This window comes from Strix uralensis, chromosome 5 (assembly GCF_047716275.1).
Source record: "Strix uralensis isolate ZFMK-TIS-50842 chromosome 5, bStrUra1, whole genome shotgun sequence".
In the NCBI taxonomy this organism is placed as follows: domain Eukaryota; kingdom Metazoa; phylum Chordata; class Aves; order Strigiformes; family Strigidae; genus Strix; species Strix uralensis.
In genome coordinates, this window is record NC_133976.1 from 54,724,071 (window position 1) to 54,857,179 (window position 133,109).

Below are 133,109 nucleotides of genomic sequence, written 5' to 3' on the forward strand. Positions count from 1 at the left end.
CCCCAAAGCAACATCAATGAGAAGGAAAAAAAATTAAATCGACCCAAGTACTTTAAACCTGAGCAGGTTTAATGGCCAGCAACAGGTGGCTGCAATTGCAGCAGGTTTACATCCAGGGACTCCCCGGAGCAGGGCGCCGGGCGGTGGGGCAGCCCTGCCCGGGGAGGAGAGTTGGGGTCCCCGGCCCCGCCCGGGCGGCAGCGCTGGCGGAAGGGGACCGGCCCCGCGGCTCGGGACTGCGCAGCGGCGCCTCCCCCCGTCCGGCGCTGGCCGGCGCCGCCTCCGCCGCCGCCTACTAGTCCCGTCATGCCCAGCGCCGTCGCGGCTGCTGCCGTCGTGCCCCGTGCCCCCCTCCCCGCTATTACTCCCCGCCCACTGCCCGCGGCGCAAGCGCAGGGGAGGCGGCGACCAGGGCAAGTCTCCCTAATGTAAGATGGTGGCCGGGCTGGCAGCGGAGCGCCCCGAGCTCGGAGATTACTCGTCTCTCGCGTAAAGGTCGTTGGAGCAGCCGCCCAAGCGCTCGGCCGGCTGCCGCCGCAGGTCCCGCCTCAGGAGCGTCGCTGCGGTTTTCTCCCCCCCCCCCCCCCCCCCCCCGCTTCTCCTCTCTTTTCTCGCCGCCTCTCTCCTTGTCTCCCCACCCTTCTCCTCCTTCTCCCCTCGCCTCCTTCCCCGCACGCTCACCCACCCACCCGCCTGCCCGCCCGCCCCCGCCGGCCCGGCCACCGCCGCCGCGCCGGGCAGCGTGAGGGAGAGCCGCGCACACGCACCGCGGGCCGGGCAGGGAGGAGGAAGGCGGGTGAGTGCGAGCTGAAGGCTGGGCCGGGGAAGGAAGGAGGGAGGAAAGGAGAGGCGAGGAGGAGCGGGGGGGAGCCGGGCCGCTCTGACTACGAGAGCGCCGAGGCTTCGCTGGGACGGTGCAGGCCTCAGCCCACCCCCCGGTGCCGGCCCCGGCGGCGGGGGGGACGCACCGGGCCGCTGCCGTGCGCGGCGGGCACCGGGCCGTGTGGGGAGGGCGAGGGGGCGAGCGGGTGGCTTCTCCCCGGGGGGCGCCGGGGAAGGGGGCTCCCTCCGTGCTGATGCACGGGGGAGGTTTTATTTATTTCCTCCTTGCCGCCCCGGCGCGGCGCGGGGGAGCCGTTGGGCCGGGCCGAGCCGCCGGCCGGGGGAGCGGGGGGGAGGGTGCCCCCCTCGCCTCTGCTGGGGAAGGCCGGCGCGGCCGGGCGCGGACATCGCGGCGTGATTCACTTAAAATTTGCGTGGAAATTTCCTCTCTCCCCTTCTTCCTCCTCCCCGGAGCCAGGCTCCATTTGTTCTTGTGATCTGCACTTTTTTTTCCTGAGAGAGAGGCAAACAGATGGTAAATGGCAGCCTCTTATTTTTGATGTTATTTTGGACTGTCCGTGTAACTGCCTGAGATTTGTCTGTCAGCAAAATAACCGGTACCTAACTTTCCGTCTCCCACTTGCAAAATACTAGAAGCTCTTTCTATTTTGTGCGTTAGCAGAAGCAAATGACAAGGCTGCGTACGGGCTCTCATCCTACTTCGAGTGACGGTCGCACAGCTCTACCTGCCAGTCTGAAAGTGAGCTGCCGGTGCCTTCATCTGTACAGTAAAAGGGGAGGGAAAATATGCTAGATAATTATCTTAAAATGCTTCGTTACTGTACCTGAAAGGATTTAATTGTCCATGGCTTATATATTTGTGTCAGTATGGTAATATCAAGTACATAGTTCATAGGAGAAGCAATTCTCTCTACAGCATATGTTAATGTAAGCAGAACCCATCAGCTAGTTAAAGCTGTGGAAACTCTAGGCCTGCAGATGTTAGCTTACTCCTGCCCAAAAGTTTTAGAAGTTAATGCTGGCCTATTGCATGTTTACTGAGCCTGTACGGATTTCTAGCTCACTGTGGTTTAACTGTTTTTTTTGTTCTAGTTTTAAAATGTTTCAGCTCGAGTATCCCATATTCTTCTAAACGTGATGACTGGCACTGACAGAAGAGAAACTCATGCCAAAAGACGAATATATAGAAGAATGAAATTCCTTCTAGACCCTTTCTCCCCCTGCTTTAAAAAAAAAAAAAGGAAAGAGGAAAAAGTAAAATACAGGCTAAAATAGCAGTTTGGCTAGAGAGGGTGAATTGTGGCCTACAAATACTTAAATATATTTCTAGTTTCTTAACATATCTCTAATAATGAACTAGCGTGTGGTCTAGGATTCAGATGTGTTGTATCTTAGGCTTTTGGGATTCTGTGATAGTTTCCTTTTCATAAACAAGACGAACACATGCAAGTGTTTAGAAATGCTTGGCAGTTGAACTTGGCTTAATTGCAAACGAAGATCATTCTAGGAGAAAGGATTGTTTTGGAAAGGGGGGATATAATGATAAAATGATCTCTGCTTTTAACTTGTGTGTTTCTTCAGGTGCCTCTTTATTAGCTTTTAAAATGATGATTCTTGGAGGATCCTAACAGCTTTTCTCTTTACAGGGAAAAGGTGGTGAGTGTCTATCAGGAATAGTGCTCTACTAATTTCTTGGTACCTTTTCTTCAGAAAGTTTAAGAACAGCTACACAGTGCCCACTTAAAAGGCTTGGGTTAAAAAAGCTGGTGAGAGAATATACACAAGTGTGTGGCTTTTTTGTTTAATAATATTAATGATAAACAGATACATACTGTCCTTCATGGCTGTTCAGGAAAGTTAGGAAGTTCTTTGTGAGTGAAATGTTTTGTAATTACTCTGACCAAGGTCTTAAGTATGGGCCCCGAAGGCTTAACTCTGGCAATGATTTCTCAAAATTTTGCCTACCTCTTTGGAATAAATGAGATTATTTCAAATAGACAATGTTTTGTAAGCACAGGTAGCTGCTAAGTGGCTGATCATAGATTGCATCTTAGACCTTGGACAACTAAGTTCATTGTTCTGGTAAGATGAGGCTGATCTATAGGCCTTACCACATGTTGGAAGGAAATTACTTGCTCAGCAAGACTGCTAGGATCAAGCGTTTTTAAACTTTCACATGGTGAATGGTGTCTTAGGTTGTACAAACCACCTTTTGTCCCACTTGCGGTTGTGTAGTATTGCTGAGCTAACTTGAGTAAGTGCATATGTTAAAGACTGGGTAATTTACCTTACTTTAATGTCCTGAGTGTTTCAGCTCTTTAAAGATGTTGATGTTTCTTTTGCTTTCCAGTGTGTATCTTTCTACCTGCTTTGTCCCATTTTTATTGGATGGAGACAGTGTGAGGAGTCAGAGCTCTATGAACAAATAGAGCCCCCCATCTTTCTGGGCCCCGCCTCATCTGGTTCTTGGAGAATAGTCCAGGAATTTATTCCTTTGAGAAGATTGGTTAACATTTTAACAACTAAACACTTAATAGACTTGGAAAATGAAGTATAGGAGCAAATGGTTTGGCATTACTTGAGTTGCTGCTCAGACCTTCTGCTTCTTCCTGTAGGCAAACTGGGAGGACAATATAAGTATCTAGTAGGAAATATGAATATAACATCTGTAAGTAAAAGCATGTATGCATTTTTACACTGAACTATTTGGATCAGTTAGGTGCATGTTTTCATTAAACAGGGTTTTGTTATGTTTTATCAGAAACTTTGATGGTATGCTTGGTTTTGTCAGATGGCATTTTTCTTCTGTGAGCTTTAAAAAGGAATTCTCATTGTTTTCTTACTTCAAAATTGTATCAAAGATTCTACTAATTTAGTGAACATTCAGAATACATGTTCTTGACTTCTGGCTAGCTGTTATTAGACTGGCTGCAGCAGCTTAAAGGAAAGAATTAGTGTTTAAAATAGTGATTTCCACATAGTACTAAAGATCAGGTAGGTTTTGTGGTGTTTTTGTTTCTTTTTTTCTCCTTTCCTTCCCCTTGGCTGTTCTGGGAACATGACAGCTCCAAGGTATTTCTTATAGGAGTCTATCATTTAAATGGACTTACAAGTGTTTTCTAAACATGTATGTACAAAATAATGCATTCATTAGCTATCTTAAGCACATGCTTTAACAATTTGAGGAAGCCTGAATCCAAAGCCATCAGGAGAGTACAGGCTGAGAGAATGATGCTCATTATACCCTGAAAGCTACGTACTGTGTTTTTATTCTGGAGCAGAATATGTTAGTGTTAATTTCATTGTGATGAATCAATAATTTGTGTATTTTTATTAGGTACTTCATCTGTTGCTGCTTTTCAGACAGGGGAAAGGTGGGTTGGGGTCAGCATAAGGGGAGTTTTTTATCTTTTAGTTGTCAAGTTAAAAATAAAGGAGGATGTAGAGATCAAGCAAACATGCCATTGAACTTGGTAGAAAGGGAGCTTAGTTCTTGGCTGAGGTGTATGCCCTGAGCAGTGCTGTCTGCTTTTGATCAGGTTCTGTTTTCTTGCAAGGGAAGAAAGGAAAACTTCAGCTGTTTGAGTGGCTTTCTAACATACTGTGATCCCAGCATCAGTTTCTTCTATCTTGCTTCTATCTCAAGGAGAATAGATGCCTAATATGAAGTGGGTACCAATTGACTGCAATATCTGATATAAAGTAACTGTACTTCTACATGTCTTGGTTGTGAGATGGAGGGTCCCCTGTTGTAGTGCAAATGCTTGGACTCTTCCCTTCTGGGCTTTGGGGGTTTTACTCATCACAGCTTAGCAGTCCTTGATTGCTGGAAGGTAACCTTGCAATTTATTCTTTTTGATTGCAAGTATTAATTATTAGCACTAGGAGTTTGGGGTGGTATTTTTGTGGCTTTTTTTTTCTTTTTCAAAAGAGATGAAGTGGATAGAGAAAGAAACTGTAAAAATGGCAGCACACTTCCCTTTTTTGACTTTGAGCTTCTTTAAATTCTGAACAGAATCACAGGAGCTTTGTAGGAATGACCCAAAAGAGTGACAGGAGTAAGTGAGAGTGTACTATGGTTTTCAAAGAGTGCTTCGTCCCTGGTTTTACTTTGGCACATTTTTAGACCTTGTTTGTGGTGGACTGCAACCTAATCTTGCGTTTCAAACTATTGAGCTCTAATCTCTTCCTTGCTTAACAGAAGGGGCGTTTACTTTTCCCAGTGTGAGTGTTCTTAAATGGTTTCTTCCATGTAAGATTTGATTCAGTAGTAACTAAAAGGGTAGCAATCTCGCTCGTTGTAGGACAAAATATGCTGCATAGGAAGACTTGCTACCAGTTTCCCAGCTTAATGCAGTGGAAAAGTGAGAAGCTGGGCAATTTTTTTCAGGAACACTGAATTCAACAGATGAGATTTATTTGAAAGCAGGCTACATGTTGTGTTTTGGTTTATAGTTTCTATCACCAGTGTAGATTTAATGTGAATCCTGTTCGAATGGTGTATGTTAATTTTAAATTGCAAGATCCATGGACTAAGACACCTACAGTGTGAAATACTGTACTTTCAAGTGGAGTAACTTTATTATTTCCAAACCCATGTCCTACTACGTGTTACAGTAACTTACCATCTTAAAAAAATTAACAGAATTTGAGTGCCGGAATGGGAGGAAGTAATTAAAGTATATTTATATGTGCTTTGGAACTGCCTACCTGAGGGAGTTCAAGTGATAGAAGTTTTGATGTAGGTCCCAGATAGGTGAGCATGTGGTGGTGGTTGTTCAGAGTTTGTTTTGCAACACAGCCTAGAAATTTAGAAAAATGGGCTGGGAAAGAAGTACATAGCAGTAATCACTGTGCATGTGGAGAAAGTGTTCAGCTACCTTTTTTTTCTTTCTCTACTTTCTCTCCAAATATAATGAATGAAGATGGGTATATGTAGCTGTAGCATGCCTGTTAGTTAAAGACCTAAATCTTCTCTATGATCTGTAGAAGTTACCTTAGGCTGTTGGACGTTGAAAAAATAGAAGCTATTCGCTCTCTTTGAATAGCTACTGCTTCATTACATGGGACTTCTTTCGTTTTTTATTGAATGAAATCTAGAATTAGTCTTCAGTATCTCATTCATAAAAAGTATCCTCTGAGAGCTCCTAAAGTAGCATAAAATGAAAGGCCAAAACTTGCTAGATCACAATTAGTGTTTATAGGTCAACCTGCCTGATAGTTAATTTAAATGTATTTCCCCCCAATCAGTGTGAACTGTAGGGACCCCCAAATCTGCTAGAGTTATGTTAAAAGCACTGATCTGAATGAGAGAGGCCCAGTAGCATTAATCCAATTTGTTCAGGACTTAATCTTACTGCCATTTATCATATAACTGCTGTTCCTCTGAAGGAGCCTGCTTGCATGTACTTCTATTGGTTGTTTATCAAGTTGAATCCCTTTTCCTAAGAAGGTAAGCTTTCCTTTTACGATACTTCATCCTAGGTTAAGGGTCAAGGAAGTTCTAACTGAGGAACCATGTTTGAGAAATTATAGCTTCTTTCCATCTTTGAAAGCTGCTTTGCTGATCCTTTCATTTAGTGCAGTATATATTTAACATATTAATGTTGTGGTTTCACAGTTAGTGGCAAACTGGTTCTAGAACATCAGGTGGTAAGCCTGAAACTAGAGGATGATCGCTGGTTTTCTTTTACATAACTGTTAGTATACATCAAAAATATGGAAGAACAGCTGGGGAGTTTAAGGAAATATCAGTTCTTATACTCATCAAGCTGTCTTCTGCACATGGGTAGTGTCATCTTCTGGCTGCATGACAGCTTCATTTTTGTCTTGAATAGTAGTGATAATTGTAAGCATACTTAAAGGTAGGTCTATTCTCATGTTTTCACCAGTGTAGTGGCTTCCTGCTCTAACTGAGCCCTTTGAGCCATTCATTTCTTAATTCTTTTGCTCATAGTCTCATTCTGATTTAACCTTGAGGTTCATGATTCCCTGGGGGTGGGGGAGCGTCATACCTTGTATGAAAACTATTGCTCTGGTTACTACTATGTAAATACATAGCACAGTGAAACTTGGTAAGAACCACCTGTGTTGGGTGACCATAAGTCTCTGACAGTGTTAAGAAAACACTGTATCTCGGGCAGAAACTCCTTAGAATTGGTTCTGTAGACAACCGCCTGTTTTTCTGGGAAACCAGCTAACTGCTTTCAGGTTTGGTGACCAGAAAGAGAAAACCAATACAGCCATCTTTATAAGGAAGCCTGCACTGGCGTGGCTTTTATTTCTTGAGCTTAGTTATATAGAGTATAATTAAAGTGAAGATTCAGAAAGCAGGCACTTAGAAGTAAAATGCTTGTTCTGTCTCTACTGATAGTTAATACTAGTTACCATGAGTCTTTTTAGATTCTTTGCACATACATATATAAACTACTGAGTAGAGGTGAAGCAAAATTTGTTTTGAAACAATTGTAATTTGGTAGGACGAGGTGAGAGGCAGGTTCCTTTTGGCAGTTGCAGTTCTGTAGTCATCCATGCTTAATAAATGAGCTACTTGCTGCTTGAGAGGAGCAACCAGCTGCTATTTCTGCTGTATTCAGTGTATGCCAACTCTGGAAGCGTGGTGAAGGTAACTTCCATAGAGGTGCAGTGCAGCATCTTTTGATGGTACCATTTTTTTCTGAGACTTATAATGAACTCAGGAAAGACCTTAGTGTATGTGAGTACAAGAAAGAAGATGGACTCAAGTGTCACACTCCGTGTTTTGGTTTTTTTTTACTAAATATAAAACCAGATATTAGAGAGCATCCCCTCAAACAGAGCTGACATCAGCATAAATGTGTTTGAGGCCTCCTCTTAATTTTGTATTTTTTTCCTTGTGTTTTTTAAAGAAACTTAAATCTAATAGCCAGTTCTTCATTTTCCTAAGGCAGTTATTTGAATTTCATATGGGTTCTGGTTAGTTTGTATCTTACATGGGTTTAGGCTTCTCCAAAGGAATCACATTTGGCAGCTCTTGATCAGTAAAAACTCAGAACTCTCTCTGGTATTAAAAGGTCACAGCATTTAAAGGATATGCTGGGCAAGTGCATTTGCAGTCAACTTGAATTTTTGTGCTTTTTATAGCATATATTTGTCATAGTCTGACATTATTTGTCTGGTATTTAATTCAGTGCTTTGTGCATATCAAATGACTCCTTAACTTCACCTGTTTGAGTTAATGCAGCTCCTTATAGTTGAGGTAGAAGTAGAAGGAATGTATCTAAAACCAGTACTATACATCCTACTTAAGTTTGTGGAAGCTTATGCTCTGCTTCTGGGTATTTTACTAGATTTTTTTCTTTAGAATACTAAATTAGTTTTCCCTTTCTCCCCAGCCCATTCTCTTCCCCAGAATACTTCTTAATGCTCTCCCTTTCTTTTTTTCTTTTAAGCCAATTCCTTTTTTTTTTTAAGATAATTGCTTTGTATGTGACTGTCTAGAATTTTACTACAGCATACGAGTGATCTTCAAGCAGTTATACATTCTGTTCCCCATTGAGATTAAGGTACGTCCCTGAATGCAGGTCCTGATCTTTCTCAACTTCTAGTAACCAATATGTATTTCCCTGAAAAGTAGAAGCAGATTGTAGCTTGTGTACCAGATATGTGGGAATCGGGATTTATGATGTGAGTAAATATTACATGAAACTACTACCTTTCTGGATTTCTAGCAGATATGTGGAGTGATATAAAGATTCTTCCATCTTCTGAAGTTCTCCTGTGCCTCTAGATTAAACATTTGAACTCTCATTTGCTCTTTGAAATAAAACTCAATTTTTTGCAAATACAAAATAGATGTCTACAGTAATGCTGCAGCTTATTTGGACCTTTTAGACTTGAGTATGTGCAAGTGGTTATATCTTCTTGTTAATTTGTGAATCCTTAAAACTCTCTAGTTTTTATCCCATTGGGGAATGCAGCCTTCACTTGAAGGCAGATTCTTATCTGGAGTCTTTAAACTCCTGTGTTTAGCTATAATAAATATCAACTTTTGAGTAGTTTAATGTCATCCCTAATTTCTGCCCCAAAGGAATGGAGTTTAGTTCCTTGTAATGTAATTTTTACCCTTGGGACAGCCTTGTGATTGTAGTTTCTGCCTTTATCTTAATTTGCATAGATTTTTAGAATTTCTTATCCTTATTTCTGTCTGACAAAAGTGAACCATAATTTGAGAGTTGTTGCCTGAAATACTTAGGCTTGTGGGTCTGAGCTCTGCTTTGTACTGATTTTTATGGTGGCCATCTTGTTGGCTAAAGAATGCTGAATTAAGTGTAATCTTTCACCCTCTTAAAAGTAAATTTTATAAAAAAACTACAATGTATGCTGAAGAAGTAGAAAAGCTGGGAATGGAGTGGCTACCTCCAAAGTGAATTTCACCCTGCAATTCCTAATAATTCCTAGCAATGTCTTCAGGGTGTGTAAGACTGTAAAGTATAACCCAGAAAAAAGTGAGCATGGGGGAGAGATTGGGGTGGGGTTTTTTGTTCTGTTTTCCAGTTCTATATTTGTGGGCTGATGTTTTCATTTTATGTGTGTATTTTGTTCTTTTTCCCCACAAAGTAAAATTCTAAGTGTTCTCTTTAGAAGCCAACAATAATCCCAAAGTGTGATTGAGTGTGACTGTGACATGGTAGACAATTTGTACTATTTTCTGTTGACTCAGATGTCAGTGAATCTTTTTTTAAGCAGCATCCTGCTCTTGTCTGTCCCAAGCAGATGATGTCCTAAGCACAGTATTCTTGTTTTTTCCATACTTAAACTGAACTCGGAGTCGGTGTTTTTCTTCAGCCAATAGAACTGATAGATTATTGGGTTTATTTGATATTGCATTTTAATTATATGTCCTTTGTGTTTTATCCAACTGTTTTCTAAATTGCTAAAAGAGATACTTTATGGTCTTGAATTATATGTGTTAAAAAATTCCAGATTTTAGAGAAGCTTCACCCTTTATCATTTTTAGTGTAAAACAAGAAATAAGCCAGAGGCCTAATTTCCACCTACTTCCTGATAGTGCCACAAGTTTGGACACGGGATGTGTGCTGTATTTGCAATCACCTTTACATCAGGCACATTCTATAATTTCATTATTGTCAATAGATCTGTTCCACTGGATAAAGTTTACTGCTTTAATGTTTGTAGAATCAAGGCCTTAATTTCTAGTATTTTGGTTTTCTACCTTGAGCACTGCCTAAATGCAGTTAAGTTCTAATGCATTGCTGTGTTGCTTTAGGTTTAAAATGTGAAGTACAGGCAAGTTGATTGAATCACAGAATGGTTTGAGTTGGAAGGGGCCATAAAGATCATCTAGTTCCAACCCCCTGCCATGGGCAGGGACACCTTCCACTAGACCAGGTTGCTCGAAGCCCTTTCCAACCCGGCCTTGAACATTTCCAGGGAGGGGGCAGCTACAGCTCCTCTGGGTAACCTGTTCCAGTGCCTCACCACCCTCACAGTGAAGAATTTCTTCCTAGTTAGCATCTAATCTAAATCTACCTTCTTTCAGTTGAAAGTCATTACCGCTCATTCTATCTCTGCACTCCCTGATAGAGTGTCCCTCCCCACCTTTCCTGTAGGCCCCCTTTAAGTACTGGAAGGCCACTATGAGGTCTTCCCAGAGCCTTCAGGCTGAACAACCCCAGTTCTCTCAGCTTGTCCTCATAAGGGAGGTGCACCAGCCCCCTGATCATCTTCGTGGCCCTCCTCTGGACCCGCTTGAGCAGTTCCATGTCTGTCTTATGCTGGGGGCCCCAGTTAGTTATTCAACAAATATTCTATCTTCAAATTGTTAAGTGTTCATTTGCATGTGGCTTAAACTGACTTGACTGCTCCTCTGTGGTGAGAGACAAGTGTTGTCACTTCTTGCAAAAGTCAAGTTTGCTTTCTTTTGCTTTTATGTGGCTGTAAAGGTATTAAGAGTATGAATGGCTGAGGGTGAATTTGGGGGTAGTAGCTGTGCTTTTTCCCAAGTTTTAGGATGAGGTTAAAGAGGCTGACCAAATCCTCCTCCTGCTGTGCAATTCTTTGTAGCTTCTCAAGGATTCTGAAAAACCTTTTTAAGCAGGTGCAAGGATTTAATTTATTTGTAAGGATTATTTTTTTTAAAAGAGGTTGGATGAGGAGTACAGACCTTTCCTGATATATTTGCTCCCCTTCAACTAGGAATGAAGGAAAGAATATGAGTTTTCCAGAGAGATGTGAAGGTCTGCAGAGAAGATTCCTTTTTTCTGTTAAGGAAGCATCATTACTTCTTTCAGTAACTGTAGCCCCTCCCACCCTGCCACCTTTCTTTTGAGAAAAAAGGGCTGGCACACATCTCAATTACTGATAGGAGGTCTGAAGTAAATATTTGGATAGATCCCTTCTCCTTCACTCCTTCCCCTCCTGTCACTGCTATTCATTCAGTAGTTGCGATGTGGATTTTTCCAGTAGTTAACAATTCCTGATGTTGCTTGCTTTACCGAAGAGGGAGTGTGTCTAAAGAGTTGATGCTGTCCTGAAATATCTTGCCATTAGGCTGATAAGTAACTCTGTAGGACTGGATGGAGGATTGCAAAAACTGATATGGGAACTTTTGCTTGCAATTATCAGTAGAGCACTGTACCTTACCAGAAATTTATTTCAGATGCTGAAGTGCTTCTGGCTTCTTTGTTAATGTCTTTCACTTTTTTTTTTGTAACAACTTAATGGTTTAGACAGCAGCCCTAGTAATGTACTCTTATTCTCCTTCCTGATATATTTCTGATCTACATACTTTGAGGGTAGTTTCCCCCCTGCCTTCAGTTCTGGGCATCTTTGCTTCTTCCTGTGTATCCAAGTCTGTGTATATATGTAAGCCTATAAAACAACTGCTCTACTCAGCAGAACTGTCATTTGACTGTGTGGCTTTTTTTGAGGTTCTTCCATAACTCTTAATTCTAGTTTAGAAACAGAGTTACAGGCTGAACAGGAGATGCTCTCTCTTTAGAGTTGATGTATGTCCTAGACAGGGATTATAGTGAGCCTAGAAAGGCAGTGTACAACACATTCTAGCTTGTACTAGAAAGGATTTTAGTGTGAGGTCTTAGCTCCTGCCGTTGTATCTGGGGAAGTGCAGGGATGAAGATCAAAAGCCACTCTGAATCAAAACTTTACATTGTAATGGAAGACTTTAAGTCTAACAGATGCACATGAGAAGTAAGAGTTTGCTAAAATCTATTTTTTGATAGGGAAATGGGACTTCAGCCTGCAGAAGAGAAGGCTTTGGGAAGCAGGCAGAACTGATAGTAACCTATGAGAATATCAACTCAGGCTCCTTATAGCTGTGGAAGAAAGGCAGGAGGCAGCAGGCGTGCATTAAAATAACTCCATTTAGGAAGAACTTGTTTCACCATGGAGTGGGACAATCATTGGGGCAGGTGAAAGAGGTTCTGCAGTGTCCACCCTTGGATGTTTTGATGCCCAACTGGATAAAGCCCTGAGTAATCTAGACTGATGTTGCTGACATTGCTTTGAGCATGAGGTTGAGTAAAGAACCCTAGAGATCCTTTCTAACTGGGGTTATTATATGATTCTGTAGCAAAAACTGTAAAAATCCTGCACTTCGTGAATATAAAGTTGCCCGTGTTAGAGCTTGAAACCAAGTATGAGTAGTGAGCCTATGTTAAAAGCCTTAATGTAGATAGTGTGGCTTCAGTGGAAATGCAAGAAGGTTTTTAAATTTAAAGGTACTCTTTGCTGTAAACATTGAAGCTTGTGGATGTAATACAGAAGATCACTGAATCTCTTGCACTGTCAAAGGGTGTTTGTTTTCTTAAAGTTTGAGCTGGTTGCTTAAAAACTTGGTGATGAAATTCTCAGAAGTAAAAGAACTTTTCCATACACTGTCCATGGTACTGCAGGTGCAGGTGTTGCCCTTACACAGTGGTGGTCAGTCTGAGAATGTGTTGGAACAGAAGTGGTTTAGTACTGAAGTTGGGGTAAATTGTGTGTGATGGGCTTTTTGTGAGTGGTTTTCTTCTCTCTCCTGTAAGGTTTTTCTTTTTGTTTGTCCTTCAGGCTAGATACTTCTGTTCAAAGCCTCAGGAATAGTAACAGCGTTGTATGTGGCTAAGTGCTCATTTCTGTAGTTGTGTCTCTGCAAAAAGCAGGAGAAACAGACTTCACTTCTGTTGGCTAAAAACCATAATTTTATAGTAGATAATCCAGAATAATTCCTACAATTTGTAACTGCAAGTATGCTATAATTTGTCTTACAGCAGAATTTAGTCTCAATTTTCTGCTTAAATTAAGACCTTTAGGTAGCTTCCTATATGAATAGAGTCCTGATTGAAAGGTAAAATTAGGTGTTGAACATCATTAATGGTGGTTCATAGTTTATGCTGTGTCTCCTGGGAGAATGCAGGCAGTGAAGGGAATATGGTCCTTGCACCCAAAACTTATTTTCTTCATCTTTGCACTGTACTTACAGAAAGTGTCCTTTACACTAGTTATCTAGATTTTGCAGGTATTCTTTCTCAAGCTTGGGAATTTTGTTTGGGAAATTAGAAAAGTGTTTTTAAACTAACCCTTTGTTATGCTGATACTGCTTTTAGATGAAAGCTGAAGGACACAATTCTTCAGTACCTTAGTGCTTATATTTCCTTTAAAAACAAAACACTAGCCAATAATTCTCACTCTTGACTTTTCTATACTAAGACTTGTGATGGGTTAATGGCACTTGCAAACTGAAACTAATTAGGGATTGATGAACTCATATAGGCGTTTGTAAACTATCCAGTACCTTTATAGAATGCTGTAAAGAATAAGAGTCTGTTTGAGAGTGCTTTTTGTGTGTCCAGTAATATTCTTCAGCTCTTTGTCAGTCAAACAAGTTTAGCAGGAGTCATATATTCACAAAAATGTACCTTAATTCTGGCCTGGAAGAATGCAAAGGTAGCTCATTCTTTGGGTTGACCTTTTTCTGGCTTCTCCCCACAACTGGTAACTTAGTGTGGTATGGGCAAACTGGGGTGCTGGAGACCTGGACCCTAGCTGACAGATATAGTAAGTAATTTACATGTTATGGTCACCACTCACCCTGAACTAAATCAAGGTGTCAGCTAAAAGGTCAGAGTTTGAAAATATTCAGTGACTACTGGAGAAGTAGTGCTCTGCAAACAATACTATTTTGGTGTTCTAATCTAAGAAGAGCAGAGATGACGGACAGGCTCTTCACTTAAATGTATGATTTTTTTTTTTCTTTTTCTTGGAAATGTTGGACATAACAGTACCTTTTCTCTTATGGGTTGTTGCAGTTTGCTTCCTATATAATTTATCAGTGAATTACATTGGGTACTTTGACTGTTTCTAGATGTATTAAAAATAAAACTTAAATAACATTGCTTTTCTCCATTTAAGACTGCAAGTGTAACATTTATCTTGAATAAGATTTTTTTGAAGGGTAGAGGGGTAAAGCTACTTATACTGTATAAGCAATTCTGCATCATAGTCCTTTTACAGATAATTAGTATAAGAGAACCATTCTGAAAGACAGAATCCCTTCTAAAGATTCAAAAAAGTTGAGAAGCAGACCCAGTACATTTTGTGGAGCAGTAAATTCCTAAGCTTTTTTCAGTTTAAGCTTGTGCCAGTTAATATTTTTTTATTTCTGTGCAAAGTGTGTTGTGATAAATTCTAGCAGTACATGACATTATTTACATACCTGCATGTAATAGATTTTGCCACCTATACCCCACATTTGTGTTGAACTGTGAGAAAAGAGTAAATGCAAGATTTGTAAACATGTTTAAATGTAGTTGGAATGTTCAGCAACCGTAATGCTGCCTATTACAGACACTGTGTGATGGCTGTATAACAGGTACTTGAGGGATTTTTTTGATCCCTTTTAAACTGATGCAAGAAGCTTATTTTACTGCTCAGATACAGTATGCTGAAGGCTCTGTTTTTCTTCCACCTTGTCTGAAAAGACTTTGATATAGTGGGTAACTTAGAACGTGTTTTGTTCTAAGAATTATCATAAAGTCCTCTTCTACCCCTCCCACTGCCCAAGTGTAGCTACTGGTTTTCTCTGGTATACCATAGCTGACCTTAATCAATTTACTTTCAAAATGACCATGATTATCTTGTTGTTCACTCAGAATAACAAGGTAAATGACTATGAATTTTATGCACACCCTAAGAAAAATTTTAAAATTAATTTAATAAACTTCTCTTTAATGGAAATTTGGGACATCAGAATTTGGGATTGAGTGCTGAATATGTGAAGGAGCCTATTTATAACTTAGATCAGTCAATAATTACTGAATTTTGGAAGTGTCATGTTTTGTCATCCTGTCCCCTGGTGCAAGGTGGGGCACGCAGAAGTAGTATCTTGTTGGAGGCAGAGATAGTATCTTGTGTTAGACCAGTATACCAGTTCATTATATATATTGGTCTAATAAAAGATGCAATCTCAGCCTGCAAACCTTGTGGCTGCTTTGGAGTAGGATGAATGCAGGAGTGCATGAGAGGCACGAGGATGTGGCTCCATCTTTGGCAGCTTCAGGACTCCACAGAGGTGTGCAGTGCTAGAAGGGAGACAAGTTCTTTTTCCCTCCATACTTGCTCTCATCTTCTCTTGTGGCCATCCTTGATTGGTGTCCTGCTGTTTAAGAAAAGCTGCTGTGGGCATGTGCTGTGGCTTTGGTATTGATACCTGTGTGTTCAGCTGTAACAAAGTGATTTGTGACTTCATGCTGAAAACCTTAATTCTGCGTAGTGATATCTTATGCTATTTAATATGCTGTCTATGGTCTTAATCTAGAGAGAATATTCTATGTGTTCTAGTATTAGTCTTAGGTATAGCCATGTGTCTTAAGGAATTAAAAAACTCTGGGGCTATAAAAGTTCCCTTAAGGTGTTTAGAACAGTTTTCAGGCTTTCATTGAAGTTATTTTCATGTGAAAGTTGAAAAACTAAACTGGATTTTTTTAATTGAAAGATGATTTCTGGGAAGTAGTACTTTACCTTGGGACTCCTTGCAGGGGAGAAATAATGTGAATTAAGTGCCTGGTCAGTTTGGAGCTCTTGGCTTGCAGAGAAGGCAGCCAACCTGGCAGCTGCTGTAATCTGTAACCCTAAGGAATGGGGCAGTGGGAAGCACGTCCGGGCAGCTGACGTCGCCACACTTTCTTTCTCCTGGGAGAGGATGTTACTTTTCTGTTACTCTCTGACTTTGGATTTGTTCTCTGCATTACCTACTCCACCCAATGAGCATTTCCTTCCAGAGGGTCTGGGAATTGAGTTGCTGATGTTCCAGCAGCAGCAAGGATACTTTATCCCTTTTCAAAGGTTTGCTGTTTGTAGGAGAGCTGGGAATTTATCTGACTGACGTTCCAGCGTAAATTTGGGAATGATGATGTAGTTGAGACATGCGTACATAACCAAGTGTTAATAAACAGAATGGGGAAAAAAAACAGGGAGGGAGGAAAAACCACCACAAAACTGAAGGTGCCATTTATTCACTCTGATTATTCATTGTTGGCTAACTGTTGCCATGTTAATGCTTTATGGGCTATCTGAACTACATGTGTCTGTGTGCATTATGTTGTCAGCTGAATCTCTTGATAACATCTGATTTACCTATCTGTATGCACAATACTGATCACAAGCCTTTTCTATTGCAGTAGCTAAGGAGAGAACACTAACCTGCTTTTCAGAGACAAATGTACCTTCTTAAGAAGCAGATAAAATCTGTCTGTTATTTTACTGAGTCAGAGGAGCAAAGATACTGTATGTGGTGGTGTGATCTGTACAGATTATTTTACCCTCTTCATCACTGTATGGATCTGGCCCTTATGCAGATGGGTATTAAAGGAACTTGGAATGTGTAGCCTGTTCCCTGTGAGGTGGCTACAGCGCTTGTCAGGAAGCAGATAACTGGGTGCCATGTCCCTGAATAATATGATACCCCCCTCCCTCTCCAAGTCTCCAGAAAAGATGCTTCTATAATTATGCTGTTTACTAGATAAATGTTGAGAAATATTTTTTTAAAACCCAGGGAATAAGTCTTCGGTGTGGTGACTTAGCATTATTTTGAAAGTGGACATTTCTATTACACTCCACTCTGATGTAGGAACGCTAATAAGGGTTTTCTGGTTGCTCTTTAAAACTCTTAATTACTATTCAGCACCTTGTAGATGAAGACTAAACCACACTGTAAAGTTTCTATTATAGGTTTGTAATCACACGCTAGCCCACACAAAAGTGGCAGTGCAATATGACCCATTGTTTTATTTTCTTATTCCTTCACATACATTTCAAATGGAGCTTCTGTGGTTTTAAGACTAATTTTGGAAGACTTTTTCTCATCAAATTAAGCTTCATGCTTAACTGTTCTAAAGCAAATACAGCATGTAAAGATACCAGCTAGTGCTGTCTGTCCTGTAGTTAATACACACAGTAAGCATAAATGTAAAAAGTACACATTGGTACTTTTTCTGATTCATTATTACTCAGCCTCCTGATGCCAAGACCCTAGAAATTCTGAACACTAAAATAATAGACTGCACAGATTATTTTCTTGTTGAATGCAACTGCTGAGCTTATTTAGGTTTAGTTGCATATTAATATTTCAAATATCTTGATTAGTGGGGGTATGTGGCTGTTTATAGTAGCAATGTGTGCTAGCCATTTTCCTTTTTAAAACTGGATTTGCAAATGATTTTTCTCTAAACTAGAAGTGTCAGTTGTTTTTTTGAGAATCAGTTTTAGGATATGTGCGAGTATTGTTGTAGTTACGTCTAAGACTCAAATATCATAAAGCTTACTAAGTAGAATGTCCTAATGAAAAGAGAATGATGTTGTCAGAAGAGTAGTCATAAATGCTTAAGCTCTGAAAACTGAAGGGCAAGAGTCAGTAACAACACAGCTCATACATTACTGTAACAAGGGAAAAGGATGATGTTCTGATGCTTGCTGGATTCTGTTCCCAGGGGTCTTGTACGTGAGTCTGGACATGCTGAACAGCTCTGTCCTGAGGAGCTGCTGTGCTTGTCCTAGGCTGTTAAAAGAATAAGGATATGTAAGGGTGCAGTGGTTCTGAATTTGGGAATTACTATTAAGATATGTGTGATAAATTACATGGCTGCTTTTACTGTGAGGCTTGTTTGGACTATATTGCTCATTCAGACTGCTGTTTGGTGCTAGTGACTTTCAGGAGAAAGCACCTGATACTTTTTTTAAAGAAATCCCTGCAGCTTATAACCTTACTGCTTGATGGCCTGCTTTGATACATTTTTGTATGGGTTCAGCTGCTCTGGAAGGAATACTAGGAAAGCCTCCCTGAGTGTGTAGAGGCTTCTCTTCTATGGCCTGTGTGTTGAAAGAGAAAGGAGCATTCTGCTCAGAGGCTTACAATGGATTGCCCTACTGATCAAGAAACTAAGATGTTCTTCCTGCATTTAGTCTTCTAGACCTACTACTTGAGACCTCTCTTGAATCTCTGTTTCTGACTTTTTATCTAGAGAGGACCATGATGCTTCTGGCACTGTTTTGTACAGAGGACATTGGTGATTATCGCTGTGCTGGCCATGCAGAGTCTGTCACTGGAACAGATCACAATAAACAGCTTTTTAATTGTCTCTGAGAGTGGAGGAACTTGGAGCCAGTATAAGGGTATACAGTCTGAGAAATTCCTTTCCTAATTTGATCGACTAACATATCTGGCCTCAAACAAAAAGTCCTCACACAGTTACTAGTGGAAAGCAGCTGTATATCTTCTTGTGCTTCTTCCCGTAGGGTGAAAAAGGGCAGTGATAATCAAGCCAAGGATTTTCAGAGGGAGCTATAGCCTTTCAGAAAAGTCATGATGGCATACTAGGTTTTTGGTTTGTGGGTGAGTTTGGGGTTTCCCCCCCCCCCCCCCCCCCCGCTTGCTTTTTTTTGATGCTTCCAATTTGCTTGGATTGTACAAAACCTTAGTGCAGTAAACTACCTTTTGCAAAGGCAAGGATCTCAACTTCTAGGGAAGGCTACAAGGCAAACTCATACAGCTTAATTTGTAGAAAGGTAAGAGATATTTTACAAGTGCATTCAGATTTTACTGAGATGTAAACATTCAACCTCCTAAGTCTATTTGCATCAGTCTCTAATACAATTAAGAAATGAGTTACAGATTTTCCAGGAGTGGAACATATTTGCTAATATATTATGAAAGTGAATGCTGGATGTAAGGACTATGGCATCTGTCATTGGTATGAGATTTCTATTGTAGTTGCAAATATTAATTTCTTCAGTAGCAGCCTAGTCATTAAATGACTGTAGAGAATATGTTCTCCTCACAAGCAAATGTTTTTCCTCCTTTGCTCTTGAAATCTTGTGTAGCCCTATCTCAAGGAAAACCTGTGGTGTTCTTTTGTGAGGTGGAGTGTTAATGCAGTCATCTCAGCTTTGTGGTTAGCACCAGCCCTCTGAATTCCCATTCTGCAAGACAGGGTCTGTAGATATAATGTATGAGGCCTCCTTTATGTCTAATGCAATGGTTGAGCATGATGGACTTGTTTAGAAGTGACTGATTCTTCTGTAAAACAAACTGTGCAAACAGCCTACAACTCTGGGTAATATGCCTGACTTGCAAGGTTTAATGTTGCTATTTCACAGTATAGGTGCCTTGTGGGAAGGCAAGCAAAAGACCTCACCTTGATGCAAGGTGCCATTTAGCTGGTGGGGCTAACTGGAGCCTCTTGTATGTTAAAACACAATTCTTGTATACTGACTGTCCTTTTTGGAGAAATTCTGTGATACTTCTCTACAGGATTTTCTTGTAAATGAAAAGTTTTGGAATGCCTTGAATTAGTTCTTAGTTGAGGCTCTGGGCTATGATTGGTGGTTTTTCTTCCCAAGGAACTGATTTAGGCTTTTCTCAAATGCCTGTGATATGATCAGATGCTTGTGTGCTGCATGTGTGGATGTCTTCCTAGAGACTTATCTCTAATTTCTGGTTGTTATTGTTGTATGTTTGACCATCACCAGAAGAAGGGAAGAATTTCTTTACGCTTCATTGTGATACTGACCTCTCCGGGATGCTTGCCCTTGCTGAGGAGATACGAGCTTTCTCTGAACCAGCTCAGGCTGCATGTGGTGATTGTTTATGCCTACTCATGCTGGTTGGAGGATGTACTCTGTGTTTCTGCCATCCTTCCTATTACAGCAGAACTCCTATGAAGTCTTTTCCATGGCTTTTTGATCCATCGTGGAGTCTTCTACACACATTGGATCCTAAAGATTCAGATAGTCTATCTTAATCCATGGCAGCTTGCTTCCTCTATGTTATACCTATGAGGGCAGAATACAATGAGGACAAGCTTACTCTAACAGTTAACCAGAGAGATCGCTGGGATACAGGCTCTTGTAACTTGACTGTGATTTACTTAATTGTAAGTACAGCTTTACTGTAAATTTAGCCCTAGATTATTGGCAAAATTGGGCTTGAACTCTTAATCTGAACAAATACATGATTAACTAATTTTCTTCCCAGAAACCTTATCCAAGGCAAAGTGAGGATTCGAATTCTTGATTATGTTGTATCCTCTCAGCTAGACAAGCAGAAAATGTTTGAGGTTGAATGTTTGAGGGTGATCTTTCTTTACCTACTGGGAGTTTTGATGTGATAAGGTTTGCTACCAGATGATAAACAGGGGCCCTCCTGGAGACTGCTCAGACTGGGTTTATGTACCCTCTCTTGTTTTTGCCTTCATGTTTCCCACGTAGCATACCTGTAATTCTTTGCAACTCTGAGCTCTATGCATTTTGATGCTACTTTTTTCCAGAATTGATTTCAGTCACTCTTTAGATACAACAGCAGAGAATATACAATTTTAAAGCCATCTGTTAATGAGAAGGGACAGCACCAGTGTGAAAAACATTAGGAGAGAGTCCTTCTAATCAGGCAATATGAGGCTATGAAATCTACTGACTCTAGATGTGTTGCTTCTTTTTTCTTGACATGGTTAAGATTTCAGTTGTGGCTGCCACTATAGGTTATGTATGAAGTTGCGATACATTAGGAGGTCTGAGGTGCTTGGATGTGGTTATTCCAGATACTGCTGTGTCAAGAAACAATGTTTTGACTATAATAACAAACAAACAAAAATAGTATGGTTGCAAACAACTTGTTCCAAGTAATACAGGCAGTAGGTAAGTTAGTCTCTTCTGTGAATGCTGAAGCTTTGGAGCTGGGTTACAGCAGTTTTTTGTGTAGTGTTGTTCAGGTAATACTACAGAAATAGCTCTGTACTGCCACTTTACTAGTAGATTAAACCAATTTTGATCTAATTAATGTCTTCCTCAAATTTTTATCGGTTGCAAGGGTCTACAAAAGCCTACTTATGAACAGTATCTCAATGCTATGACTAAGTGCTTCTCCATCATAGTGCCTGGTATTGCTGGACACAGAAATGCTTTTCGCTGTAGGTTTGCTCATGATGCCTTTTAAAGGCTTGTAACTGGAAGCATCACCAGACAGCAGTGAATTCTGGGAACTTCAGGTAGTGTACCTATAGTGTTAAAATAAAAGTGGTGTAGCTGTGATTCTGCTCATGTAGTATATGTGTGGTTACCTGTCAGATGCAGAGATTTGTAACATTAAATTTGCTTCTCATAGGTTTTGTGGATCAAAATTGGGGAATATTTCTCAGCAGTTCAACATAATTTCCCAATGTACTTCTGTGAAGAACTGTGAAATTTCACAGTGTGTTTATCTGTTGCCTGGTTAACTGCTGGTAACGAGCTTCACAACTTCTAATGAAGTTACAGAGGGAGAACTTTTCGTGATTTAAGCTGAGCATGAAAGTCTTTATACTTGTTCTGTCCTTTCTGTATGGTGCATTTATTTCACTTGTGTTTAGTAGATGCCGGGTAAATAACTGCTTATGCTTCTAATTGCTTTGTCAAGTTGTAGTTGTTGTAAAAGCGTGTTTATAAAAATGCTAAAGTCAGCTCTAGGGATAGGAAATAAGAAGTTGTGGAAGGAATCCAGTCTCCAAAACCAGTCAAACAGTGGTATGTATTAATGGTACTTTGCCGTTTTCCTTTATGTTTCTAAAAGTACAGAACTTCGTAATAAATTAGACCAATACCATGTGCAAGAACTGCTGTACTGGATCAGAATGAAATTATCTAGCCTTGTATCTTGCTCTGGTTAGTGGCTAGCAGCAGATGCTCTAGGGAAGACTCTAAAATCAGCGTGAACATAGTGATACTTCCTAGGATGCTTTCTGATAGTGGTGCCTAACTCTGTGGAATTCTCCAGCCCAGGAAGTGTCTAGCCCAGCCACTTCTTGGCAGTATATCTTCTGTTTAATACTGTTTAAGCTACTTGCCTTACCCTGCATCTTCCACCCCGGTCATTTTGTCTGATTATTTTTAAACTATTTAAATTGTCATCTTCAACCTTTGATAGCAAGGAGTTTCATGGTTTAACCAAGCACAATGTTATATTCATATATATATATATATATAAAAAATATGTAACGCATATAAAGGGCAATATATACATATTCTCTGTTTGTCTCTTCCATTCTACTTGTGTACCCACAGTACCCTTTTTCCAGTGGGTCAGTTTTCAACCTTATATGTTTGGTAATTCTTGTTATTCCATCTGTACTTGCTAGTTCTTTCTGCGTGTGGGAGAGGAAAGCAGAGTTGTTCTGAGTACAGGATGTAAGGGCACTGTAGATTTCTACAGTGACATTGTTTGGTGCTTTTTTCCTAATAATTCCTTATATTTAGTTTGGCTTTTGACTGTGACTGATTACTGAGCTGATGTTACAGGAGATACTTATGACAGCTCAGACAGCTTGTTCCTTAAAATTACTAGGTAGATTGGTGCATCATTGTGCTCATTTAGAAGCTGTTTTTCCCTGGTTGCATCATTTCACATTTAGCAACATTATATTTCATACTATTTTATCACTCTGCAATCTCCTGAGATCCTTCAGATTTCTGTGCTGGTCTTAAATGATAAGTCCTTTGTTGAAGTAACTTTTGTCCACTTCCTCCTCACTTTCTTTTTCAAATTGCTAATAAATAGAATGACTTATGTCTGTGATACCAGAGAATTGTGTGGAGCTCCCATGGTAGACTTCCTTTGGTCCTTCTTTTGTTTCCAAGTTTTAAAAATCAATTCTTAATCTATGAGAGGACAGACACTTCTGATGCAGCTTAGTTTCTTTAGAGAGCTCAGCAGGACCCTATTGAAAGCCTTTTTGAAATTTAAGGAGAAAACAGAATTGTTCTGGTCCACATGATCAAAAAAATTATTTATGGGTGTAACTTGTCGCTCCATGAACAGTTGTGTATTTTTTTCTTTGTTTTGACTTCCTGCTAATTCTAGCTCTAACTAGCGTGATCATTGGACTTGATTACAGACTGAATCTTAAAAGCTGCAGGCTTTGTGATATTTGTTCACACCTGAAGAATCTGATATGTTTCTGTTTATGAATGGATACTTTTTGGGTGGTTAATACCTGGCTGTAAGCTAAAATAATGTGCGGTACCGGAAGTACCATTTTTGCCTCTGATTCTCTAAACCCAAAGGGAGGAGAGGAAATTCCGTCTACTTATTTTCCCTGACTTAGCCTAACACTTTTCTAAGCAAAACATTGCACACTTGTCCTTTACTAAAAGGAAAAGTCCCTTCTAAAATGTTTTTACTGTCAATTCCTGCTCTTAAAAATCTGCTACTGCAGCTACCTGTTAAAAAGCATCTGTGTAAACTCATTAGCAAAAGTCTTGAAGTACTGGCTCAGCAGGTAGGAACTGTGCTCCTCCCCAGCTGTATGATCAACATGTATGACTGATCAGACTCTGTGAAAGTAAACCTGCAAATAACTTCTAAACTAAAATTGTGGAGACAGACCCAGTCCAACTCTTAAGCAAAATGGCTTTAAAAATAAATGTGGACTAGAATTTATAGCTCTCTTGCATAAAATGTTTGTGAAGAGATTTATCCTTTACCCCACTGAAGTTTGATTCAAAATTGCCTGATCAAGCATTAATTACATTTGATTTTATAAATTTGCACTCTGCATTTGTAGCAAGTAGAGCTTGTGTTAAAACATTATTAGATAAAGACCCAATGTGCAAATATTAAAGGGAAAACTGTTTTGCCAATTTTTCAGGCCATGTATATTAACACATTGGGGCTTTCACAATCATATTCTAATAAATGGAGGCAAGAAATCCCAGTTCTAGACTGCTGCTTAATATAGTCGAAATTTTTGTGTTATTTAATGGCTGGGAATGGCAATTCATGTGTCAGCATTCTGTGACTGGTTGCTCTTTCCCAAACTGCGTGTTTTCCTTGAAAATTCAAAATGCAACTTCATTAACTTTGGCTTGATGCTCCTAAAGAGAAAATTCTAGCTTTGTTCTTCCTGTGCTGAGTCAGGAACACTTTGAACCAGGGGATCTGTTTGATTTCCCCTGCCCCCCCAGCCCCATTTCAAGAAATGACTGGATGAAATGTAATGGCTTATTTTCACATCAGACCTGAATTTGGAAATTCATGTTGTCATGTATTGCAGTTGTCTGCATTATGTCTGCTCTGGACAACTGAACTCTAGACCACAGCATATTCAAAAAAATGTGATGTACATGAAAATAAACTACTGCTGAGTTACCTGTTTTGGGTTTTTTTAAATAAAAAGCTATTCATCTTTGGTTTGAGTATATGTAACCAGAGTCATTAAAAGGCTAAGTACTTGAATCAGACTTGGAAATATTTTAAATGGTATAGTGCAAAAACGCTGATAAACAACAAACTGTCAGAAGCTGTTACTACTCCACCAGTTTTCCTTGCACTTTCTCCTGTACAGAGGAATGGCAGCAGCTGTGCTATTGCTCCTACACCATTATCTCTGGGTCCAGCAATATGAAGTGATTTAATAGTTTTAAAATTTAACTTTTACTGTGTCTGTTCTATTTCTGACCTTTTCAAGAATGGCTTGTGTGGTGATAAGCAGTTGGTTTTTGATCATATCATCACTTTTTTACCTTCTTGCTGCTTCTTCAGTTAAAGCTAAGAGGTCTAGTTGGTAGCCACCTGCTGAGGTTCCTGCTCATAGGTCTGACCTCAGTGTGGAAACTTCTGCCTTGAGAAGAGAGAGGTGAAGTGTGGTTCCTGCTAGCTTTCCAGGGGAGCAGTTTCAGCTCTGGATGAGAGGTATCTCTGGAGTTCTCTCCATTGTTTTCTGACTCTTTTTAAAGAATGTAGATTTTCTTATATTCACATTAGGTCTCTTTTCCTTTACTTTTTTTTTCTTTTGAGGTCTATAGAAATTTTCAGGAGTGAGGCATGCTTCCTGCTGATACTGAATCTGTACCATTCAGACTATTCTGTTTATCGCAGTTCTTATAAGTTCTGTGAAGGCTTCATTGCTTCATGGCATCCAGTAGGACACTTTGAATTATCAGCAATAAAACTACAGCCTGGAGAATCAGAGGATGATTTGAGATCTTTGTAAAATAACCACGTAATTCCAGAGCGAAATGAAGATCAAGAATTACTGTGGTGTATTTTTTTCATAAGTTAAGGTTAGACTTTAAGGTACAAACTATTGCTAGAACTGAGGGGAGGCATTGACACAGGTGCTTCACAGTTTCTGACCAGGGGAGTGAAGTAGCTTGTGTTTTACTTGTGTAAGAATAAGCAGACATGTTCAATCTAGTGCTGTATGTGACTGTTGATTTGTTAATCAGTGTGTCATACAGCATACTTCATGCCAGTCCTCTAATCTCTGGCATCAGCTGCCAGTGAGTTTCAGGATAGAGTTGTGGGCACTGAGGAGTGCATGGACTTTGACAAAGAGTTTTTATTCTCTGAGCTCAATGCTTTGCATTATTACTTGATTAGCAGAAGCACTCAAGCTGGAATTACTGCTCATCCAGAACCTATAGATGAGCTGTGTAAGGATTTCTCTGTGCAGATTTCTCAGTCTTAGACTTGTTTCGGTGCTTCTCTCGCCTCCAACCCAACTAAAAAGTCTTAGTCTTTCTGGATTATGAAAAAACATGGGAGACCTAATACTGTTTTTGCTAAGAAAACAATAATTAGGCTGATATTATGTTCATGTTTGCTGTTTAAAATTACTTGAAAAGCATGTAATAGGTCTGTCACTCTGTAATACTTAAAGGTCAGGTTATCCTTTTGTTCTCATTTGAAAACGTTGAACAACTGCAGGAGTTGAAGCCTAGAATAAATACACCTTAATTGAGGTGGGAAGAAAACATCAACATTAAGTAGTTGATCATTCATTTTCCAAAGGTTGTTTTAAACAAATTTTAAACACCTACATAAATTTTAAAATGTGTTCTCTCTCAGATTTTATGGTGTCTTAGTTTTTGCTTTCCTGATTTCAAGGATGCTACTGAAGGGAATGGAGGAGATGTTGCTAACACTGGCTGGATCTCCCGTTCCCTAGATCTGAAGTGCATTCAACTGTATTATTAAGCTTCAGAGTGAATAATTGTTAGTTTTACTCATGTCTTGGTAATATGGAAAAAGGGGTACCTAGTACATTCACTAACACCCTTTCTGTTCAAGAAAAGCATCTCAAGCAGTCTGTGGAATTAAGAACAATGTTCAAGGGGGCTCTTGGCTAGGCCAGGCAAGTGGGGTGCTGAATCAATCCCCCCTGCTTATGCATAAACAGAAAATTTACTACTTGCCATGTGTGTTGTGTGAGGGTTTTTAATAATACTAGTATGTGGCTTATATACTTTTCTGGTTTGTTACCACTTAATATTGCTGTGACAACTCAGCAATTCATAAGGGAGAGTTAAGGAATTTGGAAAGTTCTTGAGATACGTAGCAGGTAGAGCCAAGAAGCCATGACCTGTGATCATCTGGTCTTCTATTTTATGCTTAGTTTTCTACAAGTCAATTGGGATTTTTTTATGAGCTAAAGGAATATGTATGTGTCTTTATAATGCATGGCGCTACAAGTAAGAATGTGTGTACCTTTGGTGTGATCAGCTTTTATCCCCCTTTTCTGTGCTGTTTCTCACCTGCCCTCAGCAGCTCTAACTTTTTGTAGTATTCCCAAGATAATTTCAGAAGTGTGTGTGTTAACTACTGGATACTCTTTCCCTAAGAGCTAAAGATAGTGCTGCATTTTTAACAATTGAAGATCCTTGAATTTTCATAAAATAAGAAATTTCTTTATTTGGATTTTTTTAAGGTGGTACGCCTTAGCACCAATTGCATTTTCCTTAGTTATGCTTTCTGTGGAAGATACGGTTTCTGTAACTGCTGTTTCAGGGGCAGATAACAGATAAGCTATAGAGGAATGTATTTATCTAATAGGTAATAAAAAAGCTATCTGGAGATCTGTTGGCAGGAGGTTTAACTGAGTATTATTTTTTCCTTCATTTGGATAACATAAATATCCAGGAATTAATAAGAAAAGTAGTTACACGGTTTTTGCACTGTGTGGGGTCAACTGTTGTAATTACTGAGTATAGCTGGACAAGCAGGCTAGGAGTTAAAGATGTTGTGGCAGTCTTGTTTGTGCTGCACCATGAAAATGCAAATAAGAGGGTATTTAATGTAAAAACTTAGCTGCTTTTTAATGCAAGCTTAAAAAAAATTGCGTATGCTTCTTTCTGAGCATACTGCATTGATGGTGCTCTGTGCTAGGTGGTATTGAAGTGATGGTGTGACTCTTGTTCTTCAGGCATCCTTTCAGATCAGGGGAGTAGTAATATTAAGTGTATGTGAACTAATGCAGATGGAGCAGCAGGTCAAAAATAAGTCCTTCTGGTAAATTATCCAGAAGGTGAGAGCTGCTGGCAGGATGTTGCAAAATGGGTTATATTCAAATACAGTCTTGCAACCTCAAGTGGGGTGATTTTTTTGTGTTGTGTGAGAATTTCTGGGTCGTCTCTCTTTGAAAGGCTGTGGAGTTCTTCAGAGCTGAGCTTTTCTTTATAATTGGATCTGGGATACTGAGCATTATTATTAAGTATGCAATCTAATACAAGCTAGCACAAGAAGTTTTCATTACAGAATGGCATGTTCTTACCTCTTCTTCAGGGAAGAAACAGTCTGATAAAAACTCCAGTAGCCGGAAGACTGGAGCAGTTGCTGGTTTTCTCATCTTTTGGATGAAGGCATCCTAGGAAAATATGAATAGGCTGAATGGTGCTGGGGAGACCGATTAAAAAGTGGGAGATGGTGAGAGGGCTGCCTAGACAGGCTGAGAGCTGAGCTGAGAGGGCAGAGAAGGGCCTGAATTGCTGTGCAAAGGGAAAGGGTAGTGCTGGTGTGGTGACTTACACAGCATGTTGTGTGTTTTGGGTTGTGGGTTTCATTTTTTAAGTTCTAAATTGGTCTGTAGATAATGTCTTTTAAAATAAGTTTGCATAACTCCCCCATCAAAAACAGTTTGACAAGTGTTACAATGTAAGTCGTCTTCTTAGTGACCTTTGTCACTTAAATTAGCGTTTTCCCTAGTAGTCAACGTATTCAACATACAATTAATACCCATTGAGTGATACTAGTACTGAGTTCTAGTATTAATTATACTAGTAGAGTTCACTAGCTAAAGAACTGAAATCTGTTTATCTGCTCTATCAACTTTTCTTAAAGGCACAGTCAGGCCATGTCACTTTAATTTACTAGTTCAATGATGTGCTCACTTTCACTGGAGGAATCAGTTCTTTTAAGGTGAAAAAAGCTTTTTTCTTTTTTTTTACCCTCAGGAAAGGAAAATGAGGATATGCTATACTACTTCTGAAATCTTGAAGGATTTGGAGATATAACCTACTGCTAACATTGCTACTTTTCAATAATCGGTTTCAAGTTTTGTGAACATACTGTCTTGCATTGCAAGCATGTCTAAGTTTGTATGACTTGGACACTGTGCTAGTTTAAAAATTCCATGTAAATATTTTTTAAAAGAAGTTATTAAATGCACCAATGATACCGGATTAAGAAACAAACTCAAAAATCAGAGCAACATACTAAATACTGAAACAGCAACAACTTAAGTGTGGGTAATGAAGACTTTCTCCTGAGTTAGTTTTTAAAAAAAAGCTTTGTTTAATTGTAGATCAACATATATAGTAGTTACCAAAAACAACTTTGTAGTTGTTTTTGTAGTTGATTTAGAATCAGTTTAAATTGAGGGGAGGGTTAACTTGCAGTTTGTCTTGAAGTTGGTGGTTTTAAGTCATAGTGAGCAAAAGGCAGCAGAAGGATAAGAAATTCATAGGTATGTGAGATGCTTCAGTTGCACAAAGTCATGGTTCAGTGTGTTGCAACATTGGATAAGTTGAAGCTTAAAGCCATTCCAGCCAGTATCCCCAAATTTACACAGGATAGCACCACTGAAACACCTGTGTCTAGGGCTTTTAATCTGCAGAGGTAAAAGCACTGGAAAAAATGGATGTTGGAAACTGTGAAACAGATGGAAGAGCAGGTCAGTGAGGTTGATCTGCCATCACCCACCCAGCCTCTGTGCCTTGCTGTAGGGAGTTTGAGTGAGTGAACAGTGTTAGCCCGTTATGCTATACATTACAAAACCCTCAGTCTGCAGGGGTACTCTGCACTGGTGCTGAATATGTTTTATTATGTTTGTGACTACCTTTACAATTAAACATAGTCGTATCACAAATTACTGAATTTGTATGCATTAACAAAGCTTTTAATTTGAGTCTCCTGTCTTTTATAAAACACTTTGTTTTTCCAAAGTACTGTTGCAACTGTCCAGTAGTGCTTCTGTGCTAGAATATGAGTCTTCTGCCATGAAATCAATATGCTAGTCTTCAAACACAGAGAAAACTGGTATACTAGGATGTGGAAAGAATAGTTTTCCAGTGCTAGTAGTGCTTTACTGATTTACAAGAACAGGTGTCTCTCTGTATGTATCACCTTACTAAGGACTGAATAGAACACAGCATTATGAAAAACTTGAACTATGGTATGTTCATGTATAGGTACCCTGACTGTAGAATGTGTTCTGTGCTAGGGTGCTTGTGAACAAAATAAAGACTCTCCGTTCCCCAAATAGCCTGTTTAATATCTGCCTGTGGTTGCTGCATGATTGCCAAGCTAATATATCTAGATCCTCTTTCTGATGGTGACTGGTAGCAGATGCTCTGAAGACAAAGTACAAGAAATGGAGTAGCACCCTTTTTTCCCAGTAACAAGAGACTTAGGAAATTCAGGATAGTTCATATAGAACATATTTCATGTGTACCAGGAGATGATGTATCTATTTTTTGACAGATTTTTTTGCATGATATGTTATGGTCTCTGCAACATTCTTTGACAACAGTTTGTGATGTATAATCTGCTGTATATAAATCTATATAGGTATGGCTATTTTGTTTTACCTTTTGCTTAAGCTTCTCCTGCTTGTGTCCTGAGGAGTTGAGAATAATTGTGCTGGAATATGTATACCAGGATTAGATGATCACTGTCTGTGAAATAGGCTTTTAAAATATTTAAACTAATAATTGTATAGCTCACTTCTAATTCATTATCCAAATGTTTTTCACATCTCATGTCTATGTATAGTGGTGCAATAGGTACAAAAATGAAATGGGGGCATGCAAAAAGAGAAAATAAGGAAAACTAGCCTTCAAGTTCTAACACGAATGAATGTGGGAAACTAATTTAGACAATTACAGAGCAATATTATGCTTTTAATTTCATTGAATGAGTTGACCTAGATGCTAGGATAGTGTTGTCATCTTGGATAATTGTGTCCAAAGCTCTATGTGCTTGTGGATGAATTTGTCAGTCTTATTTGGCCTATTTTCTTTCTAAATAAAGTTTAACACCTTGATTCTGCTCATGATTTGTAAGAAAGTAATTTGAGTAAATGATCTCTTACTTGGCATTCATGTGTCACTGATAGTATGTAGCCCTTTATGCATAAAAGTTGAGTGCTATAACAATAAGCTGATAGTGACTAATACTTGGTTCAGTTTAAATGAGAGAAAAGCATCTTTGTGGTATATAACTTTTTTTGACACATAATTGTCTTGAAATAGTTTATGTTCACTCTGGGTTTATAAAGAATGATTAGTTTCCCTTGCGTTTAGCAGGTGGCATCTGACTTTTCTGTTTTTGTTATTAGGGTGCCATGAGGGCATTAGGTTGAAACTTATCTAGTGAATTGTTTGGCTGATTTTTTGCGTTGTTGCTGAGTATGCTGCTCAAGCAGCTGCTACGCCTAGGTGCTCATTCCTATAGCTTCACCATGCTGGTGCAAGCTCCCTGCATGGCTGTATGATGAACTGGATGGAGGATTGATTTAGGTAAACTATGACCCAGCAAAAATAGTTATGTTTCAGTCTTGTTGGTTCAAGTGACAGTACAACTGCTTATGCTGGTAGAATTCAAAGTCTGAAACCGTGAGAGTGAACTCCATAAGCACCTGCAGGGAGGCTTAAAGCAGAGGAGTCTCTAGACTTCAGTTTTGTCCTCTTTGAGCTAAACAACTTGGGGATAATCCTAGTTAGTGTAATGCTCGTTTTAGAAATACTGAGATGGCTACCTGATTCCTGGTCATACTTTCTAAACATTTGGGACTTTGTCTACCTCTTAACTCTTCTTACGCATTTTGTACTGTGATCCAAATACAGCTGCAGACCACAGATAGAATAATAAACATTATTGCAGAGAAGAGATGAGAGAAAATGGACTGTGCAGTTACTGAGCATGATTTTGCCACGAGTAGTACAGTTTGCTTTAAATCTTCAGCATGGTCAGGAAAAAGAAATAGGAAGTGAACTTTCCCTCTGTCTCAAATGAAAATTAACTTGGATGAATTCAAGAGCCTGCTTGCTTGCCACTGAGGTGTCTTTGTTCTCAGTCAGTAACAGTGCCACAAAACTTAGAAAAGCACAGCCCGTTTTCAGTGCTCCTGCCGTCTCCTATATCAGTGTTGCTAAACAGGTGACTGTAAAATATCACTATTTTGATGTGAGTGAAGCGCTGGTGAGAGAAAGGGATCACTCTCCTTGTGTAGTGCTCCAAAAAATGACAGGCAAGTAGAGGGTAGTATGTCAAAGAGGTGGCCTGGGGAGGTTCCTCAGATTTCTTCTGAATTGTGCAGGTGACTTAAGACACAAGGCTAGATGTTTTGATGACTAGAACATCCATCCATGATTTGGGACATGCATATGTGAACTTCTTCCCATATGAGTTCTCTGTGGGGCCCTGAATGACTTAACTCGCTGGACATCCTGCAGGTCTGCGTGCTCAGAAAAGTAAAAATGGGCTTTTTTCTGCAGCCTGCCTATGAAAGGTTTGATGTAAACCTTCCACTGGTCACTGCAATGCAATGAAATGATAGTCTTTCTTAGGTTCAGAGACTGAAGGAGATCAGGATTGCTTTCCTTTCAGCAGAGTCACTCGCAGGAGGAGGTAGTCCAAAATGTGAGTCTCAGGCCACTGTGCTTCCACCCGCCCTGCCCCCGGACTGGCCTGGAGGAAGGCAGTGTGCTGACAGAACTGCTGCTGCTCCCCTGATTCAAGACAGGAATAAAACCATTCAGCTGCTTGTAGTCTGCTTGCTTTTCTGCCTCCAGCTTGTATGTGGGATCACCACAGAGGTTAAGTGTGGAAAGGGAACTGATCCTTCGTCGGGGTGGGAGTGGCGGTCTCGGGGAGGGGGGGGGGGGGGAGGGGCGGCTGCCTTCCTTGTGGCGTTACACAGGCAGCATCTGCAGCACGTTTTTGAGAATTCTCAGTGCTGATGAGTTTCAAAAGATACAAGGCCATGAAGTTTAAATTGTTTGTAAGTTTAATGAGCCCTTACTAAAGGTTGGGTGTGTAGACTCCGACCTGTTTCACTTCAAGTGTCAGGTATGTTTGAACTTTAAGTGAAACATTAGCTAACACATGTCTGGATTTTTTTCCTTCGAGAGGCCTTAAGTCTCAAAATATTTTCTGGGATGTGAGTCCTTTACTTAGTTTTTTCATGAGTAGATTTTGCAAACTTTTGGCTGTGACACTTCTAGTCTCTTAAAGCAAGTAGCAAGGCTGTATACAACCCATTGTGTGGGGGATTGCTCCCCTGGAGCTAGCTGCCCTCCTGGGGGAGGACTTAAAGTTTAAGGGACCAGTTTACTTAAATGAACTGCTAGCAAGTGGAGATGTTCTGGTGTCTACTGTGGGGAGGGGGGAATGTGTGTCAAGTCTCAAATTGGCTCACTTGAGCAAAAAGAATGCATAACAAGATTTTTCCCCTGCACCCCCTTTTTTTTAATGACCCCTTCTAAAATTAAATAGGGAAGATAAACTGCTGGAAGATAAACTTGCTCACCTCAAGTGAAAAAGGGAAAGGCAACATCTTCATCCTAAATGGACTGAAATCACTAGCTGTATTAGAAGTAAAATTGTGTTTAGGTTAGTACCCTCAAATAGTAGGATCTCTTTTTCCGAACTGCAAAATTTGGAGGATTTCATCAAGAGAAACAATTGTACAGTGGAGCTGATTAGACACAGCTGTCAAATCCACTAAGTAAGCACTTTTAAAAATTAATGAAAAATATTTTTTTTCATTTTGCATGTGTTTGGAAAAGAAAGGAGCTTATTACTTGGTATGATGGAAGGGATAAGACACACAACTATATCCTTCTATATTTTGGTTATTACCTATTACAAATACACTAAATCTAAAAGATGCTGCTAGACACTGTCCACCTCTGCTCCATCCCTGCATGCATGAATGTTTTGGCAGAGTCTCCTGTAAACAGGATGTGGAGCTGTCGGAGCCCTGTTTGACTGCAGTTGTCGGTGTTTTGGAAAGTGTATGGACAAATTCTAGCTGCTTGTATTGTGTGTTTACACGTGTGCAACCTTCCTTCTTTTTTCTTGAGGTGCTATTAACTTAATCTCTTTGAAAATGATATCAAAGACCAAATACTCTGGGTTAAACACAACATGTAATACTGTCTTTTGTTTTTTGTAATTGCTGTGTTACTTTTCCTGTGATGTTAATCTTGAATTGTTTGGAATAGCCTTAGTGCTGATTAGTTACTCTGTGTTTCTTGGTAGTGCTATATGAACAATTCATTAATGATCCCTTACTATGCATGTTATTCCAGTTTTGAAAAAACAAGCATTGTTCTGATGCAGAGTTGAGACGCAGACCCTGGTATAATAAACCCTCCTGAAATGGAGACACACTTCAGTGGAGAATCTCTAAATGGGGTGCTTGAATGGTCTTTTCCCAAGTAAATAAATATTGCTTTTTACTTAGTTTCAAGAAACATGGCACACAGCTGCTCTTTACTCCTTGTTGTAAAATAATGGGCCGTTTGCTGACTGAAGCAAGCTATTGGCATTATTGCTAGCAGCTGCTGAACTCTTAGTGTTAACTTAAACAGCTCATAAATGTTAATCGTGTTGCAGTTTTGTTAGAGCTTGTCTGCATATCCCAGAGGCACTAGCTAATATGTCACACTTTTTTCACATGAACTGATGACAGTTCTTAGCAGAGATTCCAAATAGTAACTTCATAATTCAGTAGTTTTGCTGTGGTGGTTGAAGTTTCTTCAAAATTGCACTTTTAACTACAGCTTCACTCGTACTAGTATAGCTTTATTTAGACATGTTTCAGTAGGCTCAAAGCTGCTGAGCATGCGGCAGAATGAGTACACAGTCGAAGGGAATATGCTGTCTGCTTACTGACCTGTTGTTCGGAGATCTGTGACAAAGTCAAATCCAAATCTAGACTGAACAAAATCCATTCAGTTTATCCCATGGTTCAGTTTAAAGTTACTTTCATATTGTAATTTTTTTGCTGCTATACAAGTGTGAAAAGTTTGCAGGAAATGTAAGGGTTGCTGTAGAAATGTGTGTAAGTTATCTGCATAATAAGCAATTAAATAATGTGTTGTGGCCTTTTAACAGCAGTCCCTCCCACTCTTCAGCCAGTGGGAATGAGTTCTTAAAAAACAAGACAAAGCTCCCAAACAAACTGATCCTTTCCTTCAAGTCAGATTTTGCTAGTGTTCTCTGTAGAAAACACTGGTAAGGTCCCAGAACCTGGTTTTGAGCCTGTCAAAATGATTGTAAATATAGAACTAATGAAAACATAGATAATGAAGTAAAAGCTGCAGTATTACTGTAGGAGGTTAACTTTTTTATTTTAATCATTGTGAAGGTCAGAAAGAGGACAGTGTTGTTGCTTATGCATGCCATATAGAGAAATTGTGCTACCAGTTCTAAAATCTGTTCTCTTGTCCTTACTTCTGTGTGAGAATACAGTGGAACTTCTCTCTAGGGCAGTGGTGTACGTTTACCAGAACTGCACCTCGTGCCTAGAGGCTATATTCCCTACCAAGCTACTGGAAATTGCATAGTCTAGGCTTCTCGTATCAGCCTGTGAGCACAGGTTAACCTAAGTATAATGTGCTTGTTCCTGTACAAAGCTATATACTCTCTGCTGTGTATCTGGGTGATGCTTTGGTTGTCTGTGTGTCTGTGTATGCTGTTCCTCTTCAGGGTTCTCTCCTGTCTGCTTGCAGAGGAATTTTTGTCCCCGAAGAGATGTACAGGAGAGGGACAGGTATTGCAGACTGATGCTAAATGGATCCTATCGTATAAGGTGGGAGGTCCCAACTTGAGCTGGAACCTCTCAGGCTTTACAAGATAGACTTCATGCAAGGAAGTATGGTTTAGAGTGTGGAAGATCATAAAGAGGACTGGCTCTTTGTAGTTGTTACAGTTTCAAACCAAAGATACATAAGGCTAACACTACAATGTACAGAAATTTGTGAGCAAGGGTTTGATCACAAAACATTCAGTCATCTTGTTTCCAGAACAGGAGTAAATGTCACTCTTCTTCGAGTAGGTGGATGTGAGACTTTATTTCTGGACTTCCTCCTAAAAGCCTGGAGAAAGATTGGATAGTACGTGATCTAGTAGTTTTTGGTTAGAAATGAAACAAAACTCTCTGGGAAAGTAGTGGTGACTCCGGATTGTGCGTGTGGTTAAATTATAATTGCATGACTGATGTTTTGGGAAAGGCATAATTGTAAAAAGAATTTGGTAATGTTTGAGAACTTTTGAGCTCAGTTATTTGTAAAGAAGTGGTGTAGTTTATTACAGAAAGTATGACCATCCATCTATCAGTTCTGGTCACATCTTTTTCAGTACTTTTCAGTGGGATTCTAGGTTGTGGTGGTGTGGTTTTTCCTCCAAAAGGTCCACTTAAAAATTCTACTGTTGCCCTTTAATTTTGTCCCGTCTACATGCATGTTTCATGCAGCAGATTGAGACAGCTTGCTGAGATTAGGTACAACTTTAAATATCTGGAGTGGTACTTAAACGAAGAAAGAAAGAAGAAAAAGCCCTAACTGATTGCTTGTACAGTGATAATTGCATGTGCCCTGTTTTGAGTCTGAAAGTAACTTTTTTGTACTGCATTCTTAAATGGGCAGAATTGAAGCATACTCAAATGACTGAGTTCAAGAAATGAGTTAAGAAAATGGTGACCTGAATTTTGGTTCTCTTCAAAATTCTGATCCAGAAGTGCCATACTGGGGCTGCAGTGTAAGTTAAAACTTAGGGTTTTTTTGACCGCATGTATTTATTTGGACTTTGGTGTGAATTGGATGCTGATGAAAAGCATAAATGACTTGATGAAAGTTGTCCAACACATGTAGAAAACTGTGTACCTGACAAATCTTAGTTAATGCTATAGTCCTAAGGCTGATCTCAGAGATCAGTCTCTGGACCAAAAAATGTGATGGACAAAGAAATGAATCCTCCTGAGTAAGAAGACTTCCTTGGTTTTGTTTAGTAATTCTGTAACCCTACTGAAAAGTCTGAATGGATGACCTAAATGTTGTTCTAAATCTCTGATTGTTCCAAGTCGCTGAGCAAAGGAATTAATTGATCTTAAACATGAAGTTCTGCATTCAAGGATTTGACTTTGGATTTGTAGATTTCAAGAAAGCAATAGTTAAAGGAACTAACAGCACTTAGAATCAATGTATGGTGTACACTGTTAAGCATTTTTTTGCAGCTGTACAGTTTGAAATCCAAATAGGCTAGTGAACTGCCAAAGAAGTGCTTGCCTATCCACCTAGAGAGGTACATCACCAGTACCATCTTTCATATTACTCGTGTGACTCATAAGTAGGAAGAGACCCCCCAAGTTTATTAGGGAGTAACTTGTGTGTTGCTAGATAATTTGTTGGGGAGAAGGAAAGCGGTGAAGAATGAAAGTATTAAAAGGTGCAAAAGAAAGATTGTCAAAAGTATTAATCACCTTTTTTTCCCCTCTTGCAGACCTTCAAGTGCTGACCTTCTCCTCTGTCTATTAAGTTATTATAAACTTTTGCTGCTCTGCGAACATATAAAGATGTCTCGCAGCCCTGATGCTAAGGAAGACCCTGTGGAATGCCCCCTTTGCATGGAGCCTCTGGAAATTGATGACATCAACTTCTTCCCTTGCACCTGTGGCTACCAAATCTGTCGTTTCTGTTGGCATCGTATCCGCACTGATGAGAATGGACTTTGTCCTGCTTGCAGAAAGGTAAATATCCTGGAACAGCGGCTTGTCTTGCACATATCACAAGGCTCTTGCATTGTGTTGGTACCAAAGACATCCTTTTCCTTCGGGGAAGCATTCTTCTAGTCATGGCCTAGATCAAGGGTGAGGTGTTGGATCTTTCAGATTCTATCTGCATATGTGTCGAAGCTGTTGTGCAGCAACAGCTAGTCTTGGTTTGTTACATTGAGAACTGGATTAATAGGGGAAGCTGTGGATCAGAACCAAGGCATGCTGATGCTGGGAGAACTTCCAAAAAAAAAAAAAAATCCTTTGAGTTGGGGTGCTCATGCATTGACGAACTTTTTTCAGGAAGGACAGTGAGGATTCCAGCATCAGGGGTTTGCTGAGGGCCAAGGTTCATCTAAACTAGCAGACCTGTCTGAGGCAAGCTTATAAAACACCTGCTTGTTTTGTTTGTGGCACTGGAGCTTTTAATCCATATTTTTCTGGACACTGAACATGTAAAATCTTTGGAAAATAAATCAAATGGTGTTAAATTTTAAAGCATTTCAAAATCTGGTCTATTTGTCTAGTATATTCTGGTCTTGTTGCCAAATGCTTAAAGGTAGTGCTTTGAGAGTCACAATTTCTCCCTGTCTTAATTGATATCTGACTGATACTTTGGCCACAACCATAAACTTCAGCTTCACTAACTTGTCTGCTTTTTCCTTTGAATTATTTCCCTCTTCCTTCTAGTGTTTTACTTAACCTCATTATTTCCTTGTTTAATAAAATTCTTTCTCAATATCTTCTTCTCTTTAATGACTTCCCTTGATTGTAACTTTCTTGCCTGGCCTTCCTTTTTTTGTAATCACAGCTACTTAAGTCCCCTCTTTCTCCTGCAACTTAATTGTGATCCCATCCTCAGTTTATGCCTTTGTTGGCTTCCTGTCTCATATTACAGCTCCCTTTTCAGACCCCAAGTAATCTTAGTTGGTCTCACTATTCACTGCCACAGCTTTCTATAAGCACTTCCAGTCATTATTTTCTTGCTGCTCTTTTGGACTTTGGTTACACCAGACCTATCACTGCTAAACTGTGTTTGGATGCCTCTGCAAGCGTGAAGGCTATTGCACAACAACATGTGTTTGTTAACAAATAGCACAAATTGCTGTAGTATTTGAGCTGTGGAAGATCCACCTGTCATCGACCAAAACAGTCTCCGCATGTGATACCTGCTGTAGATGACATATGCTGTATAGTAATTTTCATAGTACAAGCAAATTTCTACTCTTCTGGTACAACATGAGATTGCTGGGTTTTCCTTGTCTAAATTGCTTCATTTGTCTGGATTTATTACACAACTTTTTGCCAACAACTATTTGATTCATCTCTGCCTGTTCGTTATTAGAAGTTTGTGGAATATATCTGAAAAATCACAGAAGCAACATGCTGTTCACTGCCTCTGGGTATCTGAATTCTTTGAAATATGGATGCTGCTACAGCTGAATTTCTTAATGTGGAATAATCTGGCGTATGATTGGATGTGTAAATATTTTGCTGAGTTGGATACAGTTTGCTCAGAAGTTGTTTTGGGAGGAAAGCTAGGATGAGTGCTACAATGGAAGTGAAGCACACGGACCATTCCAGGGGAGGAAGGAGGCCTCTTCTTCAACAATGGATGAGGATTATGCTCTTGGTACTTTCTTCATCCATGGACTGCAAGATGTTCTTGAGTAGAGTTGCAGCTATATCACTGGATTGTAGGAGATTTGCATGGAGGCAGCTGAGGAGTACACTCCTTTCATGGCATAGACAAAGACATTGTGGTGCAGAGGCCACATCACGATCTTGGGAATAAATCATTTCAAGCTATGTTGTTGATGGCAGCATCAAATAAGTCTGAAGAAGCCGTGGTTTGAAGTGTGCTGGACTTTCTGAACCAGGTAGGTGTTTTTGTGTGCAGTGTGTCTAAATAGTTCCTGTCTGTGTGTAGTAAGGTTTCTGGGGGAAAGATCTAAGCAGTTTTCAAATTCATATCTACTATGGTGTGTATTGGTTGTGACCACTTAAAATGCTGAAGTACTGAAAATGGTAAAGCAACAAAATTTTTGCAGGAAAGTTTGTGGTAGGTACTATGACTTCAACAGGTACATCATGTTTATAATATGTATACCAGTGCAAGATACAGCCAAATGGACTGTGAATAAACATATATTAAAGCAAGGCTGAGTATGTTATGCACAATTACATCATAGAAAACTGCTATTTGTGCCGATGGTATTGAATGCAGTGCGAGTTTTCCAGTGGTTTTATCACTAGTCTGTGTAGAGGAGGAATGAAGAAGTTTCCTATCCAGGGATTTTGGTTGAAGGGGTTGGGGGAGATTTTGGAAAAGTCTGTGATAAAGTAGTTTGGCTGCATAATATAGTGGTGCCTGTGCCATAAATTTGATAGATCCTAACTGTGCATTGCATATATACCGTTATTTTCCTAAGCTTCTCTAATTTACTTCTAACTGAAAAGATGTTAGCTTGCAGCTTTTTCTACAAAGGAGAAGATGCTTCTACATGCTTAAAATGTTATAAACATTTGCATGTGCAGACTGTGTTCATGTGGTTGAAGTCAATTGAGTTAGTGTCTCAAGTTTCCTCCTGTTAGTAACAGTAGTGGACAAACATTTACTTTGTTTTGATTTGTGAAAGTAAGGTGCTAGTATGAATTTAGCTTGAATGCTGGTTGGAAACTCGTACTTGTTAGTCTTAACACATTAAGAGCTTTCTAAGCTTCATCTCAATCTCCTGAAATAGACTCAGAAAAAAACTGTTTAATTCATTAACTATAAAAAGTACTTTCTTAAAAAATAGAACTGACCTGCTTTGAGTCCCTGATGCCCTCCAGAATTGTAGATGTAGTCAATTGTAAGATACTAAGCAAGCCTTCCTGTTTTTTCCAGTTGATTTCTTAACTGTGAATGAAATAGCAGCTAACTTGTCAAATTAAAATGAAAATATGCTGTCCTCAAAAGAGACTTCTGTAGCCAAAAGCTGGTTTACAGGTTGCCAGACTTGCTCCTTGTCAAGACAGTGATTTTTCTTTGCAGTGATTTTTCTTTTTTTCTTTAAAATTCAGCAGCCTAGGTACTGTTTGTCATATGAATAACAAATTCCACTTCTGTTGCTTGTGTTGCTTTAATAGAGCATAGCACCCTCAGACCTTAGTGTCAGTTGGTGCAATTTTTAAATCTAACAAAACGAAGCCTAGCTCCTTCACATTTCTTAATTGCTTTGCCCTTCCACCAAATACCCTTAAATTGATACACAACTGCTGTTGCAGTGTGGCTTTGCCTTGTTCTTCAGTTCTTTGATTTAGCGAACCTAATTCCTGCTAGCACCTTGTGTTAGAGATGGGGAGAAGTAGTAAACTGCTACATTTGTCACCAGAAAAACTAACGTGTTTTAGGCATGCTTTTGTCCATGTTTCTCCTCCTGCTTCTATGTAAAAGAAACACCTGGTCTTAATGCACAGTTTCCAAATACCAGTTGTTTCTTCTGGTGTTTTTAATCCCAGAACTGAGTAGTTTGGTGCAACAATTGATATTTAGAAATTACTATTTTTTTTCTTGATGTAAGTAGTATGGTGTATACTATGCATAATAAACATTATTGACTTTCTCTTGTATTTCTCATTTCAGAACCTATTCTGTAGCAAGGCAACAACTGGGAAATGTTGGTACATCCATTGTGTGGAAGGAATGTGACCCATCTGGGAATGACAAAAGCCAAGTGCTTGATAAATCCCAGCTCAGCTTTCAACAATTGGGAAAATGTGGGGAAAAAAGTCAGAAAGAAAACAAAACTTAAATGACAAGACAAACTTAGGAAGACTGAGAATTCTTCAAGGGCCATCTCTGATTAAAGAAATGAGACTACAGAAGAGACATTTGAACTTTTGATGAAGTTTTTAGGACTATCAGCCACTTGCAGTTAGTGTAAACCAAATCTGGTCTTTTTCTGTGTTGGCACATCTTGTTGAGGAGGCTTCCATGCTTTTTGCTGAAGAGGATTTGCATAACTTAAGTGGAGGGTATCAGCTAAACTCAGTGAATCAGTGATGTTGATATCTCTTTGTCTTGCATCTGAACATACATAAATGCTGATAACACTTGATATAGCTACTTTGCTTGAATCTCAAATCTTCTACCAGCTAAGAATTGGTGACAGTAGGTTAAACAGATATCTTGCATTTCAGGGGGGTGTGGAGGGTGTGGAAGTGGTCATGTCAATAGCATTGCCACTTTAGGTGTTGCTTCTGGTACGTGTGGTCCTCTCCCTACCCCTATGTTGTAGGGTTAGACAGAGTAAACAGATGAAATGGTACTGTGAGATACCCCAGCAGTCAATCCACCTTGCTTGGCTTTCAGAGCCATGTTCCTCCAGCCTTTCCCGCATGCGTTCTGTCTGTAGTTGAACTATTATCTGAGTTCATGAACTTCAGCGCTGTGGGAAGCAATCACTCTGAAAATGAAATTATTCATTGTCCTATTTGTAGACTGACTTTACGTCCTTATTAGAAATCCTGTTCTTTTCAAATAGTACTGCTTAGAATTAGCTTCTGAAATGTTGGTGTTGTGATTACTTGCCTTGCTCCCTCCTTAAATGCACAGTATCTCTTACCTGTCATTATGCAACACACATATAGGTAGGAAAATCCATCTATCACTTCTTAGGATTGGGTTTCCGATTTATTCTTGGGATTCAGGATGTGCACAGAGATTTATTTACAAGTCCTCCAAGTCAGGATATCCAACTACTCATATTCCTTAGAAGCATAAAACATGTCATAAGTGATAAACATACATATGAAGCATTTTGTATATAATACACCTCTACAGTATCTAGTGAGAACTTTTGATGATTCTGTTGCTCAAACAAGTGCTGTTATCCATGGTGGCAAACTGCTGCTACTTCTTAATTGTTGAAGTCTTTATTTAGGCAGCCTCATAATTTCTGCTGAGATGAAGACATTTCTCTTCCTTGATTCCTTGATTCCCTGATTCTGAAGTTGCTGTTTAGTTGTGTGCCTCCCAGCAGTTCTTGTGCTCTCCTGTACAAATACAAACTACTAGTTTTACTATGGACAAATAAATATTCTGCTCAGGGTTATTCTTGAGCTACCTGGGATGTTTCCTGCCTAATGTTCAGGACCTCCAGTAGCAAGTAGCAATGCAGAGGAGGAACATACTGTCTGACTTGGTTCTCATTTGATGGCTATACTTGGCAAGAAAGAAGCTGATGAACTTTGTCACTGTTTGCTCTAGTATTCTTGGACCTTCAGGAACCTTACTGAACCTAATGAAAACCATGAATTCATTTCTTGCGCAGTACCGGAGAGCAGCACAGTTGCACGCCTTGCTTTGTGTAGCATGGGATGCGGAGAAGGAATTAATCTGTGAAAGGGTGGATTGTGGGTATAATACCACATAACTTGATGTAGGGCGAGCCATTTTATTTTTGGAACAATATCTACCTTATACTGGTGCACTTATTTTCTTCCCATTCCGACCTGAACTCGACTGTGATAACTGAATTAACTCTCTATTTGTCGAGCAGTATTCCTCTTCCCTGAAACAAACCAATATCTATTCTTTGTTCTACGTGATTGACTACACAGACTTTGAGAAGCTCTTTAAATAAGTGAAATGCCTTGCAGAATTATTCTGCATCTTCGAAGTCTTCATGTGTACATGTGTTAAAACAGAAAATAATCATTGTCTATAGTTAATCTCAAATGACTTTACTATCCGGTCATTGCTGTTCATCAAGTACACTGTGAAATCTGTATAAGGTATTCAGTGTTACTTGTGAATAACATAACTTTTTAAGAAATGGTACAGCTTTAACTCTTCTTCAAGGGTAATATGAGTCCTCATTGTGTTTTCATGTTAAGGACTTAGTTGTGTACCTTTGGCTACTGCTAAAGCATCTTACAAGTTTACATTCCTTTGTGATACTAAAAACATGTACTAGAGGACTTGGTGTTAAACCACAAGATGCCATCTGCTGAAGTCGTCTGCGGCATACTTTCAGAGGATGTCTCAAGTATAGCCTAATGGTGGTGAACTTTAAACTCTTTAAACTGTAAAATGGGCCTTGTTTTGTTTGGGGATGTACTCAGAAGACTATCAGGTCTGAGCACTTGGTGGCTCTTTCAGTAGAATCATGCAAGTATGAGGAATATATGCTTTTAACCTAAACCTTATTTTCACCTGCTGCTGTAGATTTTTCTCATGTCATTTAGTATGACAACTAGTTTTGTATTCTGCCATTAACAGTGGACAGTCAGGGAAAAGTCACATACATTTTTTGTTGGACTTGCACACTGAAACCTTTGATTATGGTAGCACAAGCAAAAAACTTAGTTCAACATATTGGTGACCTTAGCTTCCTTATCTTAAGTCTTTATCTTAATACACATCTGTACTCTTCTCATTTTCTACTTCATTTCGCTGTTTAGAAACACTTCTTTTTGTTTGAGATACAATTTTACATGTTTCTTTCTGTGCTTATTGTTGCTTTGTATATAAAGTGTGAAATTTAACTTTTAAGTCTGAGAAAACTGGGACAGCTAAGGAATATGGGACTGCTTTGAGGGGTAATCTGGGGCAGAGGACAGTGCACTGTGATCTACAACACCAGGCTAAAATAGTGCCTTTATAGTGAAGCTCTGCATGAATAGAGCAATCTTTCCAGGTAACTCTGAGGACATTTGTACTTCTGCTAGATACTTTTGAGATTAAAATCTACAGTGTTAAGTCTGTGTTTGAGGAGTTATCTGTAGATGATAATCTTGAGGTTAAAAATCCACCATTGTCCAGGGAAGACAAAGCCCAAGTTTCAAAGTGGTACCTAAGCACGGCAAGAATACTCTGAAATCAGTATGCAGTAACTGTATTGAAATCTGTCTCTTTGCTAGGAGAAGTTAACCATGCAAAGATTGAGATGTGTAATGGTGTTACTGGCTTGAACTTGGTGGGGCACTGAAATTACATTTGTATTTTGATTTCTTATCCTGTAGACTTTAATACGCTTAAGTATCCAAATCTGTATCAGACAACTAAATGTCAAGTGAATATGCAGGGCACGCTTTCACCCTGCTTACTACGCTACGTTAGTGAAGTCTTAACAGAGTGTGTTGGCTGTCACGTTGCGGCTGCTTGCAGTGTTACCAAACTGAGTAGGCAGCTGGGTTAGAATGTGGTTATTGTCCAAATCAGTATCATGTCTATAAATAGGAGAATTCCATGAAAATATGCAAGATGTTCATCTTTCCCAAAGGACTGAATAAGCTGCTTCTATAATGTGACTGGCCATAACAATCCGAACAGTATAACAGAAGAAATTTGTGTTAGAACATCAAAATTAATGATTTTCAAATGTGTTGTTTCTTATGGGTTGTTTTAATGGTATTTGTTATATTTAGCCATATCCAGAAGATCCAGCAGTGTACAAACCACTCTCCCAGGAAGAGCTGCAAAGGATAAAAAATGAAAAGAAACAGAAACAAAACGAGAGGAAACAGAAGATATCAGAGAATCGTAAACATTTGGCCAGTGTACGGGTTGTACAGAAGAACCTTGTTTTCGTGGTAGGGCTATCTCAACGCCTAGCAGATCCAGAGGTGAGAGGTTCACACTTACAGATCTTGCTCTTAACTTACTGTCAAGAACCATTAGAATACCCTTGTGCCTGCCCTTGTCTGTTTCCCTGGTGGGTATAAAATGAAGTAGCATTGAAAAGGTTCACTACTGCTGAGGCCCCTTCTTCTTAAGGGAACCTACTCATCTTCCTCCTCCAAAACAGCCTCAATATGTGTTCATGTCTTGGTTTTGGGAATACAGATGCTGTTTTTTTTGTTGAGGAAATTGTTCTTTGTATTTGTTTAAAAATGGCTTGTTAAACTAAAAATAAGCTTAAGGTTTTTTTAGGTACTCATTTTCCTAGGCTGGATCTGCTTGTACTATACAGCTGTGTCGTGCACCACCAGTTCTAAAATGGTGGCTTGGTTGGATTAAAGAACAAATATAAAGGGTAGCACAAACCTGTAGGGATAGAAGAAGAAAGCCAATTCTTGAATTGTAACTAGGAAGGAGCATAATGGTGATGTCAGTTGAGGGGGAAAAAAAATTAGTAAGAGGAAGACCCAGGAAAGAGTTGGCTTCCTACTCTGCATCATCAAAAAGAAGCTTTTTCATTTGACAAAACTGATTGTGTTTAAAAGGTTTTATCTGCTTCCATCATCAGTCAGCTGCAGCTGGCTAGTGGTATTAGCTCTAATGAGTAAAAGTACCTTGAATTAAAATATGGAGGGAGTGTAATATGGGATAAGATGGATGGCTTCAAAGCTATTGTGCCTAGTTAAATTCACCTGATTTGACTAAATTGTCTGAAGAAATCTCAGATAGAAGCGGCTCTTTTTGAGGACTCGCAGAGTATGGGCTACATTTTGGTAGAGTGGGAAAGAACAAATGTAAAAAGCTGCTTTTAGTGGAGAGGGAAAAAAGGAAGGGAAGAGAAAAATCCAAGTTAAACAGATCTGTCATATAACACTTCAGTTCCTACAAGAATATAGCAACAAGTGTTTGCAAGCAACTGTCAGCACTGGCTTGGTGCTATTTATTACCAAAAAATGTATTTGGTTTCTTTGACCAGATAGAGGATTTGTGAGTAAGAGAAATAGTATATACAGCTAAATTCTTTTTTAACCTCAGATAATTCTGTACTGAATACTTTGAGTAATTAGAAGTGGATTTGTTGGTGTAGTAAGGGGTGGTAGCGGTGTTGTACTAGGTTTGGTGGTAGCAGTATTCTCACTAACGTACCAGAAGATAATGTGTACTTACTGGATACTGCATAGAGCACCAAAATTACTTGATTTTGAAGAAACCTAGCCTGAAAGAGAGAGATGGGCTAAAAAAAATTACTCAATATATTCAATTTAAGTTTTCCACTTAAGCAAGTGAAAAACTGAGCACAAAGATAGATGATTCGGAAGGGGAGATTGGCTGCTATTTCTGGAACTAGATCTGTGGATCATGATGGAGTACAGGTGGATCCACTTCTGGTGACATGCTCTTGCAAAAAATTGTGAAGGCCATGCTGCCATATCTTATCGGGAGTATAGTCTGCAAGACACTTGAAGAAACTCTTCCGCTTTACTCAAGAATGTTAGTCTCCTCTGGAATGATGCAGAAGGGTGGGTGTAGGATCTTTCAGAAGGGTGTAGATCAAGTGAAGAGCAGTCAGAAGAGACCAGTGAGTGACTGGTTGTCTATATACAATGTGTCCTGCAGTTCTACAGGATGTTCCAAATGTGATTTATGCTGATCTTGAAGACCTTGATGCTCCCTTGAGAAGGGAGAGGAGGTGTTTAAGTAAAGAAGTTCTTGGATAAGTGCTGTGCTGATGTTAGAGAACACTGTAAGACTGTACAGTGTTAATATGAAGATGAAGCTGGGGAAACAAATCTTCCTTTTTAACCTCTTGGGTTATCGTCTAGAGCTAGAAATACCCTTGGCTTATCTAGCTTCAGTCTGAATAGTCCTTACTTGTGTACCTCCTTCCAGTGCAGAGATAGATAAAGAAAGGCTTTTGGTACCAAAAGCGTCAGATACAGTGCCAATTCTACTGGCACACAGGTAACTGTTATTCAATATAATAATATGCTAGAGATGTTCCTGCTTTGCACAGGATCCCTAAATGGTGTGTTATTACTAACTGATGCAGGGAAGGGCAAGGCAGGAGACTTTATTTTTTCTTCAGGTATGTGATATTCACTCATTCATTTTAGCATGATGTTGATTCTGAAATGTTTTTTCTTGCCCCAGGGAGGTGTCATGTATTGTTGTCTTGTACTTAGTCTGGTCTTCTGAAAACTTGAGGCTATCTTGAGCTAATTGCTTGACTCTCTTTCTATATGGAGTGGCGCAAGTGAGTCAGGATTCAGCATTTTGTTCCTAGCAATTAATATATCTGAACGCAAATTTAAGGTGGTTATTTTAAAACTGAATGAATGTGATTTTTATTTTTTCCTCAAATTATAAAATAGATATATACAGGAATATTTCGTGCTGAATGGGATGTATCTTCCCAGGGTAGGATTTGGGTAATCTGAGCGCCAAAAGAAATTTTAAAAAAATACAACACAAAATGTGGAATATCTCTCATTTAAGTTCTTCACTGCAGTGGCAACGTACTCTGTATTGCAAGTAACTATGTTTTACATTGGAAAACAAATCTACATCTACATGCTTTGTAGGAATCTACAAATCTACATCCTCCATTCTTTGTAGGAAGTCTTTTTTATTAGTTTTTTTATTAAAGGCTTTACTTGCACAGTTATACAGAAAAAATAAGTACAGCCCTGTATGTACTAACTTTCCATTGTACGACTTAAACTTTTTTTTCTTGTAGGTTTTGAAACGACCAGAATATTTTGGGAAATTTGGTAAAATACATAAAGTTGTCATTAATAACAGCACATCATATGCAGGCTCACAGGTAAGTCAGAGGCCTCGTGATTTTTTTTATTCCTTTAGAGAAAATACATGTGTGCTGAGTGAATCTGGGGCTCCCTATTTCTGATTAAGCAATAGGTTAAAGTAAAAAGAAGAAAACCAGCAGCATTGCAAAAATCAAATTAGCATTAAGTTACTGAGGCATTATCCAACCAGACTCAAAGTTGGTTGCAAGATGCAATGTAGAAAGATTAAAGACTGGAAGACAGGATGAGAACCTTCAAAGAAGCAGCAGTGTGGCATTTATTCACTAATCTGCATTTCAGGGATAAAATACCTCTAAGTATTTTTAGAACTTTCAAGCAACATTTTGATGCATTTCTTCTTTTCCCCATTCTTTATGTATTGCATCTAAATTTTTATGAATTCTACCATTTTTGTCAGTTTTTCTGTTAAAACATCTAGCTGTGAATATACCAGTTTATGAAGTGAGCTGCTTAAAAAGCAGATCTGTGTAGGGGAAGGAAGAAATAAAAAAATATGGTATGTTTTCTTTCTAGGGTCCAAGTGCCAGTGCATATGTAACCTACATCCGGTCAGAAGATGCTCTCAGAGCCATACAGTGCGTCAATAATGTGGTGGTAGACGGCAGAACACTTAAGGTGGTAATATGTATATGTGCTAGGACACGTAATACTAGTGCATAGTATAAACTTTTATTTGTATGGATATGTTTGTGTTGATGAGCAAAAATGTCCAGTTTCTTGGGTATTGGGTTTTGACCTATTTTCCTAGCATTAATCACAACATGGCATTTCAGCGAGCTTCCAGCAGGCAATGTTTTAGGGGGTTAGCAGTTAACTTCCTAAAACAAAAGTTTGAGACAAAGAGATGCACCACATCCCCCTTGTCACAGTGGCTTTTTTGCTGTACAGCTTAATAGGACAGTGTGAAAACCTGATTATTTGCTTTTACAGAGAATTTCTGTAATCCAAACACCACATCTCTCAAAAGCTTCCTATCAAATGCAAGTTTTTTTCTTTGGTATATGTATAAACTGGTGGCTATAGAAAATCAGCTAGTTAATATTCATTTCCTGACCCTGCTACAAAACAGTAACCTGTTTCATGTAATACAAACTTGTAATGACTTATATGGCTTCTCATGATTGTGAATGCAAAAATCTACAGAGGCTATTATTTTGGCGTTTATTTAGATTGGATGAAAATAGATATACGTTCTAATTAACTAATCTTCAAGTATATAGATTCCTTACAAATGGAATTCCTAGTCTATCTGCATCAAAAAGTGCACTATGATGGAACTTCAAACCTTGGGAAGGATTTTTTTGCAAATACAGGGTTTTTTTTCCTTATGCTGTAAAAGGCATTCTTAACATCCAGTACTTAAGTATTTGTTTTCTTTTTTTCCGTCAGGCATCATTAGGTACAACAAAATACTGCAGTTATTTTCTAAAAAATATGCAGTGTCCAAAACCAGACTGCATGTATCTACATGAGCTGGGGGATGAAGCAGCCAGTTTCACAAAAGAGGAAATGCAGGTAAGTGTAATGAATGGAAATATATGAAATGTGGCATGTATCTATTGTATATACTTTAGTCTAATGTGTGTATAATGTAGCCTTTTGCTGAATGTTATGGCAGAGATGAATTTTGAAGTCCAAAAGGTGATTAACGAGTTGGATAGTGGAAATGAACAGTTAGTTAAATCTTTTTCATTGCATGCTGCTTTTAAAGGCTGAAAAGTCCCCCTGAGTGTTCATGAGTCAAAAAGATGGAGATAAACTCTTAGCCAAGAATTCAAATAACATTGAGTTATCTACTTGCTCTTTGTTCACACCAATGCAAGGTAATGTATGTTATTTTAAATCTCGGGAAGAAGTTAGTGCAGATCTGGGTTTTCCTGTAGGTTTTGTGTATGTGGCCAGTTATTGTGGGTTAACTATTGTACTGTGATTTGACTATGCTGTCTGAATTCTGATATCCCTTTTATGAAGGGTGTAGAAACTGTTTGGAAATAAACATTGAAGGTAACTGTAATAGAGCATAAATACTGATGCAGGGACATCTCAATATCAAAATGCTTGTTATCTAGGATAGGGAAGCAAGTAAATGGATACCTTTACTTTCTCAAAGGTGGTGCATTCTGAGGTCTGTCTGGGTCTGTCCCTCTACATGAAGTACAGTAAAGCTTTTAAACACAGTCTCAAGTATGCCAGCCTTGCATCCATACTGTAATTTTTGCACGTGGTCTGTCTGAAGCAGGGTGGTCCCCACCCCTAGTGCTAGCATAAATGTCATACAAGTAAATTTTATTTCATGTGTTAAGCTGCTGTAAGCCAGAGGATAAGGAAGAATGCCCATATCTATTATACATTTTTTTCCCCCACAAATTAGCAGTTATTTCTGAGGATTTCAGCTGTATTTTCATAAATTTAAAAAATACCCTGCTGGTTCAGATGAATAGTCCCTATAGTATATATTTTTTCACGGATAAGGGCAATAGGAGGTGAAATTCAAGGAGAACTTGCAAACCAGGCCACCTTTCCTGTTCATTTCCCTGTATTTCTCCCACCACCTAGATCTGTTATATTATACATGTTTGAGGGTATGTTCCTCCTGTCTAGACTTTTTACTTTTTTTATAGAACTGTCAGCCATGACTCTTTAAAAATTTAAGTGCCCTTCCTAATGATGCCCAGCACATTTTTTTGTTTGGTTGGCAGTGCATAATTAACTAACAGTTTCAGAGATCTGTTGGCAGTAACCTCAGTATCTCTTCACTGAGCTGTAACAGCCAGTTCACAGATCAGTAGAGCATTAGTATGGTTTTAGGCTACTTTTCCCTTGGTGTGTTACCTGACATGTCTCTGGTGAAACTTATTTGCTACCTTTTTGCCTGTTTGCTGAGTTCTCTGTGGTTCTTTTGGAGTTCCTCATTATCAGCATGGCATTTTACTACCAAAAGAGCTTGGTATTGTCAGCAAAAAAACTTGGTCTTTACTCCTTTCTCATGCATGCTGATGGTGTTGCATAAAATTGATATCAGTCATTAGTCCTCATCACTTGCTTCTACACCCTGAAAGAGTGACCAGTAAGTCTTCGCTTTGCCTTTCTATCTTCATACCAGCTTCAATCCACACAAGAACCTTTCCTCTATCTCAGGTCACTTTTGTAAATGATTTCTGGTCTGAAACATTATCAAACCCTTTTTGAAAGTTTTGAGGATCCTCTTTATGCTTATTGACACTATAATAAAATTCCATCATGTTAGTGAAGTAGGATTCCCTTTACAGAAGATGTTCAGATTCATTCTCAGCAGATTGTGTTTATTCATGAACTTCTATTTTTTTCTTTTTTTTCTTTTTTGAGATAGACTGTATAATCTTAGGAGGAATGGAGGTTGAAAACAGTCTGTAGTTCACAGGATCTCTTCTACAGCCATTTCTGTAGGAGACAGTGGCAGTCTGTCAGTCCTCTGGCCTATCTGCCAGTTAAAATTGATAGGTTACAAACCTTGGCCAAGAATCAGTTTCACATAGGAGTTTCTTCAGAAGTCTTGAGTGGCTTATACTTGATCTTGGTGATTTAAATGAATCTTCCTTTTCGGTTCCTTGTTACATTCCTTAAACTTTCTTCTTCATTTCATGCAGAAGTGCATTATGCTTTCAGTGTACCAGCTTTCTGGAGTTTGGGTTAGTGTCAATGAATTTACAGGTCCCTTTCATGAGATTGAATGATCATTGTCACAGACTCTGATGCTCTGTTTTAAAAAAAAAAAAAAGGTCAATGGATGAACTTACATTCTAGATTCAATAATTGTTAATAGAGGTAAACATTGTGACAAGCCGAAAAGAATTGGTAGAACTCCAGGAAGCCTCTGAAAATGAAGTTGGCAAGTTAGGTAAGGTAGATTGGAGATGCTAAGTTTGGCCTCTGGATTGCTTGTTATAAAGTACATTTACTGCAAGATCCTAATATAGGATTTTAGTCTTGTTTCTTTCTTACGTTTATGTGACAGGTAAGTGAGCTTAGGACTGACTTGATGTTCCTGGCCATGACATTCAGTCTCTTGCCATTGAAGCCTTAAGCAAGATGAGATATCCAGAGAGGTTTCTTCTTACTCAGCTGCTTAATGTTTCCAGGGCAGATCTGTGTATCTGAGCTAGTTGTTTATATTCTATTCATAGTGGATGGCAAAAGAAGCATTTCCAGGGTGCAGTTTATCTCAAAGTTTGCATTTAGGTGAACTACACTTCTTTCTACGGTAGGTAGTAGCTTGGCTGTAGACACTGACAAAGTTGGGTAAGATGATGCATCCACCAGATGTTTCAGTGTCCTTTTTTGAGGGTTGTGTAGTTGACTGCATAGAGAAAGAAACATTGAGAATCAACCAGTAATGGAGAACTGGAGAAATAAGTAGCAAAAAAATGGAGATATTTACAGTGTTTGACTGACTTGGAGCATTGAAATGGGATAATGCAGGTGTCCTTCTGAGGGAGCCCATAAGGGAATTTAGTTTCTCAGCAGTACTGTTTTCTGAATTTTGTCAAATATTCCTGCTTAATTTTTTTTAAAAAAAAGAAAAACAAGTAAAGAGTTTTCTTTTAGGTTGTAATATTTTTCTAGGAGGATGTCTACATTGCCTGTGCATCAATTCCATTCCTGTTCCAACAAAACATTTATAAAGAGAATGAATTAAGTAATGTACAAATGTTAATTTTTAGGTGTGCCAGTGGCATGAGAGCTTTTAAATCAATACTGTAGATGTGGTAGATAATAACATGTATGTTCCAGACTTAAGATGCAGAAGGCCTGGCTGTAAATCTTGGTGCTTGCTTGCTTTGCTGAAGGACATCTCTTAGTATCTGGAAACTGTAGATAAAAGCTATTGACAACTTCAGATTCACTGTTCTATTTTTCATCTTGATTCAACTCAACTTACAACACTTAACTTACAAATAGTAATTCTTAGGTTGGAATGGTATAACAACCTACAAAAAATGTGAATGCTTATCTTGGAACTTGTTTCAGATGTTGCTTTAAATGTTGCATGAGGGGTGGATCTTGCTGGTTTTAAGTGTTTAGCCACAGAATGTTATAGATAAGCTAGACTGAAAAATACTTTCTTCTTTCATTCACCAGATGAAATATTCTGGAGTTGGATTGGGCCTCCTCAATTTCTGAAAGCAAGAAATTGTTCTCAATTAATTCAGTTAGTTAAAAGAATTTCATTTTTTCAGTTATTAAAAAGAATGATTTACTAGTTATTGCTCAGAATATCTTGCTTGTCGCATGATAGTTAACACTCAGACCACCTCAGCTATTTTTATTAAGCCAATATAAAATTACTTCCAATTTGGAACTTTTGGTTTAAAAGAGACTCTTTACTCCTTCCCATCTTATGAAAAGCTTAGTATGGTTGATATATCAAATGCAGACTGTCTTGGAGATTTAGCTGTTGGCGATTTAGAAAGTATATTATGAAGCTCTTGATCAGAACTGAACAGCAAGTCTAATAAGGTTGTAACTATCTACCTTCTTTAGAAGTCTCCAAAAAAATTATGAACTGGTAAACACGTGCAAGTGATTTCTAGGCAAGCTTTAGATTTGTCGAGATCATGTCTGTGCTGAGATTGAGAAGCACTGTTTTGAGTTTGTCAGGAGTGACCTATTAAATTGTTAAAGCTCAGTTACTGAGCTTTGGGACATACATATGTACATTTATATATTAAAAATGGTTTATATCTATAAAAATATATATTAAAGCAGTATTTGTTCATTGTGATTTTCTGTTTCCTTAGGCGGGTAAGCACCAGGAATATGAACAGAAACTACTGCAAGAATTATACAAACTAAACCCCAACTTTCTCCAATTATCTACGGGTACAGTTGACAAGAACAAGAACAAAGTGACAGCACTGCAGAGGTATGATGTGTAAGTACTGATGCTGGACTGCCTGACTATGCTCTCTTTCTGGTTATTCCCAAAGAAAACCTCCTTATTCCTATTGCATCCCTTAAGTTGTCTGCTCTTTTTAGTGGCTATTACATGATAAACTCTGATACTAGTTTTCTCTGTGCAGAGAGACATATGCACCACTTTGTTCTAATACAAAGTGAGTGTGAATCTTACTTAGTAAATAAATGTTTTTCTGCTGTGTGCATGTGGATCACTAGTTCAGAACGAGGTATTCTTAGTCTGAAAGATGACCTTGTATTTTATATTTGCATGAACACATAATATTTATTGAAGACCAGATGTCAACTTTCTTGATATGATGTCATGATGAATGAAGGCTATTCTCTCACCACTGAGGCACCTTATAGTCTTGATATGTGTGTTTTACATAATGATTTATAGTGCAGTCCTTGCATTAGGTGTAAGGACCTTGGAAATTGAAAGTAAAATCAGTTTCTTTTGTATGAGTGAGAATTCACAAAATGTGAATAAAATTTGTTACTTTCATCTAGTAAACTTAAATGATATGTTTTTCACTATGTTGTCATTTCAGTTATCACTTATTACTGCTTGTTAATATTCTGTTGAAGTAGTTTGTTCAGTAAGTTATGAAAATATTTCTGTCTATATGAGTACATAGTCATACAAAGATAAATGAAAACCTAAGGTCATCAGTCCTTAGGTGAATTAGCCACTCAAATGTCATATTTAAGATAAAGAAATAAAAACTGTTAACAATTTCCTCCACTCCTTTTTGTAGGATTTTCATGATGAGATGGGCAGAGTGGAATGTAAAAGTTAAATTGCACTTCGTATGCACCTTGGCCTTGTAATCAGAGTTTGTGTTGTGTGCCAGTTTATCCACTACTGAATTTTTCAGACAATAATTTGCCACTGGCAGCATCACTGCACAACAGTTTAAGCAAGGAAGTGGGTATTGTCTAAAATATTGCCAATGGAGCTTGAATAAGCAGAATACAATTTTGAGAACAGGTATCCCAGGTGGTGTACTGAGATTATTTTCTTTAACTTCTGGAGGAAGTGTTGTCTGCTCTTTGCAAGTGGTCAGGAGTCCAGGTGGATCTTTTCTTACGGACTGTGCCACTTCTTATTTCTTGGGCACTGGTTCAGCATTGACTTGGAAGGTAGAGTGCAGTGAGTAAAGCAAATACACCACTTCCTGCATTTGGGTATTGATTATTTTTATGTTCAAAGTCTTGAGCTAATCTTAATTTGAAACCTAATTAGATCCGTGCAAAACAAACGATACCAGTGAGGAAAGAATGCTCTGTCTGAAACTGCAGCAAACTTTTAAACCTTCAGAAAGCAATTATGAACTGGAGCTTGGCCAATCTGTGGTGCTAACATTTTGGCACTTGTGGAAAAAATGGCTCCAAAGGCAACAAGTGGTCTGGAGTTAACTTCTCTTGTCAGCTGAACAGCATCATCATAACACAGACTCTGTTCTTTGCTAAAGGCTAGGCAACACCTTTTGGGTTGCAAAGTGAGTTTCTTCTTGCAGCTGGGATTTTTGAAATGTTTCTTCAAGTCCCATCTCATTAGTACAAAATGTAGCTTGTGAGCCGGTGAATGCACGTTGTTCTCCTTCACAGCTTTCACACCCCAATTAGGTTCTCATTTTTGTCAGATTCATTGATATGATGCTTCTGGCAGTCTGTCAGAGCCTCTGACAATTTTGTGGTTGTTCTTGTGTTTTTGGGGTGCAGGATTTCTGTTTCACTCTGGAATTGAACAGAAGTTGTGTTCTAAATAGTAAATGTTTAATTATAAATATCCAGTAGTAGAAAACAGTTTCTTAAACTGTACATAAATGCTTTTTCACAATTGTGTTCTAATTTGAAAGGTCCTATTTGCAGACCTTTTTTCTTGCTGCTAAAGACAAATGTTAAAATAACCCAGTGCCACTTTGTGTATGTGGGTACTCATCTCTTGATATGTCACTTGATAGTCAATAGTGACTGCATTCTCTTGCAATTAGAGGTATATTCCACATTGAAAACAAGCTTTTTTTTTCCTGCTGACATTTTCCTGAAGAACTGAAATGAATGCTTTCTTATGCTACAAGTGGAAACACTTGTTAAGCACTTGCTGGTCTTGGAGAATAGCCCTTTAGAAGCATGCAGCTTTGAACTTAAACAGAACAAAAAAACCCACATGCACAAAAGCCCACCCCAAACCAAACCAGTTTGTTTCTCTTTACCTTTCTCCTTGGGTGAAAAACTGACTTTTAACTGTGCCATTTTAAAGTTCGTTTTGGTGTAGACTTTGCACTGCAGCAGACATAAATTTTGATATTTAAAATAAATCTGTTAATGGATTGAAAGCCTTGTTATATCTAGATGACAGCTCACTTTTGTAGGACTGAGAATGTTTAATGACTGACATAGTGCTGATGATGTGTCTTCATTCCTTGATGTTCAGTATCTGATCAGCTCACTATCTCTTATTTTAAATGTGTACAAAGCAAAGATGAGATCTGTAAATCAGGTCGAGGCTCTCATCTGTGTACATATTCTATAGGTATATGAGAAATGTGGAGGTAGAATAGCAAATCTACAATACTAACTGAGATTTGAGGGTAGCTAATACCAATTTTATCTGAATAGGAGCAGGAAACACTAGAGGAAACTGCTTGCTATAAGTAGCTATAGGAATTTCCAGATTCTGACTGTGAACTTACTAAATTGACCTAGAGATGTAGAGTAAATGTTGGACCGTGTAATAAGAACATATTAATGAAAGGAGACATCAGGAGGAACTTAAGTACTGAAAAAATTTTTTTAAAAGCTTCTTCCTTATGAAGACAGCACTTGGACAGTAAAAACAGCATCCTAATTAAAGCAAATGAAAAGCTAAAGTTAATAGAAAAACTGGAGAACACAAAGGCAATCATAGTAAAATTTTAGGGTTAGTGGATGACACTGTATTTGAATGCATTCAGTTACAGATGATACTTCAGCTCGCTTCAAGTTGTATAAAATGTAACTATTTTCAGCAAAAACTTGGGCTTTGAGTCCTCTCTTGAACTTTCAGATCTAATGTACACTCTGAAATTAAATTTAATGCTACTTTATAAAAAGGAAGTAATTATGGCTTTAAAATAGAAATGAAGGGAGCAGTAACTTGAATGAACAGTGTGTTGACTGGTCTCATGGTCTGTTAGTAAAACTGTGGACTCTGGTGTAGGTGTTAAACACAAACTTCATCTGTTGGGGCCAGTCTTGATAGGGCCTGGAATATAAAACATGTATTTAATAAAAAAAGTTTAGTTCATGATTTACAAAACTTACAAATACTTATGGGATAAAGCAAATAATTCTAAATGAGAATGAGGTTTGTGTAGGTCTGGATAATTGAAGCTTTTTATTTTTTTGGTTTTTTTCTCTCCCCCAAATGGACAAGTTTGGACTTCAGCATTGGCAGAGCAGCTATCTATTCAGTGAAGAAAACAGAATTCCCCTGGTTTTCTCTCCACTCCCTATCCCACTAATTCTTTTTTTAAGTCATCACCATTTAAAATCTGAGAAATAATATCCAGATAAATCTATTCTTATAGATTGTCTGGCACAAGGATTCATTTCCCCAGTGCTTACGATTTTTTAAAACACTTTCTTCATAACTTGAACTCTTCTTTTTTGTTTTGTGTTTTTTTTTTTTACTCTTGCCTTTTTCCAGACCCAACAGTAATAACAAAGATGCCTGGCCATCATTACAGAGTTCAAGTAAATCAGCCAACGGTTTAACAATGGAACACAGGAAAACGCCTCCTATATTAGAAAATGGCACAGACCCAGAACATATGACTCCAGATGGTGCAGACTCAGATTTCGGGTAATTGTGCTGCCTTTTATACTTCAGATAGCTTGCTTTCTCTCTCACTATTTGGTGTGGAGGGAATGATTCTCCAGTCTCTCTCTCTGGTTGGAGAGCTGGATTCAAATCCTGACCAGGTCACAAAAAGCTGGACTTAGCCTAGCCCCTGTCAAAAAGACTGAATGGCAGATTGTGCAGGAGAACCCTAACGTGAAGGTAGTAAGTGATGCTACAGGTAAGGTCTGAGGGGAGCTGAATAACTAGGGGATCAACAGCTTATATAGCTGGATGGTCCCAGCCAGAGCTGAGCCCTTCATTTCTATACAGAAGCTTCCACAAAAGTAACACGCTAGTTGCTATACATCAGGAGGCTTGTCACTTGGAAAAGCTTCAACAGAGGCAAGCTCAATGTTAGGGCTGAATATTTGTCATCTCTTTACAGTGGTATGTTCCAGAAAAACAACTGCAGAGGTAAGGGTTCCCTGATTATCGCTCAGTAACAGGAACAACAGGGCAGCAGATTCATCTGAGGCTTTTTTGTGCAGAGGAAGTAATTCATCTGCTTGCAATAACTTCCTTATTACTAACCAACATTTTTTCCTCTTGGTGCCCTCCTTGAATAGAACTGGTGTCCTCTTCCATCATAGCATCACTTGCAGTTCTGATTATAGTCTGTAGTCATGCTGATTTGTTTTTCATGGACCCCCTCAGGTAACATTGGTTGGGCTCATTCGGAGGTTGGATGGGGAAATAACAAGGTAAACCCTAATATTTTAAGAAGTGGTGTTGCCAGTTAGGTAGTTGATCTTCATTTTAAATCTATATTGAACCAATGCATTAACATTGTGAGTGCTGTTGAAAGTGGTACCTTCCTGTTAGATTTAATAGCAGTCCTGTTGAGCTGTGATCAGAGATCCTATGGTTGCATTTTTGGTAGTGACATGCAGCTTCCTTCTTATCTTTTCTGAGAAGAATGTACTAAACGTAGGTAAAAATATGGTAGTCAGTAGATAATGAATCTTGTTCATTCTTGTGGGCTGGAAGTCTGTCTTACAATTAAAGACTTCTTAGGTTCAAGTATAATAAACATTTTCAGTATTTAGATTGTCATTAAAAGTTGTCTTACACATAGCTTTTTAAACTGCATCATTGTGACTTTCTGTCAGCAGCTTTCAGAAAAGAATTTGGCTGTAATATCAGCTCTACAATCAGAATGATTGTGTAGTGAAGAGTCAAAAGCAAACTTTTGTGCTATAGGTATTCAGAAATTACTAACCCAAGACACTTTGTTCCAAATGGAAGAACTTTATTCATGCTGTTTGACCACTGAGTAGAAAGTATTTGTAAATCTTAACTGGAGTAATGCTTGTTTGCAAGTACATTCCTCTGATTTTTCCTTTATAGTCATAAATACTTCAGCTTCAGTTATCTGTTTGAGATGCCAACTCAATCAGTGTCCTTTTGCACAGAAATTGTTTTTATTAATGGATTACTCTTACACAGTTTCTTTAGAATGGAGGAGAATTAATTCTGCTGGGTTTTGATCCTAGTTATTCTGGGATGGGGAGAATGAATACAGGGGGAAGCAATCTTATGAATTTTTGACCTTGATATGTGGCTCTATGCAATATTTAAACTTTGCAGTAGCAAGGGGTGTTTGAAAACAATGTGTAGCTAGAATCTGAAGTCTGCACCTAGTTAAAATAATTACTACGTATTTTTGTCTTGTGCTAACATATCATGCCTGTAATTTGACTTGTATCACATTCTGGCCTCTTAATGGAACTGAAATTCATCTTGTTACTTCTGGTCCTTGTTTGTAGGACCTGTGTTTTGGGCTGTGCAGCCTGATGGTTGTGCATCTTCTCTTATGGGTAGATAAAAATGAAAGTACCTTGAAGTTATAAAGCAGAGATTTTAATCTAAACTTGAACTAACACTGTTTCACTGGTGTGGTATTTAGCATAATTAAGGCGACTCAAGTATGTCTGTCAGAATCTTGAATCCTGAGATGTGCCATTTCAGTAAAGTCATGTTAATTCCCAGTGAATAGCTTTCTGAGGTGGTTTCCTGCTGTATCTTATCTTTTATTCTCTTTTTTTGTTGGCAGTTTTATGCTATGTCTCGTCTTGCATTTTTCCCCTTCTGTCATCTCAAAACTCAGTTTTCTTGGAACTAATTTCTGCTAGTTAAAGCTTGAAGCCTGGTGGGAAGCTTAACTTGCCACCAGGACTAAATAGTTAATTTAATCTTATCTCTCCCCAGATTTATTTAGAACTTGTATGGGAACTGACAATTTAGGTATTTGGAAAACAAATCTGTTCTCATGTTGCTTTCCAGTAGTAGCATAGACTACTATGGAATACTGCCATAGTATAAGAGAGTCCTGGGGTTTTTTGAATGGTATAGAGTTACTATGAACATGTTTAAAACTTTCCTTTTGATCCTTAACAGGGCGGTCAACAAGTGGAGTGGAGAGTGGTGGGAAGAAGTATTACAGTATATGGCAAAGATTGGGATGCTTATTATTAAAAAAAGTCTCATAAATAATAAGTGGACTTTTTTCCTTCTTAATTCCTCCTAATTAATTTTGCTTTGTCTTTATTTCAAGGCTTTTCTCCCACTACGAAAATAAATGTTGGTTTTCACATTAAATACTTAAGTGTCTTACTGTCTTTTTTTCCCCTCTCAATTTTGCAGCCCTATCGACAAACCTTCAGATTCCCTCAGTATAGGAAATGGTGACAGCTCCCAGCAGGTAAGACACAAAAATAAATGCTGTGAAAGTAAGAATTGAGTTTGAGGGCTTGGTGCAACTTGTAGTTGAAGAAGCAATTACTTTCTGAAGTATATAATAATTCTAAACAAAACTAAAAAATGCTACTGCTAAGTTGATTTTTATGTTTGACCTTGTACTGAGCTATATATATATTAACTAACCTAGTTGCAACCAAAAGTTTTGAGGAAATTTTTCGACTGTATTAGTGAAAAATATTTTATATATAAACACTCGTGTCCTAATTGTTTCTCTTCCTGTCTTGCCTGTAGATAACAAACAGTGACACACCTTCACCACCGCCTGGTTTAACAAAACCCAATCCAGTCATACCCATCAGTTCATCTAATCACAGTGCACGGTCTCCTTTTGAAGGGGCTGTAACAGAATCACAGTCGCTCTTCTCTGACAACTTTCGGCACCCTAACCCCATTCCTAGTGGGCTTCCTCCATTCCCCAGCTCTCCACAGACTTCAAATGAGTGGCCCACAGCACCAGAACCACAGAGCCTCTTCACATCAGGTACGTACACAGGTTATGTGGCTGGGTATTGCTTGCTTTTGCAATGGATGTCTAACTGTGTAGAACCAAAAACTCTAGGACTTGCTCCATACTGTTTTTCCCCCTTCACAACTGATTAAAATTTGTTACTTAAGTACAAACAAATTGCACTGACAAAGGGTTTTCTTTTAAAAGAAACTTCACAGAATTTTCCAGCTGCATGGCTAAATTATTAGAGTGCTTATTTTAGTTCTTCTTAGCCATGTGCCTGTCTAAATAATAGGCTGTGACATGTATCATTAATATTTAATGTTACAGGTTTTTGTTGAGAGCGGGAAAATACATGGTGTCAATGTATGTTGGTGTAATAATCTGTTATAATCTGTAATTCTGACATCGGAAGCTGTGCAGTGAAATTCAGAATGTTCTTTAGTATCCTGCATAGTTATCTGAAGGTGCCTAATCTTTCTCTTTCTGAAATGAGATTATGTACATTCAGAAAAGATAAAAATATGGTTAATTGCATCAACTGAAAGATACTTGTATTTTCCAGGTACTTTCTATGAAATACCACTTCATATGAATGAAACATCATTTTAGGTGTATTTATATAGTCTCAGGAATGGTTAACAGTGTTTAAGAGCTCACAAATTATAAATGAGGGAGTTGTTAAAAAATTAAATGAAACTGTCAGTATTAAATAGATTGTAAATGACGCTTCAGGACAAAGTTAATTTACTTAGTGATTAGACTTCTCTTGATGTTTATCTGCCTCCTGGATGTCGTAATCCTGTTTGTAAACAATATTTATTACCAAGGTCATTGCCTGCTGTTTAAGGTACTATACGCACCAATTTTGTAAGGATTAAGTAGCAGTAAGAGCCAATTTCCAGGTAGTAGAGATCTTGTTCCATTTCATGATAGCAACCATACATTTTACATTAATTTAAATAAGACTACAAAGGACAAGTTTTTGTCTGTCTAGCAACTCTTTTTATCTATTGCCATGTATTTTTAGAGTGAAAATAGAAGTGTAGATTTCCTAGAGGATACTGAGCTTAATTTTAACTACTTAAGGCAGTAGACCAGGTTCCCTACCAGCAGAGGGAGTTAACGTTGTGAGTGATACTACCTTGTACTCATCAGCTTGTGCTACCACAGTTATGAGGAAAAATACTGTGAAACTAGACCCAGCATTCACTGAACCTGAATAAGAAACTTAAAAACAGTGTAATGAAATCAAGTAGTAATTGAAAATGCAGGGAAATTCTGTTAAGCCTTTTTTGCAACACTGCCTCAAAATATTTAACAGTTACCTTGCAATGCAGTTCCTTATTTCCTCTTGTTTTATCAAGGTGTCTACTCAAGAATTTGACTTGTTTTTCTTCATAATGGTAGACAGTGGGGTTTGTTTGGGGGATTTTTTTAACCACTGGTCAGAGGTTCCCTCTTTGAGAGGGATCGTCTCCGCACCTTTCTTGCACAGCGGAGCTGAAGCATAGCATTAATACTGAAAGCAAAATACTGAACTGAATAACAACCTTATTTAAACTCTGCTTGATCACACTTCCATCATGTGATATGGGTATAAAGAAGGTTCTAAGCGGGTGTTTATTGGTCTCTTTCTACTTGCTGCTATTACTGAAAATACTTATTTGATAAGGCTTTTCTGTAGTTCAGGAACAGAGCAATTCTGCAGTAAAAACATGATTTGCTAGTTCTACCACTTCACCTTAAGTAGAAATCTGTGACAGTTTGATCTGAAAATGGCATCCTAAGCTGACATGTAAGGTGTCTTTGGGGCATGTATAAAGTAGTATTATATGAAAGATAACTGGCAACATAGATTCAGATACACTGAGGCTGAAATTTTTGTATGGATAAATGGTTACTAATTCTTGTTTTAAATCCTGTTCCTCTCTTCTCTGACAGAAACTATACCAGTATCCTCCTCCACAGACTGGCAAGCGGCTTTTGGGTTTGGTTCCTCCAAACAGCAAGAGGACGACTTAGGATTTGACCCTTTTGACATCACCCGCAAAGCCTTAGCAGACCTGATTGAGAAGGAACTGTCAGTTCAAGACCAACCTTCCCTCTCGCCCACATCTCTTCAGAACCCTACCCCACACACTACAACTGCCAAAGGGCCAGGCTCTGGATTCCTGCATCCTGCTGCACCCACAAATGCCAACTCTCTCAGTAGCACCTTTCCAGTCATGCCACAGAGGTTCCCACAGTTTCAACAGCATCGAGCAGTTTACAACTCCTTCAGTTTTCCAGGCCAAGCAGCTCGCTATCCTTGGATGGCCTTCCCACGCAATAGCATCATGCACTTGAACCACACAGCAAATCCCACCTCAAATAGTAATTTCTTGGACTTGAATCTCCCACCACAACACAGCACAGGTCTGGGAGGGATCCCTATATCAGGTAGGTGAATCGGGACAGCTGTGAATATGACTTAATTCATGCTTTCAGCTTCTCTGAGCCAGGAAAGGAAAGGGGAATAGCCAGCTACAAATGGTAGAGTGGTATCTCTTGACTGTCATACTAGGTTTATGAACAGAGGGAGGAATATTGTTTTAAATAGGCCCTTTCCATTTTAAAAAAAACGTATCTGGATGTTTAGCCTTGTAATACTGAGCTTTATAAGGAAGGTGGAGTATTCTGTGCCCGCTTAATTTTGTGCCAAAGCAAATTGGTATTTTGGTTCTTCAGTCTTGCCAGACTGGCTTTCCTTAGGAGTAGGCCCTGAAGTGCATTGCGACTTCCATGTTGACATGCAGGTGCTGACCAGAGTTCTTAAAATTGTGCAGAAAATTGTAATGATGGTAATTTGTGCCAGATGTCTTGGCTGGATTGTTCCCTCTTGTGCATAACCAAATGGCTGCACAATAAAACATTCAGTGCTGCTCATTTCTGTACTTCAGATGGCCTTAATATTATGCTAATCTTTCACTGAATGGATGCTTGTGATGTGTGTAAGAGGATTCATCCTGATTGTGAGGGTTATGATGTTGGAGGAAAATAAATGTGCAGTCAGGCCAGTTCAGGCTGCCATGAATGGATTGATAGGCTCTTGCAGCAAATGTTAGAACTAAGGAGATGATTGTAACAATTATTGTCTTGATTAAAAATTCACTTTGGAATTTGAAGTTTGAAGGAGTTTGAAGTCCTTACATGCTTCCAATTTAGCTTGGCCCAAACAGGTTCTCTTTTCCTAACAGGGAAAAAGATTGTATTAGGTATATAATGAACTGCAGGTAGAAAGTCTGTAAGCTCTTTATAGCCTTGAGATGGAGAAAACTGCTTCTTGAGATGTTGCCAGTGTTTTCTTTTCGTGGGTTTTGAGAAGTACTAGCTATACTATAAGAAAGTGAGCTAGAAAAAGTACTGTGTGTTTTTGATGCTCTAGTACAAGAGCTGTTACTTCCCTGTACTTGGTCATCTTTGAAGGCTTGTTGAAGCTACAGTACTGCTGTAGGGTCCTTAAGCTGATTCATAGTATAAACACTTGGTCCAGACTACAAATGCAAGTAGTTCAAAACTCTTTATACTGACAGTGGCAAAGTTTTTAGTCTAAAAATGACTGATATTGGTTACTCTGAAATGTTAAAAAAACAGAGAGAAATAACAAATTGTTTTTGACATGGAGTCAAAAATGCAGTATCCATGGCACTGCAAATCGTTGCTCGCTTTCCCCAAAACTACACAGAATTTCAAGGAACTTTGCAAGACATTGAGTTTTGACTTTACCAATCAGTTCTAAAAATTGCTAGTTCGAGAGGCTAGTAACAAGACTATCTTGTGGACTAGTGGGACCAGAAAATTCCTTGTGTGTTGTAAAAAATCTGTAGTACAGGTTGATTATAGCTTTGCAAAAGTATTCTTTAAATTGTGTTACTTGAATTGCCTTTGGCAGTTTGAAAGTGGACCTCTTTGTGTTTGTAGAAGACTTCGTAGATCCTTAGTGCAACTCCTGAAGAGCCAGTTGTGTGGTATTGGTTGATGCACAGCCCGTGCCCTGTATTTCCCCCATATATTTTAAGGCAACAGAGTTGATATTTAAGTATATTCTTTTTTGTATGCAACTGCTAGAACCAATTAATCTCAAAATTTTTTGGGCAGATACAGTGCTAAAAACAGAAAATAAACATCTGCTGTGGTCTCTACTGAAAGTTCCTTTGAGTTGGTCTTAATCTCTTGTAATAGAAAACATTGTTATTTGCCTGGCTGACAATTAGATAGCAACAGTTGCTGCAGTGCACATTTCTCAGCTGATCTACATGTCAGCTTTCATGTATCTTGAAAACAGAATCACTTGCACAAACAGTTTACTCCTTTTTCTTTTCCTGTTGTCAGAAATCAGCTGAAGTCCCAGATAGTTCTGGGTTTGTTTGCTGGGTTATGGATTTGTATTATTTGTATGGTATTTAGTGCCTAAGGTTTTCTTTAGTGATCTGTTTCAGAAGTAAAAGTAGCTTGAAAGTCAGGAGGTGCCCTCATACCTCTTTTTCTGTGTGTTTACTTAATAGTTTCCAATTTATTTATTATTGTGTTTTTTCAAATCTGTATCTAGTGTATAGGTGTCTCAACTAATTTCTTTTATGTTCTTCTTGAAAGAATAATTCCTGTTCTTTGTGCTTGCTTTTAATCTATCCGTAGCAGGTATATAATTATATATTTTCCTAGTTTCCTCATTAGATTTACAGTTATAGCTGTCTGGGGTTGGGGGAGGAAAGTGGTATACAAGTACAGAGAAATCATGTTGATGGGACTTCATTACAGTGCTTTATAACACACTCTAGCTGACCTGCTAAAAAAGTGGTTGTATCATAATAGCCATTTAGCAGTATGGAGAGATTAGTTGTAGTATACATGAAGCTCCTTTTTGTTCATTCTTTTGTTAGTCTGTATTCAGGTGTTTTAGAAAATGTCATCAACTCAGCTGTTTCAGATGTAACAGCAACGGAAACCTAGTGCAGGTGAAACTTCACATTCTATCTTCTAGCAGAGACCCTCAACTACTGTCGAAGTTGCATGTGTCCTAAGGTTTTTGATCACAATATTTTACAGGACTATAAATTCCTGAAGCAGATAGTATTGGACCAGTCATTAAAAAAAAAAAATCAAAATCAAACAAAAAACCCACCAAAAACCCCCCAAACACACTAAAATTCCTTTATTTTGTGAGTTTGCCTGCCGTATTTAATCAATGCTTTTCAACTTGTCTTTCATTTATGTGAAAGCAAGCAGATCTAAAAACTTTTACAACTTCATAGGGAGTTAGAAAGCCTAGAAAATAGTATACTAAATCCAATTTTATTTGATCTCACTAAGCGTATTTGTGGTTTGGAAGCTTGTATGAAGAAAACAGCATCTTTTAAACTGCTGCTGCTTCTGCTTTAGGTATGCAATAGTATCCACATGAATTTCTAATGCTTGTGTGACATGTTAAATGTAATGTTTTGAAGCTACCTTTTTGTTTAGTTGAGAATCAGATCTGTGCTGTATTCATAATCCCACAGCTTCAGGTCAGGCTGCTTTGTGATGTGCACCAGATTTAAATGGACACAGGCGCTACCTAAATTATTTTTTTAAGCTCTCATTTAAAAATAATTTCTATATGGAATTTGGTAGCCTATATCTCAGAGAAAGTAGTATTTATTAAACTCATTCTGCGGTTTCTAGAGAAATGACACAATGACACATGATTGACTTCATAATTTTATTATGCATATACTTGAAATGTGTCATATTCATCAGGCATACATCTGTCCCCAACCCATATTTAAATGAACTTTTTGATTGACTGATTCCCAAACTAGCATTTTTTTCTCCCCCCACCATATGATTTTGCAAACTGTAGCAGATGTTACATACTCTCATTATAAGGGACAATTTAGGCTTGTTGCTGTTCTCTGGTGTGGGATGGATTAGATGATTTACTGTGCAGTTATAACTGTGTAACTGCTTTGGGAGAAAAGTTCAGCGACTTCTTTTTCATGGACAGTATGATTATTGCTAAAAGCAATCTTACCCTAGATTGTGTGCAAGCTATCCTAAGAATATAGGACAGTAGCTATCCTTTATTCTGCAGATAATGCCAAAGAAAGATCTGCTGACAGCAGTATGGGTGGGTGTGTGCCTTTATTTTTATCTTACTTTAGGATAACAGGACGCTCTTTGTAACTTGATAGGTAATACGCTATCATCTTTGCTACCCTGCTGCCTGGTGGTGTGTTCTAAAATAACAGATATAGTATTGAATCATAAAATAGGTCTCAGATTAACAGTGTGTTTTGAGACACATGCTTATAAAATGCATGCATATTAATAATAGGGAAAATAAAAATAGATAGTTTTATTTCTTGAGTTTACTGAGTGGTTGGTAGTCATTGATTTTATTACATAAAAAAAGTATAAGGACAAATTCATACTGAAAGTACGAGGAAAAGGTTGTAAATGGTTAGTCTGTCTTTCCTGTCAGTTCTGTGCAAGATGAAGTACTTGACATTTTGAAACACTGGCTGTTATTTATTAATTTCATAATTACCCTGAATATAACTCTAAATGAGAAAAAACTTAATTGTTGGAACTTATCCATTCAATAATAATGAGATAGTTTGGAATTTGAACTCTTCCAAGACTAATGCTACAGTGTTGTGTGTATATTCTTCCCACATAAATCATTGAAACCCCTTGAGTTGGAAGGGATCAACACAGATTGAGTCCAACTCCTGACTCCACACAGGGCAGCCTAAAAATTAAATCATACATCTTGGAGCATTGTCAAAATACTTCCTGAACCCAGGCATTTTATGTATATCATGCATATATTAGAAATCTAAGACAGAGGAAATGGTTAAGTGGACACAGAGGCAGATAGGAAGCATGAAGAATTAAACCCTGTTTAGGGTAGGGGAAGAAAAAAGTTTTACCCGTTGCCCTTGAAGATAACCACTGTAAAATCCATCAAGTTATTTTAGCCATGAAGCATACTGATGTGGAGATTACAGTAGACTTCTGTGAACTGTGTCTGAAACTTCAAAACAGGGGGCTTGAATGCCTTAAGTCTTTGTAGATGAATATAATTGACAAATCAAAATTTTGTTCTCTCAAAACCTTTTTGTTTGGATGTTGTGGCTTTTCTCTTGAATATGCAGAGCCTAATTGATGGGGTTATGTATATTTAAAGATGAGATTGAGACCAATAGGTAGACAGTTCTAATAAATTTGGGTGCCATCTAGCAGTCTTTGTGGTTGTGGTGTTGTATTCCTTATCAAGACACTGATTAGCGTACACATTTTTGAGTCTTGCCTGCATTTATTTTTTTGTGAAACAATAGCTGGTAGGAGGGAGGGCGCAGCAATAAAGGTTATATTAAGAAGGTCCAATTTCTTCCCACTTTGAGTCCTAAGCTCTTCCATATCTGAACAACTTAAGGTGTTGTATCTTCTCCCACTTTAAATTTTCTGGTCTCTGTTCCTCCAGCTGTTGAACTTGTCTTGAACATCAAATCCTTTCTTCCCTAATGCTACCTTTTGGACAACATTTTAGTAAAACAAGGAAAGATCCCTATATGTTGGCTATGATCATATTGAAGGGTGAGATACTGGAATTGGCTTTGACATACTCTGCCTTTAATACCAAGTTCTTCTCTGACTTGATGTTTTCTCAAAATGTAACCTCATTGCCATTTGGGGCATGCATTTCTTACTTGGCCTTTGTCCTTTTGGCTTTGTCTCCTTTCTCTGGGTTGATTCTTAATAGTTGATTCTGTCTCCCAACAAAGAAAAACACAGCTTGTTTTAGACAGTTGTGAAACCAAAAAAATTGAATTTGCAGCATAGCAGCTGACTCTCTTCTGTGGTCTCTGGATAATCATTTGGTATGGAGTTTTGAGGGGCTTCTGCTTCTGCTACTGTACCTTTTTAGAAGAGGGTCTGGCCTGTGTGGTATGGGTCTTGAATTCAGCATGTTGTAAAACTTTAAATTCTCCAAACACTGTGTACAAAATGAATTTAATCCCATACCCTGGCAACAGGCAATATGACTTAACAGTGCTGCCTCACATCTCTTTATGTGGATGCAGTGGTTGGAAGAGCATTTTGCTACACTTTTCCTCTTGATCTCACAGTATCTGAAAGGTTTAATGCCAGTTTTAAGTGTGGATGGCCTTACTCTTAATGGTAAGAGATGCATTAGTCCATTAATTTTCTGTCCTAGTTCTTTAAAGAAGACAGCTTGCTCACTTCATGGTTTTCATTGACGTTTGGCTTTCCAACAGCAGCTTGGCAGAAAGCATGGCAGGTGAACATCATCTTTTCTGTGCCACTGGTTAGATCTGTGGCTGTCTATAGCTGAAGCTTTCTCTGATTAGGTATAAATATGAAAAATAAGAAATCTGATAAAAATCCTGGCTGATACAACTTAGTTGTAGGTGCCACATGTGGCACCTCCAAAGGCCTGTATCTTTCCAGAGGGCTTCCTCTCAGAAGTGGATGTGTTACCCTGATATCAAGGTCACTCCTCATTTGAAAATAAAGGCCTGAACACTGCTTTGAAATTGTAAAATGAAAAGTACTGTTTGTAAATGACCTGACCTCAGCTGTTTCCAGCATTGCTTTTACTGACCCTTGCACAAACCCTGCGTGTCCTGTTTTCCTCAGCAAAGATGACTGTTCTTAGTGCAGCCTTCACCACTGAATGTTTTGTTCTTCTCATCAGTCCTTATGCCCACTGCATCCCACTTCTTTCCATGGAGGTTCTCAGGCCTCCACCCTGCTTCTTCAAGAGCTGCTTTGTGTTTGTGTGTATCCCCCACCCCCAAAATTAATTCTCCTTTTATTTCCCATCATAACTAATTTTCTGTTTCACTGGTGAAGAGTTTGAAGTGTTTAGCACAATATGAAACAAACTCAATTTGAAAATAAACTTTTGGCTTGCTTGCTTCTGTTGCTCTGGAAGTGTGGGGATTTTTCTAATGCACCCAGGGTGGTGCTGCTAGGTTTAAAATGAAGTAAATAGAAGTGGAATTTTGCATTAATTTCCAAAGTATTAAATCAGTGTCAAGATTGAAGTCACACTGTTTGAAACTTGCTATTGGATATTCCTTGTCCTACCTCTGGTGTCTTGTCCCTTAACTCCCGTATACTTTCTATGTAGTAATCTTGTCATGATCTCCGAGAACTTCATCCACAGCACCTGTCCTTTAAGTCCTGTTACTTCTCCATCTGTTCCAAAATCTCATCTTGCACACCCACCCTCCCTTCCCAGTGCTTTTTCAGTGCTAATATTGTGTTTTTAAAACCCTATAGAATTTTTTCTTATGATTGTAGGGGAGATACTGTTCCAAGTAAAGCTCAATATATAAATATCTGTGCTCTCATCTCTGGGAGCTTGGTTTTAAACTCTTATGAATTTCTTAATCTTTGATGGTAAGATTATTAGGGATGGCAGTGAAAGACAGACATCCTGCTTTATTGAGTAGCAAGATGCCTATTTTTAAAGGTATAATTTTATTTTGGAAGAAGAAAATGTGACAAAAAATAAAGTGTAAAAAACAAACAAACAAACAAAAAAAAAACCACCACAAAAAAAACAAACAGGGAAAAAAACCCAAAACAAAACAAAAAACAAACAACCCACCAAACCCCCAAACAAAAAAGAAAAACCCTGAACAACCTCTAACTTCTCTTGGCTGCAATACATCAGAGGAATGATTACTCATATTAACACTGCCAGATTTGAAATAAATGTGGTATTGGCTGAAATAGGTGGCCTGAGTGGCTGACCGAGTTTGCATCCTGGACCATCAGTCCTCACAGATTTTGGGTAACTCTTCCCCAGAAAAAAGGGAAAAACAAGCACATGAGAGGTATTTCACATCAAATTTCCTGACTGTTGGTGTCTGTAGTAGTGTCACCAAATAAGCTTCAGCTGCATTAAATGTTGGGCGTTTGTGTTTTAGAGATGAAAGACTGCACTTATTGCTTATAGAACAAGAACTTTCCCTTCCTCTTTAAGGCTGGTTCACCAAAAATTAGAAAGGCTGTTTCCTTTCATAAGTAACCCGTGAGATCTCGGGATGGCTCTGCAGTAGTGTAAGAAGAAGCTCTGTTGGCTGGTATAGCATGTGTCTCCCTCCTCCAGGAGACAGATGCTAGCCTCAGGATGCTATGTTCTCTTGAATACTTTTCTAAAATACAAACTGCTACTTCAAAGTATAAAGTAAACCACTAGCATGAGTTAAAAGATGTAATTAGTGATGTTAAAAACCTGACATTTTCCCTTTAAAGACTGGAAATTAGTAGAATTGGCAGTGCTACCTGTTAGTAGCAGTGTCTAATAAGACTCTTGAGCGTGGACCTGAAACTTTGACTTCTGAGTCAAGTCCTTCTCACAAAAATATCAATTATGACTGATGAATTTTAGCAAAAAGCACAGTTCATAGGCTTTCTATATAAACACATTTTGAAATGCACCAACTTGAACCATTGAGGAAGGGCAAACAATCTTTTTAAAAATTGTATTGGAGGAGGAGTGTAAATAAATATCCTGAAGGACTAACAGCAGTTGAAAGAGCAGCTTTACAAAAAGTGTTTCTCTTTCCCAGGATACCAAATCACATTTTTGAGGGGTGGGGTGAGGTGGTAAAATCTGATCTTACATCCTTTGCCATGTCTTGGTTCCTTCTACATCACAACCTCACTTGAACTTCAGCTTGTTTCCAAAAGAATTATATTTAAAAAAAACCCCATGTATTTAAAAAGTGGGTCACCTCTTTTAGAAGACAGCATTAAGTAATCAGAATGAATTTCATATTATGGAAGGTTTGTTTTTCTTCTCAGCTTTCTTGAAGTTTATCTAATGATTGAAGTATCTACAAATATACAGTTATCTGTTGTTTGTATACAAATATTAGTTGTTTGTTACAGATTTGGAAAAATTAAAAATGAGTTTATCATTTCTCAGAGTATGCATTCACTGTGCTAATGCTGGCCGCACAGCCTTGGTCAGAGGATTGATTGGGTACTCCTGGAATCCAGAACCTTGATAACTAGATAGACTCTTGCTAATTATTGATATAGCTCTGAAGGTCTGATTTTTTGCCAATTCTAGTTATTGTGTTGGCCATAGGGCAAATTCCATATACTTAGCTTTTATTTATGCATGCATCTATGTATGTACACTTCTGCACACATGAGTTTCATTTGAGGTCAAAGGGTTTTTTTATTGACAGATAGGATCAATCTGGTGAGATTAAACCCTGATGCAGGATCTAAGAGTAAGCAGCAGGTGTGCTTGGGTTAAAATGAACTTTGTTTTCTCAGATGAATGGAATTGCATGTCCTTCTGAGCTTTTTAATCGGTGTGTTCTGTATGTAGGCTTCAGGTATCTATTTCCTTTGTTTCAGTATCTTAAGACTTTGTGCGCTCAGTTTAGGTTTATGTTAATATTTACGATTATCAGTGGTGAGAACTGGTTATTTTCTTATGGGGTCCTTTTTGTTGGATGAAAAGCATCTTGTTATCTCCCATAAAAAAGAGGTTATTTATTGACTAAGGTGGAAGCATTACAGAATATATTGTCTTTTGTATGCAGGACAGTGGGCCTCAACTCGATTTAAGTCCTGCAGTTGACCAGCTACACATTTTTAGCAAGAAATGATTTAAAAGTCAGTAATAAAAAATGGTGGAATACTGTGGAAACATCTGATATGAAGTCAAGCATGTTTTTCAAAGCAAATTAGAATCTCAATTTGAAATCTACTTGAAGCTTAAAATTGGGTGGCTGGCTGCTATAATTACTTATTAGGTTTGGACTCTTGATCCATGGTAAGTATAAATCAATCACAAGAACTCCCCAGAATACTTAAAGTAAAAATTCTTTTGTCAAACCTAATAAAAATCTGACATTGTACATACCAACAAATACGAATCTTCCTACTGAGTATCTGAGATGAACTGTCCCCTCACTGGGGGTGATTTCCCATTGAATAGAAGATTGAATAGAAGGGATTTCCCCTGAAAATAAATTTTCTGACTCCTAACACTTTAGTCACAGCAAGCTTAAGTTGTACTGTCAGATCTTCATTAAAAAGCAAAATTGTTGAGAAAAACTTACTTCTCCTTTAAAGTAAACTTTAGAATTAAATATATTCCTCTTCTACTTGATAGTTTGACTTACTAGCATGATAAGTTGCACTTGATTTATCTTAAATTGAAAAATAGTGCTTTTTTGATGTACATGGCTATCTTTTAAATTGGGTACATGTGGAATTAATATAGCCATGGAAATAAATGTGGAATCCAGATAAAAGCTGCCTTACTTGCATTATTTTAAAGCTGAGGGCAGACAGGTGTTTCTTGAGTACTGAAGCCAATTTTGTAGGTGTGTGTATGTACAGATATGTGTGTGTATGTATGTATACTTCTTTTGTTTCCCCAACTTTCATGACCATAAGACTTTCATTTGAAATCTATGCTGTGGATGACACTTAGAATGCTGTTTTTGTGGATTGCCAAGTTGCTTCCTGTGTGTAAAGAATGTCAGTGAGGCTTTTAAATGTTCCCTTCAAACAGCTTTATCTTGTAGTGCTCCTGTCATTTGATATCTCCCTAATATGAAGTGGCTACTTGTATTCCTGATGGGCAGCGCTGCTGTTTAAATGTGAAAAGATTCAATCTTTAATCTGCCAGTGATGTTCTCAGGCCTTAGTGAATGGGTGAAACCTCTTTCTTTGGTTTAAGCCTTGTGGGATTCCTAGAAATCATAGATACACAGAATCAATGAGGTGTGAGAGTGAAGTCCTTAGGACTGTAGTGGTTTAAATGGGATTTTACTCATGGTTTTAAATTCCATGAGGAAACAAGCTTACTACTCGTATAAAGTGACACAGGTACAGTTTTATCATAACTGTTTTGTTGAAGGTTAAGTGTATAAACTTTGAATGAAGGGCTTTTGAGTTTATCTAATGTGATGGGCATAATTTCATTTTAGGATGTGGCAAATCATCCTCTCCTCTTCCCCCCTCAGAGTGAAATGTTGGACAACTTTTTGCAAAATAGAAATACTAATAGTGGAAAGTCATTTTGAGATGAAAACAGAGAAGCCCCAGTCACTTCTTGGAATAGGCTGTTTCATGGGAAGCACAGACTATCTGTGGTATCTGTGAAGATGGTAGCACAAAGTGCAGGCTGGGACTAACAGGGGTGTCACTGCAAAGGGTATGCTTTTCTGGTGGCCTCATTTGTTTCTAATCAAATTGAAAGACTACCAGTGAACTCTTTCTTGTAGTATTTCCTGTTCCTTTTATTTTCTCTTTCTTTTTTTTCCTCCCTCCTGGGCCCAACTTTGTCATTCTGGTTGTCTTGCCAAGGCTTCAAAACTGTTACTGTACAGTGTCTTTGAAGATTTCACAAAGGCCTTCTTACAAGGAGGTCATTGCAATAGCCATTCTATTACTGAATACCCCTTGATACCCTCTTCACTACTTTTGTTGCCACTCTGTTCGGTCAGGTATGTGACATTGCTTATAAGTTTATTTTTCTCTCATATGATGATTTTACTCTGAATTTCTTTTGCTTATTTGAAGCTTTTCTGTAACACTGTTGTGTGCCTTGGTCACACACATGGCATACTGATGGGTTCTTAAAAAAGAATTAAATAACTGCAGCCTAGATTTGCAGGACTGCTTGCTTTTCAGCAGGACTAGAATATTTAGGACTCTTGGCATAAAGATATTTAATGGTTTTACACAATTAGTATGAAACTGGTCTCTTGTAATAGCTTGGAATGTAATTTTGGCAGAGCAAAGAAATACACTTTCTTTACACTTACTGTGATGGTTGTGTGATCTTTGCTATTAGTTGTATTTATTTAAGCATATACTGTGTGAATTTTGATATGGATTTGACCATAGACTTGTATCAGAATTGGGGCAAGTCTCTGTAGGACATTGATTTTAGTGAGCTTGTCTCCCACCAAGTAAAGTGTAAGACATGCTCTCTTATTACCCTCAGTATAAAAGATCAAGTGCGTCAACATCACAAATGTGGTGTGGCCAAGTCTGAAACACCTTTGGGTCTAGATTGTGGTGTCATTTGTCAGAATTTATGAAGTCACGGAACAGCCTGTGTCAATGCAGCTGCTGCTCCTGCAGATGTCTTCTAAAATACTGATAATGTCAACAGAACAATGTTTCTGGCTTGGCCATCATCCTCTTTGCTGTCTCTCCCCCAAATAATACACACTGCTTTGCCTGATTTGAAGGAATAATGTTAAGACATTGCAGGTAGAGGATATTGAAGTAACACTACCAGACTGTCTGGTAGGACGTCATGATGGGGCAATTATTTTATTTAGAAATTCATTAAACAACTGGCTTTAATACAGATGAATGTTCAGGCTTCTCAATCATATTCTATTTTAAGCTAAATTTAAGTTTTAATTTAAATTGGGTGGATAGCCTAAGTTTGTGATGAAGCTTCTTTTTTCTTCCCTTTGCTTGCTTTCAGACAGTGGTTGACTTTGAAAATTTTGCATACAAGTGCTTTTCTTTCATGTTGGCATACTACCTCAGACACATGAAAAAGTTCAGTGCTAGAACTGTGGGACCTGTTCACCTCTGAAAGCACAAGTTTCCACTAGTCCACATAGGGTTATGAAATGCATATCAGGGGAAGACTGGAGTCCAGAACGTGTGCTTGAGTCTGTTTTTCATGTGAACACTGGTGTTTTCAGTGACGCTTCACCAGGTTATTCTCTCCTCTTGGAGACAAAGACGAAGCATGTGGGGAGGAATCTACAATTTATCTTGGTGTGTAAAATTGTTTTATTGCAGTCAGCTGTGTCGTAACATGTTTTCTTCTGTGTTTTCCCACTGTCCGTGGACATACTGTTTTAAATTAGGATGAGGCTAAGGAAGGAGACAATGTTTCCACTCCTTGAGAGAGGGGAAACAGTGGTGCATTGGTTCTCATGCCCTGGGGTTACGATGTCCAACTGAGAAGTCTGCTAGCTAGTTAAAAAATTACTCTCTTCTACCAATTAAGTTTAGAAGTATGGAAAGATAACAGACAGGTGCTGTTTCAGTAGATGTGTATTAACTGAGAGCTAACCTTTTCTCATTTTAAACTATGGTACTAGCTTCATGGTGAAGCATAAACTTAATTAACAAAAAGGACAAACTAGCTGAGGGATGAGCAGTAATTTCTTCTGAAGATACTTGACTTTCTTCAGGTGGTGGAAGTAACTCCTGCCTCTGGGGCTGACTTGCATTTTCATTTAGGCTCTTGTTTAAAACTTGTCAGACTCCAGCGAAGACATGCTGGTTTAATTGTTTGGTTTGGGTATTGCTGTATGGTGCTTGGAGATTTCTCATGTACTTGGGTTGCATCAGGAGTTTTTTAACTGGGTGTTTTACCTGTCATAGCCAGTAACTGAGGCCTCAGAGGGCAGTCCAGGGTATGTTGTAGAGCATTCTCTATTGATCCCATCTACTTTAACACCTTAATGCATTTTAATCCCTTACCAGATCCCATATTACAAGATTAATTGCAGTGTTTCTCCTTGGAGGCTGGGAGTCTGACAAGGCTGTGAAACTTTAGTCATGTTTGTTTTGTTGTTTGGGGTTTTTTTCTATTCTGTGCATTTATTAGCCAAGCTGGAAAACCCTTTTACATACACCTGAATAATGTGTTGCTTGCTTTTTCTTTGGTGTCAGAGGGCAATGTTTTTGTCATAGCTTGCCTTTCAGCTCCACAAACCCAGCTATCTGGGAAGGACCATAAATCTTTTGGAAATCTTTGTTTTGTCACTTTTGTACCCAGAAGCACAAGATTTTAATAAATAAACTTCCTTATTGCTAGCAAATAATACAGTTTTAATAGATATTGAATACTTCTAGGCCTTTCTTTTTTTGACTTCTGTGATTCCAAGTGGATTTTGTACTGACAGTTGAGATAAAGGACAGTCTTCCTTAGTTTCTTATTTTCTTTTGTTCTGTGTTAGAGAGAGCACACACCAATGGTGCACTACGCCTGTGTCAGATTAATTTCTCCTCACCAGACAGCGCCAGCCTTTTCAGTTCCATGAAAATCTTGTGCATCACCTGCTTGCTATCTTTCTGGACTGTTATGTATGCTGTATTATGTCTTTGTTAAATGGAGAATAATTGACAAAAATATGTGTATTTTCTTAGGCCAAGGTGGCCTAATGCCCTACTACATTTATTTTCCTATCCCATTCCTTATGACCTCTTCCTGGCTTTGTCTTCATTAGACTTCCTCAATAACACGTTGCAGATGTGTAGTTCGCTACACGGTTTTTTTGCACATGAACTTTGAAGGCATGTTGGGGGTTAGTAATGTCCATGATTAAGATCACCATGAGCTTGCAGATCCTCCGATCACAGTTACTGTGCTGAGTATGTTCACTCATGCGTGGTCCTGGTAAGCATCTTGTGTGTGCTTTTTGCCTTGTAGTAGAAGATAGTAGTTAAACTGAGCTGTATGTCTTTGCACAAGCTGTTGGAAGCAGCGGTGAGAAAATAAAGTGGGAACTAATGGTGTACCATGCAGAATCCGTTGCACAGTTTTCTGTGATGGTGAGCTGGCTACTTCTGTCCCAAGAAGTGAATTTAGAATTTGTCTCAAATAGGCTTATGGATGTTCAAGACGGTTGTGAGCAAATATCTGTTGCGGATATTTCTAATACTTTTTAAAATTTCTTTTCTTAAGCCCCAGGATCACAGGTTTGAATGAAAAATGTGTTGCACCAAACTCTTTAAAACTGCTTATTGTGTGCATTAGTATTGCAGAGAAAAAAGTGAGAGCTCTAGAGGGAGGAGTAGATTTGATTTACATCAGGAGAAATGAAAGTACAAATGGAAGCCAGTTGTATGCACTATGGCTCGTTAAAGAACAAATTGCTGATAGGCCTGGGTTTTTTTCACCCAAAGTGACTTGTACACCAGGCCCCACAGAGCACAGAGTGTGGGTACAGCCACACTTACATTTGGAGGCTTATTGCATCTGTGTGCTAAGGTGTTACTAAAAAGCTGGTCTTAGGTTACTTGCTTGGGGCAGAGCTGCAGTTCTGTTACTACTATTTTTTCTCCTGTAGCACTTAAAATTTTAGTCTTTAGATGTAACATGATGCATGTAGTAACAGGCAGGCTTTTGGTTTACTTCCACTACCTAATTTTTGACTTGTCTTTTCTTTGTTTATGGGAATACTTTAGGAGTTGTCTGTCTTCCCCATGGAGGTACCTCACACTGTAACCTCCGAGGAAGAGTGATTTCCGAGCCTCAGCCAGTGAGTGGAGATAACAGCAGTCAACTGTAAACCTTCCAGAGTCTGTGGTCAAACATATTCTGCAAACTTGCCCAGGCACAGAGGATGGTTTTCGTAGTACACTCTTTACACCTGTGCTTTTATCCCTGCCCAGGCTCCATACACAGCATCAAGTCTGTCTGGCCATGGACATTCTAGGTTTCTGTCAGCTGCTGTCCTGCTATGTGGGGACACTTATGCATGTGCTAGAACAGCTACATTAGGTGTGCATAGGGTTAGAAATGAATGCATTGCTCGGACAGTTGTCTTAGGCAAAGTTGTTAGAGCAGATTTGCATAGTAATTTGTTTTGAAGTTCAGCTGGTGATGTGGACTGAGGTATGACTTGCTGTGATTTGTGATTGAAGTTGCTTGCTGTAATTCTGTACAGAAGCAGAATCTTATATGAAGTTTATTCTAAAGAACTTGCTTTTTCTAGTTACAAAAAGTTAATCACTCGAGACATTAGTTCTTTCCGAGCATTCAGCTTTACAAAAATTGCTAAGGTAGGTTTTGTTAGCAAGTGAGACTGCTTTCTTTAGTCTCCACAGTACAGAGTTGCAAGTTAGTGATACCCTCTATATTTCATTGAAGATAAATCTCTTCCATTGTTGATGAAGTAGCAGTATTACATAAGTGTCATCAAGGTCCTTTCTTCAGTTATGACAGGCAGAGATAGTTTGGAAAAAAAAAAGTAAAAAAGCTGTATTCTGTGACAAAAAGTGCATACTGCCATTGTACTACCCAACACTTTCTTTTCAAATATATTTGACCACAAGTTGATGAAGCATGACTTTCTGTATTGGCTGATAAATACTAGGATGATTGTGTCTGGTTGGTTTGGTTTGCTTTGAGATACCTAAAGCAGGAGATAGATTGTAGAACCTGATAGTCTGTTCTAGATAGCATGCTTTAATGTTTGTGTTCAGGGATCATTTGTTGTAGTGCTCATAGCCATGTTATCCTGTTGTCCTTTTCAATACATGCCCTGAAACATTTAGGCAAACAGTTGAGACTTGTCTGTTTTGGTGTCCAGCTGGTTTGCTTCTAACCAAAGTTTTGAGGATGTTGCTGTGTCGGGAATTATTCTGAAAGGTCTCTAAAGAATTTTCACTACTGTTCTTCAACTGCAAGAGGAAATTGCACTCCCTCCAACTTCATGAAAATCTAGTTACCATTTCCTTCAGAAGAACATCTGTAGGGCTGTGAATGAGCGAGCTGTAACAAACAACTTCTATGATATTCCTCCGCCTCCCTGGTTCATCGTGTTCGGTTTCTATTGCAAAGCCCTACCTAGCCTTTCTTCACTTTAATATACTTCAAAGAAAACAACCCTTTCGAGCCTGCTGCCCATTAATAAAGCAGCCAAATTGGGTTATCTAGCTTGCAACAGAGGTATTCTCATAAAGAATCTGGTAGGTTTTCCCCTATTACTAATAGAGGGAGAGCGCTGTGCCCTTGAATAATCAAGTCTCTGAACTGACAAAAATGGGGAAATATGAATTGGGGAAGGAGTTAAATCTTTCTCCCACTCCCTTACACTTGGTTTAAAACCTGCCAGCCTCTCTGAATAATTCATCAGTCATATAAACTTTGACCCTAGTTTTTGGACAGGGAAAGTATTAAATGCTTAGCTTAAAAAGTAAAAACAAAATCCCATACCCCACCAAAGAAGGACATCTGTTTCTAACTTCAGCTTTTTATTTTTTTATCTTTCATTTTTTTTGTTGGTAAATCTCCCAGACAACAGCAGTTCTGTAGAGAGTTTAAATATGAAGGAATGGCAGGACGGGCTAAGGGCACTTCTACCGAACATTAACATCAACTTTGGTGGACTGCCCAATGCTTCTTCCCCCTCCAACGCCAACCACAGTGTACCAACGTCCAACACTGCCACCACCGACAGCCTGAATTGGGACAGCCCTGGCAGCTGGATGGACCCCGCAATCATCACAGGTAACCGTTTCTCACTCCTTCAGCTCTGCTGGCAAACCATCAAATGGGTATTTGGCACAAACTGATTTACATCTGGAAAAAAAGAAAAAGTCAGTATGCGGTGGTCTCTTCCAGCTTCCATCCACAAAACCTCAAGGATCCAGGAATTTTTGTGGAACTGCTAGGTATAACAGTGTCACTTAGGTCTTTGCAATGCATGCCCAGGACCTTTGCAGGCAGTCAGGCTGATCAGCGCTTATCTGTAGGGTCAACGTAGGTGTCCCTTCTGCTGGATGGCATGTCCGGTATGTGCGCCGCTGGTCCTGAGGCACTGAAGGCATTCACTGGACTTTGTTATTTAAAAAGGGACATACTCCACTTGTTTATAAAGCTCTCTTTTATAAGGCTGTCTGGTTGTGTTTCCCTGTTAGAGAGGCTGAAGCGTGATTCAAGTAGGCAGAGTAGGAGGTGAAGCATGTAGTGTACTGGTGGTTTGGTGTCGTAAGGTCACGTCAACAGGGATGCAGTGCTTGTGCAGGATGTTTGATAGAAAAATGTGTGTGTTATGAAGTGCTCTGAGGGGGAACTTTCTCCTATCTGGATTTAATGTTAAATGTTTTGCGGGCAGGGTAATTATAATATAAAATGTGTTCTCTGTTCAAACTAATCATGTTTTCTCACTGTTGCTTTTTGTTAGGTTAAATTGACCTCCTTCATGCTCAGCTTATTGCTTCTGCTCTGACTTGTCTGTATCCCTGTTTTTTTTTCTTCTCTTCATAGGTATCCCAGCCTCCACAGGAAACAGTTTAGACACCCTTCAAGATGACAATCCTCCACATTGGCTAAAATCTCTTCAGGCCCTCACAGAGGTAGACGGCCCCAGTGCAGCACCATCACAGACGCACCACAGTAACCCCTTCGGCACACAGATCCCTCTGCACAGAGCCAGTTGGAATCCCTACTCTCCTCCTTCAAACCCCACCAGCTTCCATTCCCCACCTCCAGGCTTTCAGACAGCCTTCAGACCCCCCAGTAAAACCCCCACAGATCTACTACAGAGCTCAGCGCTGGATCGTCACTAGGAAAGAAGGAAAAAGAAAAAAAGAAAAATAAAACCCAAAACGTTAGAAGTGCAGGAAGTGTCCCACCCTGACTCCTCCCCATGCCCACCTACTGTTCCCTGTCATATCTTTCTTTCTGAAGAATCCAGTTCCTGATCAAACTTCCCCCCCAAATGCAATGCCATCACAGGGTCATGACCGTATCTTTTCGTTAAGTTTCTGCTGAGCCAGTGTTTGAAATACACTGTTTGAAATATTTTCTAACCATTCTAAGGTTAAAAAAAAAGAGAGAGAGAAATCAAAATGCAGTCTCAATGCTTAAGGAGAATATTACTGTCTTATGTCTTTTGCACATGAGTATTTCTGCCTAGTGGAAAAGTGTCAATCTGCAGTAGGGGAAAAATGCAATGCAGAATCAAATGCAGAAACATGAAAAAGTTATTTAATTTAAATGAAGTTACTGAACATGTGGGGCAAGCAGTGGCCTAGCATTTATTTTGCATTCAGTGTGGCACTACACAGAGAAATGCTATGTTGGGGTTTTTTTTGAGAAGGAGATTTCATTGTGTCAGTCAGAGTTTGACATGAAGTGTGTTGAAAGACGAAACACTTATAGCTATGAGTAACTGGCATGTTGCTAAAGAGTGGTTTAAAGAGGAGAGAATAAGATTTTTCTTTAATTTTGGCTTTAGATTTAAAGTAAACTTTAATGTTTTAAAAGTATTCACAGATTTAATACCTAGTGTATACATAATATAAGCAGCTGAAACATGAGTGGTATTTACTTCAGTCTTTCTGTCTCCTCTGTCAGTCTCTCTTTCTTTTTTTTAAAAAAACAAAGATTCACCTGATTAGGGCACTCTGGGATAGCACTGCATTGGGGCCACATGATCACCATCAGGAGCAACCTCTGACCTCCTCTGCCTGCAGCTTTTACTTAACCCTGTAGTTTCTGGACGTTTGTGCAGTACTGAAAAGACAGGAAAAAAACAGATAAATAAACATGGTTATAACCTGATGCTAAAACTAAAACCAAGGAAATGTACCTCTTTCTTCAGAATTAAAACTAAAATCTTAAATAAAACAGAAAACTTGATGATGACTTTGTGTTTGCTTTTTGTTTTTTTAAACTTGGATTTTTAATTACTGTGTCTGATAAAACCGTATGTCATTGCATGTGGGATTTTTTTTCTGTTCATCTAAACTGGAGCTACTCTTTCATGGAAATACTACTTTGCATGGTGACTTCTGTATTGAAGGGTGGAAAAAGCATACACACTTTAAATTGTTCAAGGGATTCTGTTGTCTGTACTCATGTCAATAGCTAGAGGCTCTTGTCTCTAACCTTTATAGGTGGTATCCTTCTAAATCTGAAAAACTTGTTTATACTTTCTGAATCAAATGCCATATCACTTGGGACAGATAGCATGCAGTAATGTGTCTGAAGGTGTGGCAGAGAATTCTAGTTAAAACTCCCTGTGTCCGTTGGCATCCTTGCTTAAAGGTGTGAAATATTGCTGCACAGCAGGGGATAAAGAGCTCTTATCATACAGAATGCATCCAACAAGCTCTTATACTTGCAGTGAGAGATATTTAAAACCAGCAACCTTGTGATTGGGGTGCTCATGAGGATAGCAGAGAGCCTAAAATCCTAGAGATGCCTGTGCAGAAGGATTTCTTACCTGGTGTGAGTTGTATAGTTCAGGCTGGCTGCCCTCCTAAAATGTTTGCTGCAGGCAGGGGTGAGGGAGGGAATTCCCACTGCTGAACTGTGGGCACCTAATGGGGGTCGGGGGACTGGCCTTTCAAGGTCCAGGGAGTGGGAGCAAGTCCTGAATTGATTGCTGGACAGGGGAACCAGGCATTGAATCTGCATAAAGTGACTCTACATATCTTGCTTTATACAACATCACTTGTTAGCAATTGCCAGCTTTTGCTCTTCTCTCACCTGTGTTGCCGTTTAGCGGTGTATTTATCTGTGTTAAGGAACTGCACGTACTGTTTCTGGACGGGCATCGGTGCTGCAGGTCACTTGTATGCCCTGGTTGCTTGGGAGAATGTGCACATCCTTTGTCAACACTCCCCTGCAAAGCAAACAATGTTTTTGTCACTCAGCCCCTGCACAATCCCCTGCTCTAACTGATGGTGGTGGAAGGAGAAGTAGGCTGGGAATGTCCTCTCCTGTGGCACTGTCTGCTGCTGGCACTGGGGATGCAACCCAGTGGGAACAGTCTGCTGGAGGTGCTGGTGAAGATGCAATGGGCTTTTTTTTTTTTCCTCTCTCCTCCCCCAGTTGTTAGACACAAACATTTTTGCCCTTTAGCATTTCTCTTTCAGAAGGGTACCCTTCCTGACCCTGACAATAAGCAAGCTTCACAAAGCAGTTGTAACTGCTTCCTATGTACCACAGCAATTCCTGAAGCTATGGCCTTCTTCAGTTCTTGATTTGTCTTTGTCACAGTTTAGGATGTGCTGAGGTAGACCTGTGCCTGTAGTCTGCTACCACTAGAAAATAGGCTTTGGTGGTTCAGGAGAGCGCTTATTCCCTGCTGCCATACAACAGCTTGTGTGACTGGCCTACTGACAAACAGCCTTCAGCAAAAGGTTTGTAACTAGAATGATTTTTCTCTTTATGGTGCTGCTTCCCCCCCCCCCCCCAAGAAAGACTTCTTCGTGGGTAACATTGGTGTTATTAGCATTAGAATATATCAGTGTTCAGGTTGATGTGTGGGGGTGCTGCTTCTGCCTCTTTTAGCCTAGTTTTATCTACTGTCTGATGCTGATTCCTGCATTCCCTCCAGTTTTTCACTCTGTTCAACCGTGTGGAGCTCAGTTAGTTTCTCCTGAGGTTTTTGTTGTTGATGGACTCTTCCTGTGACAAGAAGTTCTGTACAGGAACCTTTATTGAAAGGAGACCATCCATGTTTCTGCTTGTCCGTGAGATCATCCCAGTGCATGGTCTATTGTTGTTCTATATATTGTATGGATGCTTGCAACTCTTCCTTGCATTAAGCAAAGAGCAGTGCTTGACCAAAAGGCTGGTGACCCAGGACGAGCAACACATTTGGTAGATGGTGTCTGGTGGAAATGAAATTTGAGAAAGAGGATGGACCAGACTCCTCATCCAAAATGGATGTGAACGTGTGTTGAGGGAAAGAGAGTTGTTAGCCATGAATGTGTTGGTAGTTGTACTGATTTTTCAAAGAATTCTCAATTCAAGCATAGTACTTTGGGACTCAGCAGTGCTGGACTGATACTAAGGGTTTCTGGCTGCTTGCTTTTTTTCTTTTTAATAGCTAATAAGGGAATGATCTTTCTCTGAATTAAGCAAGGGAGTATAATGCCACCTTCTAGATAAGGTGAAGAGCCATTGCATAAATTCCTTTTCCTTCCTTTTATAACTTCCATTCCTATTTGCAAGTCAAGCGTAAGCAGGTATTTGCCCTTATAAATGCAGCATCTTGACAGGGCTGCTCTAACCATACTTAAAACACCATTGCCTGCTTTCATGACAGTTTTTAATTACGAGGTTGAGTTGCATTCTACTTCCTGAACTCCAAACTTTTGTTTTCCTTCCCCTCTATCATAGACTCTGTTGTCCAAAAAGTTTTTTTCTCCCTGAGATGCTCATTTAATCATAGGCATACAAAATGTTGGATTTTAGGGAAAATGCAGTGTTTGGTTGCTTTTGTGGGGGGTGGTTTGGTTTTGTTTGGGTTTTTTTAGTGTTGGTTTTGGTTTTTTTGGCTTTGTGTTTTTGTTCTGTTTTGCTTTGGGTTTTTTACAGTTCAGTAGAGCTGGCCATGCTGCTCTGGAGAGTTTTGGGTTGAACACCTTTTTTTCTTCTGGGGGGAGAAGGGGTCATGCACCAATTTCCTCCCTCACCCTTGCAAAGGAGCTTAGAAGAATACACTTGAAAAGACTGCAGAACAATTGCCTGGGTGCTTCTTGTTCATCCCTCTCCTTAGGGTACATGGAATTTGCCAAGGAGCTTAGGTTTGGTGTTGGTCTCCAGCATATGTAAATCCACTGTGTGGCAGGTGCTGTATTGTCTGGGATCAAATCCCTCTGGGGAAAGCTGTAGTGCTAGAATAAAACTTGATGCCCAGAACTGAGGTGTGTTAAGAAATGCGGAGCGGTGGCACAGAGCTTGAAGGGCCAGGGGACTGGAGTTGTCACCAGCCCTAGTTGAAGGGGGTTGTAGGTACTTGTAACTTCTTGAAGGGAATGAACTCTCCAGTCCAGCTGCCAGTGACATGGATTTTAGCATACACAGAGCAAATAATGTGAAGTGTCATTTGACATGAATCCATGCATTAAAAGTAGTTGTTGCTTTAAATATTCCAACAGTGTGTGACTGTATGGCTAGCTATAGAAGTGCTTTCCACTTCACTGATTTATTATCATCTGTTCAAGCTGAATGTGGGTGTAGTAACTGTAAGAACTTGTGCTCCTTCCTCTTCACCCAGCGTATCTTTTTCCCTACTTTGGGACATTGCACAGATGAGAAATAGCTCTCAGGTCCTCTTCTGTTTATGGCTGTGACTGTAAACAAAGCTCCTAAGAAGGAATAAAGTGAAGTATCATCATAGCTTTGGGTGACAGTGTAAGAAATGGTGTAGCTTCAATATGCTCTGATCTACATGTGAGAACACTGTATATGACCAAGATCTTCATCTTCCCTTCTTTATGGCGTTTGCCTTTGCCATAGGCTTACTGCTGTTACGTTTGTGGTGAAGTGAAGGCTCCTGAGATGGAAAGGACCAAATGAGGTTCTTGCCATACAGGGAGCTCGAGCAGCTTGTGGGGATGCAGGAGTCTGAACTGCTGCGTTGTGTAGAGGTTTGAGGTGAGTTGGGTGATCCTGGCAGCAACAGATTTGTTACTGGATTTGCTGATGAAAAGCACTGGTTTAGAGTGCTCTGATGCAGTGATAGTAGGTGTGGAAGTCATTTGAGCAGAGGTGGTGTCGTTGTGGAGGAAAACAGTATAGAAAAGTCCTTGTTAATCTAAAGTAGATGGGAAACTGATCTGTCTGACCTGTGGTGGTCACAAGGAGTCCATCTCCTGCAACACAGACAAGGTGGAATCTCAGTGGGATACCGTCATCACAGTTACTGTTGCTTTCTCCTGTGAAATCTTACTAGATTACTATTTCTTTAAGCCCAGCCCTCAGACTTACAAATTTGACAAATACCTCTCCATTTCAGAGATGCTTGAAGAAGAGGATGGGATTTGCTCAGCTGTCTCCGCATTTTACCAGCACAGCAACACTTAAAATGGTAGTCTGGAAAGCTTGTATTGGCAGAGGATGGTCATTCTTTTCAAAATCACAATTAATATCTTTTTGGAGTTTCATGGCTTTAGTATTTGAATGCTACAGGTCCCAGCATTAACTTTGCCCAGATCTTCAGAGAGGGGCTGAAACCTCTTCTGTCAGGGCCAACAGTCGTAGGAGGCTGGTACCCTGAGCTTCACTGAAGAGTAAAGTTGTGACCAAAACTTGTTTAGCTCTTTCTAGATAAGCCCGCAGGCTGAAGTTTCCAGTATGGTGTCTGAAACTTAAAAACCTGTTGTAAAAAAAACTGAGGGTGCTTTCTCCCTTTGTCCAGACACTGAGCAGAAAGCAACTGCTTGTGAGGCTTGCCTGGGACAGAATCAGCAATGAGCTGGCCTTGCAGCTGTCCCTGTCCCTCTTCTGATGGTTTCCTCCAGTTCCAGGGCCCACCTTTCTGTACACTATACATTGCATGTGTATAATTTAAATAAAAAATAAATAGAAATGTGATAGATAATGTTTCACATAATTGGATATTGCATTTGATGTTGCATAAAACATTGCAACTAAACCTCTTGGAGCGTCAGCTTTCCTGTAAGGAGGCCAGGATCTTAGACAGCTGGAAACCCACTTCCCTAGCATGGAGAAAGGTGAAGTCTCTCTGCTGGTCTGCAGGGGGGGGAATAGTGGGGAGGGCAGCAACCTCATGTATTGCTCTGCTGAAGAAATGTTGGATAGATGGTGGCTCCAACAAACCACTGAGTAATGTGTCAATGTGTGGGATTATAGGCTTGTGAGGTTTGTTTCTTCCCATTTACAAACTACTTAAAGCTTCTGCGTAGTTACCTACCTTCTCCTTCCTCTTTTGGCAAATAAATGCAAACGGTGCTTCTTGTTGCCTTACTGATGCTGCCTTCCTAGGGTGAAGCTGAGTGTGGCTCTTTACAGCTTTAACTGGTCTCTTTGCCAAGCTGGTCCAAGGTGAGAAGGAACTGAGGCAAAGCTAAGGGATTGGGAGGGAAACTTGTGGTAGAGTTGGGCTTCCTGCCCTTAACCCATCTTTCTTCTGTTGGTTTCAGTCCTCTGCAAGCTTGAGGAAGATCTGGCTGTGCTCCTCCAGGCTGGAGGAACTTAGGGCTAAGTCTGCCAAGGTTTTCGGATCAAATTTGTGTGGTGGAAAGCTTAACTTTGCACACAAGTCAGGAAAACGTTACCCCAAGGAAATTTTTCAATTTTGTCAAGTAAATTTTTTTAAATATCAATTGTATAAAATGCTTGTTTCAAGTTGACAGTTTCCTCTCTGTGAAAAACTGTCATTTTTTTATTGAAAATTCTAACTTTTTGTTATGATGCTTCAAAATCAGCACTTTTCTGGACATGTTTGGCAAGAAGATTATATCTAAAATGTGTGTCATTTCAGTTTGCAGTGAAAGCAGGTGTCAATCTTTAACGTTATGTAGCAAAAAATCCCACTTTTGCTTTTAAAGCCTAGCTCAGATCCAAGGAACAGCAAACTGTCTCACAAATGTATTTTTTTTTTTTTAAATAAGAATATCCTTGGAAAGAGGGGAAGCTGTAGTGAGGCTTTATTTCTTAAAACATGACAAGGGAGAGGAAGAAAGAAGGAAACTGATAGGAAAAGCCTCATTCCCATCCTCTTCAGTTTCCCTTCTGTTTTTTTCCTGATTTCATTTCTTAGCAAGACAAATCCTTCTTACATGAACAAGAAATTGGGCAGGGCTGTCCCAGGGCAGATCGAGGTCTGAATTCCTGGCCATGAAGCCTATTTTGGTGAGACAGAAGGGACGCATAGTCCGTGGGTACGGTGTCACCGACTGTACTCATGAGAGCCCAAAACACCCATAGCATTGTATCTGAATTCATGGCTGGTGTGTGCATGCAGAGCACATTTCCCACAGGTAGTCTGGGCAATCTCATGAGCATCCAGGAGGGGACTGAAGAACAACTTACCTTGAAGTAAGATTATTCCCCTTCCCTGTGTTTAGACTTGTCTGGAAAAAGAGGGAGGAGAAAAAGGTAAGGTTAGGACCTGAGCTGAAGGGAAGCACAGAGCAGGTCCTGTTTTTCCTGTCCTTTCTACAGCTTCAGTTGTCTTAGGAGAATTAAAGATTTGTTCCTTCTCATGGTGCAGTTGCTGGTAAATGGTCACTGCAGGCATTGTCATCTTTTGCAAAGGATCTATAAAAGCTTTACCCCCTGCTCCCTCCCCCTTCAAACCCAGACAACCAACCAGACTTCCCATAGCTTGGTTATGTGAAAAGAAGACATAGAAGGTGGAATGGGAACAGATTAATTTTTTATTATTAGGAAAAACAGTGTCCCTATCCCTCTTTCCAGGGAGAAGCAGCAGTGGTTCCCAGAGGTCTGATATTAGGTCTTGCTTCATCACAAAATGTGCTACCTTGCATCTTTCCTTGAAATGTGATGCAAATGTTGATAGAAATGAAGTCAGCTGACTAAAACTCCTAGCCTTTTTAGCAGGATTGTTTGAATATCACAGTTTGCTTCTTCGAGCACTGGATGGCAGGTGATGCTGGGGGTGCTTGTTGTTATTCTCACCCCCATGCATGCAGCAGCTCTTGGGGCTGCCAGCACCTCTTCTTATGCTGTAATACCTCCTGAGAGAAAACAACTTTTCTGTGCACACACATACTCAACAAGCCCTGTGTGCCCAGGCTGTGTTGGGCAGTCTGTCCTGCAGTGCAAATAGATGCTGAGGTGTCCTGAAGCTGCTTGGCCAGGCTCTGCGTGTGTTGCCTGGAACATGCCCCTGTACTTTCACCCAGGAAATCCTGGACAGAAATAGGGGAGTCATTGCTTTCTGAATGCAAATGATGGCACTTAACCTAGCTCTTGGATGCTGCTGTAGGTCCTGATACTCCTGATGTGAATTTCTAATGTAGGAGAGAAGGGATGGAAAACCCCAAGTCTGTGTTGGATTTTTTTTTCAAATGTACTAGGTCCTTTGTGTTAAAGATAAATTCATGTTTTCCTCTTGACTGGCTGTCTTTGCACACTTGTCATTGCATCTTGCAAGTCTAAGATTGTCTGTAGAAATGGGAGGATATGGGGAGTTCTGAACAACCACAAAAAAACCCCTTTAAATCTCAGCCTACATTCAAGTGCAATGAATTGTAAATGCTTCCAATTATCTAATGACATAGATTCCTTTTTCCTGGTAACTGGCAGTCTTCACTTTCAGCCTTTAAAAGAGCCCTAAACAGAAAATCAGACTCTTGTGTTTAAAACCTGAAAGTCTGCACATGCTCAGCCTGTAGGTTAAGCTGGAGCTGCTCAGACTTGGCTTTATGCATCTCAGCAAAATGATCAATTAAGAAGCTTGTAACCCAGGAACTCTTGTTTGAAATGTGCATGTTCTGGACATGGGGGGGAAATAAAAGGATTATATCAGAAAAGCCTTTCAACATGAAGTGTCAAATTTTCTCCATTTGAAAACCCAGGTGCAGTAATTGGCTCTTGTGAAATTCTTTCCTGAGTTCTGCAGAGCTTCAAGGAATTGATGGCGTTAAAAGAAAAAAGGAAAAAAAAAGTTGAATGGCACTTTAAATTTTCAAACCGGCTTCCTGAACTTGTTGAAGAGCTTATGTTCCTCATAGAGGGGGAGCAGGTGGCTGGGGAGGTCGGCATGGCAGGGCATGGCAGGCAGCGGTATGTTGCGGGGTGTCTGGCTGGGCAGGGCGTTGATCGGTGGTGTGCTGGGTTGTAACACCAGCTGGGGCAAGACCTGTGCTTTAGGATGGCAGCTCTGCAGGGGCAGCTTTGGCAGGTTTTCGGGGCTCCTGGTAAAGGCAAGAGGGAGAAGGGGGGTAGTAAGATGGGGCTGCAGCACCACTGGGAGCCTGTAGCCCACCCAGGTGATGCTGAGGCAGGGCGAAGGGGAGCCCTGGTCCTCTGGCTCACCTCCCCCTTGGAAAAGAGCGGGTGCAAGGGTTTCATTGCTGTTAGGTGCTAGGTGGGGAGTGGGTGACAGGATGAAGCAGGGGATAGAATGCCCAAGCAGTGTGGGCTTTTATATCTGGCTGCTCCTGCCCCCAGGTGGTCTAGGAACAGCTCTTGCCCCTGCGTGAGGAGCTCTGGGGGTAGTGCCAGCACAGGGGCTGAGCGGTACCTTTGAAAAGCCAGGTTATTACAGCCTGCAAATGCCCCTGGGAACACGGAGCTGGAGAGGGCTGAGAGGTGGTAATCACGACGGTGGTAGTGTTTCAGTCTCCCAAAAGCATTCCTCCCCGTTTCAGGGGTGGAGGGGTCATGTTTCCATCCTCCTCTGACTTTCCTCCTATGCTGCTGCCTGCAAGGTAGAGAGAGGCGTGCCCATGAAGATGCTTTCCTTGCACTTTGTGGGCTGGCTGTTTTCATTTCCCACCCCCCCACCCCCCCTGAGAAAGATTTGGTGATTTTGAACCCCTTCGCCCACTCCCAGAGGAAAGCACCGAAGCTGTTTCAGCCCTGCAGAAAAGGGGTGCTGGCGAGGGACCAGCCAGCCCAGGGAAGAGTAGGCCAGTGGGGAGATGAGTGGTGCCTGCTGAGAGACCGAGCTATTCTTTCTTGCAGGCTTTTTTACTCCCTGTCCTTGTGCACTTCTGATCATAAGGAATTGGGCTCTCGGTTAAAGCTGTGTCCCGAGGTAGGCTGCTGCACTGTCCCCGTTGCTGCGATCCCTTGTTCAGGATACCGCTGCTGGCAAAACCAAACAGGTCCTGCTGGACCATAAGCTGGGAAAACAGCGAAGTGCTGCTGCAGCGCTGCCCCTCTGCAAGTGTGGTCCAGCCCTGCTCCCCACCATGACTTCTCTCCCCATCCTTCCCAGAGGAGGATGCTCCTCCCTTCCCCCTCCCTGGGCTGTGCACACGCAATTGCACTGAATTTATCCTCAGAAGAGGGGTATTCCTACCGGCCATCCTCCACGTGGTGCCTGTTCTTTGTCTATTATGTGAGCATTTTGTACATCACCAAGCTCACAGCTTTGCAGGGGCCGTGGGTTTCCTTGCAGGAGCCCTCTCTGCAATCCCCAGCAGCCTCCCCACGGCCGAGACCCCTTGCAAAGCCCTGTCTCCATCATCCTTCCCTTGGGAGCAGCGGTTTAGCTTTTTTTATGCGCGATCGTGCCAAGCTCCAGGTGGTTTCTGATGCAGGAACGGGAGGGTCGCGCAAGGGGAGAGGTGGGTCGCAAGAGGCCGTGCCCCGAGTGGGTGTCTCGGCAGATGGCAGCAGCGACTCTCCTTCAGCTCCGGCTGCCCCCTCCAAACCCACCTCCCCCAGCCTCCACACTCACCCCTCGCGGCTCCTCCTCGTCCTGTCCCGCCAGCAGCAGACGGCGAAGGAGACGGAGAGCACCAGGATAACGGCTCCGCTGAGCAGCGAGGCGGCCACCGCAGCACGGGAGCCGCTGCCCGAGGGCTGCGGGGCGGCTGCGGGGCAGAGCGGGGCGGCGGTGAGCGGAGCCCGGCCGGGGCCGGGGCGGGGGGGGCTGGTGTGTGTGTGTGTGTGTGTGTGTGTGTGTGTGTGCTCCCCCGGCCCCGCTCCCCCGTGCGGGTGAGCTCAAGTTGTGCTTCAGGGTGTCTTTTTTCTTAATAACCATTTTAAAAAAAATGGTGACCGTGGGTGACGCCACACCGGCTTAATAAAGAAGGAAGCGAATGGAAGAAAAATCGTATTAAAAGCGAATGTTTTCTTCAGATAATTAAAGTAAAATAATCACCTGGCACAGAAAGCATAACATGTTCGATGTGTCTTGCATAAAGCACAAAAGTAGCAGGAATTAAGCCCTGAATAAAACAAAAAAAATGGTGGTAACTTGTTTGGAATTTTTTTGGTTTTCGTGTTTGTTTTGTTTTGTTTTTACCTGGAACGTGTATTTTTACTTAACTGTTTGCTGGGGGTAAAAAAAAAAAAAAAAAAAAATTAAAACGAGGGGAAAAAAAGTTAAAACGGGGGAAAAATAGTTTAAAAAGTTTAAAAGGTGGAAAAAAAAATTTAAAAAGAGAGTTAAAAGGGTGAAAAAGTAAGTTTAATTAAGGAAGCATGAGTATTTGAAAGAAAAATGGACTTGTAAAATTTTTAAAAAGTAAATTAAAAATTAATCGGAAAGTTCAATGGATGTAATCATTGAATCACAGAATGTTTTGGGTTGGAAGGGACTTTTAAAGGTCATCTAGTCCAACCCCCCTCCTAGGGGCAGAGACATCTTCAATGAGATCAGGTTGCTCAGAGCCCCGTCCAACCTGACCTTGAATGTTTCCAGGGATGGGGCATCTGCCACCTCTCTGGGCAACCTGTTCCAGCACTTCACTACCCTCATAAAAAATAGCAACTTCCTTCAGAATTTTCTTGGATGGGTGTACAGTCCATCTGAGCGTGTGATCCCTACCTGCTGTAAGACCAATGTCCAGAAATAGCAGATGAATTACATCCTGATCAAACCATAAAGGGAACCTAAATGATGTTTGCGTAAGTTGGGGAAGCGGCTCCCATCCCAAGGGCAAAATAATATGAAAGAACTTGCTAACATCTGCAAAAATGGTATGTTGAGGTTTTCAAAGTAATAAAATACACAAATACAAAAAAACCCAATCTTATGGCACTTGCAAAATAACCAAACTAAGACTTCTGGAAGTACAGAGATTTGGGTTTTGTTTCAAAGAGAACAAGTGCATGGGGACTTTTTTTCTTAAAACTGTCTTAAAACCTTTTTATTTTGGAGAACCTAAGGTGTGATTTGAAGTTTGAAGGTTTTTGTTTTATTCACCCAAGTTGTTTCTTCAATTAAGCAGTGCACAAACTGCAGCCTCCATGTAGGGTTGAGAAGACAAGATTTGCTAATGAACTTTATGAATGTTTTACTACAGGAGTACCTGTAACCTATTGCAACAAAGTTCATTGCTTTTATTTTGCTGTGTTTACTTTTATGAAACAGAGACAGTGACTCTGTGTAACCAGGTTTTACAGCTCTGAACTGAGGTGAATTGCCTTATTTCTGGTTTTATTTTTAAAGGGAAAGATGCCTGGGGTGCTTCTGAGTTTAAGCACCTGCAGGGATATCCTATGGTTGAAGCACTTTGGTTTCTAATTTGACCTTCATGAGATACTGCCTTTTTAAAATGGATTTGCTTATCTTGAGCAAGAGAAGAGGCAAAAGTGAATGTGGCAGACCTTTTCATTTCAAATTTTGTTTTCTAGCCAGCTACTGCACCACAGGTTTACCCATAAACTGTTTCTGAAAGGGCCTTGGATCTTTGGTTCTCAGTGTCTAGCATGAGCAATATATTTCACGCATAAGCTATACAGCATTTATAACTACTGTGGTTTTGCTTGCCACTGCAAAAATATGTAACTTTCTTGAGGGCAATTTTCCTGAAGTTATTGTATGTACGCACACAATGCACAGTGCATGAGAGAAAGCTTTTAAAGCAATAAACTTTGTTCCTTTGACATTAAGCCATTTGTTCTCGATGAGCTTGTACCACAAAAAACGTGAGGGCCATTTGCAACTGGCACGTGCTCTGCATGCGCTTTCGTGAACAGCATGTGCTGGGTTATTACAAAGTTCAGCTTTCCTCTTGCTGAAAGCTTTTAGCTGTGCCCTGGAGTCCCTGTGCCCGGCACCCAGAGTTGAGCATCAGCCGGTACCAGGTTTTGACCCAACTTGATGACTTGTCAGTTACTGGGAGTGAGAGAAGGCCTGGTTGTCTGCTGAGCTGATGCCAGGTAAATTCACCCTTTGGCAACCCCCTGCCTTATGCAGCTCATGAAATGCTGCTGCAGGGACCCCGCTGAAGCATGACATTTTACCTGTGCTGACGTCCACTGACTGAGTCAAGCTGGACCTCCACTGTCCCCTTTTGGGGTGGCTGGGGCACCCTACCTCCTCCTCCTGCCCTCACCGGCTTGGCCAGAGTGAGGAAACTCCCATGCAAGGGTGGGTGGCTGTTCCTCCCATCCTGAGTTAGCACTCAGGTGGTGATCACCTACACCCCACTGAGACCCTGTAAGTGGGCACAGGGGCTGGGTCACATCAGGGGTCTCCTTACCCTGGCAGTGGGGTGGGGGGTGGCTCCAGGACAAAGCGGTCTTCCAGCAGAGGCAGGAGAGCTTCTCACTGCCCACCAGCTGGGACCCCTCCTGGCACCAGTACACGAGGATAGAGCCCAGGAAGATGCCCGAGCCTCTGTCCACATAGTAGTATCCGTAGCACAGTGGGGGCAGAGCGGTACATGGTGCTGGGGGAGAAGGGGAGACATAAAGTGCAGCTGGTGACAAAGCCCCTGCTGGTGATGCTTTTGAAAAGGTTGCCTGGCCCGTGTCACTCCTGAGAGTGCTGCAAATCTCTGAATTTTTTTTGCGTAATCCTAAAGGAGAGATGTAGGGAAGTCTAGTGGCTTTATCTGGAAAAAAAAGTCTTCTCATAACTCTGCAATGTGAGCAGCTACTGAACAGCAGAAGTGGGACTGGAAAGGTACAGGATGGGGACAGCATGCAGAGAGCAACCCTTAGGAGGGAAAGGAGGAGGAGGACAGGCATTTTTTAATACCCCAGTATTCCAGGAGAATATCGTTGGCTGGAACTCAAAGCAATAAAAATACTATCCTATGCTATAAAGAGATACTTTTTCCATCCCAGCCTTTTTTTTTTTTCTATTTTGTTACCCACAACTATTCTGAGCTACTCAGTTATCCTGCTTAGATCATCCTTTATGCTTTGCACCCTTTATATCTTTAGTGCTGTCCTTTTTCCAGCTTCCTAGTACCTGGTGAGAGCCAGGAGTGAGTCAGGCTCCAAAAGGGATGCTAGTCTGTGTGCTTGCAAAAAAACCCTGGGTAACACAAGGGCAAGAATATGTGGATGAGTAGATTCTTGTGTAACAGGTATCACAGGTACCGATATCCTGAATTAAAGGAAAATACTCTGATCAACTCTAGTTACGCCAAGCTTAAAACCTACAGGAAGAAGTGTGTTTTATCTAGCTTAGGGGGAACTTTTGAGGGAAATTCTGAGTGCAGCAGTAAAACTAATGCAAGAGAGAGGTTTGTTTTGCCTCTGCTTTTGCTGAGATGATGCAGGCTTCTCCTCCAGGGGGGCTGATATCAAACAAATCAGGTTAAGTAAGCCCAGACTTTCTCCAGGTCCAAGCACTATTGTTAACAGGTAGTGGAGATGTCTATATGAGTAAATTCAGCAGTGCCAGGGAGGCTGCCTGGATGCCTGGTCTGAATCTGTTGTATGGTTAAATTTTCCAGCACTGGCTAGCACCTTCCCCAACAATCCTTCACTGTGATTTGGAGATAAGGTGGTCCAGTGACTGTTTGCAACAGGCATTTTGGAAACAACATATAGTTCATAAAGGTTTGGGAAGGTAAAGGGTTCAATAGTATGACATGGGCTGCCCTGAGCCACTGCCTGCGCACAGAAGTGGGCAGGCTGCCTGCACTGGGCGGGCAGTCAGCCCACGGCAGCCCTGAGCCATGTCCCGCTTATTGGGGAACAGTGTGTGCTCTGCTCTAGGGAGTGGATTAAAAAAAAGTAATCACTCTCAGCAGTTGGAGATCATTTGAGCTTTTAAAAAATCTCCATCCTCATTTCTTCCCAAGGGTCCCAGCTCAGCCCCTGGGGACAGAGATGTGTTCAGTGCACCCGTCCCCTGGGCAGGGAGCTGGTCCATCATGATATGCATAGAGGTTAACATGGAGGATGACTTTACTCTCAGAGGAAGATAGTCAAGTGTTAAATTTTCTCCCTATGCCTATCGACTTTGCCTTTGATATGACACATCTCTCCCACATCACAGAACCTGCTGTGGCTGAAAAGCCCCGCAGCCACGGCATGCCCTAGGCATGCCTCCGAACCTGCAAGGAGAAGCACCGTCAAGCCATCATCAACACGTCCCCATGCCCTTCACCCTGTGTGCCTGCACAGTGGGGCCCCAAGCAGCCCCACAGAGGGAGAGGCAGGTGATCGCTCGCTCAAGTACCTGAGATGTTGCTGTGCATGTAGGTCCCGTTGGCAATGTCTCTGGCCAGCCCCTTTCTGATGTGTCCTGACCCAGGTGAGGCGGTCCCGGGCCCAGCAGCATCATCACTCCAGGCAAAGCTCAGGCAGCTCCAGGGCAGCAGGCAAAGGGCGAGGCATTTCCCGAACCTTTGTCCCATCATGGTTTGGGGAAACACAGCATCGCTGGGTGCCTGGCCGTCCTGAGTGCCTGCTGTTTCCCTTTGCTTCTGAGCAGGAGTCAGCTGGGCTCTTAGGGCATTAAGCCTTGAGCAGCAAAGCTAGCAGCCGCTCTCCCCCCGGGGCTTGCCTCTCCTCCGCATCGGCACAAACTCCACATCCTTGCTCCTAGCACTGCCAGCCCTGCTCTGGCCGCTTGGCTGAGCTGCTCTGAAGCCCTGCAGAGAGACCAGGCATGGGAAAGGGAGTGAGAAGCAGCAAGTGCTCGGGATCCATCTTTAACAGCTCCCTCCTACAAGGACTGGCTGTCACCATCTCTCTGGGTGCTGGAGCTGCACATTGGGCACCCTCCTCCTCATCCTCCTCTACCTGCCAAAATCCATGCTTGAGCTCACTGCTGAGACTCCTGAGCTGCAGACTCTCCTGTGCTTGTCTCTTCCCTCCCGTCAGACCCTAAGGCTGATTTTCTGTAAACAGCAGTGGAATGGGATATGAGCCATGGGAATCAAAAGGGTTTCATAGCAGCAACTTTGTCGGCTTTGCTGCTGCAGGAACTGCAGAGAAATCTGTTTTCCCTTTTCCTTGGGGTTCCCTCTGCGTGGCATCTCTCTGCCCGTCTGGCCCTGATGTTTTGTAGCTGGAGGGGCTGTAGTAGCAACTAGCTCTTGCCTCCTGGGATGTAGGTTGCTCTTACCTGCCCCTACCCACGTCATGCACCCAGGAAGAGACAAGGTGCCCCATGTTGCCTGAGCTCTTGAGACCAAGATGTTTTGGAGCAGGCAATGCCTCTGTGCCAGTGCACCAGCTGTGTGACCAGCAGAGCTTTGTGGTGGTTTTTGGAGTGTCCCCTCCTGTGGCTATCTTCTCCCCTCCTTGCACCTCCTGAAGCTCTCCTCACCCTGCGGGTCTCCTTTGCCCCTCCTGTCCTGCATCCTTGCCTGTCCTGGGGCAACCTGGGACTTACTGCAGGAATAAGGGTTAAAGCCCAGGCAGTTATTCATTAATAGCATTAGCACAAATACAGCAGCCTCAGAGGCTGGATGTGAGGACATTTGCAAGCGCTTACAGCTTGGCAGGGAGATGTTCTGGCTCTGTCAGTTGGTTTTTGTTCACCTCTCTTTTGTCTGTGGCCTGTAGCTGCAGCCAACATTCTTGGCTAAGCATGGCTGCCTGAGTGGGTCTCGGAGGCCAAAATGTTGCCCTGGATGTGTGGGCAGCTTCTGTTTGTAAAACCAAACAGGTGTCTTATAGTCTTAGTGTGATTTACTGCAGTGCATAAGGGGGAAATAAAAATGTTAGATGGAATGAAACCCCTGTCCCGTCCCATCCCATCTCGGGGATGCCGTCAAGGGGGTCTGCAGCAAGGAGAGTTGCTGCGGGGCTGGGCAGTGGCTGTACCTTTCTTGCGGTCCCTCCCTGGCACTGGGACCACTTCTCACTCACACCCAGGGCAGCTCAGCAGTCCTCTGGCCCCTCCTTGCAGTTACAGAGAGGTTTCTTGTCACGTCTCTGGGCCTTTGGACCTGGGAATGCCTTAATCCTACTCTGTTTCTCTGTCTATCCATCTCTCAGACACTCCTTTTTGGTTTTGGCTGTGCTGGTACCTCTCTGGGCTTCTCTCCAGGGGATTTACTTGCTTTCTCAGGAAATCCTGTTTCAGTCTCCCATGACTCATAATGGTCTTGCTCAGAAACTACTTTAATTTCTTCTCTTTCCTGGTTAATCCTTCTTAACAGGTAAGGTTTCCTTGGCTCCCCTTGGAGAACGGACTGAGGGGGGGGGGGGGGTCCTCCCCAGCTCATATTGCTGGTTTCTTGTTTTGTTGTTTGTTTTTTTTTTTTTCCTTTCCCCTTCTGATTGCAGGGATTTTGTCATTTGTGCAATGAAGGTAAGCTTTGAAGCCGGGGCTGGGCTGTGTGAGAGTATAACACTGACAGCAGAGGAGCCAGCCTCAGGGCATGCCCTGGGTACAGAGTCATCTCCTGGCAGCTGGGAGCTGGGGTACCAGCAACCCCGTGGGCAAGGGGGATGCACCTGTCCAGTTGGATGGGACCAAACCTGAACTGGCCCTTCTGCTGAGCTGGAGCCCAGTGCCCGTGTACCTTCTGCTGGGGCTTATGAGCTGGCCCCACCACTGCCAACGGCTGGAGGACAGTGAGAAGAGCCAAAGGAAGTGCCCTCTGTCCCCCTCCCCACTGCTGGATGTGTCCTGGTGCTAAATAGCTGGAGACCAAGCACGTGCCACAAGCGTGGCCTTCAGCACGGGGCTGGCAGTGGTAAGTCTTGTCACATGTGCCAGGGAATGAACGGGCTCAGCAAAACCCCAGGGACACAATAACCATGCTTGAGCTTGTGCTCAAAATGCTGAGTAGATGACATGGATTATTCCTTTGCTAATGCTCTTAAGAGCTGTTCCTGGGGCCGAGAGAGATAAAGGGGCTTATTATTGCAAAATCAATATCCTGCTGGGATGGGATTTCAACATTGTTCCCTGCTCCCTGCTTTCCAGTGGAGGCTGTCTGAGCAGAGCTGGGAAGCTGGGCACTGGGCTGTGCATGCAGGGGGTGACCCTGGGCTCAGGGGAACCTGGTGCCCCGGCTCAGCGAGGCATCTTTCCTTGTGGGGAAGGCAAGAAGGAAGAGAGAGCTAGCAGGGAAGCTGGCGTGGCCAAGGGGCTGCAGCTCTCCTAGCTCCAGGGTCTTGACTGGGGGCTTCCACCTTCCTGGCAGATCATTTGTGGGTGATCTCCTTCAAGGGCTGCTCCTCCACCACAGCAGCCTGCAAGGCAAAGCTCAGCTGACAGATTTCAAAGCTGGCTCAAAGATCTCTCACACCTGCACTCAGATCTCCCTGCTGGCTGATGGGGATCCACTTAGGGATAAAGCTTTGCTGAGCCATGGCGGCATTTCCCTCTACCTTCTCCTGTGCCCTTTTGAACCTTTTAAATACCCCCTCTGCAAAAGCGCCTCTCTCACCTGCTCCCACCTGCATGAGTGTCACCTTGCCCTGGATAATTTTCTACTCCAGCCCCTGCTCTACAGCTTCAAAGCTGGCACCTTGGCTCAGATCAGCTGCTGGGGCTCTTTTGTCCCACAGCCTTACCATCCCACGACCTCACCAGGCCAGGATGCCCCCAGCCCTGGGGATGGTGCGTGGCCACCCTCCACCTCATCCCATCCCTATGCCCTGCCTCCCCTCATGCTAGTGTCCCTGGCCAGAGAAAGCAGCATCCCCCTTCCTGTGGCACAGGCAGCCAAGCAGGGACATGTTGGCATCAACATGACACCATGAGACTTATGAAATTCCTCCTTTAATCTCCTGTAGGTGTTTTTTCCATCCTGTCATGGCCCACACCCTCATACCATTCTGCTGGTTTTGGCACAGCCCCTGTCAGCTCTGCCGTTTGTTATTGTGCTGCTTTGACACCAAAAAGCATCAGCCCCAGAGAAGAACAAGCACTTTTCTTCCACCTTGTGATGTGAGGATGTCTGGAGGAGGGTCCCCAGAGAAGCACAGGTAGATGAACTGCAAGGGTAACCAGAAAAGGTCTACATGGTGCTCTGCCTTATGGTAACAATTGCAGTGCACCCCATGTTTTGGCCCACACAAGGGCTGGGCACGGTAGGCCGGAGCAGCCTTTCATGGAGAAGTGCTCATCCCCTGGGACTGACATGCTTCCCTGGCAGCAGTGGGATCCAGGACCTGTACCCAGGGCAGGGCTGTGGTGCAGCCGGATGAACAGTGACAGGAGGAAAGAAGAAGAAGAGGGGACTGGGTGAGGGGACACTTGCTGGGAGAGCTGGGCAGCTGCAGAGGTCTTGCCAGAAAAGCGCCATGGAAACTTATGTGTTCCACCCAGCTGGGTGGGTGTTGCTGTTTGACTGCAGCCTGTGCAATTTCCCTGTGACACCTGCTTTTGCTTACGTGGGGAACTGGCAGCAGGAATGTCGGTGTGTGCCTCAGTGCCTCAGTTGTCTTTGTATGTGAGGTCCTTTGGAGGAGAAAAGGCAACTAAGAGATGTGGGAGGGGGAGGGTGAAGCACACAGGTAATTGTCTGTTTTAGGACTCTCTACTCAATTTCTTGCTGTGCCATAGAGATCCTGGTGCAAAACCAGAAAGCAATGATCCCTGACTATTCAAGGGAATTTATTTTGGTCGTATTATTCCCTTGTTGTGTTTTAACATTCTTGCAGGTAAACTTCTTTGTATATCCCCAGTACATTGCAGTGTGTTGCATTGATTGCACTTAAATGATGAGATCCAATTTTTCATGGGAAATAGTGTTTGTGCACTTTGGCAGGCCAAGACTAAAAGCACTGGGCTCACCCAGGTCCACTAGTGAGCAGTGCAGAACTTTTCTGCAGAAGCCAGATTTCCATTACTGAACACACAAGTATTAATTTCAAGTCAGTGACCATAGATGATCCTCTTTGCTTGCAGAAGGTTCTGCAGACAGGAGATAGAGGTATTCTGTGACTAAATTACTCATAACAAGTCACTTGCTTAGCTCTCTTGCTAGTCTGTCCTTCATGCAAACCAACCAGGGCTAGCTCTGTGGAAGAACAAACCATTCTCCAGAAAGATTATACCTTTTTTTTTTTTTTGGTGCAAGGTCTCCATGTTATGCCTCTTCTATACTGCACTGATTTTATTTCATAGCCCTGAGTTCCCTCTAAACCCACCTTTTCCCAGCTCCAGTAGCTGGGACTCAGTGCCACAGGTTTGTGAGAGCACTGTGGATGAACCTGCTCTTCCAGCAAGGGGCTTGGTGTGACTCACAGGGTCTGCACCTCCCTGGGTTATGCATGTACACATGGAGGGACTCCTTTCACTCAACTTTAGACATCTTCATCTGTGCCAGTTATTCTTGGTTGTTTCATAGTTCAGGAAAGAATACGGACTTGCTTTATCAAGCCCATTTGGGACTCCTATTTTAAGATGCACTGGAAGTTTTAGAGATGCCCACTGAATGCAAAGGAAGCTCATCTATCAGTGCCTGTGTTGCAGATGGGTAAAGTTGGTGCGAGGACTCTCAGCCACCAAACCTGGCTGGAGCCACTGGCAGTGGATCAGCACGTTCAGATTTGTCACTATCCAGATTTTTGGGGGATTGTATGTGGCAGGAACTTGCCACATCTATATCAAGCAGTAGGGCCTTGGAAGTTGCCATGCTGATGTCACCCCAACTGCAATTAGGTGAGGACACCTAAAGAGTTCAGGAAGCTCCTTGGTCATGGAGGCATAATCAGGGGCAGTTCAGGTTTGCATCTCAGAGTGACATTAATGAGTTGATCCATTATGAAACATGCCCTGGGAAAGACTGAGTTTCAGGGAGGCACGTAGTGTAAGAGAGAAAATGACTCTGTCAGGAGAGTCAGGATACAGATGATCCAGGCTCTCCTTGTGGGTCCAGGAGTTTGGGGTCAAGCCTGAATACTTGAACTTGGTCTCCCATGTCCCCAAGCTTTTCCCTGATTAGTTGCTTTTAACAGTCAGTTGGCTGCTTCTGCCCCCTGAGACATAAACTGAGGCAGCCTTTGATGACATGAGCACCTGGCCAGGTAGCTTGACTGATAGCAGGAGATATGCCAGACACACAAGTCTAAAGGGAATCCCTATCATCATATTGTTTTTTGTTTTCTTTCCTAACACATCTTGGAATAACATGAACAGGTAGATACCAACCCATTTATTCCTAAAAGCCATTCATACAGCAATTAGGGTGTTGTCAATAATTGCGCTTAATTGCACAGTAATTGACAACATGACCACTTAAGCATGCATCTTTGCTAATTGAATAAGTCCTTGCTCTGAAAGAACCTCACAATTCAGTAATTTCTTGCCAATCCCGTTCTATAGACACAAATATACACATGTACATATATGTATGATGCACACAGACATTTGCATGCACATAGAGACTTCCTACTTGCTTTGCTAATTTCCATAGGCAGGATGTTCCAGACTGGGACATTTCACATGGACTCCATAAATTTCTACTTTGACATGTACATTGTGCTATTTCGTAACCTTGTTCTAGATTCCAGATTACAGCATTAACCTTTTGTTGGCCAGAGGCTGGTACTGTTAAACTCTTAATTCCTAACAGGCCTACTCTGATGTCCAGGCTTTTGGCTACAAAGGACTTATTTCCTGTGTTTTTCATGAAAACCTACAATCTCTTGGTATTTTTAAAGTGGATTTTTTGCACTGCAGATTTTCTCAGAATGGAAAAATTGTTTTCTGCTCAGCTTTTTTGAGAAAAGGGATTGTTGTTGTTACTGGTGGGTTTTTTATTATTACTTATTTTTCTTCACCTCATCCTATTCACTTAATACTCTTTGCATGGGCAGTTTCACGTGCTAGTCTAGATGACACAGGCCTTGTTATGCACCTGTGCCTTTGAGTTGCTACACAATTTTATACCACCAGAGAAGAAGAAACCCTGGTTACTGAATGCCTAGCTGTCATAGTTTAGCCCCAGCCAGCAACTAAGCCCCACACAGCTGCTCGCTCACTCCCCCACAGTGGCATGATGGAGAGAATCGGAAGGGTAAAAGTGACAAAACTTTAATAGAAGTAGTGAATGAATTCCTTATTTTGCTTTGCCATGCATGCAAGCAAAGCAAAATAAGGAATTCATTCACTACTTCCCATCAGCAGGTAGGTGCTCAACCATGTCCAGGAAAGCAGGGCTGCATCATGTCTAATGGTTACTTGGGAAGACAAATGCCACCACTCCAAACGTCCCCCCTTCCTTCTTCTTCCCCCATCTTTATATGCTGAGCATGATGTCATGTGGTATGGAATATCCCTTTGGTCAGTTGGGGTCACCTGTCCTGGCTATGTCCCTTCCCAACCTCTTGTGCCCCCTCAGCCTACTTGCTGGTGGGGCAGTATGAGGACCAGAAGAGGCCTTGACTCTGTGGAAGCACTGCTCAGCAGTAACTAAAACATCCCTGAATTATCAACACTGTTTTCAGTACAAATCCAAAACATAGCCCTATACTAGCTACTATGAAGAAAATTAACTCTACCCCAGCCAAAACCAGCACATTCTCCACCCCTTATTCCATACTATTTGTGTCATGCTCAAGTCCCATGCTATCCAATACATCCTTATGTAAGCATCCTAAGCACCTCCCCCACTTCGCATCATTTGATAAAATACACTGATATCATTCCCTTAGTCTCTGGACCACCCCAGTGAAATGTCTGTAAATGTCCATAAATGTCCACAAAATGTCCACTGAGTTCATTTAGTCCATGACTTTAGGCTCCATCTGTTATGGTGGTCACTCAGAACAGGAGAGGTAGTGTGTTGCATGGAGTTATTGGGCACCAAAGCCAGCTCAGGTCAGGTCACTGCTGTACTTGCGCTGCTTTTTGTAAGGCTTGTCCTCCATTGGTTCAGGTGGTTCCTGCTATAGCAATACATATAACAGGCAAATCAAATCATGGGTTACAACAATTTAAAGGTATTTCCATGCCAATCTCCACTTCTGGTCCCTTTGGGCCAGGGTATAGGGTTTAACATTGCAATGTACTCCTCCCCTTGCCTCCGCTCTGGCTTGGATTTACCCACAGACTGCAGTCCCTGAGGGTTGTACCTGCTCCAAGTGGGGCCTCACCTATGAGCCACAGTCTCTTCAGGGGTACACCTGCTGTGCCATAGACTTATCCATAGCCACAGTCGCTTTGAGGTGCACCTGTTCCAGCATGGCCTTATCCATGGGTGACAGTGCCTTCAGAGATATAACTGCTCCAGCGTGGCCTTACCCACAGCCACAGTCCCTTCAGAAGTGAACCTGCTCCAACATGGCCTTACCCATGGCTGCAGTCCCTCCAGGGAACCTGCTCAGTCATGGACTTATCCATGGCCACAGCCATGCTCCAGCATGACCTCACACACAGCCACTGATGCTTCGAGTTGTACCTGCTGCAGCATGGACTTATCCACAGCCACAGATGCTTTGAGGTGTACCTTCTCCAGTGTGGACTTACCCTTGGGCCACAATCCCTTCAGAGGTATACCTGCTGTGGCACAGACGTAACCACGGCCACAGATGCTTCGAGATGTATGTGCTCTGATGTGGACTCAGTCATGGCCACAGACGCTTTGGGGTGTCCTGCTCCCATGTGGGCTCATCCACAGGTCACAGTCCCTTCGACTCGAGTTCACACTGGAGTTCCAGCCTGTCCAGTGCAGCAGCACAGAAACAGCAGCGGTGTCCTGGCCATCTGCCAGCCCAGGTGCATGGCCATTGATGTTATCAAAATGTTCCCAGGCACAGCAGAGTAATGATAAGCAGTACAGCAGTACAGCAAGCAGTGTAAGCAAAAAGCAGCCACTAACAAGCGCTAGACTCTAATACACAGTAAGGCAAGCAAGCCTTAAGGCAAGCACAGGAGCCTGCCAACTAATAGCTAAACAGTAATAACGGCTATAAATTCAATCTGGCACATTCAAATTAAACCTATCATTATCTCAAACCCTTTGTGCCCCACACTGCGTGCCGAAAAGGACTGTTGTGGTTTAACCCCAGCCGGCAACTAAGCTCCACACAGCTGCTCGCTCACTCTTCCACAGTGGCATGGGAGAGAGAATAGGAAGGGTAAAAGTGAGAAAACTCATGGGTTGAGATAAAGACTGTGTCCCCCCCAACTTCTTCTGCACCCCCAGCCTATTTGCTGATGGGGTGGTATGAGGAACAAGAAAGGCCTTGACTCTCTGTAAGCACTGCTCAGCAATAACTAAAACATCCCCAAATTATCAACACTGTTTCCAGCACAAATACAAAACATAGCCTCATACTAGCTGCTATGAAGAATATTAACTCTACCCCAGCCAAAACCAGCACATTAGGTCTCATCTGAAAACAAGGTTATGGCAGGACTGAGGAGTCATTGAACACATGCTGGGCTGAAATTAGAGATGGACAATTTTTTTGATGGGAGGTCTCATAAAAGTCTGTTGGGAAGACTGAGTAGCCTCAGAGGAATATTGTGCCATGGCTGGACAAAAAAATTCACAATGAGAGAGATTGTGAGGCACAGAGTAGCTGATTCATGCAGTGGAGTAGGGTTAATGAAGGATAAGGATATCTGAATGGACAGATTTAGATGGCTGCTTGGAGAACTGGACTGTATCAATCAAGAAATGCAAGCAGGAATGTACCTTCAAAAAAGGAATAGAAAAATCCGATTCTCCTTTTCTTAGAGCCTTGCAATGGTGCATCCTCACTGGTATTGTATCCTCTCTGGTATTGTTTAATGGACACTGCTGATATATACAATGAAACAGTAAATATGCCATGAACCGCAACCATACAATGTACTGGATAGCAAGAGATCAGTAAGTCTGTGTAACAGGGGTTTTGTGCTACTCCCTCTGTACTGGGAATTGGTAGAGTTGAGGGTGAAAGTATCCAGGGTAGTTTGACCAGGAAAAGAGTTCTTGTTTAGAGTTTGAAGAAAATAAGTGGCCTTGTGGCAAGATCAGTGGGGCTGGAAATGCACCCCCTGCAGTTAAAAATATGGAGAGATTCTTATATAATGGGACTTCAGAGAAGAGATCTGGTAAAGCCGTGAACATCTGATGATTTCGATGCCTTAAGATTTAGATGTCCAGCAGCTCATAGCTTCACTGATGGTGTTTAGGGTGAGGTTGTCCCATCCTGTAATGCAGTCCTGGTCTGAAGAGAAGGTCTTAGAATACCAAAGCTCTACATGAGAAATAGGGTAGGAGAAAGAGTTTATTTCAGTTATGTTGCTTCCTGTGTAGAAACCAGATGTTTCTAATGGGCGCTCACTGAGTGTAGGCGATAGCATGCCCCTTGCTCCAGGAGCTCTCTGCAGTTGGTCTGGGAAATTCACTGCCTCAGGAAACCATTAAATTAAATAGATACTTCATCTGAGGAGGGCTGGGTGGGGTGGCTAGAACAGCTTGATGGAGCATTAACACCATTTGCTACTTTTTAAGAGAAAGTAACTATGCTTCCGGCTATCCAATGATCACCATTCAGATAGAATCCTGGCTGAATGGAGATAATCAGATGACCTGAAGTAGTCTTTTTTCAATCTTATGTCTTTTATACCTCCCTGGTGTCATGTTCTGATGACTTGATTATTGGTTGCTCCCTTAAATAGGTTCCCAGTAAAATCCTCATTCTTTTCATGTTGTAAATAGGATTATCATACAAAATGACTGTTTGTACCTAAGATAATACACAGTAGTTTACATACCGAATAAGTTAAACAATCTAGAAGTTGAATTTTCTAAATATCAGCACAAAGGTCTTCAAACAGGCCCAACCCACAGGGAAAATGCAAGTTGCTGTTGAATCAATAATGAAGGCTGTGCTAGGAAAACAGGGAAATGTCTCGCCTCTCTGATACCTCCTTGCATCCTTACCTACAGAGGAAGTTTTTTCTGCTGTCAGTTACTGATTCACTCAGTCCAGGGAAGGGCTGCTTTCCAGTTTGGTTTGAATGCCGGTCCTCTAATCAGCTGGAGAAAAGGAGTCACTTATATAAGCCAAGGGAAAGGAAATGCTTCTGTGATACAGCTCACATGAATAGCTAGGACTGAGTACTGGTTGACTCCTGAGTCCAGCTTCTGCATCTTCTCACCCTGTTTCTTTAGGGGTTTGTTGACTGTGAGAAGTGACAGTCTGGAAGGCTCTTCCTCTTCTTACTGGTCTTTCTTTTTCAAGGCAGTTGGTGAAGTCAAGTGGAAGGCATGACCCCCTCCTCAGACAAAGACCTCAACGGGCTAGACAACCCCGGCTTCGTGGTGAGTCTGCTCGTCTCTGAAGGGTAATTCTTGCATGAATGGGTGCGAGCCCTGCAAAAGGAGGAGAAAGGGAAAGTCAGAGGGCTTGGACTGGCTGCAAGGATGCTGGTGTGTGGTAAGTGTCTGTCTCTTTATCGGCAGGAATCCGAGGAATGATTTCCTCACTACAGCCTGCTGTTGCTGCTGCTGCCGCTGAAGACTCAGCATACTTTCTACTCTCTGGCACCCTTTTAACTTTTTTTCTCTCTGTTATTTCTAAAATGATAGCATAGATGAATGGCAGCACAAGTGTATATGTACTGTAAAGCAAGTGAGCTTGTAGTTCCTTATGGCTGTGTCCCTGGGTAGAGCATTTTATATATTAATTAGTAAAATTACAGTAGAAATTTAGCTTAGTGAAGAATGTGTTTCTTTGTTTTCTGCATCTATTTCTAGTGAGATGAACTGTCAGAGAGGTGGGTGAAAAAGGAATTTGGGAGTCAGCAGGGGAAGGCACCCTGTAGAGTTACAGCAGGATAATAAAAGCTCTAAATGATGTGTCAGTTCAGGGGTGTGCGGTGCACTGGAAATGCTGTGGGCTCTAACAGCCATAGGGCAAGGACCTGGGGCACAGCAGCCGCCTCCCTATCTCACAGCAGGGGTAACCTCCATTAGAAACTAAAAGAGCTGCTTATGTTCTGACATCAGGTGTGAAGGAGTGGGGTCCTGCAACCATCTGGCTACCTTGGTTACAGATGACCTACCTGGGAGTCCTTGGAGGAGACATTTAACCTCCTGATGTACAAGTCTCCCATTTTGGGGATCAATCTTGGTGAGCTTGCTGTGAGCCGGGGAGGTGGGGGTGCTGTGCCAGCTGTGGGCAAAGCCTTAGGGAGGTGCTCAGAGGAAGTCAGAGGTTTTCTTTCACTATTGTTAATGGGTTCTTCGTTTCTACTTCTGCCATAGCACAGATCAGGCCTGAGGTCTTTTACCTGTGGTTAGAGCAGTTCAGTTTTTGACTGCTCTCCTGATGCACTTATTTAAGATGATGTTGAGGGCTCTGTTGCTGTGCATGGAGCCTAAGGCACATGGAGGGTGAGGGTGTCCTGGTCCCCTGGGTTCATGGGAGCAGCTGGGCTGAGAACTGTCAGCAGTGGTTCCCCTTCCCCGCTCCAGACTGCTTCTGTCTTACCCTCCTGCCAGCATCTCAGCATCACAGACTGGCTGAGGTTGTAAGGGACCTCTGCAAGTCAACTCCTCCACCCCCCCTGCTCAAGCAGGGTCAACTAGACCCAGTTGCCCAGGACTGTGTCTAGACAGCTTTTTAATATCTCTAAGGATGGAGACTCCACAGCCTCTATGGGCAACCTGTGCAGTACTTGGTCACCCTCACAGTGAAAAAGTGTTTCCTGATGTTAAAACAGGACCTCCTGTGTTACTGTAAAAGCTGGCAGAGGACCTAATTTATTCTCAGTAAAAAAAATGTTTAGCAAGAGGAAAAAGCAAGACAAAAAAAAATGTTACCAAGATGTTTTGGCTTACACCTGTGTTTCAGTTTGAGCCATTGCCTCTGGTCCTGTCTCATCCTGTTATCTCTGCTCCATCCTTCTCCTGCTGAACCCTGCTCGCTTGCTCCCCTCCAGCTCCTGGGGAAGGTCAGGCCTTCATGTGATGATCGTGCGGGGCTGTTACTGGCACAGGCTCTGCCTCACTGGAATACGCCTCCTGGTTAACGTGGGAAAAGTTGAAATGCAAGGAAAGGAGCTTACTGCTGTCTGCCTAGCTTAGGATTCATCTACCCGTGGTGTTATTCAGGAATAGCTGTCCCCAAATAACTCCGTGCATGGGCAGTCTTAAGTACCTTGCTGTACATTTGTTAATCCATGGCTCAGGCTCTCTTGTGAAATGAAAATGTCTCCACAGGGAGTTATTCAGGAACTCCTTTTGCTCTTGAAGTTCATGCCTGAGTTCAATTTGAATTAACTCTGTCTTCACCTATCTGTTTTGAAGTATTTGTAATGCTCCCAGCCTGCCCAGGCTGGATAATACACTGTGTTTAAAAGGTATTACATAGCACAGCAACAGTGTCATCTAAAATGGGACTTTGGAGACTCAGCCATGAGAATGGAAATCTGGAGGTTTCAGGCAAATGATGAAGTCCTTCAGGATTAATCTGCCACACCTGCAAAATTTGTGACTGAACATAATAATAATTTTACATCCCTATTCCCTGACCATGGCATTACCTGTTTGCCTCCATCGGTAGGTAGGCAGTATTACTGCAGCCACCTCTCTTTGCCGGACATTTTGGTGTCTTCAGGTTCCAGCAGGACTTGAAGGATAAAAAAAAAAGAAATTTGGTGCTGACAAACTAGCTGAGCTTCTCCTGACAGCAGGTTTCGGTCCCTGCCTGACAGCGCAGGGCATCCCAGCCCAGAAAAGCCCTCTGCTGCCGGCTTGCTGAGGACTCGCTGGCTGGAGACGGTCATCCGTGTGCATGCAGGAGTGTGTGTATGCACAGGTGGGCTGTGCATGTGTGTGTGTGCATGTGCACGGGGTGTCTGTGTGCCCAGGCAATGTGTGTATGTGTACACGTGTATGCACAGGGGTCAGGGTGGGTTGGAAGGAGGAGCGGACAGCCAGGGACATTTACTTAGCTTAAAAGTTGTGGCAACTGAAGCAAAGCAATATCCTGCTTTCCTTGGCAAAACGCATCTTTGTATAAATAAACTCTGCAAGGCGTACAGCTCCCTGGGGAGCCCTGGGGCTTCTGGCTGCCTGGGAAGGGATCTGAGCCTTCCTGGGGAGCTATTTCAGATATTGCCACCTCCCTGAGGCCCCACGTCCCCAGGCTATTTCCTGGTCTCCAGTGCTGCCCCTGCCCTGGGGCATCCCTTTGGGTGCCGTTTCCCATGGCAGGCAGCCAAGCTGGGGCAGCACCCTGGTAGCCCTGCTTTGAGTTGGCTCCTTTGAAACAGATGCTGGGACTCCCTGTCCACTGTTGTCCCTGTGTTTCACCTGGTTCCTCTGTAGGAGTGAGGTTTTCTAGTAAGACAAAGGGCAGGCACGTTTATCGAGGCAGAACATTTGTCAGGGTGAGTGTAAGGAGACTGGAAAGAGAAGACTTATTAAAATGAAATATAAAACATGCTTCTACTCTGTAATTAGTGACGGGCAAGCTGTTCTGGCATATTTTATCAAAAGCGCTGTTTGGGTGGGACAGCGAGGAGAGACGGAGACCAGGGGACAGTGCAGCTTTCACTGATTAACCTACTGCAGTCTTTCTTGCTTCTGGTTGCAGTTTCTCCACCCTTAGCTAGACATTAATGATACTAATGCATTTTGTCCAGATGTCCCTTTGAGGTCGAAACACCCTCTAATGTTTCTTCTGGTCTAGACACACATGTGCATATAAAAATTTTCCATAGGCCTTTGTACCTCTGTTTTAATTTTCCCCCTTGCTCTTCTTTTTTATCCTGACATTGTTGAAAGCTACATACGAGGTGTTCCTGCAAGATGTGGAGAGTGGCTGCAAGAGAGGTGGCTGCTGGTTGCCTGCAGGGCCGGGCCGTGGCTAACAAAGGGTCTCTCCTGTTGTCCAGGGTGAAGATGGGAGCCACTACTGCTCCTCTCTGGATCGAGCTGCCCGGGGCCCAGAGGAAAGTGGGGGCATGGGCCATGGCAGCAGCAAGCTTGCCTACACTGTCACGGATGTGCCCCCCTGGTACCTGTGCATCCTGCTGGGCATTCAGGTGTGACGGGGAGGAGGTGGAGGCTGGGAGTGGGTGGAAGTTTAATGGCTGTTCAGCCAGTTAATGAGGGTGAAACCTGAATGTGGGAGTGCTTTACCTTCACTGGGCATGACTGGAGCTGTGGGGCTGCATCTCAGTGAACTCAAGTCTTTCCCACCGCCTCCTGAACGCAGACTGTTATCTTTGTGCCCACAGCTACACTTTGCCCTTGAAGTGCAAATGCCCCAGTCCAGAGGCTAGGGCCAAACAGTTAATAAGAACAGGTCAGATACCTTGGCTGAAGGTAGCCAAATGTGTAAGGGCTGCTGAATTTCTGCCTTCCCATGGCAATAAAAACTAAGCAGAAGGGCCCACACTGCTTTGGCTGGTGTCCGTTCCCAGGCGTGTTAAGTGACCCAATGCCACTCGGTACAGAGCCTCAGGGAAGAGAGACCTCAAAGTGATAAAGTTAATGAGGGACTGTGCTTCGAGCTTGGTGGGCATTGTGTACTTTGTTTCCTTAAATGTTCATCTCAAATTTAGAGTGTATTAAACCAAGTTTTTCTGAACACATCTACATCATAATTTTAATAAAACGTGCCAGTAATGAACACAGTGAGCTTGAGTGCCACCAGTTCCACCACTGCAGTCCTATGTTCCAAGGTAAGAACTAACAACTAAGGTCAATATTTAAAGCAAAAATAAGTTTGAAAAATTATTTTCACATTTAGTAATTAACTCAAGGTCATTGAAGAAATATGTCTGTGACTCTTCTGAAAAATGCAATGCCTGATTTTTCCATTCTTTGGCATACATTTTTTATGATTAGCAATAATTGCACTGAGTGAGGAAAGCTGCTGATAGCAAAGAATGGGTAACTCCAATTTGCCAACTTTTTATGTTATCCTTTGTGGTGCAAATGAGATGGACTGAAACATTTGCATTCATTTTGCCTGATTGTTCTCTCTCCCTACCTTGGGATGTTCCTGCCTTCCTGGAAGAGTAACCCCCACAACTTTGTCTGCAGGTGCTGGGGATAAACTGGTTGTGTCTGACAGTGGTCTGGAGAGTCCGGAGCACTACCAAAGATCTTTTGTCATGGAAAGCAGGAGAAGTTTGTGGGTGTGCACTGCAGTTCTTGTAGGTGCTATGAAGCAGCCCCTAACAGACCATTAAAGTTGCCAAAAAAGAGAATGGGTAATACTAGTATCACCCAAACATAAATCTGTGATCTTTAGATTTCCCCCTACAACACGGTAATAATATACAGCCAGTTCTGTGTCCTTCTTCACCCAGTCTTTCTCTGTGGCTCCTAGCATTTCCTGACAGCCATGGGAGGTCTCGTAGCCATCCCGCTGATCCTCTCCAAAGAGCTTTGTCTCCAGCATGACCTCCTCACCCAGAGCCACCTGATCAGCACCATCTTCTTTGTCTCAGGGATTTGCACCCTGCTGCAAGTCCTCTTTGGAGTCAGGTAGGCCAAATACAAGAAATGGGACATGTGACAAAACAGTTTGTAGATGAAATTGCTACGTACTCAGCCACCAGTCAGCTGTAGAGTTTATCTATCAGTGAGGGTCATCAGGGTGCATGCCAAAGCACCCTGAAATCAATGTACGTGATAGCTTTGCTACCTCATTGTCAGAACAGCTACCGAGTAGCAAGGCTACCTGGCTGTTCTGACTTTTACATCTCCTGGTACTTGATACACCTTTTGTGGGGCTTGTAAGGACTCTGTCCTGCAAAATAATAAAGCACTGAAACATGCAGTAAACAGTATCTGCTTGCTCCTTACCCCAGGGATCCTCCAGCTGAGGCAGGACCCTTCTGATCTGGGTCCGGGGTCAAGGGAGCACAGATCCTGTAGGATACTCTAAGGCAGGGGATAACTGGGAGAAATTGAAGCCCATCTGCCACCGCTTGGGGACTCAGGGAGGAGCTCTGCAGCACATCCTGTTAAGTGGTGCCACTTCCCATGCTCAGGTATTCCTGGCACAATCTGAATGTAAGCAAGGTAAATCCTCTTTGCTGCTGAGCTGTTGAAGAGCCGGTGGTGAGGAGATGAGCATGGACTTGCCATTTACTACCCAGAAAATGAAGTACTTAATAAGAGACATGACTGCAAGCACTCCTCCTTTGCTGTCCTCGCAAAATTTCTTTTATTCCCCATGTCATATCTCTAGGCTGCTGCTTTCTTTCCACAGGCTGTTTTTCCCTTCCAATATGGTGGGAACCTGTGTTTCTTGTTTCAAAGGAAAAAAATCACACATTCTTTGTCTTCTGAATCTGAGGGACCTGGTTAAAACTCTTCTACCATTAAATCACTGGTCAACTGCCAGCTCCACAAAATGTTTTTACTCCCCCTGTTTCTTTCTCCAGTGCAACTTTTCCGTCCCTGTCTGTCTTAAGAAGTGGCTGTAGGCAAACCTCTCTCTGGAGGGTGCTCCCCTTCTCCTACATTGCTATGGGATTAGTGGAGGAGGGGGGACACCCCCGCCACAGAAAAGAGAAAATCCGGTTCTTCTCAGTTCAATTAAATTCAGGCTGGGGGGCATGACCATGGCTGTGACTGCTGGTGCAATTCAGGCTGGAGTCCTCCCAGGCAACCCCCAATGCCTTGGTGAATACCTGAGAGCTGTGATGTCCCCTGCTCACTGTTAGCCAAGGATGAAAGAGTAGCAGGGAGCTTCTCCTGTGGCTGAACAGCTAAATGAGGAACAACAGATCAAATTAAGTGGTAGGGAGCTGATCCTGTAGGATAAGCTTGAACAGCTTTTGTTGTGCTGAGGACGCAATTGCCTTGTTGCTGATCCCAACTTTAAGGCATGAGGACATTCCTGCTGGAAAGGTGGGACTCAGCCTGCAGTGTGGTCAGAGGCAAACCAAGCCTGAGGAGACAGTTAGAAGCAGATTTTTTTTCTCCTTTTACTGTTTTCTGAAATCCTGTAGTAGTTGATAACCATAAGTCAGCCAACAAGACAGCCAGAAAAATGGTAAATAATGAGTTGGAGGGGATGCTTTTTCCTGGAAAACATCCATGCCATTCTCTGAGGCCCTGGGGAGCCCTCAGCTAAGTGCTCTGCACAGTTCCCAGTGTCCGTATTTAAGAAAGGCTAATCCAGAGAAGAGGTATGGAGATGATCTGTTAATGTGGCATGGGGAAGGAAGACCATTCATCTTACAGAGGCTGGCCTGGTTAACACGGCAAAGTGGTGGCTCAGAGGGGTATGGCTGTAGCCTGCAACTAGTCTGTGAGAGAAATGGGGCAGGGAGAAATGATTCTGGCTAAAAGACAATGCTCATACATGAATGAACAGATGGGAACTGGCCATGAAGATGGGGAAGTTCCCACCACGAGCGAGTGCCATTCAGAAGCAGCCCTCCAGAAGCAATAGCCGAGGGAAAAGCGCAACCCACTGCAACCTGCAGCTCAGTCATGTTACATAGCATGAAAAAGCAGTGACAGGTCCCAACAGTCACTGGAGACACTATCCAACAGGCTCCTGAGAGGAGGCATGGGTTGCTTGCCATTATGGTGAGCCTCCCTTAGCAGATGCTCGGACATTGTATAGTGATGATCAGAGCATAACATTTCCTTCCCTAAACCTGCAGCTTTCCCTCTTGCAAACCCTTCTAGAAAGAGCTCAGTGTGTCCCGTATGCATCGCCTTGGCACCCCAGTTTGCTCTGAGTCCACCCAGGCCAGCACTGGCTGTGAAATAGCTTGAGGGCCAATGCAGCAGGAGCTATAAATCTATTGTTAATTCAACAGTGGTGGCACTGGGCCTTCTCTGTTTCTTTTTGTTTGGTTTTTTTTTTGCCTTGTCCAGCAAAATCCTTGGAAGGCTGCAACATATTTGGCCAAATGCCATAAATAAGTAACTCCACGGATGACTGATACTCAAATATAGCTTACTGGCAAAGCTTTGACAGTGCTTTGGTTGTGCATGGCATGATTAATATTTGTAGTGATGGAGACGTGGTGCTATTACAGCTATGCTGTCTCTTTATTTTCCAGTGCTTTCCAGAGAATGGTGGAAATGCCTCTGGCTCAGGGAAATCTGTGCCCTGCAAAAGCGCCCACCCGGCTTGCTGCCCTGCTGCTTTTCTGTCCAGGTGCCATGAGAGCTCCTGGCACTAGGAGAGGTTGCTTTGAGGGCTGCTCCCAGGGGCACTTCCTAAATGGAGGAAGCAGAGGCACCTCAGAGGTTTCCCTCAGCTGGTTCAGAGTTGTGCCAGCCTGAGCCCTCGGGCAGCTTAGGGTTTTTCAAGCACTCTAGAGAAACAGCCACAACAACTTGCACTGCAATGGGGGATTAATGCCTGTGGGGCTTTGAAGAGCCAGTCAGGCCTTTTAGGTCTGTCTCCATTCCTCCATGCGTGGAAAGAGAAGAGGCTGGTGTAGCTCACATAAGCACTGGCTCGGCTGTACAAAGCTCTGTAGGAAGCCAGTGCTGACTGCCTCTAGAGTGATCTTGCACGTGGGGGGAGAGCCAAGGTCTCACCCAGCCAGCACGCTCAAACCCGTCCATGCAGGTCTCCATTCCAGTGTCAGTGGAAACAGAGCAGAGGAATTAGCTTTAAAACCCAAGTGTACTAGAAGCCAAGTCACATTTTCTACTGCCTTCAGTCTGAGGATGATTGTGATGTGGGGAGTAGCCAGTGCTTGTCCTTGTGTTCATGAGCAGGTTGTGAAGAAAACTGAGGCAGCTGAAGGGGACAGAGGAAGCAACCGGATATTGGAAAGATTTGGGCCTAGGTCGATGCTGAGCTTTTCTCTAGAGTCTCATCATCTTACTTTCTTGGTCTTCTTCCTTCCTCCAGCTTTTTCCTTTGGTTGTTGTTTTATTCTGTGCAGCTCTTGGTCTCATCACACCTTAGGAGGACTACTTTTTCCTTAATGTAGCGTAGCAGACTTTGGCTACAGCACCAATGTGGTCCTCCACTGCTGATGTTTGAACCTGAGCTCTTCCCCCCAGGTCATTGCTCTTGAGTGCAATGGGCAGCAATTCCCACCTGTGGTCAGTGATGGGGACCTGCCAGAACATTTCAAAAGATACTGCCAGAGGCCATAGGCGGAGTGCTTTTTAAATTTATTTTGCTTTCCTTTCTCTCACCCCTATATAGCTGAGTTTCTAGCATTCTCACTTGTCATCTTTTCCCTCTGCTCTCCTTCCAGGTTGCCTATTATTCAAGGAGGTACTTTTGCGTTTCTGACCCCCACCCTGGCCATGCTGTCTCTCCCCAAGTGGAAGTGCCCTGCCTGGACGCAGAATGCCACCCTGGTGAATGCCACTTCACCAGAGTTCATTGAAGTCTGGCAGACCCGGATGCGAGAGGTATACTACATTTTCAGTGGCACCTGCTCTGTGTCAGGGCTGTTTGCTTTCACAAAAGCACCTGACCATGGCAGGGCCACCACTGCTGGAGAACTCTCGATCCCCAATGGACCTTGGCCCCCACCCTGTTGCAGATTCCAAAACATCTATTCTCTGGGAAAAAAGCAGGTGCTTCACAGCTGCTGAACAGGGGACATGCAGACCTTAGATGGTTTATGGTTCCTGCAAAGACTCCACTGGTTCAGTGAGATCCCTTCTCCATGAAGCATGGTTAGCCTTGAGGAAGGATGGGAGGGAAGATGTATCCAAGCAAGGGACCCTGTCTAAGCACAGGAAACATGGTAAAAAGAAATGCAAGGGCAGAACTTACTGTAAATATTAAGGAAAAGTGCATTCTTATGTAGTCAAAAGAGAGGAGGAGAGGTCAGGGATCTCACTGTCTTGTTCTACGTCTATTGCCTTATCAGAGCAAGTGTCTAAATTTGCCTTTGTCGATCCATTTCTTGGGGTGCTTTGCAAAGCACTTGGGAAGTGTTGCGAGCTCACGAAGGATTTGCTGTGTAGCACAGGCTGCCCTCCCTATTGATACATGTAAATCTACCACAAGGGCACTGCTGCCTTCTCCTTTCAGGCTGGGTGCTTCACCCCAGCTCCTGTGTTTCTCTTCCCTTTGGAGCCAGGGGAAGGAAGTTGCTCAGCACGACAGAGGACCCAGCCTGAGTTTATCACCAAATCTGTGAAGGCAGAGAACAGCCTCACCCCTGAGTCCCTGCTGACATGAGCAGCAAACAGCATTTCAGGATGCAATTGCTGGCTACTTAAGAGTGATTGTAAAACACAGGAAAGTTCAGGGTGATAAATGTGTCCCTGGAGGGAAACTGATATTAAGAAAAAAACAGGGGCTGTAATGACCCACCTGCCCTACCAGTGTGCTGAGGTGCTGAAAGCCCTTCCAAGATGGGAGATGAGTGGAGACCATGTCCCTACTCCCATTTTCAGGGCAAGAGCTTTTCCGCTGCATTTTGAGGGAGCAGGAAGAGAGAGTGCAGGGAAGCTGATGCATGCTTGGGTGGCCCAAGAGGACAGGGAGGAAGGGGTGTCTGGAACAAAATTAGCCCTGGTGAGAACTAAATCCACCAGCCAAAGGGGGAGTTGGTGTGCTGATACTTTGGTGGTCCTTCCTCACACATAATGTTCAGCCAGGCTTTGCTGTAGTCAGTGGGAGGCCTCTGTGCTGGTCTGTCACTAGAGGCTGAACCTGGCTCTCACACTGGATTTGCACTGACTTCTGAAGTAAAGGCTAAGAGCTGGAGCTCCTTCCAACCTCTGCTCTCTTCCTCCATTTTTCCAGGTGCAAGGAGCTATCATTGTAGCTTCCTGCTTTCAAATCTTTGTCGGATTTTCTGGCCTGATCGGATTTCTGATGAGGTTCATCGGCCCCCTGACAATTGCCCCCACCATCACCTTGGTTGCGCTACCTCTCTTTGACTCGGCTGGGGATGAGGCTGGGCAGCACTGGGGCATAGCATTCATGTAAGTCTCACTTCCCCGTGGGAAAGATGAGCGTTCACAAAACATCTACCTCTAATATGAAACCAAGCGTCGCAGTCTGTAGCAGGGTTCCCCTGGGTTTGAGGTTTATTTGTTGAGCACTAACATGCGGCAGGCTTGCACAAGGCAGCAGTGTTGCATGGTTTCCCCCCCGCAGGAGGTTAGAGCCCTCAGCAGCAAAGCAAAACCCAAAAATGAGTTAAAAAAATCTGATTTTTGTGAAAATTTAAAGTGCATAGGTCAGTAGAGAAACAAGTCTTTCCTGTGTGTGGTTTCTGGGAGTAGTCTTCATCACAGTTGTCTGTGCAGTCTTACACACCCATTATTTAAGTTAAAAAGACATGCCTAAAATGACAAAGTTGAGCACTCAGAGTTAGGTGTTCCTCGAGTTAAAATAGCTGGTGCTTTATGTATTGTTTTCACATGATGAGAAGGAATTGTTTTCTCCACAGAGGGCCTGGGTGGGGGCTCTGGAAATGTCTGCACATGTGGCTTTGCAGCACTGAGTGCTCTTTCAGGGATACTTGTGTGCATGCCCTTTACATGAGTGTCCAAGTGTGCTTGGTGGCAGAATTTTCTTGGTATTTCAGAAATTAATTCTAATTAAAAAATTAGAAATGCCACTGCATGGTTCCCCTGCAGATTTGGCACCTTCAGATCCCTAATGCAGTTTTCAGCTTGGGATACCATGCAACAGGAGTAGGTTGTTATCCTCTCTATGGACTCCCATCAGTTTGCTAGTGCTTTCAGAGCTGCCTTTGGAGACTGAGGGGCCAGGCTTCACTGCAGCCCCAGGAAGGCATCATGCTGTTATGGGGACATGCTCCAGTCCACTTCCTCTCATTCTCTTCTCCTCCCTGCACTTGCCCTCCCAGACCCCAAAAGCCGTCCGTCCCCAGTTTCTCACCTAACTGGTCTCTTTCACCAGCACCCCAAACCCTGCCTGCAACCCAGCTTTTCTTTCACCATTGTTTCTCCCACCACACCTCTGGCTTATTGTCCTGTCCTCCAGCTCTGAACATTTGTCCTAGCCCCTTTGCTCAGCTGGTCTGAATTTTCCCTTCAAACTGTATATCCTTGTCTGGACTGTCTCCTTTTTCTGCCTTCCTTCTCCAGCTACTGGATCTCAGCCTAACCTCAGTCTCTTGCTTGACCTCTTTGCCCAACTGTGCTGCTCCATTATCGGGGTCCCAGTCCTCCAGCCCATGTCCCTGCTCTCAACCTGTGTCACTCTTTCTGTCTGGTTCATTTCTGTCCTATCTTCTACCAGTGCTAATCCCAGTCCTTTCTTTCCTGACTCAGACACGTTAGCCCCAACATGATCATTGTGCTCTGAGCTGTCTCAGTTGTGTCCTCTTTTGCTGTCTTCTCCATGCTCCAGGGGTGTCATTAGGGAAGGAGGGAGAGCAGCAGTGGAGAAGGTGGAAGACATGAGCCATGTGGTCTCAGACCTTCTGTTCAGACCCACCACGTCCCAGAGCCCCCATGATGGGTGATACCCACTGTTGCCTCAAGAAACTGGTCTAGTGCATGCTCACTCGCTCCCTGGTGATAGTACATACACAGTTCATTGCTGGGCAAGGCCTGGATGTACTCAGAAGGCTCAGAATCTTTATGGGCTGCAAATGTTAAAGCCTGAGAAATTTCTGCTGACTGCTTGGGACCTGGGATGAATGATCATTGTTATAGGCTGAGCATACCTGAGCAGACTTCTGTGAGACAGAGCAACATCCTTTACCCCAAAGAACAGGTTCTACTAAATCTCAGATTTCTGCTCCAGGTCATAAGCAGACCCTGCTACTGGTCAAGGGAAAATGACCTTCTCAGTGCAGGCTATATACCATGTCTATTTCCTGAACATCACTCTTTGAAATAGGCCAAATATTTCTGGAAAAATATATCCCAAACCTGAGGCAGACATTTTCCATGGAAATTTTTATCCTGAATGGGTAAAGTTAGGCAGAATTATAAGCAGCTGAAAATAGTGTTTGTTAATAGAATGTGTCAGGCAACCTTAATAATAAGCAGTGACACCTACGTCTATCTCGGATAGAGAGGGCTCTGCAGTGATTCATAAGGCTGCCAAACACCTTTGTTAATGCAAATGTACAAAATGTGCACTGACGTGGTCTGTCTGGGCTCTGTAGCTTTAGAAACCATGAATGGAAACCAGTTCCTCCTCAGACTTTCTGCCTCCAGTCATTCAGTGCTTTGAATTGTGATTGATAGATAACCTTTGGCTGTATGTCATGGCATGTCTTTGAAGAGAGGTGAGGTCAGCATTTCCTTTGCACTGCTGGTTTTCTGCCTGCCCATGAATATTCTACCTATAGCTCAGTTTTCCCTGCACTGTCAGTGCACTTCAGCTGGTGCAATTGATTTCTCACCAAATCTTATCTGGATTAATTCACTCAATGTATACAATTTAGACTTGTTATAAAAAAATGAGGCCTTCAGAGGCCTGGTTAAGATAGGAGGAGAATGTCTAAGGTCTTCTACCAGGTCAGCAGTCAGGGTGGGGTGCCCAGTCCCTGCCCTCTTGCCACATACAATAGCCTCCAGCTTCATCTGGTTGCCCTTTCTGGGGGGAAGACACAGGAGGGCAGACAGGGCTTGCTGTGAACGCACCCAGCTGTGCTGCCATTCACAGGAGATGTGTCCTACCACAAGGGATGGGAGAGGAGCTGCACCTCATGGTCACTTCCACCAGAACAAGCCCCAGGTGCTGCCAGGACAATGTGAGCACCCCTGCCTTGGAGGTCCCCTCCGCCGCGCAGCCCTCTCAGACCGGAGGGCTGTGCTCTCCCCTTCTCAGCTGGCTGGGAGGGCTCTGTGGGTGCCACGTGCAGCCCCACAGTCCCACTGTGTTTTTTTCTTTCAAAACAGGGTCTTGCACAGCCAAATCAAATCCTCTTTTTTTTTTTTACTCTGTGCCACTTAGGAGCTTTTTTGCCACTTGCAGAGCAGCATAGATAAACCTGAAATCAGGAAACCAAGAAATCCTGTATATCTGAATTACACAGAGCTTTGGAGACAGTTTCCTACATAGCCTGCTTGGACCTTGCACATCTCTCAGGTCTTTCTTTTACTGAAGTGTCATTTTTAAGCTTCCTGCAGCTGTGTCATACTGATGCACTATCTAGGGGGTCAGTCTTGAAATAAAAGGGGGAAAAGAAGATATTTGCAAATGCAGAGGAGTTATCAGTAGAGTATGATGGAAAGTTTGTTCCACCTCAGGCTTGCTGAAGTGGGGAGCCACCCTCTAGTGCTGAGAACCTGTTTTTTGGGGTCCTCCGGAGTCCTCAGTCCTTGGGTATCAGGTCTTCAGTTAAAGTGGCAAGAGGTGGGCAGCTTGGCACCCACTTTGTCTCATGGTCTGGTTTTTCCCTTCTCCTAGGACTATTTCTTTCATAGTTCTGTTCTCTCAGTACTTGAAAGATGTCCCTGTGCCGGTGCCATCTTACCAGAGAGGCAAGAAGTGCCACCTGTCCCCAGTCTACCTCTTCCAGATCTTCCCGGTACGTTGGGGTTCCCGGAGACACGGTGATCATGGCGGAGGGATTGGCCTCACCTGCCCCGGGCTGCCTGGGCTCTTTCCACTCGTGTCCAGCTGAGTTAGTGCCTCCCAGCCCAGTTTGTGCAGCAGAGGGGCAGAGGGAAAGAGTTCCCCATGGCCCTGACTATGAGGAGGTAGGGAAGGAGGGAGGGCCACTAGGACCTCCTGTCGTCCCTCTGCCTCCATTTCATGTGCAGGGGAAAGGGTTCATCCCCCACGACCGTGCTGGAGACACGGCCATACCCTAACCAGACCTCACTGCTGCATGTGATGGGCAGGTGCTGCTGGGGCTCTCCCTGAGCTGGCTGCTCTGCTACGTACTGACGGTGACCGATGTCCTCCCTGCGGACCCCACTGCGTACGGCCACCTGGCCCGGACAGACACTCGTGGGGATGTTTTGTCCCAGGCCCCCTGGTTTCGGCTGCCTTACCCAGGTACCACTACCCTCCCTGTCCTGATCCTGCCATGCTGCTCTCTGCTCTGGCTTGCACCTCCATTTATGGCTAGCAGGGGGAGATGAAATGCCAAAAATCAGGCAAACACCCACAAGCATCCCTGCTGTTTTCCTCCCCTCCCCGCAACAGATTTCAGGGTAAATGTGTCCCACCAACCTAAACTGAGCTCTTTACTTGCAGGCCAGTGGGGAGTGCCAACTGTCAGCCTGGCTGGGATATTCGGCATCTTAGCTGGGGTGATATCCTCCATGCTGGAGTCCGTGGGAGATTACTACGCCTGTGCTCGCCTGTCCGGAGCCCCACCACCACCAAAGCATGCCATCAGCCGTGGGATCGGGGTGGAAGGCATTGGCTGCCTCCTGGCTGGGGCCTGGGGGACAGGAAATGGCACCACATCGTACAGTGAGAACGTGGGGGCCCTGGGCATCACCAAGGTGAGCCTCGCTGCAGCAGGGTCGCTGCAGTGCCCTGGCCCTCCTGGAGGTTTCCCCTAGGGGTGTATGTACAAAGGAGTAGTGCACATGGGTATGTGCTGGACCTGGGATGTGATCTTAGCCCACCTCCTGCAAGGCACACTGGAAAAATGTGCCCTGTCACATTGGTGACCACCTCAGCAGCACTAGGAATCACCCAACAGAGGTGGCCAGTCCCTCTCTTTCTCTGCTTATGGTTTGCATATGGGATGAGTGCACACTGCTGTTACTTGTGGCACTTGGCTTAGGTGAGACTAAAGAGAGCGTGTTACATCTGAGCATGTTACATCTGAGCTAACCTGGAAACTTCCTAAGGACTGACTTTATCAAAACTTATCTGTCTGTCTGTCTCTCTGTCTATCTGTCTTCCTAAATATATTTGAGGAGAGGAGCAAAAGAGAAAAAGAAAAAAATTAACAGGGCTTCAAATTCCAGAATTTTTATAACCTAAGGATGGCAGTCATGTGGAAGGTAGATTATTTCTTTGGGTTTATAAAATGGGATGGTGAAGGTTTATGTTTTTACCTCTCTATAAAGTTTTTTGAATCACTTGAGTGTCTTATTGGTCTTTATAAGGGAAAGAAATTTCCAGAGATAAACTTGACAATCAAATCGTAGATTTTCACTAAGCTTTACAGCCAGGGGATGGGTACATCCAGCAGCCAACCGGAGAACATTTTTAAATCATTGTCAAATAATCAATGTCATGTCAGCAGAGCTGAGAGTCAGTAAATAAATGCAGAATTTGACTTATGGCTCCCACTCCATAATATTGTTTATTTCACTGGATTTTATAAACCACACTCACAATAACCATTTTTCACAGACTGAAGCATTAGTGTTTTACCAAAGTGGCTGCTTCCAGCAGCAAGGGCTGTCTGGATATCTACATGGAGTCTAGTTTAGTCTGTCACCAGATGTACCTTGTCACTGTGAAATCTATGCATACTGACCATATACCTGAGCCTGTTCCAACTGTATCCTGGGCTGCATCAAGAGAATTGTGGCCAGCAGGTCGAGAGAGGTGATTCTTCCCCTCTACTCTGCTCTTGTTGACACCCCACCTGCAGTGCTGTGTTCAGCTCTGGGGCCTCCAACATAAGAAGGACATGGACCTGTTGGAGCGAGTCCAGAGGAGGCCACAAAGATGATCAGAGGGCTGGAGCACCACTCCTGACGACAGGCTGAGAGAGTTGGTGTTGTTCAGCCTGGAGAAGAGAAGGCTCCAGGAAGACCTTATAGTGGCCTTCCAGTACCTAAGAGGGGCCTACAGGACAGCCAGAGAGGGACTTTTTATAAGGGCATATAGTGACAGGACAAGGGGTAATACTTTAAACTGAAAGAGGGTAGATCTAGATTAAATATAAGGAAGAAATTCTTTACTGTGAGGGTGGTGAGACACTGGAACAGGTTGCCCAGAGAGGTTGTGGATGCTCCCTCATTGGAAGTGTTCAAGGCCAGGTTGGATGGGGCTCTGAGCCATCTGGTCTAGTGGAAGGTGTCCCTGCCCATGGCAGGGGGGATGGAACTAGATGATTTTTAAGGTCCCTTCCAATGCAAACCATTCTGATTCTATGATTCTATGACATGTAGTTTGCTGCATACATTGTGCATATGGGATGTAACATAGTGCAGAAGTGCCCAAACTCATAATTATTAGATTATAGGACATGTTCTCCCTATGTACACCAAGTCCTTCAGGTAGACATGCCATCCTTTCTGATTCAGGAGAGATGTTTCCCTTAGATCCCACCTCTGCTCAGTTTGTTCACACTTAAGAGAGCAGAAAATACAGTCCCATCTCAGTCAGCCTTAAATCAGTGTAAAGACTCTGGCTGGGATAGAAGGTGATGCTGAGAACACAAGGCAGATTTCATTTCATTTTTTATGTGGGAAACATTTTCCCATAACAAATGGAAATGCAAGGGACTTGTTTCCTCTCCTTAAACAGAGGTGTCCAACACCACCTGAAATATCTTTGGAGCTCTCGGATATCCGCAGGGGCTGTCAGATAAGGCAAGGAGAAGCTGCTGGAAGCTGCTAAGATGCAACATCTTAAATGGCTTGATCAAGCCCAGCATGCCAGTACTGAGCTCTCATTTCCAAGAAAAGAAGAGGAGGATTTTAAGGGGAGATAAAGACCTCAGAGTCACCATATAGATAGTAGGGAATGGTGCAGTTTCTTCAATCCTAAGAAAGACAACTGATTTTCTTGTTTTCCTGACATAATCAAAACAAACTCTAAACTAGAAGCTTTAGCAGCATATGCTTACAGTTGTGGTATCACTGGATTAGGTAATTTGTCTTTAAGGCCAACTCCATATACTGGGTAATTCAACATTCTGGCAAATTAAGAATCTGAAGCTTTGTTCTAATCCTGGAACAAATAGATCTGTTGGCTTTTATTAAATTACAGTTTTGATGGTAAAGGTGTCCCAAGATTTTAAGCCAAAGAATATAAAAAGCCCACCTGAATGCATGATTTTATTTTGAAACTCCCCACAAAATCTTTTTCATTTATCTTTCATGACCAAGTAAGACTTAAAATATTTGAAAGGGACATGTTTAAGAAATACTTAAAAAGAGACACTACTAGTTACTGGGAATGTTTTTATTGAAAATATTCACAAAAAGCCCTTCCTGTAAATATGACATTCTTCAGATATTTAAAGGGAGGTATTAAAATATTTAATTGATTTATAAAATCTTTGCAGAAGATTACAGAGTTTCCCTGCCTAAGACACGAACTTTGTAAATTTTAGCATGATTCCTTAAGCTGTCCAAGTTTTGGTGTATCAAGGCATATCTTGAATTGAAAGTCTAATAAATATTGCTGCTTTTCTTTTTAGTTTCCATAGTCTGTAAATGTCTCCTTCATCCCTTTGTTTGGCAGATACTTTTTTTCTTTCCTATGTTCGTGCTCTAACAGATCTGAATGAAAGGCATGGCTTGGTGCTTCATCCTGTCTTTGTTGTAGTGCCCAAACAAGAAAAGGTTCTTCCTAGGGGAAAAATTGTTTTTACTGAAGCTACGTGAGTGATAAGTGATAGGGACAGACCAAGACACTTCCCCGCTTCTTATTAGCCATTTGTTGACCATGGAAAGGATATATCAGATTCCAGAGCTTGGGACTGGAGCAGCCAGTCAGCTCTGGTTTCCCAAATGTTGGTCTCCAGGGAATGGAGGGATCACTCTGGGACACCTCATTTGAAAGCCATTTTTAGACGGCAATCCAAACCCTGGTGGAAGGATTGTCCATTGAATTGGCTGGGTGGTTGCCACCCAGCCTGTAGGTAAGCCAAGACATTTCTAGATTGAAGCAAGAACAAAGCTGCGTGTGTGGATTACTGTGCTCTTAATTTAATAATAAATTTTTTTGGTTAATAGCAAACCATTAAAAGTTCTGACAACAGTAGGAAAGAGGATAACACCAGGTAAATAGGTGTATATCCATGATTGTTCTTGGAGTGCCTTTCTTGATAAATATTTACTAGTGTGCAAATACTGATGCTTCCCATGCAGTGTGACCATCCCAGCTCACCAGTGGCTGCATCTGAACCTGTGACTGAATGTGCCATTGAGTGCTTCAGCCAGAGGTGCAACCCCTGCCCAGCAGGTTGGTGCTGGAGCCTGCCATCCCTTGTCTCTCTGTGCTGGTCGGTGCATGACTGCCTCCTCTTCCTCTTGCCTCAGGTAGGGAGTCGAATGGTGATCATTGCCGGTGCCTGCGCCATGCTCCTGAGTGGCATCTTTGGGAAAGTTGGGGCAATGCTTGCCAGCATACCCACCCCCGTGATTGGAGGCATGTTCCTTGTGATGTTTGGAGTTATCACAGCAGTGGGGATTTCCAATTTGCAGGTAACAGCTGTGTGAGCGCTGTTTCATCCCTAGGGAAGGGGACTTTGGTTTCAGGTCAGGTTCTTACCAGGCTGAGTCAGATATAACTGTGCTGCAGCAAATGCAAACATTTATCTTGGCAGTTCCTTGGATGAAGATGAGGGGATGTACCCAGAGGGGCTAAATTGCAGAGGGCTCCCTGGTTGGGGTAGGGCTTGCTGGCACCGGGGGCAGCAGGATCATTAACGCCCCAGCAGCACCAGGGCTGCTGCCTGGGTCCCACTCCTGCACGCAGTGTTTACATCCAAGCATGTCTCATGAACGCAATGGTAATCCACAGATTTGGATAATTTGAAATGTAATGTATACAATTTCTCTGTGCAGTACACAGATATGAACTCCTCCAGAAACATCTTTATCTTTGGATTTTCTGTATTTGCTGGCCTCACGGTTCCCAACTGGGCAAGCAAAAATAGTACACTGCTGGAAACAGGTAAGAAGTGACATCAGAAGCATTTTCTGTAGCATAAAACTGAATCAAAGGCTGATCCAGAGAAATATTTTAAAATGCATTTTTTCCTGATAAAACCCTGAAACCTGTGCTTTGACTGTTTCCTGTATCTTTCTGGGAGGGCTGTTCTTGCCCTTTGCTCTGATGCACAGGTCTGGTGCGGAAATCTCCACTCTTGATTAGTGAATGACTCCACCTTACCAGATTCCTGTTGGGCTAAGGGTTGCAGAGCACTTCCCTGGGACATGTTCCTGGGACAGGGCAAGAAAATACTTCAGGGCTGAATCTTGATCCAGATCTCAATGAATGAGGCTTTCTTACGTGCTCATACACAATAAAACTTTGTGCTTCCAAAATGCAATAGCAGACTCCTCTACTAAATTCCATCAAGTTCACTTCATTGAAATTTCCAGTCCTCCAACAGTTATCCCTTCATTGTGTCTCATGTGACTAACGTGTTCGTCACAAAGACTGTAGTGTCCTCTCATAAGGTATATATGGCATGCTGGGTGGGCTGTTGAAAGAGCTGGGCCCACAAAACACACACTCTATAGACGGTCTATTAGATGCTCAGTGCCACTGGGCTTTCCTCATGTCTATTAGCCCTCACAAAGAAACATCACAGCTGTTTAACTTGCGGTGAAATCCCATGCTAAATATACCTGTACTTCTTTCGAACAGAAGCTTGTGCTTTTGTAGGGAACTGCTTGGTGTTATGCCGTGGAGGTGCAGAACGTGTTTGGAGAAGAAGGCTTTTTTTTCTGAGACAGTACTGTGATCTGCACTCTTAATAGGCTCTTAATGTATTTATGAGACATCTCCTGCCCACCAGCAGCTGGGTCAATGAATAATTATGCAGAATAAAAGTGTAGGTCTGAAACTGGCAGTGAGATCAAGCTCCCTTGCATTGCCAAATTTTAAACTCTGCTTTGGGATTTGCAAGTCTTGTCTAAACAAGCATGCAGCTTGCAGCCTCTTGGCACTGGGCATGTTGCTGGTCAAACACATGTCTCTGCACCACCATCCAAAGCTTTGTTTTTCTGCTAGGAATCATCCAGCTGGACCAGGTGATCCAGGTGCTTCTCACCACTGGCATGTTTGTGGGCGGACTCCTGGGGTTTATCCTTGATAACACCATTCCAGGTAGGATTTGCTGAAATGACCTAAGCTACTAGTTTGTGCCTGCCCTAGGGTTTGTTTCCTAGTATTTTTTGTCTTCATGACTACTGCTTTATGGGTAGGAGTTGTGCTAACAACCATGAAACACCCTGTGACTGAACCCCTCCCAGAGAGTGGTGAGGAAGAGGGGACATCACTGAAATAGTCTCTGGCTGGAGAACAGCAGCTTATCAGAAACTAACTAACTCATTTTTCAGGAACAACCCAGTCTGAGGAAAAGGTTTATTTGGGAAAAATGTCTTTTAGGGAAAGTGCCAGCCTAGAGCCATGTGGCTGATTGAAAGGATAGAGAAAGGCAACTACAAGAAGTGGAAGGAGACAATACGTGCCTCCTTATGAGAGCTGCTAAAACTGAGGGTGAACTGGTGCCATATCAGTGGAAAGCAGCAAGAAAGGCTGGTGACCAAAGATAGGATATAGTACCTGCAGCTGGCCCTCACACCCAGCAAAGAGGCTCTGGTTTTCACTGAGCCTGGGGAGGGATGGCATAAGAATAGGAGAGGAAACTCTCTTTTCTGCTACAGAAAAAGAGTAGGAAGGACACTCTGTTAACCAGATTCTTCTACTGTCTCAGGTTTCTTGGAAAGCTAATCTCCTTTTGGCTCATTAATTTTCTTGTAGCCCTTGATCTTCAGATCTTTGGGGCATAATTTACAGATGTGCTCGCTCCCTTTCCCGAGAGGGACTCAGCCTCTGCAACAACTACAGGCACTTAGCAATTCCTTGGCTAGGGTAAACACCTGTGACTGACTAGTAATTGCTAGCTAAACCTTATTACCCCACTCCGCAGTATCTGGGCTGTTAACATCCTGCCTTGCTTTCCTAGCGTGCTTGATTCCCAGGGAAAGCAGTGGGGAAGACTGCTTGTCTGGAAGCTGTTGCAGGAAGATGGGTATTGTCTAGAAGCTCATGAATGAATTTTTGTAAAGAGCTTTGGAGCTAGAAGGGTTTAAGTGCAAGGATCTGTACGTTGTGCTGGGTCTGCTGGGATTTGAGAAGGGGGTGTGAGGCACATTAGTCCTATGCTTGGAACACCCACTGTTTTAAACACAACAATCTAATTTTTGCTGTTGCAGGAACATTGGAGGAGCGGGGGCTCCTGGCATGGAAGCATAGCCACAAGGGAGAGGCGGACAACTCTCACCTTGTTTCCAAGGTCTATGATCTTCCGTTTGGCATAGGCACCAAATACTGCACTGTCTCTTGGTTTCGGTATCTCCCTGCTTGCCCCAAAAGACTACCTGGCGGCAAGAGAATGAATGAACTGAAGGCTGCTGGACAGGAAAACAGTGTTAAAGCAAGCTCAGAAAGAGACTCTGAGGTAGGCACTGATACAAGGATATAAGCACCTGGCCTGCAGGTGAACTCATCTCAGAAGAAGAGGTCTGAAAAGCGAGTTGGCAGCCCCCATTGTTTGAACATGAGCTGGCAGCTGTTAGAGGCTGGAGCAGGAGAATGATAATGTCTTTCTCTTCCCAGTTCTGCCCCCTGCACCACTGGTGACCTTGAGGGAGAAATTTTTCTTCTCTCTGCTCCTGCCTGCCCACCTCTAGGAAGAACATAATCCCTCTCTGAGGAACACCAAATCCCAAGAAATGCCTGGGAAAGATGTTCAGTTTTCTTTGCACTGAGCCTTGGGGAACTCCAAGGAGCAGCCTTTTAGCTGAGGCAAAGCTTTTCCTGTCCCCTGTCCTGGCTGCTCAAGTGGCCACAGGAGAAGGCACCCCTGATGTAGGCCCTGTACCGCTCTCAGGCATCCCTTGGGCTGAGGCTAATCCCACCACCTTAAAGATCTGTAATGGCAACTCTCACCTCTCAGCTTGTGGTTTACACCTCATCCTGGCCAAGGGGAAGGAGCAGGCACCTCTATGTCATGATGCATCTCATTCCATATTCCCATAATTTAAAGTTAGTCAAATGAATGCTGTTGTAAAAGAGGTGCCTAAGGTTAGTGGGATGGATTGCCTTCTGAACATGACTCTCCCACCTTAGGCTGCAGAGGGAATCTAGAGACCTTACTTAGGTTCTTTACCTAATAGAAAAACCCACTTTCACTGAAATGAATCCCACCTGGGGTGCTGGGAGCAGTCTCAGGGGAGCCAGCTTCCCCAGGGCTCCAAACCCTACAAAGATGAAGGAATTGTCATCAAAGATGAATCTGATGCATCCCTGCTACTGCTGCATCCACCGTACCTGTTTGGTCTGGTGTGGTGCTTGTGCAGTGACCACCACTCCTCTAGAAAATGGTTTGCAGACTCTTGCTCCTGTCCACAACCAGCAGAAACAGTCTTAACCTATATGGCCATATATAATGTGATTGCACTTGGTGCTTGTTGCCAGTGGTGTGTAATAATAATTGTTGGTGTAGCATAAGCTTGTGTCTCTTGCACTGAGATTTATACTTAGATATTTTTTTTGAAAAATAAATAAAATGTACAATGTAATGATATTTCTCAGGGTGATTGCCATAGTGAGTGGCAGGTAGTATTCAAAGAATCACAGAGTAATTCAGGTTGGCAGGAACCTCTGGAGGTCATCTGGGCCAGACCCTGCTCAGAGCTGGTCCTGTTTGACCAGCTTGCAGAGGACTGTGTCCAGCTGAGCTATGGATGGAGAGCCATAGCCTCTTTGGGCAGCCTGTACCAGTGTCTGACCACCCTTATGATGAAAAGCATTTTCCCTTGTGTCTAACGGGAATTTCTAATGCTTCATCTTGTGTCTGTTGCCTCTTGTTCTGTCACTGTTCTCCTCTGAGAAAAGACTGACCCCATCTTCTCTGTACCCTCCATCGGACAGCTGAAGGCCACAATATGATGCCCCCTTCACCCTCTTGTCTCAAGACTGAACAAAACCTGGGTGGTTTCAATGAAAAGCCTTTATTCCTCAGGCCTGTTACAGTCCTGTTCTTTAGTCCCATCCTGCAGCTGTAGTGGTATGTGGCTTGTTTCATTAGTAAGGGATACATTGGGGTTTTTTTGCTTTGCAAGTGAATGAAGCCTGAATACATCAATTGTGTGAGTACTGGGATCTTAAAGAAGGAAACATTATGGTATAAATAGTTTGCTGTTATAGGCAGGTTGGAGTGCCTCTGTTGAAGATTGTGGTTGTTATGTCTTTGGGAGAAAAAATGATTTGCACATTTAAGTATTTCTGATCCCCCGTACCATCACAGATTTTACAGAGATGACTAGTCCCAGGCATCTCAGCTCTGTTATCTTCTTCATCCTCCACAACCTTGACTACGTCTCTAAGCTCATTTAGAGCCTGCCTATGCTCCCAGGGGACCTAGCAGACAAACCCATGGTCTTACTCATCATCACTCTTGAATTTACTTGTGCTGTAGCACATGTGTGAAAGCGAGCTGTTAGTCTACATCACTGTGTTCTCATGTCCTGTACTGAAGCTGCCAGGCTGCTGCTGGCCAGACCTGCCACACACTGCAGGAGAGGTTTAGGTGCGAACAGGATGTGCAGCTAATGAACGAGGTACACAAGCCGAAACCTGCTGTACTATGCAGCACTTCAGATGCTCCATGTTCCATGAGAGACTTTTCCCTTCAGTGTTACAGTTGGGATCCCCACATGGAAAAAGTGAGGTGGGAAGCACAAATGGGGAACCCTCAGTAATTTTACTGGCTCTGTGTCAGCTCTGTGGAGGCTGCAGCCATATCTTTTTGCTTCTCCTCATAAGATATGCTAGAATGCTGACAAGTGACAGAGGTTTATACTTGCTTTAGCTCTGTTCAAAAAAAAAAAATTTCACAGGTTTTCTACAAAAAACAGTATTCAACTGGCTTTTTGTTCCCCAGCCCAAGGATGGAGACCACTGCCTGTCTGTTATGCCATCACCCTGCGTTTCCAGCCTGCTGCTGTGTCTGTGTGTCTCCATCCTGTATTTGGCTTGCAAGCTCCCTGGAGCAGAGCTGGGCATGACTTTACAGCTCCTAGCATGAGGGGTCCCCAATCCCCAGTGGAGGCTTATTTGTTACCCTGGCACATCCTATGGCCCAGGAGGTGCAGACTGCTGGGGGGGTGGGCACGCTGCTCTGGGGCAGCTGTGTCTGCTGTTGCTAAGGCTTAGAAACCATTTTTTTCAGAAGCTGTTTATGTCCTTATTTCAAGCTCAGGCTTCTAAAGGTCCTTTAATATTCCCTCTTTGGTGTGTTTGTTATATATGCATAAAATATACTTTTATTTGCCTCAAGGGGACATTTCCAACTTTTAAAACGAAGTAGACACGAAACGAAATGGGTTAGGCTGCAAGGCCACCACTCCTCCCAGCTGTGTGTTGCCACTTGAGGTTTGGAAACAGCTTTGGCTTTGCACCGCAGCAACACAGCTTCTGTTTATTTGCTGCTTAATGAAAATAAATGAAAATCAGAGGATCCTCAAGTGTAAAACTGAACACTTGAGGGCTGTTCCACATTGCTTGGAGAACAGCTAGCTACCTGTCAACTATATTACCCTTTGTGCTACTGTTGAGTCCTGAGTGCAGCAAGACTTACTGATTTCAACCAGGTGTGGGGTCACCCTGCTTGCAGCTTTGCAGAGAGGCAGGCAGCTAATTGGCAAGTCCAGGCAGATGCTCCTACTGTTTTGGCCGAGGAGACCTGGTGATGGGTATTTGCTTGAACCTAGGTGACTGGCTCTAGAACAGCTGATCAGAGGCTCATTTTCACAGCTTTCTCACAAGAAGACATGACCTGGGCAGTAGGTCTGCCCTACGTTATGCTCAATGTGTTGTAAAGTGAGGGGCTGCCATGCTGTAGTGTACTGGGTTCCACTCTACCCTGTTCAGCTTGGTCTGTCCAAACCCCTGCAGCAGCCGCACATCCCCTGCCGCGTTCATGTTTCCCACTCCTCCCTCCCTGCCTTTCTGCCTCCAATTCCTTCCCATCACACTGCCCCAGTAGCCTGA

The 133,109-nt window shown here is 42.0% G+C and overlaps 3 protein-coding genes across 17 annotated transcripts; 2 read left to right on the forward strand and 1 right to left on the reverse strand.

The window, feature by feature from the left end:
* Positions 1-393: 393 nt before the first annotated feature.
* On the forward strand, positions 394-82,406 carry CNOT4 (CCR4-NOT transcription complex subunit 4). 15 transcript variants are annotated; one of them, XM_074870862.1, is made up of 13 exons: positions 394-796; positions 37,154-37,400; positions 44,841-45,038; positions 47,831-47,917; positions 48,435-48,536; positions 49,311-49,436; positions 53,699-53,832; positions 57,553-57,708; positions 60,391-60,448; positions 60,739-60,988; positions 62,900-63,397; positions 80,052-80,264; positions 81,024-82,406. In XM_074870862.1, exons 2-13 carry the CDS (start codon positions 37,227-37,229, stop codon positions 81,323-81,325), a joined length of 2,298 nt encoding a protein of 765 aa, XP_074726963.1. In that variant the 5' UTR covers positions 394-796; positions 37,154-37,226; the 3' UTR covers positions 81,326-82,406. The 15 variants fall into 15 exon arrangements, with proteins under 15 accessions (XP_074726963.1, XP_074726970.1, XP_074726965.1 ...); XM_074870869.1 differs by having other exon boundaries at positions 53,699-53,823; XM_074870864.1 differs by having other exon boundaries at positions 394-540.
* A 6,473-nt stretch (positions 82,407-88,879) lies between these two features.
* Positions 88,880-96,815, reverse strand: LOC141943760 (uncharacterized). Its single transcript, XM_074869420.1, has 4 exons — positions 96,589-96,815; positions 91,897-92,032; positions 90,733-90,912; positions 88,880-90,403 (listed from the first exon to the last, which is right to left on the reverse strand). Exons 1-4 carry the CDS (start codon positions 96,767-96,769, stop codon positions 90,175-90,177), a joined length of 726 nt encoding a protein of 241 aa, XP_074725521.1. The 5' UTR covers positions 96,770-96,815; the 3' UTR covers positions 88,880-90,174.
* Positions 96,816-107,349: 10,534 nt separating this feature from the next.
* On the forward strand, positions 107,350-130,604 carry LOC141943761 (solute carrier family 23 member 1-like). The gene is made up of 12 exons (XM_074869421.1): positions 107,350-107,581; positions 111,163-111,312; positions 112,608-112,765; positions 116,470-116,629; positions 117,981-118,162; positions 121,578-121,698; positions 122,015-122,171; positions 122,373-122,626; positions 126,359-126,523; positions 126,887-126,995; positions 128,061-128,156; positions 129,269-130,604. The coding sequence occupies exons 1-12, from the start codon at positions 107,528-107,530 to the stop codon at positions 129,535-129,537; spliced, it is 1,875 nt and encodes a 624-aa protein (XP_074725522.1). The 5' UTR covers positions 107,350-107,527; the 3' UTR covers positions 129,538-130,604.
* The last annotated feature ends 2,505 nt before the right edge of the window (positions 130,605-133,109 follow it).

Excerpts from the sequence above, each read along its gene's own strand:
- CNOT4 (XM_074870862.1), top strand. The coding sequence starts at position 37,227 with ATGTCTCGCAGCCCTGATGCTAAGGAAGACCCTGTGGAATGCCCCCTT. Across the intron at positions 47,918-48,434 it reads CATCATATGCAGGCTCACAG|GGTCCAAGTGCCAGTGCATA; the intron begins GTAAGTCAGAGG and ends TTTTCTTTCTAG. Across the intron at positions 60,449-60,738 it reads ATGGTGACAGCTCCCAGCAG|ATAACAAACAGTGACACACC; the intron begins GTAAGACACAAA and ends TCTTGCCTGTAG.
- LOC141943760 (XM_074869420.1), bottom strand. The coding sequence starts at position 96,769 with ATGATGGGACAAAGGTTCGGGAAATGCCTCGCCCTTTGCCTGCTGCCC. Across the intron at positions 92,033-96,588 it reads CATGCACAGCAACATCTCAG|CCGCCCCGCAGCCCTCGGGC; the intron begins GTACTTGAGCGA and ends TCTGCCCCGCAG. Across the intron at positions 90,913-91,896 it reads ACGAGGAGGAGCCGCGAGGG|GCAGCAGCATAGGAGGAAAG; the intron begins GTGAGTGTGGAG and ends TCTACCTTGCAG.
- LOC141943761 (XM_074869421.1), top strand. The coding sequence starts at position 107,528 with ATGACCCCCTCCTCAGACAAAGACCTCAACGGGCTAGACAACCCCGGC. Across the intron at positions 121,699-122,014 it reads ACCTCTTCCAGATCTTCCCG|GTGCTGCTGGGGCTCTCCCT; the intron begins GTACGTTGGGGT and ends TGTGATGGGCAG. Across the intron at positions 128,157-129,268 it reads CCTTGATAACACCATTCCAG|GAACATTGGAGGAGCGGGGG; the intron begins GTAGGATTTGCT and ends TTGCTGTTGCAG.